The 121,896-nt window shown below is 49.9% G+C and overlaps 3 protein-coding genes across 4 annotated transcripts; 2 read left to right on the top strand and 1 right to left on the bottom strand.

The window, feature by feature from the left end:
* The first annotated feature begins 8,393 nt into the window (after positions 1–8,393).
* On the top strand, positions 8,394–89,426 carry GLB1 (galactosidase beta 1). Of its 2 annotated transcripts, XM_040964130.1 has the most exons (16): positions 8,394–8,541; positions 24,578–24,747; positions 28,731–28,881; positions 29,732–29,792; positions 31,437–31,531; positions 36,015–36,195; positions 40,202–40,260; positions 42,727–42,848; positions 42,945–42,985; positions 46,021–46,133; positions 59,128–59,202; positions 61,294–61,383; positions 66,108–66,221; positions 68,003–68,134; positions 70,894–71,136; positions 88,855–89,426. In XM_040964130.1, exons 1-16 carry the CDS (start codon positions 8,464–8,466, stop codon positions 89,122–89,124), a joined length of 1,995 nt encoding a protein of 664 aa, XP_040820064.1. In that variant the 5' UTR covers positions 8,394–8,463; the 3' UTR covers positions 89,125–89,426. The 2 variants fall into 2 exon arrangements, with proteins under 2 accessions (XP_040820064.1, XP_040820075.1); XM_040964141.1 differs by lacking the exons at positions 8,394–8,541; positions 31,437–31,531 and having other exon boundaries at positions 24,665–24,747.
* TMPPE (transmembrane protein with metallophosphoesterase domain) lies at positions 10,543–13,708 on the top strand. The gene has a single exon (XM_040964157.1). It carries the CDS (start codon positions 10,552–10,554, stop codon positions 11,899–11,901), a length of 1,350 nt encoding a protein of 449 aa, XP_040820091.1. The 5' UTR covers positions 10,543–10,551; the 3' UTR covers positions 11,902–13,708.
* Positions 89,427–105,944: 16,518 nt separating the features above from the next.
* CCR4 (C-C motif chemokine receptor 4) lies at positions 105,945–110,458 on the bottom strand. Its single transcript, XM_040964117.1, has 2 exons — positions 110,380–110,458; positions 105,945–107,544 (listed from the first exon to the last, which is right to left on the bottom strand). Exon 2 carries the CDS (start codon positions 107,474–107,476, stop codon positions 106,394–106,396), a length of 1,083 nt encoding a protein of 360 aa, XP_040820051.1. The 5' UTR covers positions 107,477–107,544; positions 110,380–110,458; the 3' UTR covers positions 105,945–106,393.
* Positions 110,459–121,896: the final 11,438 nt, after the last annotated feature.

The following is a 121,896-nucleotide window of genomic DNA, read 5'->3' as shown; positions in this document are numbered from 1 at the left end:
CAGTAGTTTGCATTTATTAGGCGCACCCGTCCCTGAATCTTGGAGAAAGTGCTGAGAGTGAAACCACAGACAACCATCGCAGAGAAGACATTTGATGTTTACAGACGGTATGTTTCTGAGTCCAGGGTTGTCCCTTCTCCCCGCACAATATGTAGCTCAGGGTCTCATTGTACCTACTAGTCCCCTCAGCTTTTCTTGTGATGTCAGTGGCAAAACAGAACAAAACCACAAAACAAACACTTTCGGAAAACTTTGGAAGCCACATAGAGAGATCTGCCCTCTGGCTCACGCACCAAACGGCCGCAATAGGCAGGACTGAGACAGACCTGAGCCAGGAATTTCATCCGGTTCTCCTGCCTGAGTTGCAGGGGCTCAAGTATTTGAGCCACCTTCCACTACCTTCTCAGGGACATTAGCAAGGTTGGAAATGAAGCAACAGTGCTGCAGGTGGCAACTTAACCTACTTTGTCACAATACTGACCCTACCGTTGGCATATTTGAAAAATACAAGCCAAAGAAGAAATGGCATAGCACCACAAATCTATTAGAAGATCAGAATCCAGAAATACATCGAATGCTGACAAAGTTATGGAGCATAAGATGTCCTTCCTCGCCGCTGCTGAGTATGCAAAATGACACGGTCACTTGGGAAGGAAGTCTGATACTGTTTTAGAAAACTTAACATATTCACTGTGAGTGGAGAACAAACAGCTCCCCTTGCACTCCTGCAATTGTACTGTTTGATTTTTTTCCCCCCAAATGAGTTAAAACATACACGCAAAAAAAAAAAAAAAAAGCTTTCAATGGATGTTGATCTGTTCCTGCCAAAACTTGGAGGCAACCACAATGTCCTGCATGCTCCTAACATCCTTGAAAAGGAAAAGCTAAAAAGGAGACGGGGTAAAGATCAGGGTTATGAGAGGAGGGATGCACTGGCAGAACACAGGATTTGGGAGGAAATGAACCATTCTATAAGGTACTGTAACGGTGGGCATCTGTCCTACATTTGTCAAAACCCATGGCAGGGGTGGGAGCCTAGCCCAGGTCTCCCACATGAGTGGATGCCTTGGCCTGTCCCGGGCATGCACCCCAGCTCCATACTCTAAACCACCTGGTCTTGGCAATCTCATCTATCCATGAGTACAGTGGCCTGGTCCACAGAAGCCCCCAGAAGTCACTCCTTAGTTGTTAAACATGCCCTCAGCGGCCCTCCCTCCAACATGTTCCCAGACTCCCCTCCCTGGGCAACCTGCAGCCCCTCCTCCACGAGGTGGTGTGTGACACACTTAGAGACCAGGGTGACACCTTCTGCCATGCTGTGCAGAGTTCCCCACGTATCTTAAAAAAAAAAAAAAAAAAAAAGAATAAGCAACTATGCTGACACACAGCTGCTTGGACTGGGGTTGGGTCATGTCAAGATGAGATGCAACAGCCACTGGCATACATGAGATCTGGGGCTGGGAGTGGATCTGCTAGAACTTAAGTAAATCTCCCACTGTTGAACACAAGAGCCAGGGCTGGGGACAGGCCAGGCCAAGCCAGACTGCAGCACCCATTGCCATACGTATAGTCTAGGTCTAGGGGCAGGCCAGGCTGGGATAGTCCACAACATTTCCTGGCATGAATGAGAGCCAGGACACAGCGCAGACCAGGCCAGGTTGGGTCATAACATTCACTAGTTCACATGAGGGGTGGGCCAGGCTAGGCTAGGTTGTAGCACCTACCAGTGAGAGCTGGGATTGAGGGCAGGCTAAGCTGAGCCAGGGTGCAGCACCTACTGGGGTGGACCATGTCAGACTGGGCTACAGCACCCACTTGCATGAGCAACACCTAGAACTGGGAGCAAACCTGGTATGGGAATTACGAGGACTCCTCAGCTACGTTGGTGATTCCACTGGTGAGCATGAGAGCTATGACTGGGGGCAGACCAAACCAGGCAAGGCTGTAGCACGCATCCTCATTGGTCAGCATGTGGGCTGGGTCTAAGGGAGGGCTAGGCTGGGATAGGCTGCCACACATACTGATATGCGCAAGAGCCAGAATGGGTGCAGTCTGGCCAGGCTAGGCTGTAGCACCAACTGGCAAGTACCGAGACTGGGCATGAGCCATATCAGGTTGAACCACGGTACCCTGAGGCAAGTACAAGATCCAGGACTGGGAGCAGGCCTGATAAGGAAACTGTTGGGCAATTCCTTTTTTTGGCTGCAGCTCCTACTGGTGAGCATAAGAGTCAGGGTTAGAGACAAGACAGGCTGGACAAAATGGCAACACCTATCAGCATAAGTGTGGGCCAGGACTGGGGGCAGGTCTGACTGAGCTAAATCACAGCACCCATGGGATTGCACAAGAGCTGGGTAGGATTGCAAGACAGGCCAGGCTACGCTGCAGCACATGCCAGTACACAGGAAAATTGGGGCTGGGGTGGACCTGGTGGGAGTTATTGGGGGTCTCTGCAACTAGACTGCAGCACCCACTAGTGTGTGTGTGGTGTGAACTGGGCCTATGGTAGGCTGGGCCGGGCTGGACCGTAGCACCCATTGATTCATATGAGAGATGGAGCTGGGGGTGGAACTGACCATGCAGCTGCATCCAACCATATGTACTAAGTACACTGGCTGATACAGGTAACAGACCAAACCTGACACTGTACTTGCTGGTGTATACAAGTCAAATGTAAGGTCACCTTAGAAAACGTTCCTTGGGGACTCCCCAACTAGGCTGCTGGAGTAAACCCTGGTCACAGTGACAAATCACAAGATATGTGATTCAGTGTTGGAGTATCAGGACTGGGCCTCCTAAGCTGCTGATGCCTGTGCAGTGGACAGCATGCCCAGATGCACAGTGGACATGAGAGCCAGCTCACCTAGACTGCAGAGGACATTAAGTGCCTCATCAGAGGATGGAAAGTAGAACAGGTTGGACCACTCTCCTGGCCACGCTTTGCAGCAAGTCTCTAGGTTTGTGGGTATGCTAAGATGGACTTGGTCAGCCAACAGACCTTGAAAAGACTTTTCTCAACCTTGGTGCAATAAGCTGACAATGTCTCAGAAACATAAAAAGCACTCAAGTAACTCCCTCAAACACTCTTCCCCACACCAGGGTCTCTAAGATGTTCTAAAAGGATCGTCCCCCACCCCTGGGTGCTGATGTACTTTGATAGCAAAGAATGACCAGCTTTCTTAGTGGTCTCTCTAATGGGGACTGGGACTCAATGTGTGACATCTCTGCCGAGAACTTTGGGACACAGGGAGTGCACAGGCGAGACGAACCAATGCACATTTTCGTGGATTTTTCTGAGCTTCTTATATCAACTTTTTGCAGGACAAGCAGGTTGGTAAAAGTTACAAGGGAGTAGGGGAAAACAGTCACCAGCAGCTGGATAGGTAAACATGAGTTACAAGAATCAGCACTGGTGAATAAACAGATCTAACTAGAAAAAGAATCCAAGAGAACTTTGTTGGTACTCAGATACGTTTAGGCCATAATCACTAAAGGAAGACGGCGGTAATGAAGACGCCTCGCACCTCCCCAGACCCGTTGGCCGGTAAGGTTTCTCCGCAGTCCCATCAGGGAGTCTGCTCCCTGCAGCATTCTCAATCTGCTGAGAACAGTTGAGATTCGGAGTCCTTGGGCATCATGATCTGGTTTTTTGGGGGGCAGATCTCCACAATGAATAAATCTCCACACCCCTTCCCTTCTATCATGGGGGACACAGGAGAAAACAAAAGAAAGAAAAAGGAACTGAAACATTTTTTCCACCCATGTTCCTCCATACCTTGACCTTCCTAACCCTAATTGGAGGTTCACATGGACCTATACCCCTTTAATAGATAGTATTCACTCAAAGGGAAGAAAGGACAACAGATGAACCTACTGCCTCTTTGCCACCACTATTCTCTATCACGTAGGCTTCTGCATGGGGGAGTTAACTGGCTACCTTTCTGGGCTGTACCACCCCATCTCATGGGCAGCCACCAAGAAACATAGTGCCCCATCCATTCCAGAGAGTCCAGAAGTGCCTAAGGTGGCAGAGGCTGCAGAGAGTTTGTCCAGCAGCAGCAGGGGGCAGGCAGCCTAGGGTTTAGGAGACAGGTGTCTGCTCCCCTTGAGTGGCAGGTGAACTACCTGATACAGCCACTGTCATGACTTGAACCACTCAAACCACAGAGGCTGTTGACTCAGAAACAATAAACTTAAGATATCTTGGGGCCTGCATGGTCAAGTTGACCAGATGGAGAGTTTCGTTGACTGGGAAAGATTCATGCTACTAAACAAGGCCTTAATGTATGTCTCTAACCCACTGTCACCCCACGGGGACCTTAGGCCGGATCTGGCCAAACTTTCTAATCTTTGGGGAGAAACAGGACATCCAGATTACATAAACTCTTTTTTAAAATTCATTTATTTTTATTGGAAAAGAAGATTTACAGGGCTCGCTCTGGGTGGTTTGTGTTCCCACCTCTATCTTGGGCACCTGAAAGGGCGAGGCTGGGGACAAAGACAGCATAAAGCTGACTGTTCTGATGTTGGCTCAGTTCCTGATACACAGCCCTCAATATCCACTGGAGGCTGGCAGGAGCGCTGGCTAATTATTTCTCAGCATTATCTTTTTATTGTGCTATGACCAGGCTATCACGTGGTTGCACAACTCCACCACAGGACATGGTTTCTGAGAAAGCTCCAGATCATGTGAGAAGGTTGAAGAGCTGTTGCATACAGAACTGTCCACATTAGCAGACTTTTTTTTTTTTGTTTATTAAATAGCATCTTATTTTGACATAAGAATTCATGTAGGCCTCTTATCTGCTTCATCAGGTAGCATTTTGCCTTACAGTTGGTTCTCATACACTTGCAATACGTATATATATTATGTATAATGTATAAGGAGAAGCACATCATTATGATCAGCATCTGAGTGAAACAGGTGCACATGATGTTCAGCTATGGGAAAGGCTTTCAGGTTTATTTCCTAAGAACACAATCACAGTATCACAAAATGGAATTAGGCAGTTTCATGTTGATATCGTACATATTGATATTGTTCTGAAGAACCTAGGCGTTCTCTGCCTTTTGTGATTCTGCCTTAATGGCTTGGCTAGGGGCTGTGTGAACCTCAGGCCTGATAGTCTACGTGACACCCGGCAGGACACCTGGCAGGTCACGTAGGCAGACCACTTCTCAGGAAGGAGGTACCCGGTATTTGATAAGATTCACAGCCCAATAGCTCGTCGATTTGTACTTTTTGAAAGTTGCTTGTTTCAAACCCACCAATAGAAGCCTGCTAAGTCATGACTGTATAATTAATAGCCTAAGATGTATAAGAACTGGGGGGCTTGGGCTCGGGGCCGCTTCCCTTGGCTCTTCTGGCTCGCGCTTCTTTTGTCCTTGTGGATCCTTGCAGCCTCGGCTGCGGCTGCCCCTCCCCCGCCCAGCCATGCTGGGCTGGGGGAGGTGGCTGGGTTACCTAGGCTAACTTGAATAAACCACCTTTTTGCCTCAGCACCGACTTCAGACTTGATGATTATCTGGGGGTTTCAAAAACCGGCACAACAGTTCATAGTCTACATTCAGCTCCTACTGATTGTCCTACAAATGCTTTTACAATTGTCTTTTTGCTGAAGGAGCAGTTTTATTCTTATTCATGTTCCTAGCCATCTTTCCAGGGCTACAAGTTATCAGGAAACAAAATAAAAAGACATACAAAATGTACATCATTTGTTTTCATTCTTAGATTTCAAAAAACTTCTCAAATTGCTACATGTTTCTTTGTCTTTAAAAAATATTTATTTATTCATTTGCAAGGCAGAGAGAGAGAGAAAGAAAGCTTTTTGATCCATTGTTTCACTCCACAAATGACTGCAACAGCTGGAGCTGGCCCATCTAAAGCCAGGAGCCAGGAGCTTCTTCTGGGTCTCTCACACAGGTTCAGGGTCCCAGGCTCTTGGGCCAGCTTCCATTGCTTTCCCAGGCCCCTAGTGGGGAGCTGAATGAAAAGTGGAATAGCCAGAATTCAAATCAGTGCCCATATGGGGTGCCAGAACCACAGGAGGCAACTTTACCTGCTATGGCACAGCACCAGGATAATCCTCTGCCTTGCAGTGCCAGCAACCCATATGAATGTTTGTATTTTGGCTGCTTCACCTCCCACCCAGCTCACGGCCTTGGAAAGCAGTAAAGCATGGCCCAAAGCTCTGGGACCCTGCGCCCACATGGGAGACCGGGAGGAAGGTCCTAGCTGGTCATTGCGGCCATTTGGAGAGTGAACCAGCAGGTGGAAGATCTCTCTATCTTTCCTAGTCTCTCTGTGAAATCTGCCATTCAAAAAAAAAAAAAAACTTTGAAAAAAAAGTATTGATTTTTGAAAGAGTTACAGAGAGGACACACAACACATACTGAGAAAGAGAATCTTCCACTTGTTTATTCACTCCCCAGATGGCTGCCCCTCAAATTGCTACAGGTTTCTTAAATGCCTCACCTGGCCTTTTATGCTGATCTCAATGGCACTGTCCACAGACCCCACTTTGGGTAGTCTGGCCGATCTCAGAGCATGTTTCACGTTTAGGGGTGTGTGTGTGGGGGGGCCTTTTCCTCTCCTGAATGACAGTATTCTTTTGAGCTTTTCACCCACCCAGCCACCCACCCATGCAGACCCTGGTGGGACCTGGCATCCTGCACATTCCCCCTGTGCAGTGCGAAGGGAACTTATGGTACAGTGCAGGCAGAAGTGTGGCCTTGGGGAAGTTACTCGGGTTCTTAAACCTGAGCACACGCCCCTGGGACACACCACTTCTAGCTCCAGGGCTGTGCTGGCAAGCCAGTTAAGTAGTCTGGGTCTATTCTCTCATCTGTGAAATGTAGACAGCAACATTTGCAAACTTGGGTTGTGGTGAAGTACTCAGCACAGTGGCCCTTAGGCGTCTGGCTAGGTCCACTACAGCACAAGGTCAAGTCCAAAACTCTCAAAAGCAAGCCAGCGCCTCTGAGGGGGCTTCTTCAAAACGTTTACTGGAAACGGGTATTCTGCAAACATCACACATACATCTCGAAACATGTTGCACGGATGAAAGCAAATTTCTTTCACTTTCGAAGAAACTTTTACTTCTTTTCAACAATTTGAGGAACAGATTAAGGCCAGACAGACAATTGGTTCACTTCACAGGAGCCCACAACAACTAGAGCTATGTCAGGTCAAAGTAACGAGCCAAGAACTCTATTCAGGTCCCTCAAATGGGTGCCAGGGCGCCAACCACATGAGCTATTACCCACTGCCTGCTAGTGTCTGCATTAACAGGAAGCTGGAGTCAGGACCCAGAGTTGACAATGACCTTCAGGTACTTTATTCAGCGTCTCAACCCCTTTGAAGTAACCTTGAACCTTCTCTGGACAAGCTTTAGCCATTTATTTATTTCCATTTGAAAGGTAGATTTACAAAGAGAAGGAGAGAGAGAGCAGAGTCACCTTCCATCCACTGCAACAAGTGGCTGCAACAGCGGGAGTTGAGCCAATCAGAAGCCAGGAGCTTTTTAGGGATCACCAATGTGGGTGCAGGGTCCCACTGCTTTGGGCCACCCTTCACTACCTTAACAGGCCATAAACAGGGAGCTGGATGGGAAGTGGAGCAGCCGGGATCCTGCATCCACATAGGCTATCCGGCACCGCAGACATAAGATTAGCCTGTTAAATCACATGCTGGCCTCCTGAAACCATGTTTTGATTCAAGTTAAAATGTGGGATATGAGAGAAAGATGAGATATTTATAGAGATTTCAGGTTATGGAGATGGCTATTGTTAAGCATTATGAACTCTGGCTCTGACAAGTCCGCTCTGCCGGAGGGCTTTCATTTTCGCAGCTGTAGAAGTAACAGGTGAGAAGCGTTGCTGGCCTCTCACTCACCACCCAGCAAGAAAAGAAACCTTCCGCAGACCCCGGGGCTGGCACTGGAGAGATTTCGCCAGAGCTGAGTCACGTACGTAACTCGGGAGTAACCCCTAAGCAGCGGCGCTCCAGCAGATCTTGTAACCACAGCTCTGACGTTACTCGGGCGGGGAAGAGAGAACAAAAGCTGCGTTTCCAACTCTTAGCAGGTGATGCTGATAACGCTGGGATTCGGGAACACGCCGCAACTCCAGGTTGGAGGTTTTCGGAAGCGGCAGCGCGGCTGCGCCCACGCACGCTTAGGGTGCCCCTGGGTTTAGCTTCGGGATGTCGGAGGAGCAAGCTGAGCTTCAGCCGGAGGCCAGCCTTCGGGGGGCGCGTCCTCAAACCGCTGCTCCTCCCAGCCACAGCCACACAAGCCTAGCCTCAAGTCACGCGGCCCCTAAGGGCCCCGCGGTGTCCCGGGGCGGAACCAGAGGCGGAGCCGGCGAGAGAGGGGCGGGCCTGGGCACCGGGTTCTCCAGTCCAGTGCGGTGGCGCAGCCGGCCAGAGCGCCCAGTGCGCACCCGGGAGACCGGAGGGCGGTCATGCTGGGGGTCCCGGTGCGCATCCTCTGCCTGCTGCTGGCGCCGCTGCTGCTGCTGCGCTCCCCGCAAGCCCTGGGCGTAAGTCCGTGGGGGAGGTTCCGTGCACGGGCTGAGCGGCCTGGGGCACGGCCTGCTGGGGGACAGGCCCACGCGGGGTCTGGCGGCGGGGGCCGCTGTCCCGCGGGTGGGCAGCCCGAGACCCTCTGGGTCGGACGTCACCGGGCTGGCCCTCCTGTCGGTGCGGGGCGCGAGGTGCGTCCTTCCTGGACGCTCTGGCGCCGGTGCTTCTCGCTCAGGCCGCCCCCTTTGGGCGTCGCTGTGTGAGGCGGAAGACGTGCGCCTGAATTTGTCCTGGCTGGGTTTTCGGGCAAGGACTCGTGCGACTTCTTATGAGTGGATGGGAGTGGGGTTGTGTGTGTCCTGTTCCTGTCCAGTTCGCTGTCCACGCAGAGCTCCTGAAAAAAAGAACAAGAAATGGGGTTGGAGAGGCCCCCGCGGCGGGAACGTCGCCTGATTGTTTTGGAAGGGAGCTCTGTTAGCGAATCCCGCCTCCATCTCTCCGCGCGCGCGTGCAAACTCCCCTCCACCTGCTCTCCGGCGTCAGCTTCTTCTTGCCTGGGCGAGGTGCTTTTCCTTTATAGGGGTGGCAGAGGCCGGGTTGCAGGAGGTTGCTGGTGTTGGTCCGCGTCGCCACGCTCGTGGAGTCCCCTGCCGGGGAGCTTGGTGTCTCGCTTGGGGAAGGAGAGGAAGCTGGTGGTAGTGGTCAGGCTTCGCTGTGCCCCTGTGACCAGTCTTGAGCAAGCCGCCTTTGGCATCCCCTCCCACCACTCCCATATGTTCAGGTGAGCCCAGAGGTGGAATTTGAGCCCACACGGGACCTCTGAATTGCACCCTTGGGTTAAAAAAAAAGGGGGGGGGGCTTTCTCCTGGGGCACACGCTCAGGGCCTGTCCAAAACTCAAGATGAATTGAGAACAACAGCTTCTTGAAAAGTAGAAAAGTCATGTCAGCTTGCATATCTACTGCTGCTTTGCCACCCAGCTTTTGTTTTGTTTTTAGGGTAAAGTTTACTTGACCAGGAGCCATGGAGGAGGCCAAGGCAGAGCCACCTGCCAGAATCACTGGGGAAGGTGGAACTGGGGAACAGTTGAGAGGGACAGATCTGAGCCAGTGTCTTACGGGGCGAATGCCTGGTAGAGACAGAGGGTGTAGAGGAGGAGGAAGAGCAGGTGGGCTGGGCAGCTCTCTGGGTGTTGGGCATACCTAGTGGTGTGCAGCGGCTTGCTGTACCTGAGGCCCACCCAGATAGAGTGGCATCACCCTGGAGCTCCTGGGTCAGGTGTCTGTGAGGGCCCGCGTGCCTTGATTTTGTTGTTTCCACTTACTTAGCACAGCAGTTGTTTGCCCTAGAAATCAGGAGCAAATTTAAAAAATAAAGAGTGGTGGTGGAGGAAACAATATGTGTGAATACTAGCTTTTTGTAAAAAAAAATTAATAACAGTACTTCTGCAATTTTAGGGTGAAGTGTTGGGCATTTTTTCCTTTGTTGCAAACCTCTTTCGTGTCTGTCCTTGTGGGAGATGGTTGGGCTTTCAAAGGGACTTTGCTTCCAGTCTGTTGTCATATCACATGTCCCATAACCTCTGGAACATTCCATTTTACGTTCATGGGAGGGTGAGGATGAAAAGGCATCGAGGGCTTATTATGATCATAATAATAAGTTTGAGGAGGTGGCCCCTCTTTAAGGGCCTCTGTGGCGCAGTCTTTGAGAACTGCTGGTTTAGCTAACTTTTTCTCCTAAGAGAAGTTCATGGTTCTTCTGGAAAGACTTAAAGCAGACAGAAAAGCTGTAAGGAAAGAAATGACAGCTGCCTATCACACCATATCCCTGTGGGGTTGTATCTTAACAAAGTGTAGCTATTGACTGCCGTGTGGGTGGGGCGGTGCAGGTGGCTTCCCGGTTTTTGAATGGGGAACAGAAACTCTGCCGACCATCCCACAAAGCTGACGACGGTTCCTGGTTGCAGGCGGAGCTGACCCGGAAGCCTGTCCACGGCCACTGTCCTTTCTAAGCCCACCTAGCGGGACAATGATGATCTTCAGGCAGGTGTCGCTGGGCACCAAGGTGGGCTTGGCTGCTGTCATTGTCTTCCTATCCATGGTCGTCTCCCGCGCCTTTCTGGCACACAACCTGGAGCTCAAGGCCTGGCGGATGCTCTTCCGCCTGCAGCTTGTCCTGTTTGCTAACTCATTGCTGCTCGTTGGCTCTCTGTACATCTGGCGTAGCTTAGTGAGCAGTCTCGGCTCATTCCCGGGCGCCGGCTCCACCTGTTTCCAGCTTTGGAAGCTGACTGTCATGGCATTCCTGGGCCTGACTCATTCCAGCTTCTTCACCATGTTGTTCCTGGTGGCTGAGGAGCCACATCCTTTGTCCCTGGCTGCCTACTCCTGCCTGGGCGCGTACGTCTTCATGCTGTTCTTCCTTGTCATCTTCAGCGGCGTGGAGCAGGCCTACCAGCTCCTGGCCTGGCACTGCGGCCGGGTCCAGAGCAGCCCAGACAAGATGAGGAGGCTGGCACTCAGGCCCGTGCTGACCGTGACGTTCACTGCTGTGCTCAGCGTAGTCGGGCTTCTAAACGCTGCCCAGCCGCCGGCTGTGAGAACCGTGGAGGTGCCCATGCCTTCGCTGCCTGCCTCCATGAACAATCTCAAGGTGGTGCTTCTTTCGGACATCCACCTGGGCCCCACAGTGGGCAGGACCAAGATGGAGATGTTTGTGCGCATGGTGAACACACTGCAGCCCGACGTCACGGTGATCGTGGGTGACCTGTCCGACTCGGAAGCCTCGTCCCTGCGGTCGGCAGTGGCTCCCCTGGGCCAGCTCCGTTCCCGCCTCGGCACCTACTTCGTCACGGGCAACCACGATTACTACACACTGGACGTCAGCAACTGGTTTGCTGTGCTGGGAGCCCTGCACGTAAGGCCCCTGCATAATGAACATGTGAAGATCTCAGCCATCGGAACCTACCCTGCTGGGGAGCGTGGAGCAGGACAAGACTGGATTTGCCTGGCTGGCGTGGATGATATCGAAGCAGATATCCTGCACTATTCCGACCACGGCATGGATCTGCACAAGGCCCTGGAAGGCTGCAGCCCGGACCACACCACTATCTTACTGGCTCACCAGCCCCTGGCAGCCAAGAGGGCCCTCCAGGAGCGGCCAGATATTAACCTGATCCTGTCTGGGCACACACACGCTGGGCAGATCTTCCCCTTGAATGTGCTGGCCTATCTCCTTAACCCGTTCTTTGTAGGTCTGTACCAAGTGACCCCAGATACCTTTGTCTATGTCAGCCCGGGAACAGGTCACTATGGGATACCCATGAGGTTGGGCAGCCGAGCAGAGATCACAGAGTTCATCTTACGGCAGACTCCCTGAGCTGGTCCTGCCTTGGCACCCCAGCCCTGGCTGTCTACCTACCCTTCTTCCCAGTGGTTCATCTGTCTGATCCCTCCAGCCCCTCCCAGCCAGCTCTGCAGCCAGCCATGCGGACATACACCTGACTCAGCGATTGGGGGTGAGGTGGCCTAGCAGGTTCAGGCTGCTGCAACCCTTTGATCAGGTCTTTGCCTCTCGGAATGGGATGCCAGTGAAGATACAGCCTAGGGGGCTTCGGGGGGGCCCCAGAGAGCTTTGGCCACCCCGCTGCCTTTTTGTGCAACACTGCTTGAGTTGGATAATTAGCTGCTTTTCACTGCTTTTTGGTGAGGAAGCTGAGGCCAGGCGAGGAAGGGCACAGGTGATCTGAGGAGGGACGTAGGAGGTTTGGGAGCCAGAGGTCAGTCTGTCTGCTCCCCGTGAGGTCTTCCCACAGCCTGTTGACTAAGTAACTGGATGGATTACAGGTGAGCCAGGGATTCACATGCAGTTGAGGCTGATTCTGTTTGCACACAGGTGCTCAGAGCAGAACCTGGAGTGCAGGACATCCGGCATGTTTGAAGAAGGGTCAGGAAACTGGAGCACCCGTCTCCCACCCCTTCTCAGGTTGAGGTCTGGCTTTCTGTTGGAAGCAGAGGTTGACTGTCCAGCCGTGGAGACTGGCAGTGATCTGTGCCCAAGGTGGAACTTTGCAAGCTTCCTGCGCAGGGCCAGCTGTGCAAGGTGGGGTTGTCCTTCCCGTTGGTGCTTGGCCACCTGCTGACCTCAAGGAGCCTAGTGTGAAGGGAGCTGAGCCTTGTTATCCCAGCCCTTGCCCGTGATACGCCATTAGCCTTAAGGTGGGAATCAGTATTGCAGCTTCCTAAGACGTGGTGCTGAGGCCCACAGGAAGCCTTGCTTATGTCACACTGGGGCTCGTGAAAGGACCTTGTGGGCAACCCTCGTTCCTGCTGCAGGGGCAGCCACATTAGCACGCCAGCAGCTGCTCCTGAGAGTGGCCTCGCTCTGCCTGTGTCGGTAACCCAGGCCTGGAAGAGCTGACATTGGCCTTCTGAACCTGTGGACCACCACCTCTTGTTCCAGGCAGCCTGGTGTGTGCAGTGCGGTATCTGGGGAGTGTCTTTGAGTTCAGATCTTGGGAGCTTTCTCATTGTTCCCCCTCCTGTAGAATTTCAGGGCGAGGAATGGGGTTGAGAGCCTTTCTCTTAACACATTTTGCAGGATTGAAGGGGCAGGGGGCTGAAGAGCCCCACCCCGGTGGGCGGCCTTGGGCTCCTTTCTCCAGGCCCTGCTCTACCTGCAGCCGCCCGCTAGGGAGGCTGCCCTTCCAAGCTTTGTCACTTCTGCATCACCCGGCCTGTTGTTTCGGGCGGTGGTTAGTTCCTCTTCAGTGAGTTGGTGCCGTTTCACTTCCACCTTTCTGCAGCAGTTTCTTGAGTCTGAGTCTTCCTCAGTACCCCGAGGTGGATGCAGTTGGCTCTCCTCGAGCCCTTTTTGTGGCTTGCATCTTGGTCCCTTCCTCTTGACGCCATTGTCTTGGGCTCTCACGGTCCCTTTGTCCAGCTTGAATTCGTTGCTGGGCTGCTTGTCCTTTGGCAGTGGGAGGGAATCCTGCTCGTACAACCTGCCTTGATGGACATTTTCCCAGCAGACAGCTCTCCACTGCTGTCCAGACATGGGGCCCTTTGTTCTGTTTGGTGTTCTCAGCTCATCGAACCTCCTTGTTTTATTTGTGTATGACTGGAGAATTTGGTCAAAACTCCATCCTTTTCCATTTCGTTTCTGCTCTGTAGTCTTATACACGCCACAGGTTACAAGAAACCAGCCAGAGTTTGGGTGGTTTGATAATTATTCTTGTCAAAGCTCAAGAGATTCTCTCTGCTGTCCTCCAGCTCATCCGCCTGTCCACCCACTCGGTTGCATTTTGTTTAGTTTGTCTTAGGCTCTGGGTGAACAGAAACTTGCAAGCGTTCACTGTGCAGGGAGAGCAGTATTCCTGACATGCCCATCGCACAGCCTCAGCAACTGGGATTATTCTGCCAGTCTGTCTCACTTGTTTCTGCCTCATGCTTTTGTCTTTTTTTTTTCTTTTTGGATTCAAATGCAATTCACTGTGTGCTTAGGTCTTATTTTTGCCCCTGATTATCTCAATTGTGCCTGTCTGTTGCAGCTTAAAAAGGAAAAACACATGTTTGGCATGTTAATGTTTTCAAATGTGAATTGCAACACCGTTCAGTCTGTCTATATCACTGCTGTGAAATCCAAAGCTTTCATCTTGCACATCTGAAGCTGTACCCAGCCAATAGCTCCCCTTCTCCCCCTCTCAGTTCCTGGCAAACACCTGTAGATTCTCTGTTTCTATGAGTCCGACCACTTGGGACACCCCCTTGGACTGGGATCAGACAGCTTTTGCTTCAGGTGACTGGCTTGTCTCACCGAGCCTCCTGTCCTTATGGTTCGTGCACCAGCAGGGCGTGAGTGCGTTTCTCTGCTGGTTAAGGCTGGACTTGGTTTTGCGTACCTGGATCCGTCACCATTTGTTGAGCCATTCACTCCTGGGCTTCTGGGCTGCTTCCATCTCTTGGCTGCTGTGAATAGCACTGTTGGAAGGTGGGGATGTGCATCTGCCATCCAGAGCTTTTCAGTTCCTTTGGAGACGCTCAGAAGTCAGTGGGCTGGGTCCAGTGGTAGTTGCGGTTTTAGCTGTTTGCAGAACCGCTCCCGTCCCGTTTCCCTGAGCAGCTACACCAGGGCCCGGTCCCAGCAGCAGGATAGAAGTGTTCCAGTGTCTCCACACCCTTGCCCACACTTGTATTTTTTTTAATTGTGGCTGTCTTCATGAGTATGGTTTTGATTGGCATTTCTTGTATGTCTCCTTTGGTTGAGCATTTTTTTCATGTATTTATTGGCTATCTAAATATACCATCTCTGTAGAAATGCCTTCTTAAGTTCCTTGCACGCTTTAAAACCAGATTATTTGATTTTTCCATTGAGGGGTAGAGATTCTTTATATATTTTGAACACTAGCCTCTTATTCGTTATATCTGATTTATGAACTTTAAAGCAATTCTGTAGATTGCTTTTTATTCTGTTGCTCATGTACTTTGATGCATAAAAGATCTTAAGTGTGACACGCCCCACTTGTCTATTTTTGCTTTTGTCATCTTTGCTTCTGGTGTTCTAAGAAATTCTTGCAAAATTCATTGTCATACAAGGTCCTGTATGTTTCCTTGGGTTTTGTGTTGGTCTTTAGTCCACTTTGAGTTACTTTGTAACTTTGTGCTACTTCTGGCATATGGTGTAAGAAAAGGGGTCAACTTCCTTCTTCTGAAGGTGGGCACCCAGTTTTTCCAGCGCATCTCAGTAATCTCAGAAGTCTTTTTTATTTCTTTTGTTGACGCTGGATTATAAAAGCAAAGCGCATATTTTTTTAAGTGCATATGTTGTATGTGATATTTCTTGTTTCTTTTTGACAACTCTTCTTCTTTTTTTTTTTTTCCTAATGTCATGTATTTGTTCAAGCAGTCTGGATACTTTTAGGATTTCCCAAGTTTTAAATTTCCAGTTTTGTTTAGTGTGTTTTGCCACCTCTCATATTGTGAGCCGTTGGGGCTGGTGTTCTGTAGACGTGAGAGCTAGAGTCAAGTTTAGCACATCCCATCTTTTTTTTTAAAGATTAATTTATTTTAATTGGAAAGTCAGACATACACCAAAGAGGAGAGATAGAGAGGAATATCTTCTATCTGCTGATTCATTCCCCAAGCGGCCGTAGTGGCTGGGGCTGAACGGATCAGAAGCCAGAAGCTTCTTCTGGGTCTCCCATGTGGATGCAGGGTTGCAAAGCTTTGAGCCATCCTCGACTGCTTTCCCAGGCCACAAGCAGGGAGCTGGATGGGAAGTGGGGCAGATGAGACATGACCCGGCGCCCATACGTGGTCCCAGCTCATGCAAGGAGATTTAATCACTTAGACCACTGAGTCAGGTCCAGTATTTTTACTTTCTTTAATTTTCTGTTTGATTCTGTTTTACACCACGATTTTGGTTCCTAATAACCTCCTATAATTGTTTCCCTGAGCCTTCTGCATATATTGGAGACCCACAACAGCTTTATAGTCGTGTCAAGGTTACTCGACACAGTAGCTCGGTTCTTGTTTGGGGATTTGTGTCTGTTTATTGACCTGAAATCAGTGTACACTGCACCCCCTTAGAATGCAGTCAGGACAGTATTTCTGATGCACTTGAGATCAATCTGCCCTGTGTGGAAAGCTAAGTCCACTGGAGTTTTTATGAGAGTTGCTTTGTCTTAAAAAAGAGAGAGAGAAGAGACGAAAGGCCTTAATATGCTGCCCTCAGATTCTCTGTGAGGTGACTTCTGTGAGGGCAGGTCACCCACAGCCACCCCCTTGTCTGCCCTGCTGGTCGTGCTTGCTTGCAGTCTCCCGTATGGGCAGTGTGTTCTGCAGTCATCTGAAATGGTGCTCTGTTCATCCCAGCCAGTCTTCATGAAGGGGCACCGTGGTGCAGGGGCACCGTTCCCTCCCTGCTCGCTCTGCTTGCCTCAACCTCGCGCTCACTCTCTCTGAAAGGCACAGAGTACGCATGTACTACTTCTGTCCTGTGGTTCACTGCTCCATCTTCTCCCTGCCACAGCCACAGCTGGCCAGGCTGCCAGCCTCAAGCCCTGAATCCAGCTAGGATCTCCCACACGGGTAGGCAACCCTGATGCCATCTCCGCTGCCTCCCAGGCTGTGCCTTAGCAGGACCCTGGATCTGAAATAGAGGTGTGGCTGAATCCCAGGCACTCTAAGGGGTTTGCAGGTGTGACGGGGATTAGATCTTGCCCCCTGGAGCCAACGGGCTCACATGAAGCCGACCCTGGGCATTTGGGTCTCCGAGGTGAGGTGAAGGGGTGTGTCAGGTGCTGGGGCTGGGGAGGGAAGGGCCTTGAGCAGGTGCTTGCCGGAATCACTGTGAGAGTTCTACAGGCAGCATCTTTGTAGATCAAGTGGCCTGGTACCTGGGACCTCAAGGAGCTCTACTTACTGTGTAGCAGTAATGCAAATCTTGTGCTGTCTCTAGGGTAGGGAAACTTGAATTACCTGATGATGTCGGTACTGTGTCATGCTCAGTATTTTTTTCCTAATGCTTGTTTGCCACGGAAGTAATCCAGACCAAATAAATCACTGTGGGTAAATCATCCTCGTGTGAATCTGTGGCCAGGGAGTGCCCTGCTTTGTCCTGCTGTCTCACTCCCTTGTGATGTACGTGGGGAAGGCCCTGAGAAGGTGTGCCCCTTGCTGCCTTGCGATTCCTTTTGGGGAGTTAGCTGTGACTTCATACATTTCTTGCACCAAGACCACACCAAGACCACTACACCCCTGCATGTGTGAAATGAAAGCACACTTCTCTCTGGTTTTTAAAGGTTTATAGATTTTTATTTGAAAGACAGTTTATAGAATGACAGATCTTCCATTCTCTGATCTTCCATCCACAAATAGCTGTGAAGGCCAGAGCTGAGCCAATCCAAAGCCAGGAGACAGGAACTTCTTCTGGGTCTCCCATACAGGTGCAGGACCCCAAGGCTTTGGGCCATTCTTTATTGCTTTCCCAGGCCACAAGCATGGAGCTGGAAGGGAAGTGAAGCAGCTGGGATACAAGCTGGTGCCCATATGAGATCCCAGCACACACAAGGCAAAGACTTTATCCACTAGGCTACCACGCTGGGCCCCCAACCAGAGTCTTAATGATAGGCCAAATGCCCACCCCCATCTAGCTGTTTATTGCAGGGACAGTTTGAGTGGAGATGCAATGGGGAAGGTGTTGCACTGTGATCTGTGATTCCAGGAGGACTGGACAGTTCTAGAACCTCCATTTGCTTCCCAGTGGCTCCTCCTCAGGGTGAAGGTTCTGCTGGCTGCTGGTCAGGTCACCTGTGCTTGCACACAGGACCAGATAAACAACCACAGGGTAGGCACGGTGGCTCTTCGGATGCACTGTGACGAGGAGGGCTTGAACTAAGGCTGCCTTATCCTCTTGCCTCCTACAAGTGTTAGGGGAGAGAGGTAGTGTACAGGTGCCTGGGACCAAACAAGGTCTGCTCAAACTCTCCAACAAGCCTCGGAAGGCCCGAGAGAACCCCTTCAGACACAGGTACCCCAAGTTGCAATGGAGAAGGATAGCAGGAATACCATCTCGTGTTCTTGGGGTGGCATTACCAGGCCCTTCCTCTAGGGGCTCCCTCCGTCCAACCTCCTCTGAGTCCAGTGGGTGTTAAGTCTGAGAAGAGGCCCCAAGCTTGGGGCAGGACAATGCATCGTGAATCATTTGCATTGGCTGACATCAGCGTGTGTGCTTGTGAATTCTTGATATTTTTTTCTCCTTGTTAAATACGTCGGGCAGCTTCCTTTCAAAATCATTCCCCGGCCCCCTCCCCGCAAGAGAGTGCTATGGCTTAACAGCAGCTCCAAGGTCACTACCGACTGCCTTGTTGCTCATGGGACTGGTGTCCACCTGCTTCTGATGGATCCCACCAGCCCTGTGACACTAGAAAGCCTCCACTCTCATCCCTTGCTTACGGTGAACACCATGCTAGCTTCTCCGGGGTGACAGGGTAGTGTCACTGCAGAGGAACTTCTCGGAGCCCTCCTGGGGAGTATCGGGGGGTTCTCTGACACCATTTGTGTATTTATGTCCCTCTCTGGGGGCCCAGTGCCTGGGTTTGAGTCCCCACTCCTCCCCTTGGATGTCAGCATCCTGCTGGGAGGCAGCAGGTGCTGGCTTGAGGGTCCCAGGCACCCTCCGGGATCGAGTTTCTGGCTCCTGCGTTCAATCTCGTGCCAGCCGTCGTGGGCATTGCCTTTTAGCACAGTGGTGATCTGGCAGTCTTGAGCAGACATCGTGCCAACTGCCCCTTCTGTAGCCTTACATTTTGCTTCCTAGAGTGCCCTCACGGTTAGATCCTGGGCCTGCCTTTTCTGGCGGGACATGTGGTCCCTTTAAACATTGCCACAGAAGCTTGGAATGAGTGGTTCTCCCAAGTCAAACTCCTAGATCTATTGACAAAAGCCAGTCAGCCTATAATTAGTGCCTCCCTGCCTCTGCCCAGGGGAGAGCTAACAGCTCCTCTTCTCGTGGGGCGGGCGGGGGGGGTTCTTTTTGGTCCAGCTTAAGGGAGCTTGGAAGGGCATTTATAGGCCATCTGCCCATCCTAGCCCCCAGCTGCTCCAAATAAAGGCAAATGGAGAAAATGAGTTACAGGGTCACACCTGCCCTTCCTGGTACCAGTTGTCTTGAGGTGGGTTCCTCTGGAAGCTTCTCTAGGAGCAGGTGGTTTGGGAAGCCCGTTAGGAGCACAGGAATAGGGGACAGGTGGGAGGAGAGGAGGAGCCGGCTGAGGTGTGTGGGGTAGTTGCCACCGTGCAGCACAGCCTCCTCAAAGTGCAGGGTTGTCTGCCAGGGACACAGGAGACTGTAGCTGTCCACCTGCTCTGCCGCCCCTTGACCTGGAGCACCAACTCCCAGCACTCCTGGACTTTCTGGGCCCAGCAAGTTTCATAGAAGCAGTGGGTGTGAGTTTGGATGGAAACCGCTTCCACACGAAGTATACTGAGGTTGTGCAAGTGTGTGCTCAGAGGTGCAGCTGATGGGGGCATGATTGTAGCAGTACTTCTTGGGGCCAGCGTTGAGGTGCAGCTGTGTAAGCCACCTCTTGCAGTGCTCACACCCTGCCTCGGAAGGCTAGGTCCAAGCTGCTCCGCTCATGGCCTGGGAAAGCAGCAGAGGACGGCCCAAACAACCTGGGCCTCGGCCACCCACACAGATCAGATGGCATTCCCCGTTTCAGATGACTCCCTGTTTCAGCGAGCCCCAGCACAGGCTGCTGCAGCCATTTGGAGAGTGAACAGTGAATGGAAAATCTCTGTGTCCTGTTTTGTCTCTCTCCGTGACTGCCTTTCAGGTAAATAAGTAAGTAAATCTTTTTTTTTTTTTAAAGATTTATTTTTATTATTTTTTCATTGGAAAGGCGGATATACAGAGAGGAGAGACAGAGAGGAAGATCTTCTGTCCGATGATTCACTCCCCAAGTGAGCGCAACGGGCCGATACTATGCCGATCCGAAGCCAGGAGCCTCTTCCGGGTCTCCCACGCGGGTGCAGGTTCCCAAAGCTTTGGGCCATCCTCGACTGCTTTCCCAGGCCACAGGCAGGGAGCTGGAAGGGAAGCAGGGCTGCTGGGATTAGAACCGGCGCCCATATGGGATCCCGGGCGTGCAAGGTGAGGACCTCAACCACTTGCGCCACCGCGCCGGGCCTGTAAGTAAATCTTTTTAAAAAAATGCAAAGCCCTGCCCTACCTTTTTTATTTTTATTTTTGAAATTTATCATACAATTTTGTATAGTCTGGGATTCCCCTCCCCCGGTTTTCCACCCCCCCCCATTGATTTTTCCCATAATGTCACAACTCTTCATAAGGAGTTACAATTTCATCTGTCTGCTATTTTAAAAGTTCATGGAAATGCATGTTAAGAAAAAACTGCATTGATTTATTTTTTTTTTAATTTTGCAACAATGTAAACTCTTAATTCCAGTTGAAATGTTTTAGAATTGGGGGCCTGCGCCGTGCCATCATAGGTTAAGCCACTTTGCCTGCAGTGTTGGCATCCTATTTGTGTACTGGTTTGAGTCCCAGCTGCTTCACTTCCAAACCAGATCCTTGCTTCTTACAATCTGGAAAAGCAGTGAAAGATGGCTCAGGCCTTGGGGCCCCGCACGTTCATAGGAGATCCCGTAGAAGTTCCTGGCTTTGCACCGGCACGGCCTGTCTACAATTCTGATTCTCCCATTAAGCTATTACTGTCAAGCCATCCCTGCATCTGCCTGTCTGTCCATTGTTTGGATACAGTTAATTACAGACATCAGTGTTTGCCCCCAAGTTCTTTAGCACACATATTACTAACTAGAGGCTGGTGTTTGTCTATCACTTTTTTCCTGTTAAGGTTAATTTTGTATCCAATAAAATGCACAAATCTTGAGTACCCCTGATGAATTTTAGCATGTGGTTATACGTGCATCTTGCAAAAGCTGAACCCAGCTATAAAGCACCACTGTTACCCAAGCTGGTTCTATCATTCCTTCCCAGGCAGTGCCCGCCCCCATGCCCTACAGATGCTGTGTTTAGGATGGGCTCCCCCAAGAGCACACATTGGAGATGAAGTTCCTGAGCAACATGTGTGGGTGGTGGATCCAGTTAGGAGCTAAGTCAGGTGGCCCTGCCCTCCTGAACAAGTTACAGGTGCATCTTGGAGCAGGTCCATTCTCACAGGTGGGTTTGTTAGAAGAGTGATTTTGGTGCACTTTTCTTGCTGTTCTGTTCTTCCTGTGGGATGACGGAAGGCAAAGCGCCTACCCCTGCCAGTGGGTATGTTAAGGCTTGTCACTCTCCCGTCTTCTATGGCTTGGAGGCCCTTGAACCTGGGCTTATCCCTGCTGGGCCTGCGCAGCTCCTGGCCTTCTGCAGGACTGTGTGGACCTGCGGTTTCTGCCTGCTGTGCCTGTCCTCCCCGCCCTCATTCCCAGCTGTGTCTGTCTCCTCTGGGATGGTTTTTACTCATCCTAGATCCTGGAGCTCTCGGTGCCAGCTGCTTATGTCCTTATCCGGGCTCTGCAGGCCCTGCTCCAAGCCAATTTACATTGCTGACTCTCAGTGACGCTGCGTTTGAAGCTTCTGCATGTGGCTCTGATTGGCGGCTAAGGTTGAGGACCAGTCTTTCTTCTGAAAACTTGGCCTCACTCGCATACACCTGCTCACATGCTGTTTCTTAAAGAAAGAAAGAAAAGCTTATTTGAAAGGCAGAGTTACAGAGAGAGAGAGAGAAAGTCTTCCATTGACTGGCTCATTCCCAAAATGACTGTTTCAGCAGGACTGTTGCAGGTTGGAGCTAGCAACTGGGAGCTTCTTCTGGGTCTCCCACATGCAACATGCATGCAAGGACCCAAGCTCTTGGATTATCTGTTGCTGCTGTCCCAGGAACACCAGCAGGGAGCTGGATTGGCAGTGGAGCAGTCGGGTCTTGAACCAGCCCTCATAAGGGATGCTGGAGTTACAGGCGATGGCTTAACCTTATACGTCGTAGCATTGGCCCCCTGCACTGTTTGTTTTGGCTCCAACATTCTGTCCTGCCCCTTGTGTTACCACGTAGACCTCACTGGGCTAACCCCAGGTCTCTTCTGTGCCAGACGGAAGCCCCCTGTGGTTGTGGGTACCGCTGTGTGGTTGCTCTCTCTGACCACTTAGTGGGCAGTGGGTACATGGTAGCATTTGCAGGGGGGGGTGGTTGCACATTCGTGCTGGGCTTGGAGGGTGTCTGAAGGCAGAGTTGGTACCTGGCTGGGCATGGGACACAGGTCAGAGGCTACTGTCTCCCTTCTCATTTCTTAGCAAACCTTCTTCTCTCGCAGCCTAGATAATGTGAATTCCAAACCGCTTTTCCCTTGCCCAGCTTTGTCTGAAGAAGCTAGCTTCCCTTTCTAGCCATCCAGAGACTCTCCGTACATCATGGACCAGCACTGAGCTCATATGACACTGAATCCTATCCACACTGTGAGAATGTTTTCAAAATCACCAAGTGTAAGAAAGAGCTTTTGTGTTTGTATGAGTGTCTGTCTTTGAGTGGAAAGAGAACCTTATCTATACAGTGATTGTAAACTGATGCATGCCTTTTTGAAAATTATTTTGAAATCATTGATTGGTTTTACTGAAGCCCGACCCACATCTGGGAGGGTCTCCGGATGTACCTGTGCGTTGGGCTCTGAGCTGGGTCCAGGACATCTCTGAGTTGCTTCCAGGCAAGGCTTCAAGCCCCAGAGCTACCTTGGACTGTGCAACTACTGTGATGTGCACCAGGGTGGGACATTGAAACAACGTGTCTAAGGAACCTTACCAAGCTGAGGATACTGCAGAGATGGTTGTTTTTAAAGATTGATTGATTTGAAAGGTAGAGTTACAGGGAGAAAGAGGTCTTCCATCCGCATGTTCCCTCCCCATATGGCTGCAATAGCTAGGACTGGGCCAGGCTGAAGCTAGGAGCCTGCAAGGTTATCTGGGTCTCCCAGGTTGAGTTCAAGGGTCCAATCTCTTGGACCATTTTGCACTACTTTCCCAGGCACGTTAGCTTTGCGCTGGACTGCAGGTGGATTGGCAGGGACTCCAGCTGGTGCCCATATGGGATGCCAACATTGGAGACACAGCCTAATCCATCAGGCCACAATGCCTGCCTCCCTGTCTTTACCTCCCTGGTCCTGTTGACTCCTGTGACCTGATGCTGCCTTTTCCACCCACCAGAGGGCAGTGGGGCAGTGTTCCTCTTAGTCTCTTAGCCCCATTGAGGCCTTCCCTTTCGAATCTTAACATTCTTATTCAAGTGGTCCCCAGAACAATGCTTCTTGACATTTTTATTTGACTGCTAGAAATACACCTTACATTTCAACCAGCACACATATACTCTCTGAAATGACCAGGACTGGAACACAGCCAAATTCAGAAGCAAGAATCAACCCAGGTGTCTTCCATGGGCGAGAGGAGTCCAGTCACTTGAGCCAGCACTACTGCCTCCCAGCAGGATGCTGGCATCTAGAGCAGGAGTCGGATTTGAGCTCGGACACCATGGCGTGGGCCACAGGCAGCATAACCTGCCTTTGTCCCTCTCCTAGGACGCTGCCTCACCAGGCACAGTATGCTCCGACATTTCCTTATTCTTTGAAGTGGCGCCAGTCACCACCCACGTTGAGTTCCTTGCTCACAAACTGGGTCACAGCTCAGCAATCTGTAAAGTGTTTCCTTAAAGGGACCCTAATCCAGCTTCCTGGTGATTGAGGCCTTGTAGGGTCTGAGAGAGAACTCGGCCAGGCCACATCAGGACCCAGAACAACCCCCCTGGGTTGGAGTTGTACAGCTTCAGATCATTGTGCTCTGTATTTTACACTGAGAAGTTTCTTCTTATTATTTTTATTTTATTATTTTTTTAACAAAAGATTTATTTTATTTATTTGAAAAGCAGAGTTACAGAGAGTGGGAGGGAGAGAGAGAGAGATTTTCCATCTGCTGGTTCACTGCTCAGATGGGTGTCATAGCCAGGACTGAGTCAGAGAAAACCCAAGAGCTGGAACCTTCGTCCCAGGTCTCCCACAGGTGTGCAGGGTCTCAAGCACCTGGGCCGTCTCCCACTGCTTTGAACAGGTGCATTAGCTGGGCGCTGGATTAGAAGTGGTAGGGATATCAAGAACCAGCACCTGTGAGAAATGCTGGCCTAGCAGGCGGTGGTTTCACCCACCGTGTCATGACACTGGCCCATTAGAATTTTCTTAATGGCTCTTGGTGAACACTGTGGCACATCCGTACTCAGGCGGGTCACAGCCTTGAGGAAGCGCACGTGCGCACACGCATGCGGGCTTGTCCCAGGCCCCATGAGCAGCACAGCGGGAGCTGAGTCCTGCATGTGGGTCCTGGGTACAGGGGTAGGGGGAGGACTTGGCTCAGCCGTGATTGGTTGGATGCCCAGAAGCCGAGCCTGACAATTTCCTGAGCCCACTGATCGGGATAGCTTAGGGAGTCAGCTGCCGCTGTCAGAGGGTCTGCAGGTTCTCACAGTGGTCCCCCCCCCCCCCCGCTTGCCCCACAGGATGCTCCCCAGAGGGTGTTCAAGATCGACTACAATCGGGACTGCTTCCTCAAGGACGGCCAGCCCTTCCGCTATGTCTCCGGGAGCATCCACTACTTCCGCATTCCCCGCTTCTATTGGAAGGACCGGCTGCTGAAGATGAAGATGGCTGGGCTGAACGCTATCCAGACGTAAGTGAGCAGGTATCTGGGGCTCCCCACTCCCCACTGCCCTGGGCCTGGACACCAGCACACAGAGAGGGCTGTGGCTTCCTCCCTCAGAAATGGGCGCTTGTCCTGGGTGACCTCTGGGGTGGGGCTTGTCAGGAGCCTGACTTGGCCCTTTCTCCCAGTTGTAGGAAATCAGGATACATCTGCTCAGAAAGCAAAAGGAAGAGACGACAGCCGAACACGACAGGTGCAAGGCAGTCAGAGAGAACAGGTTTCACGGCTCCCAGGGAGAGGTGGAGGAAACGAGATATAACCCGTGTCCATCCTTTGGCCAAGGATCAGTCATGGTGTTTGTAGGCAGGCAGAGCTTTCCTAGGATCTTGGGAGCGTTCGGTAGCTCCCAGAGACCCGACTTAGTGGCTTGGCCTGTGGGTTTAGAGAATCCGGGCTGCTGGTCCATCTGGTTTCTTCAGTGCTGATGGGGATTGTTGATAGTGTTTCGGAGAGAAAGGCGGGGAACCCAGAAGCAGATCCTTGTGATAGACAAGTTCAGGGGAACCCCACACCTGACGCGCTCTCAGGCCACTGGCAGCATGAACCCAAATTCACATGTGATGGGTTTCTCCCTCCAGTTCCCCTGAATGCCAAGGTCGTGAAATGGAGGGAGAAGGACCAGCCTGGGGGCTTCAGAGGCTCCCTTGCATCCCCAATGCTGCAGGTTGCACAGGGCTGTTCGGAGGCCCGGCTCGTTCTCTCCTGCTGCTACTCCTGGCAAAACCATTGGCCAGAAGTAGTTGGAGGAGGTTTTACTTTTCTTGAGAATTATTTTTGCAGGGAGCTGGCATTATAGGATAGCTGCCACTTTTGGTGCTGCAGCCCATCCTAGAACACCAGTGTTTGAGTCCTGCCTGCTCGACTTTTTCTTGATAAGGAAGGCAGAAGGTGATGGCTCGAGAGCTTGGGTCCCTGTCAGGTGCATGGGAGACCAGGATGGAATCCTGGCTCCAGGTTTGGCTTGTGGCTCGTCTCAGACTGTCCTTCCACCTTTCAAATAAATCTTTATTGTTCCTAGCTGTTATCCGCATTCCCACTAAACTAAGCTCTTTTTGTTTTAAAATAAATCGATAAATTAACATTTTTAAACGTTTATTTTAAAAATAAGTATACTGTAGCTTTGTTAAGATATTTTCATTTTTCCCAATTCTTACACAGGCATAGTGATTTTATAGATAGGAATTAGTAGCACATCTGTAGTTCAGATTTGTTTTGCTTTTTTAAAGTTTATACTGTTTAAAGTGTTACTTATTTTAAGAAGATCTATTTATTTTTAAAGATTTATTTATTGTTATTGCAAAGTCAGATATACAGAGAGAGGAGGAGAGGCAGAGAGGAAGATCTTCTCTCTGCTAATTCACTCCCCAAGTGGCCGCCTCAGTGGCTGGAGCTTTGTTGATCTGAAACCAGAAGCCAGGAGCTTCTTTCAGGTCTCCCACGCGGGTGCAGGGTCCCAAGGCTTTGGGCTGCCCTTGACTGCTTGCCCAAGCCACAAGCAGGAAGATATATTATTTGTATGGGAGAGGCAGACTTGCAGAGAGAAGGAGACACAGAAAAATTTTCCATCTTCCAATTCGCTCACCCAGTGGCCACAGCTGGAATTGAGCTGATCCAAAGACAGGAGCCAGGAGCTTCTTTTGGGTCTCAAGGATTTGAACCATCCTGTGCTGCCTTCCCAGGCTGCAGACATGGAGCTGATGGGGAAGGGAACAGCCCGGACCCAAACTGGCACTTAAATGAGATCCTGGAGCTAGCGAGGGGAGAATTAGCTAAGTGAGCCATCGCACCAGTCCCCCACCCCTTTATATATATTCACACAACTTCTATGAAGATTAGAATTTTTTCCTTCTGTCTTTTTTTGTTTTTTTTAAATTTGAGAGAGCTAAAGAGATCTTACATCTGCTGGTTTATTCCCAAATTCCAATAGCCAGGGCTGGACCAGGCAAAGCCTAGGAATGTGGAACTGCATCCAGCTGTCCCACAAGGGCGACAGGGACCCAAGCCCTTGAGCCATCACCTTCTGCCTCCTGGGGTCTACATTAACAGGAAGCTAGAGCAGAAGCAGAAAAGCCAGGACCCAAACCAGGCTCTTGGTGATATCTTACCCACTGTGCCAAACACCTGCTTCTGGAAAGACTGCCTTAGTAGGAGCTGGCATGTTGGCACAGCAGACTGATCCCTCCACCTTTTAGTGCCAGCCTCCCACATGGGCACCAGTTCATGTCCCAGCTGTTCCACTTCCAATCCAGCTGCCTGATTATGGCCTGGGAAAGCAGCAGAGAATGGTCTAAGTCCTTGGGTTCCTGCACCCACATGGGAGACCCAGCAGCAGCAGCAGCACCCGGCTCCTGGCTTCGGATCAGCTTAATTCTGATCAATGCAGCTGTTTGGGGAGTGAACCAGCAGATAGAAGACCTGTCTTCCTGTCCTTCCCCTCTGCAACTCTGCCTTTCACTAACAATAAAACCTTTAAAAAATAAAAGCTGTTTCAGTAAACAGGTTAATGTGCTGCTGTGTGCTCTATGCTCAAAGAAATTTTTTTTTAAGATTTATTTATTTTTATTGGAAAGACAGTTTTACAGAAAAGAAAGACAGAATGATCTTCCATCATTGGCTCACTCCCCAACTGCGACAATGGCCAGAACTGAGCCAATCAGGAGCCCCTCTGGGTCTTCCTTATGGGTACAGGGTCCCAAGGCCTTGGGCCCTCCACCACTGCTTTCTCTGACCATAAGCAAGGAGCTGGATGGAAAGTGGAGCAGCCGGGACACGAACCATCACTTGCAGGTGAACGATTAGCCTGTTGAGTCGTTGTGCCAACCCCAATAATTCCCTTTTGAAATTATTTAAGTATTAAATAGGCATCTTTGTGGGTCATTGAACTGGAGACTGCATCAGATTTGCTTGGCCTGGCTTGGCCCACTGTGACAGCCACCAGCAGGAAGATCACTGTGTCCTGGGTTCAGAAAACCTGCTGGGAAATCTGCCTCCCTGGGCTGGCCCCCCTTGCCTCCCACGGAGCAGCCCATCCCATAACTGTGTAGTGAGCGTGAGTGGGAAATGTGTCCTGACTCCTTGCCAGAGGACCTTGGCAGGTGGTGGAATGCAAGGGAAGGGGCCTCTGCGGGAGAGAGGCTTATAGAGGAAGCCAGGAAAGGCGCTCTGGGTGAATTGGGTTTTGAGGACAAGACTGGCCACAGTTGTGAAAGACGGGTGAACTGAAATCTTTGGTGTTGTCAGCTCTAATGGCAGTAACAGTTACTAGCCTTTCCAGACCCAGGGGCTTATACATTTACCCATGACCTTGGAGTCTTTCTCCTAACCAATAGCAAACAGGGAAACCGAAGTGGTTTCCCCAAAGAAGGAGGAGAAACTCAATGGGCCCCTTGGACAACCCTCCAGAGTCACCCGGAAGTAGTACAAGCATCCTTTAGGTTTGTTTCCAGACTCTGGGTTATTTGTCATTTTTAAGAAACATTTGCTTATTTGCCTATTTATTTGAAAGGCAGAGAGACAGAGAGATGTGCCTTCTGCTGGTTCAGTCCCCAGCTATCCCTGAACAGCCAGGGCTGGGCCAGGCCAAAGCCAGATTTGTTTATTTATTGTTTGTTTAGGTCTCTCACTTAGGTGCAGGGGCCCAAGAACCTGGACATTGTTTGCTGCCTTCTCAGGCCATAAGTAGGGAGCTTCCCAGGCATACTCACAGGAAGCTAGATCAGAAGCGGAGCAGCCAGAACTCAGACTGACACCCCAATACGGGATGTCGGCGGCGCAGGTGGCAGCTTAGCCAGCTATGCCACTAGCCCAGCCCTTTCGTTCCTTTTTCTTAACAGTGTCTTGCTCATTCCCATCTGCGTGTCAGCTCTCAAAAGCTCCCTTGTCCGACCCTTCTTTCTCCTGTCTGCCACGTATCCAGAAAGAGGCATGTGCGTATGTGTGTGTCTCGGCAGGTACGTGCCCTGGAACTTTCATGAACCTCAGCCAGGGAAGTACCAGTTTTCTGGGGATCACGACGTGGAGCAGTTTCTTTGGCTGGCTCACGAGTTGGGACTGCTGGTCATCCTGCGGCCTGGACCCTACATCTGTGCCGAGTGGGACATGGTGAGTGTGGCTCGATGGGCTCACTTGCCCCAGGTGTGGGAGCGGGGGCAGCTGGCAGGCAGGGTCAGGGACGCTTTCAGTAAGACTCCAGCTCCAACGAGTGTGTAGCCTGTGGCTCTCCCCAATACTTTTTTTTTTTAAATCTTGGGATGGTGCTAAGCCAAAGCAGCAGATCAGATAATGAGTTCTGCTTTGGTGTCTGCCCCCAATGGCTCAGGCTCCTTTTTTTGTTAAAAGCAGCTGATGATATCCCAGAGGGTGGTTCCAGAAGGGAGCTTGAAAAATTACAGGAAAACTACACTTGGGAAACATCAGTTTGAATGCAAAAAATTTTTAAAGCCAGTGAATAGTGTTTTTTTTTTTTAAGATTTATTTATTTTTATTGCAAAGTCAGATATATATAGAAAGGAGGAGAGACAGAGAGAAATATCTTCCGTCCGATGATTCACTCCCCAAGTGACCACAATGGCTGGTGCTGTGCTGATCCAAAGCCAGGAGCCAGGAACTTCTTCCAGGTCTCCCACATGGGTGCAGGGTCCCAAAGCCTTGGGCCATCCTCGACTGTTTGCCCAGGCCACATGCAGGGAGCTGGACGGGAAGTGAAGCTGCTGGGATTAGAACTGGTGCCCATATGGGATTCTGGAGTGTTCAAGGTGAGGACTTTAGCCACTAGGCCACGGCACTGGGCCTGATAGTGTTTTCACAAAACACATTTTCCATGGATGTGGTGAAGACCCTTTCTGTATGTTTAAAAAGGACCAGGGAGCAGTGTTGTGAAATATGAATTAATTCACTACCAACAATGCCGGCATCTTATGTCAGAACACTTGTTTTCTTTGTTGTGTTCTAGGGAGGCCTGCCCGCGTGGCTATTACAGAAAGAATCTATCATTCTCCGTTCTTCTGACACAGGTAAGATGTTGCAGATGTCTTGAGAGAATTTAAAAAGGTTTAGATAATTTACATTAGAAGGATCAGCCACGTTGAAGATGGCACTGCTCCTGCACCAATACTTCTGAATGTTTTACTGGGAAGCTGAATTTAATCATCCTTTGCTACCTAGTGCTGGGCCTTGGACGTGTAGGAAATACAGCTTGCTTCACTCACTTGACCACATGTTGCTGATAAGCTGGTGATTCTGAGCTGGCGTTGGGGCCTGTTTGTGGTTGACCGCCTGACCTGAAGGCTTTCTTTATTGTAGCCCATAGTGGCACCTGCTGGCCACAACGGGCAGATGTGGTTTCTGGGAGGGTGGCTCTGCATTGCTTCTGTTTGCCTACTTTCCAGACATGATTTGTGAATGATAAAAGTGTTTTCTCTCTCTTATTACAGCATTGGCCCCTAGTTATAAACCTTAACCCTTTATGAAGCTCTGTTTTTAGTCTTTTTTTTGTTATTTGAAGGAGACACAGAGAGATCTTCCATGTGCTAGTTCGCTCCTCAAATGGCCACAACAGCTGGCGATGAGCCAATCAGGAGCCAGGAGCCTCTTCCGGGTCTCCCACGCAGGTGCAGGGTCCCAAGGCTTTGGGCTGTCCTCGACTGCTTTCCCAGGTCACAAGCAGGGAGCTGGATGGGAAGCGGAGCAGCTGGAACACAACCCACTGCCCTTATGGGATGCTGGTGCTCAGAGGTAGAGGATTAGCTAGTTGAGCCACTGTGCCAGCCCCATGTCTCTATCTTCTGATCCCTTCGGAGATGGTAAGGATGGTGAGGGGAGAAAAGATGATTATGACAGCAGCTAGTACTGATGAAATTTACATGATAAAAGCCTAGCTTATTTTTCTCTATAGTTCCTCTTATTCCATAACAGTCATATCTTGCTTGTTCATTATGTTACTGATATTTTTCCATGTACTATCACTTAAACCCTATGGCAGCTTCATGAGGTATTGCCTTACTACCATTTGATAATGGATATGTGCAACTTATTAGGACTTTATGTCATTTAAAAAATAATAGCCTAGCAGCTAAAGTCCTTGCCTTGCATGCACCAGGATCCATATGGGTGCCAGTTCTAATCCCAGCAGCCCCACTTCCCATCCAGCTCCCTGCTTGTGGCCTGGGAAAGCACTCAAGGACAACCCAAAGCCTTGGGACCCTGCACCAGCGTGGGAGACCCAGAAAAAGCTCCTGGCTCTTAGCTTCAGATCGGCTCAGCTCTGGCTGTTGCAGCCTCTTGGGGAGTGAATCAGCAGACAAAAGATCTTCCTCTCTGTCTCTCCTCCTCTCTTTATATCTGACTTTGCAATAAGAATACATAAATCTTTAAAAAATTACAATAACATAAAGCTATATTACTGTGTTGAGGGAAGGACACGGCACTCAGTCACTCAACGTGTCTTCTGTGCTCTTGACCTTGTGTCCTGTGGCAAAGACAGGCACCAGGCATGTTGGTCCTTGTGTGTTACTGGATTCATCCAAGGGCACAGCAATCTCACAGTTCCGCTTCCATCAGATGCTTGCTGTGGGCTGTGGCTGGCGTGAGTCAGATGCCTGCGTTGCTGTTTCTGTACTGAATGGTGTGTCATGGTGCCACTCCGTCTTGTTCTCCAGATTATCTCACGGCTGTGGCGAAGTGGATGGGAGTCCTTCTGCCCAAGATGAAACCTCTTCTCTATGAAAATGGAGGGCCTATTATATCCGTGCAGGTTAGCTGGGGGCTGCAGCGGGCGTGGGGAGACCTCTAGTCCCATGCGATGCAAGAAGGACAGAAGTGACACAAACCCCAGCCTGCCGTTCTGTTCCGCTAAGAGCTAATGCTGTGGGCGGTGCTGGTATGTGCAGGGTGTCATGGGAAGCTGTGTGTCAGGCTCCTTGCTGGATGCCTTGCAAATGCCATTCAGTTCTTCTAACAATCCTTGCTTATTTACTGAATGATGAAATGATTTGAGAAGCCCCCAAACTGAGTTAGAATGATAGCTGAACAGAGACAGCCACTATTGAACTAATTATTTTATTCCTTCAGATTTTATTTATTTGAGAGGAGTTACAGAGAATTGACAAAGATCTTGCATCTGCTGCTTCACTCCCCAAATGACTTCTACATTTAGGACTGGGCCGGACCAAATCCAGGAGCTAGGAGCTGCTTCTTCCCGGTCTTCCACTTGGGTGTTAGGGGCCCAAGCACATGGGCCATCTTGTGCTGCATTCCCAGATCTGTTAGCAGGAAACTGGCTTGGAAGTGGAACAACCAAAACTTGAACCAATATCCATATGGGACATTGATGTCATGGGAGGCAGCTCAACTTGCTGTGCCACAGAACATAGGTTCTTTAAGATTTAGGTATTTGAAAGGCAGAATTACAGAGAAATAGAGAGAGGAGGAGGGACAGACAGGTTAAGAGCTTCTATCCACTGGCTCACTGCCCAGATGACTGTGACGTGGGTGGCAGGGGCCCAAGCACTGGAGCCATCCTCTGCTGCTTTCCCAGTTGCATCATTAGAAGGGAGCTGGGTCGGAAGTAGAGCATTTGGGACTTGAACCAATGCTCCAGTATGGAATGCTGGCTTGGCAAGTGGCAGCTTAATGTGCTGCATCACAGTGCCAGCCCCTCCAACTTCCTTTTAGTCCACATCCTGGGAGGTGGCAGGTGATGGATCCATTCCTTGGTTACCTGTCTCCCGAATGACTCCTGGATGGAGTTCCAGGCCCCCGGTATTGGGTAGGTCCATCCCAGGTAGTTGTAGGCATTTTGGGGATGGAAGTGACAGATGGAAGATCCGAAACTGTCTCTATTCCTCTGCCTTTCACACTAAGTGGAAAGAAATAAATGAAAGGTTAAAAAAAAAAAAAGCAAGGAAGTTTACAGAGGTCGTGTGATTTCGCCAAGGTCTTCTAGCCAGTGGTGGCAGAGTCTGGCAGCCACAGTCTCTGTTGATGCGTATTTGGTCCCTGTCTAGTGCAAGGTCGCCTTCTGCTGTAAGGATGGCACACACACTAAAGCAAGTTGGTGTCTGCACTGCTCAGGCTGTCAGCTAGCTATGGCGTGGAAAGAGGATGTGGGGAACGGCCCGTTGCGTTTTCTCTCCCACTTCCTGCCCCCACTCTTCCCTTCCACGCGATCTTGGCTCCACGAACAGACATGCTGGGGGGTCCATTGTATGGCACATATTCTCCTTGTGGAAAACCAGTACACTGGACCTGCAGCGGCTCTTTATTTTTTTTTAAAGATTGATTTATTTGAAAGAGTTACAAAGAGAACGAGACATCTAGCCTCTGGTTCACTCTCCAGTTGGCTACAGTGGCCAGAGCTGAGCCAACCAGGAGCCAGGAACCAGGAGCTTCTTCCAGGTCTCCCATATGGGTACAGAGACCAAGTACTGGCGCTGTCCTCCTCTGCTCTCCTAGGCCATTACAAGGAGCTGGGTCAGAAGTAAAGCAACCAGGATTTGAATCAGTACCCATATGGGATGTCGGTATCATAGGTGTTAGCTTAACCCACTATGCCTCAATACAGCTCCCACAACAATTCTTTAAGTGCATTAGATGGAACATAAAACAACATCCATCACATATTTGCTTAGTGTGGCTGCCTCCTGGACCAGGGAGGTGGCACTCCTAGGGCAGCGCGGGCCAGGTCCTGGTAAGGAGAGGGCATGGCCGCTCTGTGCCCCACCGTGTGGGTGAGCAGTTGAGCCAAGGGTGCAGGTGTCCTCTGGGAAGAGCCCACAGAGGGACATGCGGGGTGCATGGGTGCACCTTCTCCCCAGCTTGGGTCTGCCGTCAGGGAGCTAACAGGAGCCTCCTTTTCCTGTGCACAGAGCGAGTGTGCTGCGCGGGCCACAGCCTGGCCCTGCTCTCAAGTGAAACCCTACTTCTGAGCTGCCGTCAGTCACTCCTGCACCTGTTGCTTGCCTCACTTTCTGTTTCTGCTGCAGCTGCTCTGAGCCCTCGGCTTGTGCACACATTGCCAGCCATGGAAGCGGTGTCGGCGCTGCCTAGCAGAGCCATGGGGACTCTGTCCTGGGCGGTACTTCTCTTGCCATCCCTGGTGGCCTCAGGGGAGTTGACCATGTGTTCTGCCCTTACATTTTTATTGTAAACACTGTTTTTGTTTAAGATCTTAAAGAGAGGAGAGACAGAAGGATTCTGTCTGCTGATTCACTCTCCAAGTAGCCCCAATGTCTATAGCTAAGCTGATCTGAAGCCAGGAGCCTCCAGGTTTCCCATGTGGGTGCAGGGTCCCAAGACTTCGGGCCACCCTCTACTGCTTTCCCAGGCCACAAGCAGGGAGCTGGTTAGGAAATGGGGCAGCTGGGACACCAGCTAGTGCCCACATGGGATCCCAGCACATGCAAGTAGTTTTACAAAGGGGCGAGACACAGAAAGATCATCCATCTGCTGGTTCACTCCTCAAATGACCACAACAGTTGGAGCTGAGCTGATCCGAAGCCAGAGCATCTTTTTTTTTTTTTTAATTTTTTTTATTGCAAAGTCAGATATACAGAGAGGAGGAGAGACAGAGAGGAAGATCTTCCGTCTGATGATTCACTCCCCAAGTAACTGCAATGGCCAGTACTGCGCCGGTCCGAAGCCAGGATCCAGGAACTTCTTCTGGGTCTCCCACGCAGGTGCAGGATCCCAAGGCTTTGGGCCATCCTCAACTGCTTTCCCAGGACACAAGCAGGGAGCTGAATGGGAAGTGGAGCTGCCGGGATTAGAACCGGCACCCATATGGGATCCCAGAGCATTCAAGGCGAGGACTTTAGCTACTAAGCCATCGCACTGGGCCTTACTGTTTGTTATTTGTGTGTGTTTGGCATACATAAGAGTCTGGGAGGTCTTAGCTGAATACAGAATCGGAATGCATCAGCTTTGTTCTGTGAAGTCGAAAGAACAGGTCTTTTTTTTTTTTAATGATTTATTTATTTTTCTTGAAAGAATTACAGGCAAAGAGAAAGAAATAAAGATATCTTGCCTATCAACTGGTTCATTCCCCAAATGGCTGCAGTAGCCAGAGGTGGCCTAGCTGAAGCCAGGAGCCTCCTTCCGTTCCCCCACATTGGTGCAGGGTCCCATGGGCTTGGACCATCCTCTGCTGCTTTCCTGGGTCATTAGCTGGACCAGAGGTGGAGCAGCTGGGCCTCAAACTACCACCCATATGGTATGTTGGCATCGCAGTTGGAGGATTAGCTTACTACACCACCATACCAGCTCCCAAACATCATTTTTTCATTCTCTTCCCATTTGTCTTCTTTTCTTACTGTTTGTACCATGGGGAGGTGTTATTTATGTAACATCCTCTGAAGAATCTATTATAAGGGTTAGCATTATGATCTGGAAGCCAATCTAGCCTTTCTGTTTTTCTTACCTCCTGGCTGTGGGAGAGGATGAGTTACACACTGAATTACTTTTTAGGAAAGTGAGATGGAGGTCTGAGAAAGGCAGACCTTCTGTCCATCATTCAGCCTGGTGCCCACAGCCAACCCCAATCCAATATCTGGTGCCACAGATAAGATGCCAGTGAGGAACATCTGCTTCCCCTATCAGAGTACCCAGCTCTGAGTCCCTCCTCCCCTCCAAGCTCCAGGTTCCTGTTAATGTGTGCCATGGGAGGGAGCCGGTGATGGCTCACACACCTGGGTCAGAGCTGGCACTGTGGCACAGTGGGTTGCGACACTGTCTGCAGCACCAGCATCTCATCTGAGCACCACCGTGAGTCCCAGCTGTTCCACTGTGGATCCAGTGCCATCCTAATGCCCCTAGGGAGGCAGCAGAGGATGGTCCAGGTTCTTGGGTCCTTGCTACCCACATGAGAGACACAGGTCATGTTCTAACCTCCTGGCTTCTGCCTGGCCCGACCCTGGCTATCAGGAGTGAACTATCAGCTAGAAGATGTCCTCTCTGCTTTTGTCTCTCCCTCTCTTTATGTAGCTATACCTTTCAAATAAGTCAAGTGAATTTTTAAACAGTCAAGCCCTTGGGGGTTCTGCCACTCACATGGCAAACTTGTGTGGCATCCCAGACTCCTGGTTTCCACCTGGCCTAGTCCTGGCTATTGTAGGCATTTGGGGGAATGAACCAGCAGGTGGATGTCTCATCCCTGTATCTCAAATACAGAACAAAACGAAAACTAACATTATAGTGGTTACCCCAGGAGCTCATGATATTCCCCCTTCTGTCCTCTGCAGGTTGAAAATGAATACGGGAGCTACTTTGCCTGTGACTATGACTACCTGCGTTTCCTGCAGAAGTGCTTCCGCTACCACCTGGGCAGTAACGTGCTGCTCTTCACCACCGATGGCGCCTATAAGCCATTCCTGAAGTGCGGGGCGCTGCAGGGCCTCTACACCACGGTAGACTTTGGAGCAGGTAGGGGTCTGTGAATCAGAGAGGACGGCTTCCCGTCAGCCCTTCACTCAGTGGGTCATGCTGGGCAGCAGCTGTCGGCTGCCTGCGATGCAGGGACCAAGATGGAATGCATTTTCTCAGATTTTTCGCTTTGTCAGATAACGGTTATTAGAGCCCTCCCTTGCTGATGGCTAGCTCACTGAAATACCCGGGGAAGCTTCATTGGCAAACACTGATGGAGCGAGAGCAGAACTGGGCTGCTGCATTTTGCGCCTCGCTCAGGATGAGCTGGGCCAGCCCCCAGGGTAGTCACTTTCCCCGGCTCTGTATCTGGGCGGACGTCTGCTCTCCTCTCCTCTCCTTTCCCATCCTGCCGTCTTGCCGAGTGGCTTGGCCATGGTAAACTGAAGCCAGCCTCGGGCTGAATGTCGTGGGCCGTCAAGCCCTGGGATAGAGAACTTTCTCTGCACTCCTCTTGGATCTCCGTGTAGCTCCTAACACCAAGAATGATTCACAGTGATTGGCTGGAGGCTATAGAAACCATCTTGCTGAGCTCGGGGTTGTGTGAACAGCAGGGGTTCCCTGGATGGGCAGGCAGTGTGGCTAGGATGTTTGTGGACGTGGGACACATATATTAAGTCCTCATGTAGACTGAGAGCGATCTTCCCAAGGGCCATGATGGCCCATGTAGCGCGCAAGCCTGGGTAGCCACCTAGATTACTTTTTGTTTTTATTTATTTGCTCTGAAGAACAGTATTGAGACAGTTGCAATCTTCGAAATAGAGGCTATAGGCTAGATAATAGTGTTGGAGCAGACATTTAGTAGTTAAGAGGTCATCGTATCCTCTATTCAAATACTTGGATTTGGCTCCTGCTTAGAAAGGAGGTGACGGCTCAAGTGACTGGGTCGCTGCCATCCACATGGCAGATCTGGATCGCATTTCTGGCTCCTGCTTTCAGCCTAGTCCGGCCCTTGGGGAGTGAGCCAGCTAACAAGACCTACCTCTTGGTTTCTCTCTGTCTCCCTCGCTCCTCTCTGCCTCTGAAAACCAACCAACCAACCAAACAAATCTCGCCCCCCCCCAAAAAAAAAACGGAGACTTCTTAGGAAATGCACATGAAATATTTAGGACAAAGGACTATTACGTCTACAGGAAAAAATATTTATAGAAATTCATCAAGTGTATGGAACATCCTAGTAGTTGTGGAATATTTTGCTTTAGGATTTATTTCTTCATTTAACAGGCAGAAGTGACACGGCAAAGAAAGAGAGGGACAGAAGGTTCTCCAAAAGGCCTCAGTGGGTGGGGCTCATTAACAGAGTGAATCCAGGAGCCAGGAACTTCAGTTGCAGCTCCCAAATGAGTGGCAGGTACTTGGACCATCGTGCTGTTTTCCCAGGCATGTTAGCAGGGAGCTATAGACCAGCAAGGACTCAAACCAACACTCCAGTGTCAATGTTACTTGGCATGCTGCACTACAATCTGTTAGCAACTGGGGAATCCTGGTCAATGAATGTCAAAGTTCTCTGTACTAGTCTTTATAACTTTGCCTACATTTTAAGTTGTTTCAGAATAAAAGGTTTCCAAAAGGTAAAGAAATAAAACGCTCCAGCTTTGCAAGTAGCGTGTGAACTCCTTTGAGGTGTGTAACATCCTTGCACAAGCACACGCCACACCTGGCCTTCCTGAAATGGAGGGGTTAGGCTGAAGACACACTTTTTAGTACATTTTTGAGAAGATTTCTATATTTATTTGAAAGGCAAAGTAGAGGAGAGGGAGAAATCTTGGCATCCACTGGTTTGCTTCCCAAGTGGGTGCAATAGTCAGGTCTGAGCCAGACCTAAGCTGGAGGCCAGGAGCTCCGTCCTGGTCCCTCAGCTGAGTGGCAGAGGCCCAAGCACTTGGTCCATCTTGTGCTGTTTTTCCCAGGGGCATCAGCAGGGAGCTGGAGTAGAAACCGAGCAGCCGAGCAGCCAGGGCTCAAACCCAGGCTGATATGGGACGCTGGCCCTATAACAGCTCTGCCTGCTGTTCACACCAGGCACCTGAGGTCACATTTTTTTTTTTCCAAGGAGGTTCTTCTGCATTACTAAGAAAGAGAAGATGAGGGCTGACCTTAAGTGCATCGCGTGTTTCTAGAGAGCTGGCCTGTTGCTCAGAGTATCTCGTGATACTGTGGCTCATTTACAGAGAGCAGCAGAGGAAGTGGCCCGCCAGCTGCCTCCAGGTTTGGCCCCTTGCCATCACTGAGACAGTATTTTTCTGTTGGGAGGATCACATTGAAGAAGCCCACAAGCTTGCTGTCAGCATGATTTGTTAGTGAGGCAGCAGGTGCATGTGCTGGGGTTTGAAGAACAGACCACTGTGAAGCCAGGGTATCAGGGGCGGGCAGACCCTTTGGCCAGTTTCTTTCATTTGTGTGGGAAGGCGGCACTGCCCTGAGGCCTGGGGTGAAGGAAGACTGGTGAGAACCGTGATTGGAGATCTGAACTCTATTTTAATGCCTGATGATGAAAAACACAGTATCGGGTAAATGCAATGCTGCCTTGTTTTGGGGGGGGCAGGCTGAAGCCCAGAGCCTGCTGCTGCCAGCTGGCTGGAAGGCAGCTGCGTGAGCCATCACTGCTCTCTCCCAGGCCGCACATCAGCAGGAAGCAGGCTCAGAAGCTGGGTCTCTAACGAGGCACTCTGGTATGAAATGCAGTAACCAAATGGCAATTTTTTAAAAGGATTTATTTATTGCAAAGTCAGATATATACAGAGAAGAGGAGAGACAGAGAGGAAGATCTTCCATCCGATGATTCACTCCCCAAGTGACCACAACAGCCGGTGCTGTGCCATTCCGAAGCCAGGAGCCAGGAACCTCTTCCAGGTTTCCCACACGGGTGCAGGGTCTCAAGGCTTTAGGTCTTCCTCGACTGCTTTCCCAGACCACAAGCAGGGAGCTGGATGGGAAGTGGAGCTGCTAGGTTTAGAAATGGTGCCCATATGGAATCCCGGCATGTTCAAGGCGACGACTTAAGCCACTAGGTCATCACGTCGGGCCCTGAATGGCTATTTTTTTTTTAAATAATGTTTGATTATTTGTACTTGAAAGAGAGAGAGGTCTTTCATCCACTGGTTCACTCCCCAAATGGTCTCTACAGCCAGAACTGAATCAATCCAAAGCCAGGAACCAGGAGCTTCTTCTGTGTCTCCCATGTGTGTACAGGGTCCCAAGAACACGAGCCATCCTCTGCTGTTTTCCCATTCGGGATTCACCTGATATGCCATGGCACCGGTTCCCCAAATGGAAACTTTAATCGCTGTGCCTTATACCACCCTGAGAATCTGTATTTTAAAAATTTTATTTATTTGAAAGACAGGGTAACAGAGATGGGGGCTAGAATACAGAGACACGGCGAGACCTTCCATCAGCTGGTTCACTTCCCAGTTGGTCACAATAGCCAGGGCTGAGCCCAGGTGAAGCCAGGATCCCCGAGTGCCACCCAGGTCTCCCAAGTAGGTGACACACACCAGTCCCAAGGACGCCCCCTCTTCATGCTGGTTACATGGAGCGTCACTGTCAGAGCCTGTGACAATCCCAGCCCTGAAAGGAACGTCTACAACAGTGTATTCAAACACTCAGCACACTGGATTACAGAGCCCTAAGACTTGTCCTCACAGTGTGGTAGGTGGGGGAGACTTTTACCCACAGAGAAAAGAGCTGGCTTTGTCACACTGCTATGTGTGTCACAGAAGCCAGCCCTTCATACATCCCACTGGTCTTCACAACCATGTCGCGAGGCCCTGTGATGGTACTTACACTGGCAGGTGAACGGCATCCTTCCAAGGCAGGGGGAGAGGTCTACACGGGAGTGGAGCAGTGAGGTTCGAGGTGGTGCATGACTGTGGTTTGTGGTCAACCTAGGAGTTTGCTGAGACCACAGCAGGGACCCCCTCCCAGCCGAGCTCCTGTGATTGTTCTTTGTTTTTCACTCTTTGTTTCCATGACTCAGCTGTGCTCTTCCCCTTGTCATTTCCAGGTGCCAATATCACAGCTGCTTTCGAAATCCAGAGGATAAGTGAGCCCAACGGACCCTTGGTGAGAACTGGGGCTGAGAGGTGGAGATAACTTTGGCTGTCACCAACTCATCGTGGTTGCCATGTGGGGTGGGGGTAGATCCTTGCTTTCTCTGGCTCAGGTTGGCAGTGGGATTGTAGGTCCTTAGCTCTCAGGCCATGCAGGTGATGCTGAGACCCCCGGGGGGGGGGGGGGGCAGAACCAAGGGCTAGCATGGGGGGCCTGATTAGCATCTCACCTGGACTCAGGGGGCGCTTTTATTATTGTTTCCATTTTCCAGGAGACTTGGGGAGCACAGCAGGGTTGTTCAGCCTGGAGGGACTGAACCAGGGTCTAAGTGCAGGAATTCAACTCCATCTTTTTCTTTTCTTATCTTTCTTTTTTAAGATTTCTTTATTCTTATTTAAAAGGCAGGATTACAAAGAGAAAAGTTTACTCCCCAAATAACCACAATGTCCGGAACTGGGCCAGTGCAATGCCAGGAGTCAGGAGTTTTTCCAGATCTCTGACGTGGGTGTGGGGGCCAAGGACTTGAACCATTCTCCACTGCTTTCCCAGGCCACAAGCAGGGAGCTGGATGGGAAGAGGAGCAGCCGGGACTCGAACCAGCACCCATATGGGATGCTGGTGCACTTGGAGGTGGAGGATTTCTTGAGGACAATTTGTGGCAGAGCCTCTCCAGCTGTAAAGCATTGGTGAATGTCGTGAAAATGCCAAAACTCGATCCCTGAGTCCCCAGTGTGGCCTGGGATTCTGCATTCCTGACAGGTAGCCAGGCGACAAAGAGGAGGTACTTTGTTTACCACACGTTGAGTTGCGGGTCTCTGCAGGTGTCAGTGCTGTGTCAGAGAGGGGTGGCACCCTCCAGGCAGGAGCAAACCGTGGTGAGCTCTCATCCCTCCCTGCTCACTTCTGCCATAGTAAGCGATTACTGTGATGGTTATTCAGCCCACCTGTCACTTCTTCACAGCATGCCACGTTGCTCCGCTGTCCACACATCCTTATTTGTTTATTATCTGCCCCGATTGCAGATAACCTTCTCTACTTAGTGAGCCATGCAGAGCCTGCGTTCCTAGACCCCGGTGGGGTTCCTTCCTGGAACCTGAAGCCAGGAGACCCTCACAGCTCTCTTCCCCTCTCAAGCAGGGAAGCGCCATAGAGAAACGGGGAGTGTTTGCCACCTGCCCAGCGGGACACATGGTCAAGTCTATCTCAACTTAAGTCAATCTGGGACCAGAAAGTCTATATCCAGCCCAGTGATGAGTTTTATATTTAAAAAGACATTTATTTTTATTGAAAAGGCAGATTTACAGAGAGGAGAGACACAGAGAGAAAGATCTTCCATCCACCGGAGCAGAGCTGAGCTGAGCCAAGGCCAGGAACTGGGAGCAGGAGCTTTCTCCAGGTCTCCCATGTGAGTGCAGGGTCCCAGGGCTTTGGGCCATCCTCTACTGCTTTCCCAGACCACAAGCAGAGAGCTGGTTGGGAAGCAGACTAGCCAGGACACAGACCAGTGCCCGTATGGGATCCCGGTGTTTGCAAGGGGAGGATTAGCCAATTGAGCCATCATGCCAGGTCCCAAAGGGTGAATCTGAAGCTGTTTATTTTATGGTTGTTTGGCTGTTCCAGTCTTTGACAGTTAAGCCTTTGCTGTTGTATCGAAACTGAGGATTTGTTTGCAAAATTGAAACCATTTAGCAGCATTGCCCCTTGCTGTTCATGCAGCTGTATGGAAATATTTGAATGCTCAGACCCTTATCTAAACAATGTAATACCTGTATGCTTTAACTCATCTCTTGATCACTTACAACACAATGTAAATGTAAGTAACTGGTATACTGTGTGTTTAGGAAATGATGACAAGAACAAAGAAGCCTGTGTTCAGTGCAGGCACTTTGTTTCCCAAATACTCCAGTCCATGGTTGGTTGAATCCAGTCCATGGTTGGTTAATGCTGCCCGTAGTGGCAGCGTCCATGTGGCCACTGGTTCAAATCCCAGCTGCTCCGCTGCTAATGCATCTGGGAAAGCAGTGGGAGATGGCCCAAGTGCTTGGGTCTCTGCACCCATGTGGGAGCTCAGAAGAAGCTCCTAGCTCATGGCCTTGGGCCAATCCAACTCCAGCTGTCACAGCCATTTGGGAAGTGAAACAGCTAATGGAAGAGATCTCTCTCTCCCTTTTTCTCTTTTTCTGTAACTCTGCCTTTCAGATATAGATATAGATGTATATATATGTGTGTGTGTGTGTGTGTGTATGTTAAAAAAAAACAAAAGAAGGGGTTGACTGGACTTGCACGATGTCAGGTGAGGTTCCTGCTTGGTGCCTGAGGGCTGTTGACTGCAGTCCTTGTTGCTCCCTCTGCTCTCAGTGAAACATCCGCTTCAACCTGCTTATTTACACAGTGGGTTGGATGGGGCATCCCAGGGATGCCCTAGTGTTTCAAGGTCCTCCGTGTGTCTTAAGCTATGTGTCCTTTTTTCCTTTTCAGGTCAATTCCGAGTTCTATACTGGCTGGTTGGACCACTGGGGTGAGAAGCACAATTCAGTGAAGAGTGCAGCGGTGGCTTCTGCCCTCCATGACATACTGTCCCGGGGAGCGAACGTGAACATGTGAGTCTTCTGTGTGTGTCGGGGGCTGGACGAGGGTCCCCACAATAGTCAGGAGGCTCCCAGTGCAGTATTATATCTGCTCTTGTTTCCTTGTAGGTACATGTTCATAGGTGGGACCAATTTTGGCTATTGGAATGGTAAGAACAATTTCATCTCTATTTGTGCAAACGATGCTACCGTGTTTCTAATGCTTGATTTGAGGGAATGGACCTAGACTGTTTTTGTTTTTAATTTTTGTCTGTCTTTCTTTCAGATATCTAATAGGGTAAGAGCCATATTGGAAACCATCTTTCTGTAAAAGTTTTTGGGAAGCTGTGACTAGAGAAATGTAGAAATCGTATAGTTTTCAATCAGGGTGTGAGAAGGTGGTTTCTTTGGCCACATCGTCTGGTGTGATCTTGTTTTTCTTTCAACGTTTTCTTTTGCGGAGGTGTCATTGACACGTGACGAGCAGAAATGAGTGGAAAAGATTCTTGTATCTTACACAAGAAAGAATTCACATGGGGGTGAGCACCATGGCGTAGCAGATAAAGTCCGCCCTTACAGCTCCACCATCCCATATAGATACGCCCAGGTTGTGTCCTGGCTGCTCCACTTTCAGTCCAGCTCCCTGCTAACGGCCTAGGAAGACAACCTGCACCCACATGGGAGTCCCAGAAGAAGCTTCTGGCTCCTGCCTTCAGACCCGGCCAGCTCCAGTCATTGTAGCTAGGGAGTAAACCAGCCGATGGAAGATCATCTTGCCTTCTCACTTGTAACTCTTTCCAAAAATTTTAAAGAAAAAATTGAAAAGAAAGAGTTCACTTTTACAGAGGAGTGACAAGGTAGCACACAAAACAGAGACTGCTGGTAGAACTGGAAGAGACTTATTCTTCCTGTCCATCCTGCCCCACCCCCAACCCCACAGGGGCCAGTTTCTCAGCCCACTTTCCCAAAAGCCGGGATGTCACATGTATTCAGGTCAACGTGGAGGTCCCTTTTGAGCGCCGGCTGCATGCTTGACTCTGGCTGACGACTTGGGGGGATTTGTGAGACACAGCCTGTGTGCCTGGGGTGCACGCAGAAAGGTGTGGGGGGAGACAGAAGAAGAGGCCACCTGGGGCACAGGCACAGCCACTGTCCCGGGAGAGATGGACAAGAGCTGCTCACAGCCATGGAGGTGCTATGGGTTCCCTTTGCAGCTCACGGAAGGGATGTTGTTTAACCTTCACTCCCTGGAGGCAGCTGACCTGCTGGCAGAGAGCCCCCACCTCTGGTTAATACGAAATGAGAGTAAGTGGCATGCTGGGGGGAACTCAGTGGGTTGAGTGGCCCAGTTCTCTCAACGTGGATTTTGTGCAGGGAATAAGAAAGCACTTGAGAGTGGACCTGATTCATAGCCTTGCTCTTCTGTCACATTTACCAGCCTAGTTCACTCAGGGCTGGCTGGTTTCACTGTTACTGAGCTGTGGCCAAGGAATTTATCCCAGGCCGAAGATCCTATTTTGTGCCTCACTTATTTACAAAGCAGGTTGGAAGGCAAGTTAATACGCAAGCCGCTTGGTTCTCACACGTTGCGTTGCAAACCGCTCTCTGAAGTAGAAGAGGAAGACGCAAAGCTGCTGGTCCACAGGTGGCAGCGCTGGCCTCACCTGAGAGCCACCCCCCACTCTCCAACCCCCACTCTCTACCCCCCAGTGTTTTGGGAATGCAGAGTCTCAGGTTCCTCCCAGGCCTGCTGAATCATGGGACTCTGGGATGCAGCCTGGGAGACTGTTTTTGATTTGCTTGTCTCTTAAGATTTATTTATGTATTTGAAAAAGTTACAGAGAGAGGAAAGGAGACAAAGAGAAATATCTTCCATCTGCTGGTTCACGCCCCCAATGGGTACAATGACAGGAGCTGAGCCAGGAACCAGGAGCTTTTCTGGGTCTCCCACATGGCTGCAGGGGCCTAAGTACTTTTGCCACCCTCTGCTGCCTTCCTAGGCTATAAGCAGACAGCTGGATCAGAAATGGAGCAGCCAGGACTCGAACCAATTCCCATAGGAGATGCCAGCATCACAGGGGGTGGCTTTACCCACTCTGCCACAATGGCAGCCCCTGGAGTCTGTGTTGTAACAAATTCTACACAAAGTCCTGCCCAGGGATACTGTCTCATGCCCACGAGCAGCCAGCCTCAGAGACAAAACTGGTCTTGGCTTTGCCCCTTGGACCATCCGTGCCAGAGACACTTGCTGTTTTATTCCTTTTGTGCATACAGTACCGGTGCCAATCATCTGTGTCTGTGGTAGATCATGGGCCACCAGCAGGGGAACAGACCTTAAGATGGCTAGGCCAAAGTGGAGTTGCTGTGTCTTCAGGAGCAATGCCTGGAGGGGGAGTCAGGAGATGCTGGGCTGTGGCAATCTCACCGGTGGCCCCAGGTGAACCTAGGGGAGCCCTGCAGTTGGGATAGCCCTTAAAGGTCTGGAGACTGGAATTTTCTGTCCTCATATGGGTCTGTGTCCAACGAGACAGCTCAGCCAAGGCCAGTGGCCAGAGAGGGACACCCCTGGGTAGGTGGGGGGTAGGCTGTCAGCAGCCTGTGTTCCTGGCCATGGATAGTGGGGAGGGTGATGAGTGAGCCTTGGTCCTGGAGGGGCATTCAAGAGGCTCCCCTGTTTGGTGTGCTTTGAGGCCATTCCCGTGTCCCCAGGGCTGCATGGGGACCTCCATGAGCTCACAGTGTGTGCAGTCATTGCCGGCCTAGACACAGTCCCACCAAGGTGTTCCCATCCCAGGCACTCACCTCCTCCCGGCCGTGCAGGTTGAGTGCTTGTGCAAAGATCAGGGGTCGCTGGGTGCGTGGTGAGATGGAGGCCATGTCGGAAGCCCTCTGTTTCCGGTTGAACGATGTTGGCAGTGTCCCAGGGAATTTCGGCTTATCTGATAGGGGCAACACCTGCTTAACTCAGAGCTTCCGCACAGAGAGCCAACGGGAAAAGCATTTTGTAAACCCTGAGACTCTCAGCCGGGGCCACCCATGGAAAGGAACTTCTTTCTATGACTCCTGCATCCCAGGGGCCTTTCTCTGTCTGCTCTTCCTGGGTGTTGCATGCATTTATTCTTCTGTCTGCAGTGCTGAGCCTGTGGGTTGCAATCCCTGGGAGAGACTCCCACTGGTAACTCCCTGGCACATTTTGCTTTTGCAGGAGCCAACATGCCCTACGTACCGCAGCCCACCAGCTACGACTATGACGCCCCTCTGAGTGAGGCAGGGGACCTCACGGAGAAGTATTATACTCTGCAAAAAGTCCTCAGGAAGGTAGGCGGGTGCTGCGGTGGGCTGGTCTGCAGCAGGGGCTGCCTGAAGCCTGGGGGCTCCTGGAATCCTGGCGTTTACAAGGACGGGTGAGGGCAGCCAGTCACCAGCAAGCCTCAGGCTGGAGGCTTGGGAGAGTCAGCATCAGAGGAGGCCGCTTTGTGGAGCTGCTCGCTTGTTACACTGGGCTGGCACAGCAAGCACCTGCTTGTGTTGTAAGGCCTCACAATCACGTATCTAAAGCAGGTAGACCCATCCCCAGCACCTCGATGTGCAGAGAGTGGGAGCTGAGACTACTAGGGCTACTAAAAGTGAGAGAACGTGTGTGCGCTCAAACGGCCGCCGTGTGTTGGAAATGTTCCGAGGAGGCCGTGAAGCGTGAGGCGGGTGGCAGCTGTGCAGAAGGGTGCTGCTGTGTCTTCCTGTTGGCTGCTTCCTGCTGGCCGGCACCTGAACTGCTTAGTCTTGCTTCTGAAGTACCTAACACACTCAGGTGGGGTTTCCTGTCTCCACTGTGTCAAGAAAAAAAAAAAAAACCCAAACCAAACCACAGTTTTTCTGCTCAGTCACCTGAGTTTTGAAGTTAAAACACAAAGATTTTTCTGCCTAATAGTATGACTTTTTCAAAACTGTGACGCAGGCACGGTTTTCACTGTTCATATATGTTTTATGAACTATCGCAAACATAGAAAAAAAATATATCGTCTAGACGTTGTCCAGCTCATCAGGGGTTTTCAAATGTGTGGTGGAAATGTGTCTCAGGTTATTCTTTCAGTATGAGTTTAATTTCTGCAGAAGTTACAGCATTGCCTCTGATCTCTCTTGCGTGTTGCTTCTGCTGCAGGGTTCAAGTCCCATGTTTGTTCGTTCCTCCCTTTATTTGAAGCTGAAGGTTTTGAAATTTTGTAAATTTTCAAAAAATAAAGGAGCTGAGCTGAGCTGAAGCCAAGAGTCAGGAGAATGCTCTGGATCTCCCACATGAGTGCAGGGGCTCAAGCACCTGGGCCGTCCTTCACTACCTATCAGTGCCTTAGCAGCAAGTTGATTCAGCAGCAGAGTAACTGGAACCTACATGATGCTGCAGTGGGTGAAACTGCTACCTGTGATGCCAGCATCCTATCTGGGCACTGTTTCATGTCCCAGCTGCTCCACTTCTCTTTCTTAAAGATTTATTTCTTTCTTATCGGAAAGGCAGATCAGATTTCCAGAGAGAAGGAGAGACACAAAGAAAGATCTTCCATCCACTGGTTCACTTCCCCGATGGCTGCAACGGCTGGAGCTGAGCCAACCTGAAGCTAAGAGCCAGGAGCTTCTTCTAGATTTCCCATGTGGTGCAGGGTCCCAAGGCTTTGGGCTGTCCTTTACTGCTTTCCCAGGCCACAAGCGAGGAGCTGATGGGAAGCGGAGCAGCCGGGACACGAACCGGCATACATAGGGGATGTTGATGCATTTTGAGGTGGAGGATTAGCCAGTTGAGTCATTGTACCAGTGTCTGTTGTTTGCTTCTAAATAAGTCCATTTTTAAAAAATTCTTTTTGGGGCCCAGCGCTATGGCGCAGTGGTTAAGGTCTTCGCCTTGCATGCCTGGGATCCCATATGGGTGCTGGTTCTAATCCCAGCAGCCCCGCTTCCCATCCAGCTCCCTGCCTGTGACCTGGGAAAGCAGTCAAGGATGGCCCAAAGCTTTGGGACCTTGCACCCATGTGGAAGACCCGGAAGGGGTTCCTGGCTTCGGATTGACATAGCATCGGCCGTTGCGCTCACTTGGGGAGTGAATCATCAGACAGAAGATCTTCCTCTCTGTCTCTCCTCTCTGTATATCTGCCTTTCCAATGAAAAAAATAAAATAAATCTTTAAAAAAAATTTTTTTTTTGATCCTTAAGATGTTCATAAGTGCTTGTCAGTTCTTACACATGAGTGTTTTTATAGTTCATTAATCCCTACTGTGTTTTGCATTCTCGTTGGAGAACAGGGTTTGTATGAATCCTATGCCATAATGTGGTTGTGCTTCACATACAGCAGAATAATAGATGCTCTGTGCGTTCTTGAAAGTAATGCATTTTTTATGGTTGTTGGCTATGGCCTTCTAAATATCCATTAGATTAAGTGTATTAATGGTGGCATTGAATCCGCTTGACGCGTCCACATTTTTTGGTCAGTCTGATTTATTAGCAGATTGTCCTTATAGATTTCTCTTTGTAATTCTGTCACTCTGCGGGGTTATGTTAATAGGAAAGTAAACTGAGAGTTCAAGTTTTCATTGCCATTCTGTGACCCTCTCTTGCTAACCACACTTTTTGCCGTCATGATTTTCGTCTTTGATGAAGTAATCGATCAAGCTCGCCTGCACTCTTGCTATTGGTAATTCCTTGGTGTGTTTTTTGTAATGCTTCAATTGGCCAGGGCTGCAGCAGGAGGCAAGACTCCATCCGGGTTTCTCATAGGTGACAGGGGGGCTCAAGCACTTGGACTGTCTTCCACTGCTTTGCCAGGAGCGTTAGCAGGCAGCTAGAGCAGAAGTGGAGCAGCCAGGGCTTCAACCAGTGCAACCATACAGCTTGCCAATATTGCAAGTGGCAGCTTAGCACACTGTACCACACCACCACCCCAAATGTCAACCTTTTTATAGCCTTTGTCTTTTTTTTTTTTTACCCATATCTTTGTAAACACAAGATAGCTGAATTTTTAAAAAAGATTTCTTTAGATACACAGGGAGATAGGGAGAGACAGGTTTTCCATCTGCTGATTCACTCCCTGGATGGCCACAATAGCCAGGGCTGGGCCAGGCCAAAGCCAGAAGCCAGATGTTCATCCGGGTCTCCCACATGAATGCCATCTGCTGCCTTCTCCAGGTGCGTTAGCAGGGAGCTAGATTGGAAGTGGAGAGGCCAGGACTTGAACCCATGCCCATATGGGATCCCGGAGTTGCAATTGAGTTGACCCACAGGACTGCAGTGCCAGCCCCAGACACCCTAGCGTGAAGTGTCTTTATTGTGTATTTATTCACTCTCATTCATTTTAATTATTGATGCATGTTGATTGCTTCAGCCACCTTATTTTATAACCCCCTGGCTGTCCACCTTTTTTCTCTTCCCTTTCATTGCTTTCTTTTGTATTGTCTGTGGCTTTTAGTTTTGTTTTTATTTTGTTCCCCTCAGCTCTAGTTTGGAAACTGCTTCTTTGCTGAGTAGTTATTCCTGGAAGTGTAATGTACAAACTTCCACGGAAGCACAGCCCGTGCTGGTATATAACTCACTGAGTCTGTGTTGAGTGAGCGTCACCCTGGAGCCCTGGGGAACCCAGACCCCTTTCTGCTGTCAGCACACATCACTTCCCCTACCAGACCCACTACTCTTTAAACCACGATCGATCACAGAGATTGGCTTTGCTTGTTTTCCGGCTTTCTATGAATGAGTTCCCATCATCCACACGCCCTCGTGGGGTCTGGCTGTCCGAAGCTTTAGCATTTAGTTCTAATTACAGCAGCTTAAAACTCATCAGTATCATCACTTCTCTGTACCCCTTTTCAACTCCAGTTTCCTCCCTCCTCTTGACTTCTGCCTAGTTACTGTCATATGTTTTAGTTCATTTTGGGTATTAGTCCTCTTTTAAAAAATATGATCCTAGAAGATATTACTATAAAGGTCTCAGTGTGACATATTTTCCCAAGTCTCCCCACTGTGGCAGGTGTATTTTTGTGGCTTGGTAATGTATGAGCCTCTTTGAACAGGTGAAGCTGGCACCGAGACGTGAGGGTGCTGAGAGAGCCCAGTGGGACCCACAGGCAAGGGCCTTCCAGCCAGAAATAGGCTAGTGAGAAGTTGGGGTGGGACAGGGCACTTTTAACGACTGGTGAGGAAGCCAGTGTGGCTGGATCCCGGGAATGGAAGAGGAGACAAACAGGAGGTGAGTTCAGGGAGGTGAATGGGGAACTGACCTCAAGCAGCCTTTTAGGCCACGCGTAGCTTTGGGTGGGAGGTAATTGTGGTTTGTGTGAGATGAAAGCATTAGAAACTAGTTAGGTTTGTACATATAAAAGTAGAACTGATAGGAGTGGGTATTTAGCCTAGTGGTTAGACCCCCCCAATTAAAGACACTTGGGGTCACAGCACAGTATCTGGGTTTATTCCTGACTCCAGCTTCCTGCCATGGCACACCTGGTGGCTCAACCTGGGTTGAGTTCCCAGCTTTCACCTTTGGCCAGGCCCAAACCTGGCTGTCTTAGGCATTTAAGAAGTGCATAAGCAGATGCGAACTAACTCTCTCCCTCCTCCTCTGCCTCTCCAATTATTTTGTAATTATTTATTTATTTATTTATTTACACTGCAGAATGACAGACAAGGAAGGTAGAGAATGAGATCTTCTGTCTGCTGCTTCACTTCCTCAGTGAAGCTCCAGGGAGAAGGATGTGGGGCAGGCACAGCTGCCAGGGTCGGGAGTAGACCCCGGGGAGGCTGAGTACTTGAGCAGAGCAAAGGGGAAAGGCACAGCAGGGTTCCTAAGCCTTTAACAAGTGGGCAGAGTAAGCGGAATTTGGAAGGGAAGCTCTTCCAGGTCTGTCCTGAGAAACCCACCTCCGAGGCAGCAGGAGACCAACCACCATTAGTCAAAAGATGGTCTGGAATCTGTATAATCTGTGATTCAGTTGCTTATGAATTAATGTGTCTTAACGAGTGGCCATCTCCCCCCCCCCACCTCACCTCCTCGTTCTTTTTTTTTGTCTTTCAAGTTTGGCAGAGAGAAATGAAACTATCTACAGAGATTCAGTGAGCCCGTTCTTTCCTTTTTTAAAAAAGCCCTTATTTAAACATGTTTTAAACAAACACATAAAAATAGGACTTACCTAAGGGGTAACGTATAATATTTTGTGCCACGTGTTATATGTGTAGCAGGATAAATATATCCATCTCTTGAATCTTCCAGCATTTTGTGTGTGTGGTGAGAAAATTCAAAATCCTATCTTCTGTGTCCTGTTTTATTTTGGAGAGAAAAATGTAATACTTAACCATTATGTATAGTCACTCTGCCGAGAACTGAAAGCCATTGAGTCGAGGCATGGCTTCCCTCCGCTCCATTCCTTCCCCCTGCCTTCCCCAGCCTCTGCTAGCCACTGGTGTATTTTGAACTTCTATGAGATTCCGCAGGTGAGCGAGCTCATGTGATATCTGTGTCTCTGTGTTTGGCTATTTCACTTAACCTCATAATCTCCTTTTTCTTCGATGTCATTGCAAATCACTTCATCCATTTTAGTATTCCACCGTGTGCACGCGCCGTGTTTTCTTTTTCTTTCTTTCCAAGCCCACCTGTATCTATCTGGCTTTATTAAAGATTCTTTCGTGCTCGCAATGATGGTGTTCGGTCAGAACAGGGGCAGCAGTTGGTGTTGGTATACATCAACTTTCAACTGCTTTCTCCAGTGGCCTGTCAAAGTCAGGAAGCCCCTGTAAAACCCATTGAGGTCTTTTATTCAGTGCTCCCAGAAGGGAGAGATTAGAGTGAGGCTTAACATCTCACATTTAGCATGTTGTTTAACAGCTTGTCACAAGGTGACCTTGACTTTCGGGAAATTGGAGTGAAAACAACAGAATGATCAACTGGTTGTTCTCTTCGTATGTACCGTGTTTCCTTTATGCATTCGTCAGTGGGTGGATGGATGGCTCCTTAGGTTCTTTCCATTTCTTGTCCATAGTGAATAGTACGGCAGGAAATAGGAGCAAGTTCATGGCTCTGAAGCAGGGTGCTTTCATTTCCGTAGGGTCTGTTCCCCAGAGTGAGATTGCTGAGCCACGGGAGCAGTTGTACTGTCAGTAGTTGGAGGGGCCTCCGCACTGTTCTCCACAGGGACTGTGATTCCTGACATTTCCGTCAACAAGGCACAAGGGTTTCCTTTTGTCCTCATCCTGGCCAGCACTTGTCACCTTTTGTCTTTCTGTCACTGGAGTGAGGCGACATCTCATTTATTTGCATTTCCGTGATCATTAGTGAGCAGTTTTTCCATGCCCCTGTTGGCTAGTGGTCTCTTTTCTTTTGAGACTTTGTGCACTTTCAGTTGCTGATTGTTGAAGTGGTTATTTAAAATATCTGCTTGTATCAGCAAAAAGAAGTTGAACAAGTAAATGCCCCTTCCTGTAGCTCTCTTTCCTTCACCAAAAGCTTCAGAAGTGGGATGTGTCTCCTCCTTAATCCATTTCCAGAATACAGGAGGTACTGGTGGCTGGCGTCATCCAGTGGCCTGGGCCCTTGGGAATGGTGACATCCCAGCAGGCTTATCCATGCCTGTGTCCCATGGCCAAGGCCTCAGTCAGGCATCCGTTGGCGTGCGATTCTTCAAGGCAGTCGAAGCTCATGACATTTGCATTTTCTAAGGTAACTTCTTTGGTGTGGGCAAGACTGAACCAGCATGGTTAACACTTTAACCTCGAGAAAGAGTCATCAAGGTCTCGGCCAGTGCCGCCTCTTCTAGGATGCCTCACAGGGGGCAGGGATGGACTTGTTCTAGGATAATTTTGGGACCCTTTTGGAGAGCTTTATTTCCATCTTTTCACAGGATTTTCTTCAAACATGATAAGTCCAGGAAGTCTTTTAGAGATGGATAACTGTGGAGATGGAATGGTAGGGGAAGGGGGCCTGGACCGAGGGTGGAAGAACAGAAATGGCAGAACAGCCACTTTCTGGGCCTGACCCAGGCTCAGGCTGCACTGGCTGATGGATTGTTCTTGTTGGCACCTGTAATGGCCTTGGCTCGGGGTAGACCCAAGCTCTCTGTCTCAGGCTACCCCTTTGCTGATGGTTGAAACATACACTGCTACATCGGATCATGAGAGATAAGAAAATGAATATTAATGAACAAATGTTAGGTAGCATTATTTTTAATATTTGTTTAGAAGGCAAAGTGGCAGAGAGAGAGAAAGAGAGAAATTGTCCACTGTTTTACTCCCCAAATGGCCACAACAGCCAGGGCTGGGCTAGGCTGAAGCTCCATCTGGGTCTCCCACCTAGGTGGCAGGGTCCCAAATACCTGGGTTATCATCCACTGGCTTTTCAGGTACATTAGCAGTGAACTAGATTGAAATTGGAGCAGCCAGGACTCAAACTAACACTTCCATATGGGATGTCAGTGTTGCAAGTAGTGACTCAATTCCACTGCATTACAGTGGCCCTTTTTAATTGGAAAGGTCGATATACAGAAAGGAGGAAGAAAGGTCTCCTAACCATTGATTCATTACCCAAGTGACCACAACTGCTAGAGCTGAACCAATCCAAAGCCAGGAGCCAAGAGACTGTTATGGGTCTCCTACATAAATGCAGGATCCCAAGGCATTGGGCATCCTTCAACTGCTTTCCCAGGCCATAAGCAGGAAGCTGGATAGGAAGCAGAGCAGCTGGGACACAAACAGGTGCCTATATGGGATACTGGCATTTGCAAGGTGAGGGTTTAGCCCATGAAGCTATTGCATTCTCTCCACCGGCTATAGTCTTAAAAAGCCATGTGTGCTGTCTGGCCCAGGCCTCCCCACTCACTGAGCTCGTCTAGTCCATCTTCTGGAGCTATTGCTCTAAAACAGCCATCTGGTAGGTATACCTTTTGTGACTTAACTTCCTGTTTTCCTCTAGAATCATCTTTCAATTCACCCCACCTTATTTTAATCTTTTTTCTCATAAACTATTTCATATACAGAAAAGTATGTTTTAAAAGTTTGATGAGCACACACAGATTCAATCATTTTTGACATTGTGTTTCTTCATGTGTAAATAAGTATATTTACATGCGTATTTGTCTTGCAAGCAGGGATATCCAACAAGATGTAGGATTCATATGGTGGGAAAATAAAAGTGTATTATTAAGTAACTGTATAATTCATTGACGGCAACATTGAGAACCCAATAGACCTAGTAATCTGATGTTCACACATTTCTGTAACATATACATATATCTTATGCCACATATGAGAGACAACAGGTGGAATTCATCTTTCTGTGTTTGACTTATTGCCCATAGCATAAGGATCTTCAGCCCTGCCCATTTTGTTGTAAATGTCAGTATTTACTTTTTATGGCTGAGTAATATCCCAGCACGTAATTATATCATGTTTTTTGTCCGGTCATCCATCTGTTGTTGGGCAGCCTAGATCCATGCTGTACTTTAGCTATTGTGAATTGTGCTGCAATCAACATGAAAAGTGTAGGTATTTTTGATATGTTGACTTCATTTTGTTTGGAGATATTCCCAGAAGTGGGATAGTTAAATCATACAGTAGACCTATTCTAATTTTTTAGCAAACTATCATACTGTTTTTGCATGGTGACTGGACTAATTGACATACTACCAGCAGGGTTTTAGAGTTCCCTTTTTTCCACATCCTTGACAACATTTGTTGTTTTTTGATTTTTGGATAGTAGCCATCTTAACAGGAGTAAGATGATACCTCATGATTGGTCTAAAAACCTGATGAAAGCAGAAAATATGTAGCTTTTATTTTATTTTATTTATCTGAAAGGCAGAGTGATGAAGCTAGAGGGAGAGACAGAGAGAGATTTTCTGTCTACTGGCTCACACCCCCATGGCTACAACAGCCAGCACTGGACCAGACCAAAGCCTGGAATTCCATCTGAGCCTCCCGCTAGGATGGCAGAGTCTCCAAGGCCTTGGACCATTTTCCACTGGAACTGAAGCAGCTGGAACTGTTGCTTAGATATAGGATATGGTGTCATAGGTGGTGGCTTACCCCACTGTGCCACAGCAGTAACCCCTAATGCAAAATTTATTGTGGAAAAATAAAGGTTCAGAATGTTTCCTTCTCTTCTTAGCTGGATAAGGAAATAGGATTCTGCAGCATGCCGAAACTATTATCCATGAGGGAAAAAATAATGCTAACACTAAAATTTAAAAAGTAGGGTAGATAGGTGGAAGCTGAACATCTTTATTATAGTAAGTTAGAACCATGGATTGGGGGCTGGTGCTGAGTCATAGTGGGTTAAGCCATTGACTGCCAGCACTGACCTATCAAGTCCTGCCTGTTCCACTTCTCATCCAGATCCCTGCCAATGCACCCAGGAGAGCAACAGAGGATTGCTCAAGCGCTTGGGCCCCCAAATCCATATATGAGACCCAGAAGAAGCTCCTGGTTCCCAGGTTTGACCTATCCAAGCCCTGGCCATTCATGACCATTTGGGAAGTGAACCAGAGGGTGGAGGACCTATCTCTCTCTGTTTCTCCCTGTCCCTTCATAGCTCTGCCTTTTAAATAATTTTCTTAAATGAATTAATATGTCAAGATACAAACAGATTAAAGGACATGAATAAGCATGAGTTTTTGATGGAAACTTGGGTTTATGCTATTTTGAGAGTCCTATACAATGCTCATCATCTGAAACCTACTCCTCATTTGGAAAAATATAAACATTTTTAAAGGGTAATGGCGTAGATGAATAGTTTCAATGCAGCATTATTTATAGCAAAAGTGGAAATAACTCAATGCCTAAAGAAAGACATTTGGGAAAAGTAGCAAAAAGACATGAAAGGGGGTAAATGGATTGAGAATCTGACATGTTCTTCAATTGTTAGAGAAAGAGTGAAGTTAAAAGCAGTTACAGTGTAGCAAGAGTATAATTTCAAGGTCAAGCACTAAAACAAAAATTGCAAAATCTTGAGCTTAAGTGCCCAAGGAGATAAAATGGAATAAAGTCAATACTTGGACAATACAAAAGAACAAAAGGAATGCAACAACTAATGGGACAGGAGGAGCCCACACATCTTCCTGAAGAAAAAGCTCCCAACGACCTGAGTGAAAAGTCAGTCATCCTCAAGAAAGGAAGGCTGAGCCCACTCTCCAAGTGAATGGGAGCTGGACTCAGTGACTTACTTCCAAGCAACACAGGAAAAACACAAATATCACAAAGACATTTGGGAAGCACAACTTTCCCCCAAAGACCGAGGCTGTTATCACTGGTTACTGGTTTTGGTTGATTTTGTGGAAATTTGATGTGTTCTTTTCCTGGGCTTTTAGCTCAAGACACTTTTGTTGTTACCACAGTGAAGGGGACTAGAAGGAGCCATGAAATGAGAAGTGGAGTCACGACTCACCTCCTGCCTAAGTCTTTTTTTAGTAATATTTATGTGTTTATTTTATCTGATGGACAGAGACACACTCACGTTCATGGGTTCACTCCCTAGAAATTCCCCAATACCCTGTCCCAAAGAAGCAAGGGTCTGAGCACTTAGTCCTGGTCCCCCCTGTGAGGAGCAGGGACCCAGCCGCTGGAGCCATCATATCCTGTCTCCCAGAGTGCACTCTCACCTCCCACCTGCTGTCTCCACTGCTGTGCCCGGCACCACCTCCAACTACAGTTGTGTTCAAGTATCTTAGTGATAGGCTGGTATGGGGACAGCTAAGGAAAGGGTCACATAGGATAAACTTCTCTTTAAAAAGGAGAATACATAGGATAATGTCCCATTTACTAGAACTAAGAGACATATGGATGCTAATTTTTTAAAGATATTTTTATTGCAAAGTCAGATTTACAGAGAAGAGACAGAAAGATCTTCCATCCACTGGTTCACTCCCCACGTGGCCACAGTGGCTGGAGCTCAGCCTATCCAAAGCCAGGAGCCAGAAGCTTCTTCCAGGTCTCCCACATGGGTGTAGGGTCCCAAGACTTTGGGCCATCCTTGACTGCTGTCCCAGGTCACAAGCAGGAGCTGGAAGGGAAGTAGAGTATCAGGGACATGAACCTGTGGCCTATGTGGGATCCTGGTATGTGCAAGACAAGGACCTCAGCCACTAGGATACCACACCAGGGTGCTATTTTAAAGGTACAAGAATATGGTAATATGATCATTTCACAATACAAGGAACTAATCTGGAGTTGGCGCCGTGATGTAGCAGGTTAATCCTCCACCCATGGCACCCTCGTTCCACATGGGTGCCAGTTCCTATGTCAGCTATGCCACTTCCAATCCCTGCTTATGGCCTGGGAAAGCAGCAGAGGATGGTCCAAAGCCTTGGGTTCCTGCTTGCATCTGGGAGATCGGAGAGAAACTCCTGGCTTCAAGTTGGCTCAACTCTAGCCATTGTGGGCATTTGGGGAGTGACTTGATGGATGGAAGATATCTCTCTGTGTCTCCGCCTCTGTCTCTCCTGCTCTCTGTAACTCTGACCTCCAAAAAACTAAATACAAATCTGGGATGGTGTTAGTGAGTTAAACTCATCTATTAAAGCAATTATAATATTTTAACTAGTCAAATTGGAAATAGCAGATTAGAGAAGTAAAAGTAGGAAGAATTAAATTATTTTTAAGTAGTTGCCTCTGGGCCCATCACTATAGCCTAAGAAGATAAATCCTCGCCTTGTGTGCACCAGGATCCCATATGGCACCAGTTCATGTTTCAGATGCTCCATTGCCATCCAGCTGCCTGCTTGTGGCCTGGAAAAACAATGGACGATGGTCCAGAGCCTTGGGACTCTGCATTTACGTGGGAGACCTGGAAGACACTTCTGGCTCTTGGCTTCAGATTAGCTCAGCTCTAGCCATTGTGGCCACTTGGGGAGTGAACCAGTGGATGGAAGATCTTTGTCTCTCCTCTCTGTAAAACTACCTTTCCAATTAAAAATAAATACATCGTAAAGAAAAATATTAACAGTTGCCTCTGCAGAATAGAACTAAGAGAGGGAGGCAGGCACTTGTCTGAGTAGCTGAGATGCCAGTCAGTATGCCCAAATTCCTCAGCAGGACACCTGGGTTCCATGCCCACGTCTGGTGCCTGGATGCATCTTGCTAATGCAGACATTGGAAGGTGGCAGTTGATGGTTCACTGACTGGGACGGCCTTCGTTGTGTTTGCAGCTCCACTCTGAAGCTCTGCCCAGCCCACCTGGGAAGTAAACAAGCTGATAGGAGGTCTGTCTTGCATGATTTCTCCCTTCCTCCCAAATTCTGAAAGCAAAATAAAACTAAGAGAAAAGTGAGACAAGAAGCGGCCTTTTGTCTTCTTTCTTAAACCAGTCATTGTTTTAGCTATTATTTTTAAAAGGGAAAAGCCAAAAAGGAAGGAATAGAGTGAAGTTCCCAGCTCCCAGATTCATCCTGGTACAGCCAAAGCTGTGACAGTCATTAGGGGTCCTCTGTCTCTCTACCTTTGAAATAAAAATAAATGATTTGCAAAAACAAAATATTCTAAAGAGGAAGAAATAAAAGAATCATGAGAGATCACGAAGAACCTACCTGGAGATGCCAAATGGCTGCAGGCTTTTCCAGGACGTGCAATTCACACACCTGAGTGTGTGTGTGAGTGTGTGTGTGAGAGAGACAGAGATTTACCATTTAATTTGGTTGTATATTTTAATCTATTTAATAACAGTTTCAAACTTACAGCAAAGTTACAAGAATAAGAAGAGCATTTCTATATTCCATGCCCGGATTTGCCTTTGTCCACGTTTGCTTCTACTGGCCTCCTCATTCGTGACATCCCTTCTTCTCCATCTTCCTGCTTCCCCCTCGTCTGCACCATGGTCCCCAACATGAAATACACCCCGTCAGTTAACATTTGTGAAGCAGTTCGTGAGTTGCAAATGGAACATACATATGGAACTTCAGTCTCTATTAAGATATGTAGAAAGACTCTCTTGGCTAAACACAGGAACTTTGCCAAGAACACGGCGGGTTCTTCTCCCTTGAGTAAGAAAGGCTGTTTTATCTTTCTCCCTCCCTTCCCCCCACTCCACCATCTACTTTTATTTACCTCCCTTCTCGCTATTTGTTTTTGCTCTTTTAAAGTTGTTTGTTCTAGAATGATCTGGATGATTCCTGGAACTGAAAAACACAAACACATGCACAGGATTCAAACCGCCAGGTGCTGTTTTGGAAGAAGTCCTTAGGTTCCTGTGCTTTCCAGAAATCACAAGCACTGTTGTTTGTGAGCTGTTTTGCTTTTGAAAATGAGTGTTAAGCGTTCGTTCCTGAGGTGTAACGGCTTTTCTCTTTTCCCTTCTGCTTGACAGTTTGTAAAAGTACCAGAAGGACCCATCCCTCCATCCACACCCAAGTTTGCGTATGGAACAGTGCCAATGAAAAGGGTAAGAAAACCAAGTGACAGAAACATTGAGACTGAGCTGGCACCAAGGAAGTGAGCGGCAGCATCAGGTTGGAGGCAGGTGGCGGGTGTGGGTTCGTAATTTTCTGTGTGTTTCTTTTCTGTACGGGGAAGGTGTGTGTGCGTGTTGGTGGGATGAACCCATGGCATGAAGCCTTGGAACCCGAGCAGGAGTGTGTGTCTCAGGCTGCCTGGTTACTTTGGGGTTCAGCGATCCTTTGTTGGTGACAGCTTAAGAACCTGCTAAACCATCCTTATTGTTCTGGCAGGCAAGGCTTTTCCATGATTTGCTTTTTTTTTTCCTTGAGTTTCCCCAAACCACTGGTTAATAGATCGTTATATACTCCCTCCCATTTCAAAATTGTGTCCTAATTTTTATGCCCATGGTGCATATGGTCCATAGGGCATTAGGGAAACGAGCCAGAAGTTACTCATGCATAGGAAAAAGAAGAGAGATCTCGTGTCCTAGAAGAAGGGGACATAAGCCAATTTGTTTTGACCCTTGGTGCGCTCAGGTTTTCCCCTTGTATAATCCCTAACTCCTACATGATTTCATTCACAAGAAACAGAAAAAAGCACTGTTACTTATTTCTTCAGAATCTTAAGATTCTAAAATAGCACCATAAGTTCTTATCTTCAAGCCAAATGCCGAACATAATGATTGAATTTTTTTTTTCCATTTGAGAAGCCCTTTGACGTTACGGTTCTTTGGTTGGGTCCTTGTAACATTTTCCACCTCACATCAGATACAGGGACCACACTCTACCAAAACTGTGGTTTCTGACTGATACGGATCTCTGTTGAGTTAATCAAACTTGAATCACAGTTGTAAAGGGAGCACCTTCTGTTTTCGTTGCCACAGCTACTTCAGAAAAAAAAAGTTGATTGGTTTTAGAGCGGGGAGAAGTTTTTTTCTTGGGGTTATAGAAGATGACTCCCAATATTTCAAATGACATTGTGCAAACAAGGCTGGTTTAGTACCAAAAGCATGTTCTGATTACATAATGGAGAATTGCATGAACAGAAAAAGGGTCCCCCTGTTAATAAAATGTTTTCTGTGTAAAAGAGGAAATCAGTGGGTAGCCAAGTTAAATGTATGCAGGGTATAAGTGTGGAGACTGACAGCCTTGACTGTGACCTGTGTCCCTTCACTTGTCTGGATGGGCACCCCTTTCTTTGAGTGGCTGTCTTGATGGAATTATTACTAAGATTTTGTTTGTTTCCTCGATGCTGCATACCCAGTAAGGGAACCACACAGTTTCCGTGCAATTCCTAACCAGTATCAAGCCCTGGACCGCACTGGACTTTGTAGCCAAACTGGAGATCTGGCTTTGTCATGCCCCCAAGTGAGCTCCTGAGTCACTATCTCAGCCCTACACCCCAGCACCTCCCTGCATGGTTGTGAGGCTTAACCGAGGTGGTGGTATGTGCCCTGTTGCACCTTGAGCAGGGGCACACCCTGGCTGGTGGCTGTTATTTGTCTTGTTACGGTTCTATCAGAGTAGATACCCTGGTTTACGAGGATACACAGTCTTTTGGCACACAAGGAGTATTTATCAATTGTCTACTGTGTGCTGGGCATTGAGTTTGAGCATAAGACATAGCTCACCCACGGCCGAGACAGACAGCTGATGAATTGACGAGGGCGGGGGGGCGGGTTTCTGCTGTGGACAAGGGTGAGGATGGGGGAGTAGCTGTGAAATGGTTCTAATAAGGAGATGTTGCAATAGCATCACTGATCTTGGTGTGATAACCTTTGCCTCCAGTTGCTTATGATGGCTACTTGGGAGCACTGGGGAAAAGCTTACCAGGGACAGTGACCCGTGAACTTGTTTCATTTTAAGGACATTTTTTGGGGTATCTCTGAGCAGGTGCATTTCCTAATGGAAATGCCTGGAACTTCCCGATGGCTGACGTCATTTATAGGTATTCTTTGCGACTCAGAGTGGGTTGAGGGGACAGGTAAAATTTGAAAGGTTTAAGTGTATTTAGGGGTTTACTCAAAACCCTCTGATGCCTGTGTGCTGCGGTTACCAGCACGGTGACAATGATTTCGCGTCTTTTCTGTCTTCAGTTAAAGGCGGTGGAGGCAGCTCTGGACGTTCTGTGTCCCTCTGGGCCCATCAACAGTGTTTATCCGCTCACATTTACTCAAGTGAAACAGGTAAGCTTGCCAAGGCAATGCCTCACCCTTTTCCTGCTAGCAAGAATCATGCTGACTGCACCTGCCTCTTGAGAGTGCCGTTTCTGTTTGCAGGGACCCTCGTGGTCAGCAGCTGAATCGGACCCCAGGTGCTGGACCAGTTCTCTCTCTCTTTTTATTTTTTTTTTGTAATGATTTTATTTTAATCTCTACATAGTTGATTAGGGCACAAAGGGTCAAGGGCTACAGGAAAGTGGGTAAAACCGTTTTTCCACATTATTATTATTTTTTTCTGAATCTGGGGAGGGGAGGCGAGATAAAGGGAGAAGCCCCACCCAGCCACCCACTCATCCCAGGTCCCCGATGTGAGGCATGCCCCGAGGGTCCTGCTCAAGTGGTTTTGATAGTTCAACAGTTTTGAATTGCTGCCAACCTCACCATTCCAAGCACAATGAAATCTCTCCAGAATCCATAGGCTGGCGTACTTCACTTTAGAGTCTCCATTGGCCCTGATTTTCATTGTCAACACATGGCTGGGGTAGTTGATTGATTGGTTCTGTCCTCTGTTGTGGTGCCTGGTGTCCTGTGCAGGTTCCGATGGACTACCACATGCACCTGGATATGCTGTCCACTGCTCCGTCTGAGCCGCTGGGGAGGCTCAGCTTTGATACATGCACTCCATGGTCAGACCATGGAATCTTCATGGTTGAGGTTCTGAGATCAGCAATTCAGTTGCAGGGAATCCCCAAAGAAACTTGGTCTAAGGTGATCCCAGACCTGATTCTTGTGTGTGCTTGCCAGTACAGGGTCCATGAGTCTGTTGCCCCAATCAGCTTATGCATATGTTGGAGGTTGCAATTGCTAGGTCAGTTCTGTTTCTAACCCTGTCTTCCAGACGAACCAGTGGGTGTTGCAGTCCAGCCTGATTCTGCCCAGCACACACTTGGCCCTCACACAAACCAGTGGAAACTGCAGCCTAGTCAAAGCCACCCACAATACCCCCCACCAGCCCTACACCCTGCCCTAGTTTCTGTGCTTGCCAGTGTGTATGGCAGACTGGTCCAGTCTGTCCCATATCCCATTCAGCTCTCATACATGTCAACGGGCATTGAAGCCTAGTTCAACCCAACCAGCTCCACTATCCAGCCCACACACATGCTGGGAGTTGCCGTTCTGTCCAGCCACCACTGCCCAAGTCCTGGTTTTCATGCTCTCCAGTGGGAGTGATAACCCAAGAGGGAGGTACCCACTATTTCACTACTGGGCCACTCCTACTCCTGGATCACGCAGTTTAACTTGACAACATTAGCGTCCAATGCCAGCTTCTGCCAGTTGGGCCTGGGCCCAGCTCACTGCATGGTCACAGTGGCTGTGGCCAGGGCCCCAAGCATGGAGTCCAATCCGGCCCAGGTCCTCCCAACAGCCAACAGGCTGCTGCTGGAAGTTCTCTTTCCGTTGAACCGTTCTGATCCATGAACATACATTGCCTTTTTTTCCCCTGAAGAGTTATTTATTTGAAAAACAGAGTTTACAGGAGAGACAAAAGGAGTAACAAAGGGAGAACTTCTGTCTACTGGTTTGCTCCCCAGTAGCTCGCCTTGGCCTGGGCTGGGACAGACTGCAGCCAGGAACAAGCAACTCAATCTGGATTTCCCACACAAGTTCAGGGGCATCAGCACTTGGAGCATCTCCTGCTGCCTTCCCAGGCACATTAGCAGGAAACCCAATCAGAAGTACAACAACCAGGGCATGAACCAGCTCCCGTGTGGAATGCTAACGTCACACGCAATGATTTAGCACGTCATGCCACAACGCCAGCCCCACACGTTGGATTCAGTTACAAAATCTCTTCAGTCTTCTTGTTAGCCTTTTTTTCATCTGAACCTGTTGTAGAGTTTGGACTGCTTGAAGACAGTCCCTCTCTAATTAGACTGAGGCATTTTGCCAAAAATGCAAAAAAAGGACATGTCCCCCTCAGGGTACTCAGAAGGTCAGCTGGTCCCCTTATTGTGAGGCCCTGCCTGACCACGTAGGATCTCAGCCCCATTGTGGGAAACAGAATATAAGACCTTTCTCTGCTCTTGTCTGCGGAGCTCATCTTCTGAAAGGAGCCTGACAGCATAACTACCTTCCAACGGCATAATGAAAAAAACTATGCACGAATCAAAAAGAAATGGCACAGAAATCATCTTTCAATTTCATTTTTCCATGAATTGTAAAGTGCCCCCCCCCCCCGTCTTGCCTCTCCAGTTGATGTGTTTGCCTTTTGAGTCTGTTGCAATGATTCTGTTGGATGATCCTTCAAAAGGCAACCCACTTGTTTCTTGGCATTGGGCTGGATTCTCTGGTCCCGGTGGGCCCTGGCTGTGTGTGTGTCCTCGCTGTGATGGTAGATCTTGCCTTCAGCCAGCATCACCACTGAGCAGCTCAGGCAAGACCAGGAGGCAGAGCGCTGGGAGCCTGGCCGTGGATCCCCCATGGAACCATTGGCGCTGTTGCCCTGTCTCACACCCCACCCACTCCTGATCTTTGGCCAAGCCCATATGCTTCAGTGGCGTGGCCTTCCTGAGTGTTGGGGAAAGCCCACAACACTCTTCTTTTTTTGTAATGTCTTTGAGAGGCAGAGAAAGAGAGAGAGAGAGCTCCTACCTGTTGGTTCATTCCCCAGAAGCCCACAACAGCAGGGGCCGGGCTTGGGCTGAATTCAGTCTTGGTCTCCCACCTGGGTGACAAGAATGGTTTTATCACATGAACCTCAAGTGTTGCCTCCCAGGGTGCACATTCGCAGGAAGCTGGACTGAGAAGCAGAGCCAACATTCACACCCAGGCACTCGGCTGTGCAATGCAGGTGTCTTAACGACCATGAAAATATTTCCAGGAAACTCCACAGAGGACACAGGCTACCAGGAAGGGGCCCATGTAGCTCCATGCCCCTGCAGCCTTGCCCTCCACCCACACCTTCACGTGGGGGTGCCACAGCTGTCACTCAAGCTAACCCTTGCGGGAGACCCTTCAGCCTGAGTTAGTGTTTATCCCTTTGCTTACTAGGAGAGAGAGAGAGCAAAGGAGAGCAAGCTCAGGGGAGGTGTTTTGTGCATAGAGGTTTGGGTGGGGCTCCCAGCTGATCTTGGGCTCAGCCATGCAAATGGGTGGGTCTGTGTTCTAGTGGCTTCTTTCTCTTCCTGAGGCCTTCCCCTCAAGCCCCAGCGGCAGGGCGCCAGGTGCTCCGGGCTGGTACTCCTGTCTAGATTCTTTGCCATGGCTCAGCTTTCTGTGGCTGCAGGTGAATCAGCAGTCAGCCACTGTGGTGCTGTGGGTGCTGAGACTGAGCTGAAGCCTCCCTTTGGACCAGGGATGCTGTGGCCTATAGGAATGTTCTCTGACTTAGCGCTGCTTGCTCCCTGGTTCCTTAGCAATGCCATTTCCCCTGCTGCTTCGCTTTGGGTAGGGTGTGTGTGCACGCGCACACACACACAATTATGTATTTGAAAGGCATAGTTAGAGACAGGCACAAACAGAGGAAGCTTCCATCCACTGGCTCTCCCCACCCTCCCCAATGGAGTTCAGACTGAATGCTGGAGCCTCGTATTTCATCCATGTCCCTCCTAAGTGGGTAGCAGGGACCCAAGTACTTAGGCCATCTTCTGCTGCTTTTCCAAGCACATGATGGGGGAGCTGGATTGAAAGTGCAACAGCCACAGCTAGAACCAGCACTCCTAGGGGCTTGCAGGCCATGCAGGCAGAGGCGAAACCCACTGTGCCACACTGCCGTTTTCATTTCCGATGGACCCTTTCTCTGTGTGTGAGACAACCAAGGCATCTGGAGAGGGTTGCGGTGGCTTTCCGCTTGGCTGTGTTGTTGCCCGTTTGTCTTGCTTTCTTTGTTGTTTTCATTTTGCTTGGTTTGGTGTTTCCGCTTGAAGGTCAAAGGATTTTCAGTATATGAAGCTGCTTCAAAATGTTTGTGGAAAAATGAAATTCAAAGATCAGCTGATTTGGCTGCAAAAAAAAAAAATGAAATCAGTACTTTGTTTTCTCATAATAAGTGTTGCTGTGGCATTTAGAAGATTTGTGGCATGCATGGATTTCCGGGTTTTTTTCTAACTGAAGTGTATAAAAGAAGCCTAGTGTGTGTATGTATGTATGTGTATGTATATATATTGCTATAGTTTTGATCTTTAAAAAAAATTTGTTTATTTTTATTGGAAAGTAAGATATATACAGAGAGGAGGAGAGACAGAGATTCACTCCCCAAGTGGCCATCATAGCCAGAGCTGAGCTAATCAGCAGCTAGGAGCCAGGAACTTCTTCCAGGTCTCCCAAGTGGGTACAGGTTCCCAAGGTTTGGGGCTGTCCTTGACTACCTTCCCAGGTCACAAGCAGGGAGCTGGATGGTAAGCAGGGCCACTGGGACAGAAACCAGCACCTATATGGGTTTCTGGTGCAAGGTAAGGACTTTAGCCACTAGGCTACTGCACCGGATGCCTAGTACATGGTGTAATCCCTAAGATACCCCAAGCAAGGAGCTTAACCTCGCCTGGGGGTCAAGTTCCTCCTATAGAAAGGCATGTTTAAAAAGGCCCTCCCCAGGGCGCTGCAGGGTCCATGAGCCAGCTCCCTTCTCTCAGGTTGAGTGTTGCTGAGGGGCCACCCCGCCCTCCCTCCCAGTGTAGATCAGCAGTGACCAGTTCTCTTTGAGCTGTCCACCAACGGAATGCTCGTTTCTTGATTTGTTCTCTACTCAGTATTTCGGCTTCGTGCTCTATCGAACGACGCTGCCTCAGAACTGCAGTCAACCCACGCCCCTCTCCTCACCCCTCAGCGGAGTCCACGACCGGGCCTACGTGGCTGTGGATGGGGTAAGAGTGGACCCTGCCCCAGCGGGAGGACGTGTTCGGACACATGATCATGGCACTTGAGACTTCTGCCATCCCAGGCTTCCTGTTCCTGCTGCCTCCCGGCCCTCGCTGTGTCCCATCTGCCTGGGATGGGCCCCTGCCGACTTCACCCCCAAGGGCTGAACGCAGGCCTGGTTCTCACCAGTGTCTTCTAGCAGCCCCTAACGTGTTGACTCTCCTTTCTGTTCCTGAAACAGGATTCTTTAAAAAAAAAAAAAAAAGATGAATTTTTTTTTCAAAAGGGAGATTTTACGAAGAAAGAACGACAGGTCTTCTTCCACTGGTTCACTCCTCAGATGGCTACAACAGCTAAAACGGAGCTGATCTGAAGTCAGGAACCAGGAGCTTCCTCTGGGTCTCCCACATGAGTGCAGCGAGCTGTCCTCCACTGCTTTCCCAGGTCATAAGCAGAGCGAGATAAGAAGTGGAGCAGCCAGGATTTGAACCAGCATTCATATGGGACGCTGGCACTACCGGCTGAGGATTAGCTTGCTGCTAATCCTGTCTGTGCCAGCTTGGTCACAGTCCATTTCTAAATGACTTTTGTATATGGCACCATTGCACATCCATTGACCCTTGTGCCCATTCTTGTGCCCAAGGATCCCTTGCAGTCATAAAGGAAATTTGCCAAGAGTTCTATCTAGTTCGTGACAAAATGCCTTCTCAAAAGTACCACTTGTCACCCCAGACATGAAGCAGCTTATGCGAAGGTTTTGCCCAAGCAAGAAAACTTAAAGCTGTTTCCATCCTCTAGCCATCGCAGCCTCCATTACAGTGGGAACAAGTAGCCTAAGACCTTGGGCTCTCGTCTCTATTTTTTAAAGATTTGTTTATTTTTTATTAAAAAGCCAGATATACAGAGAGGAGGAAAGACAGAGAGGAAGATCTTCCATTGTTGATTCACTCCCCAAGCGGCCACAACAGCCAGCACTAAGCCAATCTAAAACCAGGAGCCAGGGCCCTCTTCAGGGTCTCCCACACGGGTGCAGGGTCCCAAGGCTTTGGGCCATCCTCGACTGCTTTCCCAGGCCACAGGCAGGAAGCTGGATGGGAAGTGGAGCAGCTGGGACATGAACCAGTGCCCATTTGGGATCCCAACACATGCAAGGAGGACTTTAGCTGCTAGGCTACCATGCCAGGCCCCTTGGGCTCTCTTCTTGATGACTGTATCTTACGTTTGTCACTTAGGAGTTGTCCTAGGGACTTGTGGTTAGAGTGGAGCCAGTCTTTAAAAATCCAGGCTTTTAAAATATTAGGAATATGCTGCTGGTAATATATATTTGTGCATATGCACTGTCTTTCAGTCGACTACGTAAGTGCTGTGGGCAATACATCTGATTCAGTGATTTGAGGTGAGACAGGTGCAGCTTCCCAGATTTTATCTCACCTCTCTGAAGTTGCATCATCTCCAACCCATTATTTAGAAGCTTTGTGAGAACGCAAAGCTGTCCCTCTGTTAGGAACCCTGCCTGTGAATTCTGTCCCTGCAGAATAGAAATAACATATGCATCCAAGCTCCCCAGGTCAAGGGTTGTCTGAGCTGTGGCTGCCGGTACTCCTGTGTGGGAAGCAGTGATGGGTGTACCTATGGCCACCCCCCAGGGACATGAGCTGAGGGCTGTCACCATGGTCCTCACCAGCCCGATGACATTGTAGGGTGACGATGTGCTTGAGCCTGCTGCCTCCCTTTGCCACTCTTCTTTCCTCCCCTGGTTCAGTCGTACTTGGCCTTGAATCCACAGGTCCCCCAGGGAGTGCTGGAGCGCAACAGCGTGATGACTCTGAACATCAAGGGCAAGGCTGGAGCCAGGCTCGACCTGCTGGTGGAGAACATGGGACGTGTGAACTATGGCGCGGGCATCAACGACTTTAAGGTAGGACAAGCCAAGGTGGACAAGGGGTTGACGGAGCCAGGTGGCCTGAGCAAGTTTTGCAGGGTCACTGGAAACTCTACAACCCATTAACATCGAAGTACATTCTAAATTTCCTTCAAGGTACACCACTTCATGCCTTGCTAGATAGATGGCTACATCGGAAAATGATCGCCACAGTCAAGCTGGATAACATCCTTTTTTTTTAAATTTTGAAGCTTTATTCATTTGAAAGTCAAGAGTTACAGAAAGAGGGAGAGACATAGAAAGAGATCTTCCATCTGCAGGTTTTCTCCCTAGATGGCCACAACAGCCAGGCCAAAGCCAGGAGCTTCTTCCAGGTTCCCCCACATGGCTGGCATGGACCTGAGTACTTGGGACTTCTCCTGGTGCTCTCCTCGGGCACGTTAGCAGGGAGCTGGGTCGGAAGTGGAGCAGCTGGGTTATACATCAGCGGCCCTGGTAAGACGCCGGCATTGCAGGCAGCAGCCTCACCTGCTTACCACAACTCATAGTCCTTTTGGGGGTTTTTTGTTTGTTTAAGATTTATTTATTTTTATTGGAAAGTCAGATATACAGAGAGGAGGAAAGATCTTCTGTCTGCTGATTAACTCCTCAAATGGCCACAATGGCCAGAGCTGAGCCAATCTGAAGCCAGGAGCCAGGAGCCTTTTCTGGGTCTCCCATGTGGATGTAGGATCCCAAGGGTTTGGGCGTCTTAAACTGCTTTCTCATACCACAAGCAGGGAACTGGAAAGGAAGCAGGGCCGCCAGGATACGAACCAGCACCCATATGGGATCCCGGCACATGCAAGGCCAAGACTTAAGCCACAAGGCTAACACATCAGGCTCCACATGGTCTTTTTTTTTTTTTTAACAAGTCTGATGAGTGAACCTGCCCTGATTTGTTCCACAGCCTGCAAATGGGGGTGCTTTGACAAGCCGAGTTCCTGTGCAAGTGATGAGAAAGTACAGCTTTGCAAATAGAACACCTCCTTTGTCTTTCCGCATGGTCATCCTGCAGAAAGAAGCAGGCAGAGGAAGCTACGCCACCGTGCTCTTCCTCAGCTCAGAACACCCACCCTGCTCAGGAGAGGCCCACCCTCGTCAGCGAAGCCAGCTGAGCGTTTGCTCTGCTCGCGCGTGGGCCTGGGTACCAGTGAAGGAGGGGGACTGTGGGACAGTGGCAAGCCCATCTTCTGCTACTGCTTCTCACCCGCCCTGGCGGCTTAGGGTCCACATCTGGTACAGATGTGCCTTCGGAAGAACGCCTGCAGAGCTTGCTTTAACACTTGGGAAACCAAAGTGCTCTGGGGCTGCAGGGGTGGGAGGGTGCAGGCTCCCCCGCTCCTTGGCTCTCATAGAGAAGACAAGGGTACCATGGCAACCAGGACAGGGCAGACAACTGGGGCTGTTTTTATTTTTGTTAAGATGTATGTAATTTACTTGAAACATAGAGTTGACAGACTCTTCCATTCCTTGGTTGACTCCCCAAATAACTGCAGTAGCCAGGCTGGGGCAGGCCAAAGCCTGGAGGAGCCAGGAGCTTCTTCTGGGTTCAGGAGCCCAAGCACTTGGGCCATCTTCTGCTCCTTTCCCAAGCACATCAGCAAGAAGCTGGACTCGAACCAGCACCCATATGGGATGCCAACATAATAAGCAGTGGCTTTGCCTGCGATACCCTAGCACAGGCCCTAGGGCTGTTTCTTGGCCCTCTTGGTGGCAGTTCAGAGGCCCAAGAACTGCACGAAAATAGCTGCCGTGTGTGGACCGCCTTCTCCTCTGAGGCACTTGACTCTCCCGCTGACCCTGTGCTCAGCCTGTCTTGAGTGGCCTTCTTGCCTGGCTGGCACAGACCACACTGAGTTTGGGGCTTGGCCAGCCCAAAGTGTCTCTGTTGTGTGGCCCGAGGGTCTCCAGGTTCCAGCAAGGAGTCTGCCACACCGCCAGCTGCTTCCTGTTGGGTGGCTCAGTCCATAGGCAGTGGAGGCTCCATGTCAGAAGGTACCCTGAGACTAATGGGAAGGAGGAGGCCCTCCTGTGAAAGACCCAGGAAGGGGGAGTTAAGAATCATGAGAGTTGCTATCTAGACAATGTTAATCTTTTTTTTCTAAGATTTATTTTAATTTTATTGAAAAATCAAATTTTACAGAAAGAAGGAAAGTCAGAGAGAAAGATCTTCCATCCACTGATTCACTCCCCAAGTGGCTGAAACAGCCAGAGCTGAGCTGATCCAAAGCCAGGAGATTCTTCTGGGTTTCCCATGTGGGTACAGGGTCCCAAGGACATGGGCCATCCTTTGCTGCTCTCCTAGTTCACAAGCAGGGAGCTGCATTCGAAGTGGAGCAGCTGGGACTCGGACTGGCATGCTTATGGGATCCCCGCGCTGCCCAGGCAGAGGATTTGCTTGTGGAGCCACTGCACCAGCTCTTTTCCTTTCTTTTTAGAAGATGCATATTGGGGGGCTTGGGGGGGCGTCTGATGCTCCAGCAGCACTACCTACTTCATTCCTTAGGTGCAGAAAATCTGGGCCTTGTGGGACAACATCCTGACCTCTAGAAGGAAGAGAGTGTGGAAAGTTGGCCTCTTCTAGCGCCCTAGGATTCAGCCTTCTGCTCGATCCATGTACTCTCCTGGGCCTGAGTCTTGTCCCCTGTTTTGGATGAGGAATGTAGGAATGCAGAAGTGGGGTGCAGAGACCCCCCCCACCCTGGGCTGTCCTCTGGTCCGCCCCCCTTCATTGTGTTGCTTTTGTTTCACAGGGCTTGATCTTCAACCTGACCCTGGGCTCCCGTATTCTCAGCAACTGGACCATCTTCCCCTTGGACATCGATGGGGCCATGAATGGCAGCCTGCAGGGCTGGATGGACCCCAAAAAGGACACCCATGCCTGCGGCTCACACAACTACACGCTGCCAGCCTTCTACACAGGGAGCTTCTCCATCCCCAGCGGGATCCCAGACTTGCCTCAAGACACCTTTATCAAGTTTCCCGGATGGACCAAGGTAAGTGTGGAAATGCTGATCTGTAATGTCAGAAACCCCAGAGGAGCTGCTGATGAGACCCTGAGAGATGGTTTGGGACACAAAGGGTTTTTTTAATTCTTATTTATTGAAGAGAGGGAAGATGGGTGAGGTCTTCCACTTGCTGGTTCACTCCCCAGATGGCTGCAATAACTGGGGCTAGACCAGACCAAAGCCAGGAGCCAGGGGCTTCATCTGGGTCCCCCCCACAGGTTCCAGGACCCAAGCACTTGGCCCTCCCTCCGCTGCTTTCCCAAGTGCATTAGCAGGAAGCTGGATCAGAGTAGAGCAGCCGGGACTTGAACCAGTGCCCACATGCCATGTCAGCGTTCTAAGTGGCAGCTTTACCTCCCATGCCAGAATATTGACCCTGCATAGAGAAGCTTCTGTGTGAGTTCATTCATTTCCCAGGAGCAAAATCATAACAGGGCCTCAAGGATTCGGAGGCCAACTTGATGGCATCACCATCAGTCCCATTTGCACTGGCTGCCAATCTCTGCTGGGGAGTGATGCCTTTTCTACTTCTTTAAGAAGAGGCCCCTTTGGGTGCCAAGGGTGAGGGAGTCCTGGCCCAGGGGAAGGGATGACTCTTGCTCTCTTTCATACATAGGAAACTGCAGGCTCCGCTCTAGGTCATTCCCATATCCATGAGTCCTCCCACCTGCTGACCACTCCCCTTTCTTTGTGCCTTGAAGACTTGCATATCTTCCTCAAGTTCAGTTTCCATCCTGGGTAACTTCACCATTACTCCACCATTGAGCAAACTGCTATTCAGTGCCACATGCAAAGGGGACACTGACAAATGAAGCCAGGCTCGGCCCCGGCCCTCATGGAACTTCCGGTCCAGTAGAATAGGTGGCGCTGAATCATACAGTCACACGAGTTAAGTCACTAAACCACAACTGGGAGGGGTGCTAAGAAGAGCTGCAGGTGTAGGCCCGATGATAACTGAGGCATTTGAGCCGGTCAGGAAGGCTTGGGAAGCCTTGCCTAGAAAAGTGGGGCTTGACTGAGACACAAAACAGAAGGAGCATGGCACGAAGGGAAGTATTCCAGTGAGTGGGGATAGACTGTCCAAGGACACATGATCAAAGCGAGAAATGACAAACACAGGAGGTCAGTGGGGACTAGGTTGGGATAGGTGCTGTAGACCCAATCGGAGTTTTGCCATTATGTTAAGCGACAATGAAGTAGCAGAGTGGCTGATGCCGTGATGGTGTGACAAGCCCCTTTGTCCCCATTGTGCACAATAGGTCAGGCGAGGGCGCCTTCATGGACATCATGCAGGCAATGGGACCACTGCCTCACTGGCCACGGTGGAGGTGACATCAGCCACCCCTTGGGAGGCACTGGACTTTAGATCGGTGAAGTGGAATAGCAGGTTGTATTTGTGGCAGTTTGGGCACAAGGACTTGTCCCACAGGATCCTGTGGTTCCAGGCCTGTGACTGGGCCTAGGACATCTTCCTCTGAACAAAGGAATCAGCTTCAGAGAAACCCTTGGGCCAGGAGAGGGAGTCAGGCTGGGAACTTGTGAGTCTCTGGATATAGTCAGGTGGAGGCAACTCCAAGGCCTGGACGTCCAAAACCAAGTCCCCAGCCCGCTTGACATCTGGTGAGGGCCTGCTGTCTCTCACTGTTCTCAATGCACTCTGACCTGATCGTTCCAGAGGCCCTGCCTCCTAGGATCCTCACATTCAGGGTTGGGATTTCAACATGAACTTGGTAGCAGCAGGGGAACACACCAAGTCAGGGAAGAGAGCTTAGAGGCTGTTGGGAGAGCATCATGGAGGGAGGCTGTTGGAGCTGTGGGTTGGGAAGGCAGGATGGTGAATACTAAATGGTGTGGCTACCCTGAAAGGATGTGGGGCCCCTGCAGCATGGGTACAGTGGGAAGAAAAGAGGAGCTGGGGCTACCATAAAGTGGAGGGAAGCACCTAAGAGCCCATTGTCCTGGAGTGAGCAGCATGGGGTCTGAAAGTGACCCAGTACCCAAACAGGGAATGACTATGGGATTTTATTTTAAAAGATAAATTGATTTTGAAAGGTAGAATGACAGAGAGAGAATCTTCTGTCTGCTGGTTGACTAATAGCTGCAGTGGCCAGGGCTGATCGAGTCCAAAGGCAGGAGCCAGGAGCTCCATCTGGGTCTCCTAGAAGCACTTGTTCCACAGTCTTCCCAGGAGGATTATCTGGGGTAATGGTGGAGATAAGGGGAGAAGCCATACCCAGCCTCCCACCTGCCCCAGTACCAAGGGATGGGGAATGGCCTCCCAGTATCAACCCAGGGTCCCGATGTGGCACATGCTCGGGGGGTTCTGCCCCGGTGGTTTCTATAGTTCTGAAATGCTGTCAATTTTGCCGATCCAAGGATGAGGGAATGTCCTTCCAATGTTCTTTGGCTGATACAGTTGACCTCAGAGTCTCCATTCGCCCGGATATTTGCTGTCATCGTTTGGCTGGGATAGTTGTCCAGTTTGCTCTGTTCTCCTTCCTCTGTTATGGTACCAGATGTCCTCCACAGGCTCCAGTGGACTGCCATATCCTCCATCTGTATCTGGGCCTGCTATCCACTGCTCCTTTTCCAATGAGGAGGAATTCTTATAACTCAATAATAGGAAGAAAAGCAAGCCATTCAAAAAAAAAAAATGGGCAGAAGTGTTGAATAGACAAGGCAGCACAAAAGGTATACAATGGCTAGTAAGTATAGGTACTTGGGAAGATTATTAATTCTCCACATTATTAGAGAGATGCAAATCAAACCATTGCTGTACACGTTTTGCAGCACAACATGGCACTTCCTTCAAGAGTTTGGCATAGGGTTCGTGTAGGACCCAGCCATTCCACTCCTCGGTAGACACCCGAGAAAGAAAAGCCCACATACACCACAAGCATCCACGGTGATGAGCCGTGACAACCATCAACTGAAAAGAATACTAGTCCATCAGTGGACGAGTAGCATTCCTCAGTAGAAAGCATGGCGTGCTTGATTTGGTGCCACAAAACAGGTGAATGTGAAAAACCGTGTGCTGAGCTACAGAAGGCAAATGCTCAGAGAAGCCAAGGCTGTTGCAGAGGCCAACAGCAGGCTCATGGCAGCCTGGGGTGGAGAGTGGGCACACAGGGTGAGGACAGGTGGGCATGGGATTCCCTGGGGGCTGGTGGAAATGCTCTGCCAGGAAGCAGCGGTGGGGGCTGAATGCTGCTGTTCAACTCACTGAGATGTGCAGGGCCCAGCACAGGTGAGCGCCCCTCGGGAACTGTCAGCGTGAAGCTCCTCTCTGCCCCCGGGTTCCTGCCTCCTGTCTCTAACTTAGCAAGCCTGTGCTGGCCTCTTAGTAACGACCTGAGCTCTCTGTTGCTCCTCTCTCCAGCCTAGACATCACCCCTGTCCTTTTCAGAGCCCGGAGCACCTGTGCCCTTTTCTGCTTCCCTTCCGCCTCCCTTGTGCAGCTCTGTAACTGTTGATGCACTGTGACTGAGCCCAGCGAGGGGAGGCCTCTCTGCAGGGTCCCCGCCATGGCTGTGGGCCCTCCTCCTCATCCTCTCCCACCTCCAGAAGCCCTTGAACTTGGCCATCTGTCCTGGGTCCTCTCTCTTCCCCTCTCTACTATTTGCCTTCCCCAGCTTCCCCATTCTCCTCCCTAACACACACGCCCACACACACCCACACACACACCCTACACACACCCTCCTGAGCACCCTCCTCCTCGAGTGTTCTCTGGTGTGACCCTTTTGTGCCTTGGCTTCCTGTCAGGCTTATCTGTGTGCCTCCACCCTCGTTTCCTGCCCCGTGGCCTCCCGGGGGAAGTCAGAGCCCTCATTTCCCTCCCCACTTTCTGCCCTTGTGTAGTCAGGCATCTTTCCATCATTCTGCCAACTTCCCTCCACACTGCCATTTTGTTTTTTAAAGCTAAGAAGTGACATCTGGGGGTCTGAGGAGCGTCGGTCCGTCCAGGTTGTGGAGGTGGCACACCCAGGAGTGACTGGCCCAGGCTTTCTGCCTGACGTCTTTGCAGACATCACGTCCTTAAAGGAGGCACACGTGGTGGTGGGATGCAGTATGACCTCAAGGACAAGTGAGCAAATGCAGCCTTAGGGAGCTGTGCCACTTGGAGGAGCAGGTGCTGAGCCCAGGTTGCTCGGTCGGTCTTCAAGGCCCTTGTCAACAGGCAGGTGATTCTGTACCAGACCCCAGGGCCAGAGTTCATGCTCACGATCGAGGCAGGGGCTCTGCTGTGCTTTGAATGCCTGTTCCCCAGGATTTGTGTGTTGAAACTTTATCCCTAAAGTCACAATATTAGTGACATTTAGAGGCGGGGTCTTGGCAGATAATTAGCACTATATGGGGTACTGAGATGACATTTGTGGCTTTAGAAGGGTCTGGGGGACCCAAGCTTGCACTTTGCTCTGTCTCCTGGTGTCACTCCCTCCATCTTTCAGGACTCAGTAAGAAGGCCCCCAGCAGAGGCAGCAAGCTCAGTACACCACCAGTTTGTTCTAAGCTGTCCCATCTGTGGCATTCAGGCATGGCAGCAGGAAACAGCTTTAGACATGGTCCCTCTGCAGGATGCTGCAGAGCTGTCACCCTTGACAAGTGTGCCAGCACACTTGCTTGGCATTCAGAGCCCCCAGAGTCCAGTTCATCCTGTGTCCACCGACACACCTGTATACGCAGGTTCATGACACCATCATGCATACTAACCAGAAGTGAAAACAGAGTGAACGCCTGTCCACTGGTTACTGAATGAACACAGCACAAGCCATCCGCACGGCAGAATACCGCTCAGCAATAAAAGAAAATAAAGTGAGGATGCAGACAGTGAACTGACAGGTGTTTGATCCAGACTCTCGTCTCCCACAAAGACAGAGACTCTAAGGAGAGACTGGTATTACAGGCAGAGAAGGGATAGTTGGGGTCAGCCCAAATGTGGGCCTCCCTGCACAGAGAGCCAGGCTGCGAGTGGGCCTTGAGTTTATTACAGCCTCTCTGTGCACAGGTCCCGGATGTAACAGGTGCATTATCGGAAGGCAAGTTTGTGATGGACAAATAGCAGGTTAGGTTCTAGGGGCAGCCTCAGCTTGTGACTTCTGACTCTGCAGAACCAACCAGCTGCTTCCCTGTCCAGTTTCACGGAACTAACCAGCTGCTTGCCATTCTGGCTCCCCAGACTCAGTCAGTTGCCTGAATGTTTAAGCTGCATCGTCAGTAGATGTTACAAGGGTTGTAGACCCTGAAAGCATTAGGCCATGTGCAAGAGGCCAGTCATGAGTGACCAGATAGTGCTTGATTGTTTTCTTATTGGAAAATCAGATACACAGAGAGGAGGAGAGACAGGAAGTGCTTCTGTCTGCTGAGTCACTCCCCAAGTAGTTGCAATGGCCAGAGCTGAGCCGATCAGGAGCCAGGAGCCAGGCGCTTTCTCCAGGTCTCCCATGCGGCCTCTGGGCCGTCCTTGACTGCTTTCCCAGGCCACAAGCAGGGAGCTGGGTGGGAAGCAGAGGCATCAAGATACGAACCATTGCCTATATGGGATCCCAGTGCATGCAAGGTGAAGACTTTAGCTACTAGGCTACCAAATCAGGCCCATATGATTTATTTTTACAAAATGTTCAGGATGGGTAAATCTGTAGACTGGAAGATCTGCAGTTACCCAGAGCAGGGAAAGGGAAGAAACTGCTGAAGGCTTTGAACTTTTATTTATTTAATTTATTTTAGTTTGTTTATTTGAAAAATAATGTGACAAAGGAGTCAGAGTGCAACATCTTCCATCTGCTTCTCTACTCTGCAGATGCCTCTGGTCTCCCATGGCAGGTGGCAAGGGCCAAGTGCTTGGGTCATCCTCTGTTGCTTTCTAAGGTGCATCAACAGGAAGCTGGATCAGAAGTGGAGCAGCCAGGACTCGAACCAGCACTCCCATACGGGAATGCTGGTATCAGAAGCAACCCCTGAACTTACTGTGCCCTGGTGGCAGTCCCCAGGTTTATTTATGGGGTGATGAAAACATCCTGAGGTTGACTTTGGTCACGATGCCCAGTTGTATGGGGTGTGACTCACATCTAGGTAAAGCCTACCACACACAGACATCCATCCATCCAGATCAGTAGATCCTGGCACGATGCGTCCAAAGATTAGAGGATGTACACACCTCACACGTGACACGGGCCCCCCATGGGATTCTGAATGATCATTCAGAACACACAGCCACCATCCCCACTCCACCCAACCTCCCCCCCCCCCCGGAGGCTGAGCTCTGACATGTGAGAGAAGGAGTGCTTGGGGATGCCTGGACAAAATGACGCTCCCAGCTCCAGCCATGCCCAAGGCTGTGCCCATCCTTTTGCTTGGGTTCCCCCAGTCACTGCCCATACCAGAGGCCTCTAGGTCTTTGCTCTTCCCACACTGGGTAACAGTAGCTTGATTTAGTGAATGAAGTCGCTGATAAGGACAGCTGACGAGACGAGGCCATCGCTTCTGGTACCTGGGGCACAATACTGACGGATGTGGCTTTCTGGTTGAGGCCACATGAACGTCAGCTGGATTTGGGTGGGAAAGGAGGTCAAGGGTGTTTTCCTGTGTCCAGGAGCCTGGTGTAACTAAACTCTCTCCAATGGCAACACAGCACTTGGGTGATGCGTCAGATGGGTGGTGTCTGGAGCGGGGTGTGTTCTGCCAACGCAGTGATGTTTGTGCGTTTGTAACCAATAGTTCAGATGGACACAGATTAGCCTCACATCCGGTCTCTCACGGTAGGTTTGGGTGAGTAACAGTCTAGTGGTCTCAAAGCCATGTTGTTTAGAGATTACGTGGTGACTTACCTGGCTCACCCTCCACCTGCAAGCAGCAGCAACACCTAGAGATGCTGCTTCGTGTCCCAGCTGCTCCAATTCCCATCCAGCTCCATGCTTATGGCCCAGGAAAGCAGTTGAGGACGGCCTAAAGCCTTGAGGCCCTGTACCCATGTGGGAGAGACAGCGGAGACTCCTGGCTCCTAGCCTCACATCAGCTCAGCTCCAGCTGCTGTGCCCATTTGGGGAGTAAACCAGCAGATGGAAGACCTTCTGTCTCTCCTCTCTGTAAATCTGTGTTTCCAATGAAAATAAATAAGTCTTTTTTAAAAGAGAGAAAGAAAATAGCAAACCCGTGGAAAGCAAATTCAGAGTCAGTTTCACCGGCAATGAGAGGGAGCTGATTGGCTGGCCTCGGATAGCTTCACCTGCAGTGAGAGGGAGCTGATTGGCTGGCCTCGGATGGCCTCCTGGAGTAGGAATACCGGGTAAAATGGAAACCTCAGTGCCACGCCCTCTGGCCTGTTTGGGGAACGTGGCTGCCCTCATCCTGATTTCTAGGAAGATCAGAGAGGAGTTCGGGTGTGGCCAGGTGGAACGTTCTTTGGGCTTTGGACTTCCAGTCGGGTCCCTTGGAACTCAGGGCAAGAACTTAGTCTAGCACCGTCTCCTGTCATTTGTATTGAATGGTGGTGAGGGTTGGGGAAACACCCCATTTTGCCTCTACCAAAATTGTGCTTTGAAGAGCTGAGAACTCAAAGAGAATACTGGTTAGAAGTGAATTATTTTTTAATATTTAAAGACAAATCACTACCACTTTCAGGATATTTATCAGAAAAATCATGAAGTGTAAGGATGAATGATAGCAGAGGGCATTTGGCTGAGTGGTGAAGAGACCCAACATCAGAGGCTGTGTCTCCATGCCTCTCAAACAAAAAGTTATTTTAAATGTTTAAAAGTACTTTATGGGGGCTGGCACCCTGGCATAGTTGGCTAAGCCTTCATCCTGTGGTACCGATATCCCATAGGGGCACCAGTTCGAGCCCTGGCTACTCCACTTCTGATTCAACTCCTTGATAATATACCTGGGAAAGCAACAGAAGACAGCTCAAGTGCTTGGGTCCTTGCATCCACTTGGGAGACCCGGAAGAAGCTCCTGGCTGCTGGTTTCACATTAGGCCAGCTCTGCCCATTGCAATCATTTGGGGAGCGTACCAGCAAGCAGACTCCTGGCTCCCACACACATGTTACTGTCACATTCAGACACAGGTCTCTCTGTCTCTCTCTGTCTCTCCTTCTCCCTCTGTAGCTCTGCCTTTCAAATAAAATAAGTAAATCTTTTTTTTAAAAAAAAGTAATTTATGGTAAAGGGCTGAAAAAATAACCCATTCTTTTAACTATTCTTGCATCCTCTTTGCCCTCTTAATTAGGATACAGATAACTTTTTCACGTGTGAAAGACACACAGCTTTATATACTCATCTGCTCCCCAGATGACCGTAAGAGGCTGCACTGGGCCGAGCTGGAGTCAGCGGCCAGGAGCACAAGACAGGGCTCCCACGTGGGTAACAGCGACCCACGGAGTTGAGTCATCCCCACTGCCTCCCAGGGCAGGAGGGCTTTTGCAGGAGTCAATAGTAGAGGGTCTGGACTCAACCCCAGGTACTCTAATGAAGAATATGTGGTATGGGCATCTTTTTTTAATTGGCAAGACAGATCTACAGAGAAAGATCTTCCATTAGCTGGTTCCCTCCCAGCTGGAAGTGGAAGCTCCTCTGGATGCAAAGTCCGAAGGCTTTGGAGACCCTGGAAACACAGCTCCTCTGCTGTTTTTCCGAGCCATGGGCAGGGAGCTAAATAGGAAGTAGAGCAACCAGGGCATGAACTAGTGCCCACATGGGATCCCAGCACTTGCAGGGGGAGGATTACCCAATAGAGCCATCACACCAGGCCCACGGATATGGGCATCTTAACTGGCATCCTAACCAATAGGCCAGATGCCTGCGCCCTTAGGACTTCTGCAACCTTGTCACCACTAGTCATTTGCTCTTGGACATCTGAACGCAGACAACGCCCCTGAATGTGACAGTAACTTGTGTGTTGGAGGCATGGGAAGCCGCCTGCACAAGCAGGCAGGCCGTGTGATCTGATAAAGAAATTTGGCTTTCCCTCCCCCTGGCTGCCAAACCCACAGATCCAACCACCACTGCATAGAGAAAAGATTTGGGGCAGCGCCAGAGGTGGGTAGGAGTCTGAGAAAGTCCCCAAAAAAGTAAAACTTGAATTTGCCCCCTCGCCAAGCCTTTCGCAGAGCACCGAGCGCTCGCCACCTGCTGTAGCATCCATCTTCTCAGGACGTCTCAATCCCATCCCCCAGCACTCCCTGCTTGAGCCTCCTGGCCCTGTGACTCAGCCACGGGCGGTGCAGTTGGGCCTACGTGGTGGTTTCACTGGAGCTGGAGCTGAATGAAGGGGCCCAGCCTGTTTTCTTTGTCGTGCTTGGAGCAGCACAGCCCCGCCACTGCTTTCACTGCAGCTGTGTGTGTTCAGCACCGTAGGGCTGCCAGAGGGGCGTGTGGATCCAACCCCTCTGTACTAGAGGGACTTGCTTTGGTTCTGGGGGAGGAGGCCATTTGATCCTTGTCTCTGGAGTGATGGAAATCTTATTTTTTTAATCTTAATTTTATTTTTTATAATGATTACATGGTTGATCAGGGTGGGGAGGTCCAAGAGCAAGAGGGAGAGAATGCTGGGGGCAAGGCAGGGGCAGGTGGAGGCAGTGAGGAGCCTGCTGGAAGGGAGGGAAGGAGGGAAAGAAGGAGGGAGAGAGAGAAAGTTAGTTGCATGTCATACAATGAAAGAGCGTCACCTACGCGCCTAGATGTGATGGCCACACTATGCGAGGCCTGTCAGCCTTGGGTCTGTGCCGTTAAGCCCGTGTGGGTGAGGACTCGGGTTCCAGTGCCAGTTAACCATGTATAGTCAGTGCTTGCTAGGGGAACCCAGGAGCGAGGCACCTGCCCCAGGCTTGGAGCTGAGAGGAAGAGGACTCAGCTGGTGGGGTAGACTCTGGACAGCACGTGCAGGATTCTGTTGTCACATCCCAGAGGTGCTTGCCTGCATTTGATGCTGTGTGCCCAGCCATATTGCACTTGACTTCTAGGCAGCATCTACTGCAGACACCCATTCCTGCTCCAGGCTCCCATGCTCCTGCACCCGCTTGGTGTCCCCTCTCCATCCTGGCTTCTCCTGTCTTGGGCCCCTTACTTTCAGCTTCCACCTGGCAGTCCTCAGGGCTTGGACCCTCTCCTTCCACTGCCAGGGGCTGTCACACCGCTGGGTGCTCCCAACTGTCCACTCAGCCACTCCCTACAGTGTGCCAGACCACACAGACTGGCCAGCAGCAGGTGCTGAAGGGGAGGATCTCTTTGTTTTAATGGAGCTGATAAACAACATCATTTGCTTTCCTGAAAAGCAGTGTGCCTAGGTACCTGGTGGCCGTGGGGATGAGTATCTATTGCCTCCTGACGAGCCACAGCATCCTTGGCAGCCTTGGGCCCTGTCTCCTTAACCAGCAGAATCAGCCAGGCTTGTTCACGTGGCCACAGGGCAGGGTTCCAAGAAGAGGCTGCAGGGCTAGGCATTTGGCACATCAGTTAATGTGCTTCCTGGGATGCCCACATCAGAATGCTCAAGGCTTCTCTCCTGATGCCAACCTGCTGGTGCCCACCCTAGGAGGAACAACTCCAGAACTCCTACACGGAACACCCAGATGGAGTTCCTGGCTCCTGGCTTCAGTCTGTCCCAGGCTGTTATGGACATCAGGGGAGTAATCCAGCAGATGGGAGGAAGTTTGTTTTTTTTAAAAAAGATTTATTTATTTTATTGGAAAGGCAGATTTACAGAGAGGAGGAGAGACGGGGAGAAAGATCTGTCTACTGGTCCATTCCCCAGGTGGCCACAACAGCCAGAGCTGAGCTGATCCTAAGCCAGGAGCCTCTTCTGGGTCTCCCACATGGGTGCAGGGTCCCACAGCTTTGGGCCATCTTCTACTGCTTTCCCAGGCCACAAGCAGGGAGCTGGTTGGGAAGTGGAGCAGCTGGGATTAGAACCAGTGCCTATACAGGATCCTGACATGTGCAAAGTGAGAAGTTACAGGGAAGAGAGACGGGGAGAGATCTTTTGTCTACACGTTCACTCTCCAAATGGCCAAACATCCAGAGCTGAGCCAATCCGAAGCCAGGAGCTTCCAGTTCTCCTGCTGGGGTGCAAGGGACTTGGGTCGCTTTCTGGTTTTCTAGGCCGTTAGCAGGGAGTTGGATCAGAAGTGGAGCAGCTGGGACTAGAACCAGTACCCAAACAGGATGCCAGCACTGCAGATGGAGGATTAGCCTGTTGAGCCACCGTGCCTGCCCCCAAAGAAAGAGATTCTATCAAGGATTTGTGGCATTTATTCAGTGTTCCACAAGGCCGTAGCACTGTGTACCCTGCTGCTACACTAAATACAATGTTTAATTGTGTTACCTGATCCGTAATTATATTTGTCTTCTTACTCATGAACTTGGAAATGAGATGATGAGATTTTTCAACCTATGTATATATGTTCTTTCAGTAGTAAAACCTACCCTTGTGTGCACATGAGAAATCAATAAGCTTAGAGGAAAAAAAAATGGGGGTCTCCTATACTTGTTAGGTCCACAGGCATTGTAGCAGGTGGCTGGATGACTTGTAGGGTAAGACATGACATTGAAAAAAATAAAAAAGGAAGAGCAGTATTGGAACTGTTGGGAGCTGAGCAAGCCAGGAATCTGAACTTGGAATTCACTGAGAAGTGACTGCTCATCTCTTCTGCCTGTAGATTCTGCTTTTAGTGGCTTCTCTTCTATTTGAGGCCAGCAATGTGGTGTAGCAGGTTAAGCCGCTGCCTGTGAGGCCACCGGCATCCCACGTCGGAGCACTGGCTTGAGTCGCAGCTGTTCCACTTCCAATCCAGCTCCCTGCTGTGGCACTTAGGAGGGCAGCAGGAGAAGGGCCGTATCTCTGGGCCCCTGCCACCTGTGTGGGACACTCAGAGGAAATTCCTGGCTCCTGGCCCAGGCCTGACTGTTAGAACCATGTGAGCAGTGAACTAATGGCTGAAAGATCTCTTTCTCTCTAGTTTGTTTTTTCTCTCTCTTTCTCTCTCTCTCTCTCTCTGACTCTCTGACTCTCTTTCCAGTAAATACAGTGCACGCCTGCGTGTTTGCGAGGAAGGAGTCAGCTCACTTCCTCTGACATGGACATCTTACCTGTCCCCCTTTTATTCTCTTTCTTTCCCCCATGTAGGCCTTGCACTAATTCACCGCTTGGGTGCAGGGAGAGCCGTGGGCCCCTGGCATTGCACCCACATCCTTTCCCCCAGGGGCCTCCCAGTGTGGAAGTGACTTCTCTGAGAGTGTGACTCGGTTCCCTGTTCGCTGGGCTGGAGGCTGTGTTGCACACAGCTCCTGGAAAGCTCGGCACATTGAAACTGCTGCTGGAGACTCTGTAGAAACTTTGGCATCAGTTCTTACGAGAAGCTTGTCTTATATAGACAACAGACAGATACACGCACACATAGGCACATAGCCATCTCTGTATTGTCATCGCAGAAGTAACTCAGGCCTTTCTGGAAACCTGAGATTTATGGAAAATGTTATTAACACCTTGGTGAGAGTGGGCATGATCAAGGCAGAGAAAGTCAGACTTGATCGTGGAACTCTGTTCTTACAGATCACCTTCACTTTCAATGTGTGCTTCCCAGTCGTCATAACACGACTCTCTACAGAAAAATGACAATCACCGTTGCATATGCTTTTTTTCAGACTAACTTTATGGGCCAGGAAGGAATGCAAATGTTTCACTTTTTTTTTTTTTTGTAATCTTAAAGATTTCTTTTTATTGGAAAGGATAACAAGGGAGATGGAGAAAAAGACAGAAATCTTTCATGAACTGGTTCACCCTCCAGATGACTACAACAGCCACAGCCAAGCTGAAATTGAACTCTGAGTCTCCAGTGTGGGCAGTAGGGGGCCCAAGCTCTTAGGTCATCCTCCTCTGCTTTCCTACGAGCATCAGTGAGGAGCTGGATCAGAAGTGAAGCAACTGTAACAAGGATATTCATATGGGCAGTGTTATTTGTAAAAAGTAAAAGCTAAGAAGAGGAGCCAGTGTTGCAGTACAACCAGTTAAGCCATTGCTTGTGACGTCAGCATAGCTTATATGTCAGAGGTCTGGTTCCAGTCCCGGCTGCTCCACTTCAGATCCAGGCTCCTGCTAGTGCACCATGGAAGACAGCATAAGATGGCCCCAAGTTCTTGGACCCCTGCTTCCCGTGTGGAACACCAGGCTGGAGTTCCTGGCTTCTGGGCGTGGCCTTCCCCAGCCTTGGTCATCGCAGTCATTTGGGAAATGAACCAGCAGATGAAAGATCTCTGTCTCTTTCTTTCTCTCAATTTCTGCCTCTTTCATTGCTACTCTGCCTTTCAAGTGAACACCTTAATCTTTACCAAAAAAACCTAGAAAGATTCCTCCCCCCATGTCCATTTCTAATAGTAAAATACATAAATACATGCTGATGTGTTCGTATCATTGAATACCATACCATTTTTTTTAAGACTTACTTACTTGAAAGAGTTACAGAGCGTGAGAGAAAAGGAGAGGGAAGCAGAGATTTTTCATCCACTAGTTCACTCCCCAGATGGCCACAACCACCAGAACTGGGCTGGTCTGAAGCCAGGTGCCAGGAGCCCAGATGCCTAGCTCTCCCACATGGGCGCAGGGACCCACAGACTTGGGCCATCCTCCTCTGCTTTCCCAAGCCACAAGCCAGGAGCTGGATTGGAAATGAAGCAGATGGCAACTTTATATGCTATGCCATAGCACCAGCTCCCTGAACCCCATCCAATTAAAATCAACACGGCACTATTTTTTAAAATATTTTTAAAAAGATTTATTTATTTTTATTGCAAAGTCAGGTACATAGAAAGAGGAGGAGAGACAGAAAGGAAAATCTTCCATCCACTGATTCACTCCCCAAGTGACCGCAACAGCTAGTGCTGAAGGCACTACTCTTTATAATGAACTAAATATTTTTTTTAAAAAAAGCTACATATAGTTGCTTTCATATACAGTTCAGAAGTAGGAAAGGAACTGGCATTTTAGCATAGCAGGTAAAGCTGCCTCCTGCAATATGGGTAATAGATTGTGTCCCTGCTGCTCCACTTCCACTCCAGCTCCCTGCTGATGTCCTAGGAAAGCAGTGGAGGATGGCCCAAGTCCTTGGGCTGCTGTACCTACACGAGAGACCCAGAAGAAGCTCTTGGCTCCTGGCTTTGGCCTGGCCCAGCCTTAGGGTTTTCTGGGGATTGCATCAGCCGGTAAAGGATCTCTCTCTCTCTTTTTCTCTCTCTCTGCCTTTCTCTCTCTCTCTCTCTGGTTCTGACGTTTACATGAATTTCTTTTTAACAAGGCAAAACTAATGTATGGCAAATGAAATTAGGATAGTAAACATTTGTGATGGGCTAGCAGGAAATGGGGACTTTGGGGGGATCTCAGGGGTGTTCTGTTATTTCCTGATCTGATTAACATGAATGTTAATCTTTTAAAAAAATCCAGCACTGCAATGACTAATTGCATTTTTTAAAGATATTTATTTATTTGAAAGTTAAGAATTAGAGAGGAAAAGACAGAGGAAAAAAGAAATCTTCCAGTTGCTGGTTTCCTCCCCAAGTGGCTGCCAAGGCCAGAACTGGACCAGGTCAGAACCAGAGCTTCATCTGGGTCTCCTGTGTGGGTGCAGGGGCCCCAGCATTTGCCCATCCTCTGCTGCTTTCCTGGGCCATAAGCAGGGAGCTGGATGGGAAGTGAAGTAGCCGGGACTTGAACCAGTGTCCGTATGCGATGTTGATGTTACAGGTGACCATTTTAGACATTACATCACAATACCAGCCCCTAAAAGAAAAGTTTTTATTTATTGTTTTTCTTTAAAGATTTATTTTATTATTTTTATTGGAAAGGCGGATATACAGAGAGGAGAGACAGAGAGGAAGATCTTCCGTCCAATGATTCACTCCCCAAGTGAGCGCAATGGCTGATGCTATGCCGATCCGAAGCCAGGAGCCTCTTCCGGGTCTCCCACGCGGGTGCAGGTTCCCAAAGCTTTGGGCCGTCCTCGACTGCTTTCCCGGGCCACAGGCAGGGAGCTGGAAGGGAAGCGGGGCTGCCGGGATTAGAACCGGCGCCCATATGGTATCCTGGGCGTGCAAGACGAGGACCTTAACCACTGCGCCATCATGCCGGGCCCAGAAAAGTTTTTAAGATTTTTTTTTTTTTTTCATTGGAAAGGCGGATATACAGAGAGGAGAGACAGAGAGGAAGATCTTCCGTCCGATGATTCACTCCCCAAGTGAGCGCAACGGGCCGATACTATGCCGATCCGGAGCCAGGAGCCTCTTCCGGGTCTCCCACGCGGGTGCAGGTTCCCAAAGCTTTGGGCCGTCCTCGACTGCTTTCCCAGGCCACAGGCAGGGAGCTGGAAGGGAAGCGGGGCTGCCGGGATTAGAACCGGCGCCCATATGGGATCCCAGGCGTGCTAGGCGAGGACCTTTAACCACTTGTGCCACCGCGCCGGGCCCTAAGAATTTTTATTTATTTGAAAAGCAAATGACATCCACAGGGAAAGACAGATCTTGCATCCACTTCTGAAGTGACAACAGCTCGGAGCCAGGAGCTCCTGTATGGGTGACAGAGATCCCAATAACTCCCCAGGCACACCAGCAAGGAGCGAAATCGGAAGTGGAACAGCCAGGATTTGAGCTGGTGATGGTATGGGATGCCAGCGTCACAGGTGGTGACCTAACCCTCTACACCACAGTGTGTGAAATCTTTGCCTCTTCTGGTTAAGGTCTTACTGCCCCAGTGACCCTGGTGTAATGAATGAATGAATGACTTGTCTTGGAAGGATTCAGCAGCTCCTGAACCACATCTCACTTACCCACCAGCCGTGGCTGAACGGGTTCAGGACAGGGCACTGTGCAAGCCTGCACACCATCCACACCTGCCAGGGGAGGCTAGATCCCGGGCAGGTGGCCTGGGACTGTCCATTCAGCAGCAAGCAGGTGGGATGGGTCAAAAGCAACAACATTCAGAGAGGAGTGAGAAAGGCCAAGGTGAGACAGGCACTGCCATCTCTGTGGGCGCTGTGCCTTGTGGGAGGTGTAGCCTCTGTTAGGAAATGGGACTTGGGGGTCTGGGATCAGAGGCGGAAACTGGAAGCAGTCCTCCTGATACAGAGGTTAGGGGAAGCTTGAGAAGCAACCTAAGGGGCCAGGGTAGGACTTGTGGGGGCTTGGGGCCTGATGCCTGGGTGAAGCACTGGCAGGGAGGGTAAGCATGAGGCCCGTGCCACTCAGGCAAGGCCCTCAACTCCTGTAAGTCCCCATCTCCACCCACGATGGCCTTGACACATGCATCGGCTGCCACTTCCCAGCCCTAGGCCGGGGCCAACAGCCAAGGGGACCTCAGGAAGCAACAGGCAGCCTCCTGGCCAAGTTGACACACACCATCTCAAGCACAGGAGACGTCGGGGCGCTGGGAGGAGGCAGCACACGTCCCATTTGTTCACCTGCCACGTGGTAACCGGGTGGCCTGTGCTTGGTCAGGGACATGATCTGAGGCCAAATGCATGCCCAAGTTCACCGTTAGCCACCTGTCCCTTGACCATGGACATGAGCGCTGCTCTCCTCCAACACAGCCGAATCAAGGCACGGGCAGACTTCTGAGCTGATACAACGCTGGCAAAGATGCTGTGTGTACATGTTTTAGGATGAATGGGGAGAAATGTCACCTGTAGTAAGAACAAGAGATAGTTCTGAGAACTGTGAAACTGTTGTCTTTTTTCTAAATGACTTCATGTAACTGCAGCTGGTGGCTTTTTAGATTTTTTTTTATTTTTCAAAAGACAGAGCTGCCATCCTCTGATTCACTCGCCACAAATACCTGCAATGACTGGGTCCAGACCAGAGCGAGAAGCCAAGAGCTCGGTGTACCTTGGCAGAGACCTGACATATATTCGTTTTTATTGGAAAGGCAGATTCACAGAGTTCATCCACTGCTTCACTGCCCATAGGGCTGCAACAGCCAGAGCTGAGCCCATCCAAAGCCAGGAGCTTCCTCTGGGTCTGGGGTGCAGGGTCCCAAGGACTTGAGCCTTCCTCTGCTGCTTCCCCAGGGGCATTAACAGGGAGCTGGACGAGAAGTGGAGCAGCTGGGACATGAACCGGCGTTCCTCTGGGATCCCAGTACTTGCAGGTGCACAATTAGCCTGCTGAGTCAGGGCACTGGCCCCACAAGTGGAGAGCCCTTTTCCTCTCCCTCCCCTGTAGCAGCCTCAAGGCTCCAGATCCTGTCTGTTCTTGGGCTGCCAGCACTGGGGTGTTCTCTTCCATGCCCTGTACTCACTGGGTGTGCAGTCAACAACAGGGTCATGGTCTACCCCTAGACATCTCCTTGCAGAAGCAGCTCAGCCTTCCTCTGGAAGGGCCAGAGACGCCAGGGACATGCAGTAGCTGGGACCCAGGAGCAAGCTGAGCCATGTGGTGGTGTTGCCAGGATGCCAGAACAGGGGGAGCCTTCTGGCTGCTGAAGGCAACTCCTGGGACCTGGCCTTGTCCTGCAGAAGGGGCAGGTGCAAGGCGAAGCTCTGGTTCCCTCCCACCTGTTCCTTGGTTGTCTGAGCAGGATGCTGGAGCTGAGCCTGGCCCCTCCTCGGTCCTCTGTCCTACCTGCTTCCTGGCGAACTGATTTGCCTCCCTGGCCACTGGCTCCCTGGATCAGGACCCACATCCTTCAGATTGTCAATGGCTCCGAGGTTGACAGTTCTCTCCCTCTCACAGGGTCAAGTGTGGATCAACGGCTTCAACCTGGGCCGCTACTGGCCAGCAAGGGGCCCACAGGTGACCTTGTTCGTGCCCAAACACATCCTCACAACTTCGAGCCCCAACACCGTGACGGTGCTGGAACTAGAGTGTGCTCCCTGTGGCAACCGCGGCCAGAACCCATGTGCTGTGAAGTTTGTGGACACGCCCATCATCAATGCAACCATGAGCTACCACATCCCTCCAAACCTGTTGAAACCAGTGCTGCTAAACAGGCTCGGTGGCTAGACATTGTATGGGGGCACTAAAGCCTGTGCCTTTTTGGGGGTTCCAGGCCCACACACACACATGTGCACCTCCCAGATAAAAGAATCTTGTCATCCCGACACTTGAATTTCATGTGAAGGTAAATGTATTCCCAGCTGAGAATGCCCTGTGCCACCTGCCCTTGAGCCTGGAGGTGGCAGGGGCTGCCAGACACAGGTCCCCGTGTCTACAGCTGTAGTGGAAGCCTCAAGGGTGTTACAAGTTTTCTTCTGGAAGAATCATGTTGTCTTTTTGTTAAATAAAATTTGTACTTGGATGATGAAGTTACCGTTTGTGGTGATGAGCGGGTTATTAAGGTAAATGATCTTGGCTTAAATCCTAGCTGGACTTCAGGGGACTGAGGAGACCACTTCAGGGAAACTCAGAGGGATGGAGGGCACTGCGTGCAAGGTGCAGGAGTGCCACACTGCCGATCTGAAGCCAGGAGCCAGGAACTTTTTCCAGGTCACCTGTGTGGGTGCAGGGGCCCAAGGACCCTGGCTATCCTCTGCTAATTGTCCACCTCTAACACTGGTGTCCCATATGCTATCCCATGCAGGCACTGGCTTGAGTCCTGGCTGCTCCATTTCCCACCCAGCTCCCTGCCTGTGGCCTGGGAGAGCAGTAGAGGATGGCCCAAAGCCTTGGGACCCTGCACTTACATGGGAGACCCCGAGGAAGCTCCTGGCTCCCGGCTTTGGATCAGCGCAGCTCCAACCATTGCAGCTCTTTTGGGAGTGAGCCCGTGGATGGAAGATCTCTGTCTCTCCTCTCTCTAACTCTGCTTTTCAAATAAATAAACTTTTTTTAAAATGTGAGGGGCAGAAGTGGTTTCTTTCTTTTTAAAGATTTATTTGGTTATTTGAAAGCCAGAATTACAGAGAGAGCGCTTTCATCTGCTAGTTCGCTCCCAAGATCACTATACTGGCCAGGCTGGGCCAGGGAAAAGCCTGGAGCCACTCCCCTGGGTGGCAGGTCATCTGGTGCTTTTCCCAGGCACATGAACAGAGAGCTGGATCAGAGGTGGAGCAGCCAAGACTCAAGCCAGTGCCCACATGGGGTGCTGGCACTGGTGGCAGTAGCTTCCTCCACCTGCTATGCCCCATTGCCAGCCCCAGGAACATGCAACTTCTTAAACTGCTGGACAGTTTGGAGCATCTGTCTGAAGGCAAGGGAGACATGAAGGGCCAGAGGAAACACGGTGTCTCCCTTCTTCCCTCCCCATTCCTCCCACTATTGGCCGTCTCCCCGATCTGTCCAACGTCGTCTATCAGCACCCCCAGTATTTTTTAAACACTGCTTTATTTTTGCTGATGTTTACATAGTTGGTTAAGTGGGAAGGGTCAAGGGTTAGAGGAAAGTGGTTGAGACCGTTGTTTCCAAAATTTCTTTTTCTTCCTCCTCTATCTGGGGAAGGAGGGAGATAAGGGGAGAAGCCACACCCAGCCTGCCAACCGCCCCAGGGATGCGGATCGGCCACCTGACGTCGACTCAGGGTCCCCAGTGTGGAGCATGTTCCAAGGCTTCTGCTCAAGTGGTTTGGATAGTTCTGAGAAGTTGATCTCACCATTCCAAGGAGGAGGAAATCCTTCCAAGCTCCATTGGCTGACGTGGTCCACCCTAGACTCTCCAGTCACCAAGACATTTGCTCTCAACGCCTGGCTGGGGCAATTGGCCAATTCGTTGTGTCCTCCATCCTCTGCTATGGTACCAGATGTCCTCTGCAGGCCCTAACGGACTGCCATATCCTCTATGTGCACTGGTATAGTTAACACAAATGTGGCATTAACCAGGCCCAGGATGCCCACCAGCTATTGGCTGCTTTTCTCCCAGCACTGCGACACTTGCCTAGGTACAAGGTCACCTAGGCAGTTACCTACAGCTGGAGAAGCATCCACAGTTTATTCAGAATAAAATTGTAGCACTAACCCAAAGTTGTTTTATTGTTTTTTCCTGTTGCCCTTAACAGGCAAGGTGACTGGTCAGATGTCACAGATAAATGATCCTGTGTGCCCTTGGCTCTCATATTCTGAGTTCACTCTCAGTCAGGTTTGGGGGGGTCTGTCTGGCTTGTGGTGACCACACAGGTTTGTGTGGGCCGATGACAGCACATCCGAGGCTGGGGCAGGGCAGCCCCTACTCTTGATCTTACCACAGCACTGCCCCAGCTGATGGGCCGTGGCATCCCAGGCCTGACATCCTGTGGCTGCAACTTGTCCGTCACCATCGGGTAGCTCCCACCATGTAGTTTTGCTCCACTCAGGGGGCTTTCCCCACCCGCTGAGGCAGGGGAAACCAATGAGTCTTGGCTGTTCCACCTCTGATCCAGCTCTCTGTTCATGTGCCTGGGAAAAGCACCAGATGACCTGCCACCCAGGGGAGTGGCTCCAGGCTCTGCCCTGGCCCAGCCCTTGCCTTTTCCTGCAGCCTGGGTATGAGCTCAGGAGGGGGATCACCGCTGAGAATCCCCTGACCTCACCTTGCCATGGTCTTTATCAATGGGGCCTGGGGCCAAGGATGAATGAGACTCATTCATGCTCACTGTGTCTCCAGACTTCCCGTGAAATAGAAGTTGACCAAGTGGATGGTAGTGTAATCTGGCAGTGGTGTTGTAATGTGGCAGATTAAGCCACCATCTGTGATGCCAACCTCCAATTTAAATCCTGAAATTTCTGATCCAATGCCCTGCTAATAATGCTCTTAGGAGTACAGTAGAGAAAAAACCCCTGCACCAATGTGGGAGACTCGAATGGAATCTAAGCTCCTGCCTTCAGCTTGACCCAGCCCCAAGCAGCTATTTGGAGAGTGAACCAGTGGATGGAAGATCTCTTTCTCTACCTGTCTGTCTCCTTCTGCAAATCTGCCTTTCACATAAAAATGAATAAATCTTGAAAGAAAGAAAAAAAGATTTTGTAGAGGTCGGTGAGGTAGCATTGCAAACTAATACTCTGCCTTTGTCATCAACATCCCATATGGATACTGATTCAACTCCCAGCTGCCCCACTTCCAACCCAGCTCCCTGTTGATGGCCAAGGAAGTGGCAGAAAATGGCCTGAGTCCTTAGGACCCAGCACCCACGTGGGAGACGTGGAAGAAGCTCCAGGCTACTGCTCTGGCCATTGCAACCATTTGGGGAGTGAACCAGATGGAAGAGCACTCTCCCACGACTCACTCTGTGTCACTCTAGCTTTCAATAACAATTTTAAAAATCCTGTAACATCTTTGTGATCATTTTTAGGAACCATTCCATATATGCTCACTGCCAGATTACACTACCATCCACTTGGTCAACTTCTATTTCACGGGAAGTCTGGAGACACAGTGAGCATGAATGAGTCTCATTCATCCTTGGCCCCAGGCCCCATTGATAAAGACCATGTTTGATGTATAACATATTTACCTAGCCAATATGGAATCAGCTGGATTACTTTTCTCTTGCGCAGGTAGACTGGCCCCTAAGGCTCTCTCATCATGTGTGAACTAAAGGGGACTTGTGACTCAGTACAGAGAACTGCTGCGTGGACCACATGTCCCTCCAGAAAGAGAGAAATATTTTCCATCTGCTGGTTCACTTCCCAAGTGGCTGCAAAGAGCTGAGCCAATCCAAAGCCACGAGCTTCTTCTGGGTCTCTCACATGGGTGCAGGGTCCCAAGGTTTTGGGTCATCCTTTGCTGCTTTCCTAGGTACATTAGCAGGGAGCTGGATGGGAAGTGGAGCAGCTGGGACATGAACCAGCGCCACTATGGGATGCTGGCATTGTGAGGATTTAGTCGCTGAGCCATTGGCTGGACTGTAAATAAATTTAAACAAACAGCAACAACAACAACAACAAAAAGATCCTTTCCAAGATTGACAGGCAGTCCTGCTGTCTTGTGGTTTCCTGGGCTAGATTGCTGCCACCAAACCGGCCCTGTATGGGGATGAACTCAGCATCCTACATAGCCTCTCCCCAGGTCGTGACTCAAATGTGGAGCTGCGCACCTTGAGTTTCACACAGCTTCACCCACATTAGGCTTTCTCATCTGTAGAGACTTTGCAGGCACTTTGAAGATGCCGGGGAGGAGGGGCAGTCCAATGTGGCAAGGGGGCAGGTGCAAGAGCAGCAAGAACTGGATGTTAACATATTTCTTTTACACGTTCATCCTACAGTCGTCAATACCGCGTGGCCACCCTCTTGCCTTCACACATCTCGTGTCCAACTGTGAACTGTTCATAATAAGTAGACACAGTGTGTTCCCGCTGTGTTCTTGAAATGACACACGCTCACCTTGCCTCACTAAATCTGGCTTCTGAGGAAGGGCCCTGGACATGCATGAGGCTTCCAGAAGGCGGAATGGGAAAGATGGAGGGTCAGAAGACAAGTCAAGGTCAGGTGCCACTTCTCCCAGCCCCAGTGGACTCCCTGCTCACGTCTTGGGAACCGGAGCCAATAGAACACTGCAGCCTTAGCATCCAAGGTCAAGTTGTGAGAGGAGGTGAGATACACATTTACATTTCCCATCGTGGTGCCAGTGCTAAGGTAACCCAATAGGAATCCTGCTTGTCTCAACCTGGAGCCAGGCAGAGGAGCCAGCAGGACAGCAGGAGCAACAGGCTACTGCCTGGACAACTCCCCAAAAAGAACACAGGAGAGAACAGAGCCTGGCCTATAGCCCAGGAGGAGCATCAAAGCAGGTGGTGGCTATAGCAAGCCTGCAGGTGCAAGTGAGAAACTTAGTGGATGGGGGTTGAGGGGGTGGCTGAGGCCCACACACAGGATATGATGCATCAGCAGGTGCCGGCATCAGCCAGCAAGACCAGAGTCAACCTCCTCAAATCCACAATGCCAGGTGTTCCTGAGGGAAGGTGGCGTGGTGAGAGGTTACTCAGAATGAGACCAAGTCCCTGCCTTGCAGCGGGGCACCAGGCCCTCAACAGAGAAAGGCAGCTCGGTTCTAGAAGGAAGTTTACACTGACACCTGTGTGTATCTCTCCTAACACCTTTAGGGAGGCTCCGCCCTCCCTGGTGTCAGCACATGGTGTAGTATACTTGGTTTTGCCTAAGCGGTTGTGATTTTATTCTCCCCAAGACAAATCCATACATTTAAAACAAACGTACATATCAGGCCCAGCCTGGTGGCCTAGTGGCTAAAGTCCTTGCCTTGCACACCCGGGATCCCATATGGGTGCCGGTTCTAATCCCGGCAGCCCCACTTCCTATCCAGCTCCCTGCTTGTGGCCTGGAAAAGCAATTGAGGATGGCCCAAAGCTTTGGGACCCTGGACCCACATGGAAGATCCAGCAGAGGTTCCTGGCTACTGGCTTCGAACTGGCTTGGTTCCAGCCATTGCAGCCACTTGGGGAATGAATTAGTGGATGGAAAATCTTTCTCTCTCTCCTTCTCTGTAAATCTGACTTTGCAATAAAAGTAAATTTAAAAAAATGTACATGTTATTCTATGGGTTTCTTCTCAAATGAACTTCTAAATTCATAGTTGATCTTGCTTGTTATTTTAGAATTTCTCGTTGGGCTATGGGATGCGATTTGCATGTTCATTACCAATGGGAGGTTTTCTTTTCCTTTTTTTTTTTTTTTATTACAAAATCAGATATACAGAGAGGAGGAGAGACAGAGAGGAAGATCTTCCATCCGATGATTCACTCCCCAAGTGACAACAACCGCCAGTACTGCGCTGATCCGAAGCCGGAAACCAGGAACCTCTTCTGGGTCTCCCAGAAGGGGGCAGGGTCCCAAAGCCTTGGGCTGTCCTCGATTACTTCTCCAGGCCACAAGCAGGGAGCTGGATGGGAAGTGGAGCAGCCGGGATTAGAACCGGTGCCCATATGGGATCCCAGCACGTTCAAGTCGAGGACTTTAGCTGCTAGGCCACGGTGCCAGACCCCAATGGGAGGTTTTCTACTGGAGTGTTTAGAAAGACCTGTCTCTCCTTCCCCATTCCTTTTAGCTCCTCCAGTCATTTCAAGATCACCCCTATGTTGGCTGCTATTCATATCCCTCCTTCAGCTGTGGTGTGAGTTGACTATGACTATGCTTGACCTAAGAGGAAGACATCTCACTGATGTGGGAACACAAAAGACCTTTCCTTAGGACCAGCACCGTGGCCTAGTAGGTTAAGCTTCTAATTGTATCACTCACATGTCTTAAAGGTGCCAGTTCCAGTCCCAACTACTCCACTTTCCATCCAGCTCCCTGCTAATGTGTCTGGCAAAGTACAGAAGCTCCCCATGTGGGAGACCTGGAAGAAGCTCCTAGCTCCTGGCTTCAATTTGGTCCAGCCCTGGTCACATTGGCCATTTGGGGAGTGAACCAGTGGATGGAAGATCTTGTGTGTCTCTTTCTCCCCTTGTAGATAAAAATAAATTAACTAAATAAAGATAAATACACTTTAAAAAACAAACAACTCTTTTCTTGCCTCAAAGTTAACCTGTGCCACAACACCAACCCCTACAACTGTTTTCTTGTAAGAATTTTACAGCTTTTATATCTACACCTGCGATCCATTTTGTGTTAATTTTTTTTATAAGCGGAGGAAGTAGTTGTCCAATCTCGTTGTTTTGCCTGTACATTTGCAACTATTCTAAGATGAGTTGACGGAAAGGCATGGTTTCTGTTGAATTATCTGGTCACCCTTGTTAGCAATCTGTGGAATGCAGCGATGAGTGTTTGATAGAGCACTCCTCTGCTGCTTTCCCAGGCAAGCTAATCCTCTCCCTGCTAGCACTGGCATCCCAGTTGGGTGCCAGTTCGTATCCAAGCTGCTCCACTTCCCGTTCAGCTTCCTGCTCAACTCACATGTGGCCTTGAAAAGCAGCATAGGATGGCCTAAGGTTTGGGAATCCTGAACCCATGTGGGAGACCCAGACAAACACCTGGCTCCTGACTTTTAAAACCACCCAGCTCTGGCCATTGTGGCCATTTGGGGAGTGAACCAATAGATGGAAGGAGGTCTCTCTTTATCTCTCTCTCGCCTCTCCTCTTCTCTCTATAATTCTACCTTTTTTTTTTTAAGATTTATTTTTTTATTGGAAAGGCGGATATACAGAGAGGAGAGACAGAGAGGAAGATCTTCCATCCCATGATTCACTCCCCAAGTGAGCGCAACGGCCGATACTATGCCGATCCGAAGCCAGGAGCTTCTTCCGGGTCTCCCACGCGGGTGCAGGGTCCCAAAGCTTTGGGCCGTCCTCAACTGCTTTCCCGGGCCACGGGCAGGGACCTGGAAGGGAAGCGGGGCTGCCGGGATTAGAACCGGCGCCCATATGGGATCCCGGGCGTGCAAGGCGAGGACCTTTTAACCACTTGCGCCACCGCGCCGGGCCCTATAATTCTACCTTTTACATAAAAATAAATAAATCTTACCAAAAAACCCACAATATCACAAGTTTTCTTAAGCAAATCCTCAGTGTGCCAAGGGTTTCAGGTATCTGTGTAGACACAAAGCTGTGACGTTCTTTCATCCTAGAGTAGGTATATTTTCATCTGCACAAATAACAGTTGAATAGTCTTCCAAAGTTTTGTTTTCCCAGGCATCTCTAAGGTTTCTCTTGTCATTTGTTATCAGACAGATTTCAGTGAGTTTGGGGAAACAGAAGACCTCGAAACTAACCCTTTCCCCCCCCCCCTTAATCTTATTTATCTGAAAATAAAGTCACCAAAAGAGAAGAAAAGAGAGAGACAGAGAAAAGTAAAATCTTCCATCAGCGCTGGCACCATGGCATAGTAGGCTAAGCCTCTGCCTGTGCTGCTGGCACCCCAGAGGGCACTGATTTGTTTTCTGGCTGCTCCACTTCTGAGCTTGCAGGCTGGCTTCCTGCTTGTGGACTGGGAGAGCAGTGGAAGATGGTTCAGGTCTTTGAGCCCCTGCTTCTATGTGGGAGACCCAGAAGAAGCTCCTGCTTCCTGGTTTCAAAGCAGTCCAACTCTGGCCGTTGCCACATTGTGGGGAGTAAGCCAGTGGATGAAAGTTCCGTCTCTCCTTCTCTCTGTGACTCTACCTTTCCTAAGCACATTAGCGGGGAGCTGGATCAGAAGGGGAGCAGCCAGGACTCGAACCGGAATCATTGTGGAATGCCCAGAGTCCAGTGCCTCCTCAGTGGCTCCCACCCGAGGAGCCTCTCTCCATCACATCATCTTCCACCTGAGCCATGCTCACTTGATTTGCATGTGACCTTTCTATGGTGACATCGTTCGAGTTAAGAGGAATCCCTCGGAGCCAGGCACTGCAGAGAAGCGGTCGCAGAGCTGCACCTTGGTCCAGATCTCTTCCTGCCTGCCACTTATCTCACCTGTGATCAACAGAACACAAGACTCTGCAGGCTCCACCGTGCTCTTGGGTACCCAACTCAGACGGGAAAGCCTGCTGCCCCACCCAGGACTGATGTCAGCAGTTTCTTCGGAGCTTTGCACGGATGCTCGAGCAGGTGTCAGCAGAGGACGACAACATGCCCACTGGGAGCATCTTTATGCAGTTCACGGGTCATCATCCCTTTAACAGATGATGAAAGTCGTGTTTGTCTGCTGAGAGCACTTTTAGGACGCCTAGAAAATGAGAACATGGTTTACTCCTCTCTAAAATGGCTTGAATTGGGCATTATCCTTCTAGGTATTTTTGTTTTGTTTTGTTTGTTTGTTTTTTGCTCTGTTTTGTTCTAACTTTATTTAAAAGATAAGAAGAGAGAAAGAAAGGGATCTTCCATATGCTGGTCCACTCCTCAAATGACAATAACCAGGGCTGCACTAGACCAAAACCAGAAGCCCAGAACTTTGCCAGAGTCTCCCATGGGGGTGGCAAGAACCCAAACACATGGGTCATCACCCACTGCCACCCAGGGTACGTGAGCAGCCTCATCCCCTTTCCAAGACACACATGAGCAAGCAGCTACATCAGACGTGAAGCCAAGACTTAAATCAGGCACTCTGAAATGGAATGTGGGGGCTCCAAGACAGCACTTAACCTTGTTGCCACACACCTGCCAATTCCCAGGTTTCTTTGTTTTTATTGTCTTAAAGGGTTATCTATTTATTTATTTGAAAGGCAGAATGATGGAGAAAAAGAGATGGGAGGCAGAGAGAGAAAGAGAAGAGCTCCCATCTGTTGACTCACCCCTTAAATGCCAGCAGTAACAGAGCTGGGCCAGGCCAAAGCCAGGAGCCAAGAACTTCACCCAGGTCTCCCCCACACGGGTGACAGAGGCCCAAGCACATGGGCCATCTTGTGCTGCTTCCCCAGGTGCAATAGCAGGGAGCTGGATTGGAAGCGGAGCAGCCTGACTGGAAGTAGTGCTCATTTGAGATACTGACAAGCCAGTGTTTCAAGTGGCGGCTTAACTCACACACCACTATGCTTGGCTCATTTTCCTAGGTTTTAGTAATGCACTTAATATTTTCTGGACAATTATGCAGCATAGTAACAGCTGAAAGTTTATCTTTTCAATGGTGCCATATTCATAGTATGGGTATACATGAATTGATTTTATTTATTAAATACTTCAACCCTATCAGAAAGGGTTACCTAGAAACACAAGTAATATAACATTCTTGTGCCAGTTAGTCATTAGAAATAAGTTCAACTTCACATACATGTTTTCAAAAGTCTTTGACTTTTCCTAGTGATCTCTCAAACAAAATGCTATATTCACACGAACAAATGTATTGGTCCTTTCCTTTTACTGAGTTTTGAGTTATTTTTAAGAAAGGCCTTGTCTTCTAAGAATTATGAAGAAATTCCCTTTGTTTTCCTTTGCAGTTTTTATTGTTGTAATTTCTACATGTAAATTTTTTTTTCCAGAGTCAGCATTGTGATTTAGGGAGTGAAGCTGCCATCCACAACACTGGCATCCCCTGTGGTTGCCCACGTAAGTCTCAGCTACATCACTTGTGATCCAACTCCTTGTGAATGAAGCTGGGAAAGCAGCAGAAGATGGCCCAAGTGCTTGGACCTCTGCACCCACGTGGGGAAACCACGGTGTGTATTCGCAGGGTTAAATCACAATGCGGGCTCTAGTTACATTCCAAATAGAAAATAATGTTTATTTTTTTAATATGATTTACTTGAAAGAGTTACAAAGAGAGAGAAGGAAAGATAACGAGATCTTTAGTCTGCTGGTTCACTCCCCATTTCACTTCATGAACAAGAACTTCTTGAAGTATCTTTGTGTGTGTGTGTGTGTTTGTGCGTTTGTAATACACACATATAAAAATATATACACACATCTATAATATATGCTTATGTTTGTATAGTCATATATAATATTTATAATTATATAATGGTATATATTTTATATATTATATGCTATATTGTAGTTTATCGTATTATATATGTGTGTATAATATACATATATAAAAGATTTATTTTCTTTTTTATTTGAAAAGCAGATTTACAGAGAAGGAGAGACAAAGATCTTCTGTCCACTGGTTCACTCCCCAAATGGTCCCAACAGCCAGAGCTGAACTGATCTAAAGCCAAGAGTCAGAAGCTAGGAACCTCTTCCAGTCTCCTGTGTGGATGCAGGGTCCCAGGGCCTTGGGCCATCCTCTGATGCCTTCCCTGGCCATAAGCAGGAAGCTGGAATGGAAGTGGAACATTGTACTGGGCAAGTATTATACTGCTGGGAGAAAAGCAGCCAACAGCTGGCAGCCATTCTGGGCCTGGTAGGGGAGCTCTTGGGACTCCTCTGCTAGGGACAGCTTACACTGGTGAATGTGAGAGCCAGGGCTAGGAGCAGACTAGACTAGGCTGGGCTGTAGCACATGTGTGAGCTGGGTCTGGGACAGCTCTACAGCACACACCGAATGAGAGCCAGGAAAGGGTGAAGGCCAGGCTGCATTGGACCACAACATCTGCCAGTTCACAGGAGGGTTAGGGGTGGGCCAGGCTGCTACACCCTCTGGCAAGTGCCAGGACTGGGTGTGAATCATGTCAGGCTGGACCACAATACCCTCTGGCATATGCAACACCCAGCACTGGGAACCTGTCTGGCAGAGAGACAGTGGCCACTCCCACTGTGGTCAGCGTAAGAATAAGGGCTGGGGGCGGGCCAGCCTGGACAAGGAAAAGGCCCTCGTTGGCACGTATGAAGGCCAGATCTGGGGGCAGGTCTGGCTGTGCTAAGCTGCAGCACCTGTGGGTATGCATGAAAGCCAGTTGGGATGTGATCTGGGTCATGCTAGGCTATAGCAGAGGTTTGCACACACAAAAACCAGGGCTGGGGGCAGGCCTGGTGGGGGCTGCTGGATGTCACCCTGACTGCGACACCCACTGCTACGCATGAGGACCAGGTCTGGCTAAGCTGGGTCTCAGCACCTGTCAGTTCATGTGAGATATGGGACTGGGACAGAACTGGACAAGCTGCACTCACCAGTCTGTGCATTGGGCGCTGCAGGTGACAGACCTCTCCTGACCCTGCACCTGCTGATGTATGTAAGAGTCAAGTCAGAGGACACCCCAGGCAAGGTTTTGGGGGAGACTTCCTGACTGGACAATTGCACTCAGACTCTGGCCACAGGGAAAAACCACAGGATGTGTTGAGACTGGGCCTCCTCATTGGCTGATGCCTGTGCAGTGGACAGCATGCTCAGATGCACACAGCGGACATGAAGGCCAGCTCATCGAGACCAGCAGCGGACATTAGCAGCCTTGTCAGAGGACGGAAAGCAAACAGGTTGGACAATTCTACGGGCCAAACTTTGCAGCACATTCCTGGGTCTGTGGATACACTAAGGTGGAAATTGTCAACCAGCATTCCTTGGAAGGATGTTCCCAACTCTGGAGCAGCGAAACTGACGATTTCTCAGAACTATTGAAGTCACTCAAGTAACACCCTCAGCACATCTAGGACGTCATCCAAGGACCATCCCCCCTCCTCCCATGCAGACACAGGAGGGAAAAAGAAGACAAGCGTGTGTCCCATCCAACTTCCTCCATGCCTGACCCTCCCCACCCTAATTGGAGGCCCACGTGGGCATGCATCCCTCTCAACTGTATGAACAATATTAAAAGTAAAGTTAAAAAAAAAAAAAGAAGTGGAGCAGTTGGGATATAAACACCGTATGGGGTACTTGCACTTGAAGGTGGAAGATTGACCTGCGAGCCATGGAGTCAATCACCTTGTAATATAATTAATATTTCTATTCTTTCTTGTTTAAAAAATTATTTTTATTTAAAAGACAGATTTTTTTTTTCAGGGAGAGGAGAAAGGAGTCTTTCATGTTCTGATTCACTCCCAAATGACCACAACAGCCAGGCTGAGCCAATCCGAAGCCAGGAGCCAGGAGCTTCTTCTGGGTCTCCCACATGGGTGCAGGGTCCCAAAGCTTTGGGCCATTCTCTGCTGCTTTTCCAGGCTATCAGCAGTCCACTGAATGGAAAGTGGAGCAGCCAGGATGTGAACCAGTGCCCATATGGGATGCCAGTGCCAGCAGGCAGAAAGTATTAGCATGCTAGGTGACCGCGCCGTCCCCTCTATTCTCTTTCATAACATGGGATTGTTTTGTCTGACTGTTATTACTATTATTAGATATAGTTAAGTTTGTGTATTTCCCCCTGTTAACTTGCTTGATCATCTTATTACTTATATCAGCTCCCAGGTGACTTGGGGTCTTCCGGTGCTTCAGAGCTCTGATTGCTGCTACAGACTTCCCATTCTTCAAACAACTTTCAGGTGTCTGAATAGTTTTACAGCTGCAAAAACTGAAGGGGAGATAGAGTGTAGTCTCTAGCCTCCCACATTCAGGCCCGGCGGCGTGGCCTAGCGGCTAAAGCCCTCGCCTCGAACGAGCCGGGATCCCATATGGGCGCGGGTTCTAATCCCGGCAGCTCTGCTTCCCACCTAGCTCCCTGCTTGTGCCTTGGGAAAGCAGCCGAGGATTGGCCCAGAGCCTTGGGACCCTGCACCCTATGTGAGAGACCCGGAAGAGTTCCTGGCTTTGGATTGGCTTCTGGCTGCTGCAACCAAGTTCTCTCCAGGGGAGAACTTACTCTGTCCATCTTTCCTCCTCTCTGTGTATCCCCAATGGGGGTAATGCGAGGGTTGGGAAGTTGGGCGTGGCTTCTCCTCCTGTATTCCCCCCCTGTGCCCCATATACAGGAATATGTAAACAAGGGTCTCACCCACCATCCCCTGATCTGCAACCCTCCCTACCCTCATCAACCATGTAAACATCATCAATAATTTAAAAACAAATGTTTTAATAGTCCTTTAAAAGGACAGCACCTCGCTGTCATTACAGAATCCACACAGTCATCCCCAACATCAATTCTTCATTCATATGCCCTTTTTCTGTTCCCAAACTAACCACATTTAGTTGTCTCTTCTCTTTAGGCTCCTGTAGTGATTTTTCAGGGCTTCCTTGAGTTCGGATGAATTCTCAGCTTTAACACACTCACCCACAACCATCAAAACTTCAATCTGAATACAGACTGGCATGCCACATACACTGGCATGCTGGCATGCTGGCCTGGTCTGTCTAGCATGTTTATCTCTTAAAAAAAAAAAACGTGATTTCCTTCACGTCCTGTTTTTACCTGGAATGCCTTTGGAGGGCTCCACTGAGCACCTGGACACAGTTGATTGCCACCAGGAGATGCAGTATTCCTGTGTTCCTATAGAATTTATAGCTTGATAAAAACCAACGGTGTCATTTTTCTTGTGATGGGGTGCAGCACCCTCTTGACAGGTTGCCAACAGACAGCGGGGGAAACGGTTTCCGCAGCCCGCCCTTCCTAGCTCCTCTAGCACCAGTCAAGTTCATTGGATGCACTAAACTGGTTCCGGAGGCTCCTCAAGTGAGCTCCACTCCTCCTACCTCCCGCGCCATTCAATGCCTGGGCACTTGGCCCCTCCTGCCTCCTATTCTGCTAGGTTAGGTTAATTCACTACAAGAAAACTTCGGGCTCTGGCAGTGCCCTTCCTGCCTGCTGCACATGGAAACTGTACGAAGTTTCTGATTGGAGGATGAGCTTAATAAATCCCTGACTTGTGCTGCACAGTGCCGTGGCTCCTGCAGTGTAGTGGGGAGCTGCTGTCATCAAACTTGGGCGATTAAAAACTCCTCCAAACTAGAGTCCAGTGGCGTGACCTCTCTCACACTCCGCAACAGTCTTGCCATCATCCATCCTTGCATTATCGGATAGGGTGCATGTGCCCTGGTTTGGATATCTTCCCCCCCAGCGAGCTGTTTCCACACCCCTGAGTGTCTCTGCTGGTCTACTCAGGTGGCTTCCTGCAAACGGGAGACTTGTCAGATCAACCTCCCAGATGTCTCTGCTCACTGACCCGCATCAGTTCACTTCCTCCTGCACCCCACAGAGCATCCTCTCCCTTTAGAAGCAACTATGGGGAGCTTCCTGCTGTGTCCTCCCTCCCTGCCTTTCAGAGCTGGTCAGGACACACTTTTACATACACTTGGAAGCCCCAAAACTGCCTCTCTCTCCAAGCCCCCAAACAGAATGTGTGACCTTCTGAGTGCATTCTTTTTGTCAAATTCCCAGAGATGATGATGCAAACCTTTGCCATTTTGGTTCATACTTAAAGTTGAAATGAAGTAGTTCTTGATCCCCCAATCCACCCACTGTTTCTGGAACGAATCAGTCGATTTTTATTAGAAATGCCCTGGGGATTTTAGAGCTAGGATTAGTAAACTTGATATAGTTAAATAGAAACTTGAATTGCCAGCACAGAGCCCTCAGTTAAGAGATAAGACAATTCACTCATTTTTGGGTGAAAAACAATTGTGTTGCTGCCTTAGAGGTAGTGATTGTTAGTATCTGGTCTCAGGGGTGATTGGGACCTTGTTTCTCCAGAACGTCATTTCCTTCCAGCAATCAAAGAATCTTAAATACTTACAAGGAAGCTACTGTGATTTTTTTTAACACCTGGTGGACTTTAGATTTTCTCAGAGGAGAATTTGGAGTCCTTGTGTGCTTTGTGAAAGAGGAGTGGTGTGTGACTGTGCCGAAAGGCGTACAGTATGTGTCTGGTTCATTTGAGCCCAGAAGGTCTACAGGCAGAATGGATGGTCACTGCCCAACACAGGACAGAGGAAGCCAAGTGGCTGCGACCATGAGTGGTATAAGGAAGGACAGCTTGGGGCTTGAGGGAGGTGAATTATGGAGCCAAAGTGGGACCATGAAAGGGAAGCATGGAAACCAAGATTTGAGTGACACTGATGGCCAGAGGACCTTGAACACATCCCATGCCCCATGCCAAGTTTGTACCTGCTTGTTCTACCACACCAGGGTCCATTTATAGCAGGTGCTCACTTGTCCACAAGGGGACCCCAAAGCCCTGGCGTTAGGCCAGGATTTGGGAAACAGACTCAGAGGCCTAGAGACTGAACAGGAAGACTTTTTGGAAGCAACTGCTGTAGGGGCAGAAGGAGACTGGGTCAGCGGTGGGGGAAGCTGAGCTGTGATGGACGCCATAGGAGGCCTCAGCCAGTCTCCTCTCTGCTTCCCACAGGTGCCTCGGAGTTGCAGCAGTGCCTCAGACTGGTCCTAAATCAAGGTCAGGGGGACAAGCACTTGCATCCCCTGGCACAGCAGTCATTGGCAATGGAAGCAATGGAAGCACAGGCAGTTGTAACTCTAGTACACATCAGGTCATCCACCACAAACACAGCAGCACAGAGAGGCTGCACACGCATTTATTTTATCCTATTTCCATAAAGGCCACATTAGCTTGCTCTTATTTTTCTTTTTATTTTACTTGAGAGAGAGAGAGAGAGAGAGAGACGGGAGACAGAGTGCTCCAATGCACTGGTGTACTCCTTACGTGATCGCAATGGCCGTGGCAGGGCCAGGGCCGAGAACCAGGAATCCAATCCAGGTCTCCCATGTGGATGGCAGGGGTTCAGTTACTAGAACCTTCTCTTCTGCCCACCAGGCTGTGCAGTAGCAGGAGCCGGAAACAGAAGAGACTCAAACCCAGGTACCACTAGGTGAACACGCAAGCAGCTTTACCGCTTGTTGAGTGGCTGTGGCCTCCAACTTTCCCTTTCAAGATCACATTTCTGACAATCAATGGTCTGGAGATGCAATGAGTGCAGAGCAGGCAATGACGTGTCAGCTTAACAGAAGCATCTTCAACTGGTTAGCTCTGTACAGCTCGTAGGCAGGGTTTTTATCTGGGAGGGATCTGCGGGCTCCCTGACGTTGTTGGGGTTCTTGGCTGAACTCTCAGGAACAGGGCTACGGAGAAGGACACCACGACAGCCATCCATCTCAATGGTAGGAAAGGATCCATCAGCAAACACCTTGTACGAAACGACCAATCAAACACTTGAGTCATCTAAAAGTCAACGACTGGAACCAATATTTGTAAAAGGGCATTTTTTACAATTTCATAATTTTTCAGTCACTTTCATGTACGTCACAAGAAGTGTGATTTTCTTCTTACCTCTGCTCATGGCACTTCCGAATGACTAAAGAAGTACTGGCATCTTTTATCGGTCCCCTTGAATTTTCATTTTGAAGGCAGTAGTTACAAAGCAAGCAAAACAGCCCAGACAGGTATATGCTGGGCTTAGAATACTATTTCTAAGATTTGCATAATTGCCTGTGCTAATTAAAAATCTAAACCCATCCACAGGCAAAGGAAACAGATGTTTGAATGACCACAGGTATGTTTAGACTTGAACCTCTCGCGTTTCATGATGGGGCACCAGATCATGTTAATGCCTGCATCCCCTTGCACTTGTGGACGCAAAAGGTTTGCCTTCCATGAGCAAATCATCCTTTACAATAAAACTATCAGACAGGTTCGTTATCTCATCCGTTATTTCTACACAGAACTGGTCTCCTGGGTTACCCTACAACCTGCAGTTACTTCATAGGCATGCTAGAGTTTGCGTTATCATCCCACAAAAGCTAGAAATTGACTGGCGGGGAGAGGGAGGCTCCCCCTTTTTGGCAACAGGAAATAGTGATTGGCTCTTTCAGGCAAATGTTTTGTCTACAGAGAATCCCATCAGGTCAGGCTAGCAGAGAATGTTCTTTTCCTTCCAGCTGTGTCTCCCCTCGGCACTCAACGTTTTGCAGCCGTTCTCTTCCAGACAAGCCAGAGGTGTCCAGGGGAACCCTCTGGGGGGCTGACTTTGCCCCACTGGAAGGCGAGAAGCTGAGCAGAGAGGGGGAGGCAACAGCTCTGCGTGGTGGGTGGCTGCAAGACTTCTCCTGCCACCTGCTGGGGGGAATCCCTTCCTGGGAGACCATGGCAAGTCAGCTCTGAAGCTCTGCGGTGTGCACCCGTACTTCTACAGAGCGTCATGGAGGTCATGATCCATGGTGGACTGCGTGTAGGAGGAGCTCGGGGTCTCCGCAGAGTTCAGCCGCAGGATGCCACAGTCCCAGCACAGCACAAAGGGCCCGCTGCAGGTTTTAAAGAGTTGGACTATGTACTTGCGAAACTTCAACCCCAGGAAAAAATAGATGACTGGGTTGAGGCAGCAGTGCACAAAGGCCAGTGTCTCCGTGGCCTGGATGGCGTATTCCAGGTACCTCTCTAAGGTGCAATCCTGGAGGACCTCCAGCTCCACCAGGGTCTCCAGGAAAATCACCACGTTGTAAGGCGTCCAGAAGCACAGGAAGAGGACCACTACGGTGAAGATCATCTTCACCGCCTTGCTCCTCTTCTCGTTTTTGCAATTCTGCAGCGTCCTGATGATCATGGAGTAGCAGAAGAGCATGACAGCCAGAGGCACCACCAGCCCCAGCACGTTGATCTCCAGCAAGCTCAGCACCTTCCACGTGGTGGAGTTCACCGAGAACCTGGCCTGGCAATAGGTGTGGTTGCGCTCGGTGTAGCAGGTGCTAAACAGCAGTCCCGGGAGGGAGGCAAAAATGGCCACGGACCAGGTCACCACGCTGGTGATGACCCCGTAGGTCAGGGTCCTGGCCCTCAGGGAGAACACGGCGTGCACGATCGCCAGGTACCTGTCGATGCTCATGAGCATGATGAAGAAGATGCCGCTGTAGAAACCCACCAGGTACATCCAGTAGATGAACTTGCACAGCCCTAGCCCGAACACCCACTGGTCCGCAGCGTAGTAGCCCCAGAACGGGAGCGACAGCACAAACAGCAGATCAGAAATGGCGAGGTTGAGCAGGTACACGTCCGTCATGGACTTGAGCCGTTTGTACTTGAACAGGACTACGACCACCACCGAATTCCCCAGCAGCCCCAAGAGGAAGACCAACGAGTAAAGGGGTGGCAGGAAGAGCTTCCCAAAGGCCTTGACTCCGTCTTTGGTGCAAGGCTTGGGGAGGCTGTCATACAGATAGTAGTTGCTATAAATGCTTTCATCCAGGGTAGTGTCGGGGAGATCTGTGGGGTTCATTTTTTCCTTTTTTTTTTTTTTTGAGATGATGAGGTTATTCCAGGCAGGTCTGGGCCAACCAGAGGAAGCTAACAGAGAGTCCAAACCAAAAAGGTTAGTCAGATGGAGTGAGACATACACCCAGGGACACGCTGTTCTGTTCCCCAATCGCCCTTCAACTCCTCCATAGGCTATACCACCACATGAAATGGCCCTGGCCTTGCAAGACACACGCATGGGGCACAAATGCCACCTCGGTCACTCAGACTTCCTTACCTGTCCACTCTCTGTGTCTCCTGCTTTTCTTCTTTTTAAATGTATTAGCATAGCTGTTGTTGGCACTGCGCGTTAAGCTTCCACGTGCAACGCCAGCACCCCAGCTGGCTGCCGTTCTGGCTGCTCTACTGCTGTTCCAGCTCCCCGTGCCTGTGCCTGAGGAAGCACTGAAGGATGGTTCCAGTGCTTGGGCCCCTGCCAACCACACGGGAGACCAATGAAATTCCTGGCTCCTCACTTCAACCTGGCCCAAGCTCGGATCACTGCAGTCATTTCAACAGTGAATCACTGGTTGGAAGACTCCTTTCTCTGTGTGTTTCTCTGTGCCTTTCAAGCCAATGAAATTAGTCTCGCTTTGTTTTTGTTCGTTGTGTTTTCATTTTTAAGATTTATATATTTTTGTTGGAAGGGCAGGTATCTAGAGAGGAGGAGAGACAGAGAAGAAGATCTTCCATCCGCTGGCTCACTCCCCAAGTGGCCACAACAGCCAGAGCTGAGCCAGTCCGAAGTTTCTCACATGGGTGCAGGGTCCCAAGGCTTTGGGCCGTCCTCAACTGTTTTCCCAGGCCACAAGCAGGGAGCTGGATGGGAAGCAGGGCTGCCGGGATTAGAACTGGTGCCCATATGGGATCCCAGGCATGCAAGGTGAAGACTTTAGCCGCTAGGCTACTGTGCCAGAGCCCTAAGTCTCGCTTTGTTTATACTGAATCCTACCGGAGTGGAAATTAGCCTGAGGACTCTAGAAAACTCTGCTGTCCTGCCACCTTTATGCTTACCACAGCAGCAGCTTCAGAAGCCAAACCCTTGCTGGAATCACGCCGCTGCCCACATATATCTCAGAGCAGTCAGACGGAGGACTGCCCAACCCTAGGCCACCCCTGCTTCCTTGCGATGCTTCCTGGCACCTGGACGTTCACAAACAAGACCTCAATCGTGGGGTTCAGCAATTCCCATCGCAACCTCCCCCATCTTCCCACCTAAATGCTCAAAACTGTGTGTTGAGCAAGACCAAGATTGTTGGTTTACTTTTGCAGGTAGATGCTGAAGGGTGGCCAAATAAGTGTGTTAAGTGAATAGTCATTCTACTCCTGCTCTCCCATGGCACCAGTGAAAACTACAGGGAAAAAAAAAAACGATAAACACGCAGGACCAACGAGCCAGGCAGTTCTCAGAAACAGAGCAGAACACGGTCTGTGAGTGGGGCGAGTCATTCTGCAAGCCTGGCACATCTGGTGTTTCCTGACGCCTTTACGATGACTGATGGCATGTCTTTGGATGGCAGAGTGAGAAAGAGAAGAACAAAGCATCTCCCACAGACTGCTTCACTTCCCAAATGCTCCAAGAACCAGAGCTGGGCTGGGCAGAAGCCCCGACCCAGGAACAACGTCCTGGTTACTTGAGCCAACCCCTGCCTCGGGATGCTGGAACTAAGAACAGAGCCAGGTCTTAAACCAGGTTCTCCAATATGGGATGTGGGCATCCAGGGAGCGCCTTCCGTGCCACACCAAAGGACTACAGCAAATTTATAACTTTTTTTTTTAATGAATGGCTTGTAAGTTTCTTTTTGAAAGATGTATCTAGTTTAAAGAGTGTCAAAGAGAGATGGAGAGAGAAGAAAAGAGGAGGGAATCTTCCATTCACAAGTTTACTTCCCAAATGCCTACAAAAACCAAGCCTGCGCCAGGCTAAAAAGCCAGGAGCCATGAACTGCATTTGGGCACGCATAGAGGTGCCAGGAATGCAAGCACTGGACCAGCCCGGGCTGCTGTGGGCACTGGTTAAAGAATCTCTGTCTCTCTGCCTTTCAAATCAACAGAAGTGAGTAGAAACTAGGGCGATGGCTCAACCGGCTAAGCCTTCCCCTTCAAGTGTCAGGATCCTATATGAGTGCCAGTTTCTGTCCTGGCTGCTCCACTTCCCATCCAGCTCCTTGCTTGCGGCCTGGGAAAACAGTTGAGGATGACCCAAAGCCTTGGGACCCTGCACCTGCATGAGAGACCCAGAAGAAGCTCCTGGCTCCTGGCTTTCCTGGGCTCAGCTCTGGCCATTGCAGCCACATAGGGAATAAATCAGCACACAGAAAATCTTTCTGTCCCTCCTTCTCTCTGTAAATCTGTCTTTCCAATAAAAATAAATAAATCTTTAAAAAAATAAAAATAGATGAACAAAAAACCAGGGGTTTCACCCCACCTTCTGGGGACCACAGCTCCTAAAACAGCAAGGGAAAGCTCGTAAGAATGGAAGTCAGCATTTAATCTGGTACCAAGAAAAAAAAAAAGAAGATTTTTTTTTAAAGCCATAAATCTGAGCTGCAATTTTTAAACCAGATTCGTATTATGAAAGAGCCACTCCTGGATTTGAAACTTCTTCTGCCCCATAAGAAACTTGGAATTCCATTTTTCCACCATCATTTTGAAATCCCTTGGACATTTCTTTCCCACCCCATTGGGAAGGCCCGCGAGAATGGGGGAGGACATGAGCTCTGAGAAGGATGCTAGCTGGGAACCTGGACAGACAGACAAGCAGGGAGGCAGGCGGACAGACCGACGGACAGACAAGCAAGCCTGGAGGAACAAGTTTCTCTGGGGGGGCCCTCTCCTGCTCGCTTGCACATGCGCATCCAAAGCCCACCCCCCTTCCCCACTTACCTGGCTTTTCTGAAACGGCTCCGTGGATGGTCTGAGCGGCAGTGCCAGGCTTGGCTGGGGCGGCAGAATGTTAAGAAAGGCAGGTGCTTTTGAACAGTGTGGTTTCCTGTGAGCACATGCTGAGTTCACTGGGGCTTTTTTTTTTTTTTTTAACTTGAAAGGCAGAAAATTACAGAGGAAGGCAGGGAGAGAGGAGGCGAGAAGTGGGCGGAGGGGGGAGATAAAGAGAGACTCAGAAGCAATGACTGAGGGGCTGAGCCAGGTCAGAGCAAGGCGCCTAAGCTCCACTTGGGCCATCTCTTGCTGTCTCCCCAGGCCCACTAGCAGGAAGCTAGAAGCAGAGCATCCCAGACTTGAACCAACACTCATCTGGGATGCTGCTGCTGTAAGTCATTGTACCACAGCACCAGCCTGTAGTGGGGGTGGGGTGGAGGGGGGAGGAGTTATAAATAACAAACGGTAGCAGAAAATGAGTGACTTACTTGCCAAAAACTAAAGGCTAAGAAGGTATATATATATATATATATATTTTTTTTTTTTCTGTTAGAGATCCAAAATGAGGATAAGGAAGAAAACGAAGTAACTTTTTTAAAACACAAGGTTTTGGATTGGGTACAATGGCTCAACAGGCTAGCCCTCCACAGGCAAGCTCCAGTATTCCATATGGGCACTAGTTCCTGTCCCGGCTGTTCCACTTCCCATCCAGCTCCCTGTTTCTAGGATGGGAAAGCAACAGAGGATGGCCCAAGTCCTCAGGCCGGTGCACTCATGTGGGAGACACAGAGGAGGCTCATGGCTTTAGATCGTTGTGGCCATTTGGGAAGTGAACCGGCAGATGGAAGATTCTCTCTGCCTGTCTCTCTTTGTCTCTGTAGATCTGCCTTTTGAATGAAAATAAAAATAAGTTCTAAAAAAATTAAGTTGCAAAGCAGTGGGCTTTTGATTTGCCAGCTCACACACCAGTGATTCACCCATATCCCGTGTCCCATGTCAGTGCACCTGGCTCGAGGTCAGCCCCAACTTTGGGCGCCAACTAATGCCTCAAGCAATTGCCATGACTGAGTTCAGGGTTGAGTTCCCAGCACCCGGCTTCACCCTCTGCCCAGCCCCATCCGTCATGGACACTGGAGGAGAGAACCCGGCAGCGGTAGTTCTCTGTGTGTTCCAATCAGTGTCTCAAATAAATCAAGAAATGCTTTACAAATGTTTTTGCTGGGAAACGTCTCAGAACTCACACCACTCGTGGGGATCCAGCCACACTCAGATTCCAACTGCAGAGATTTGGAGATGGCCAGCAGGTGGAGCAGGCGCGCCAGTATCTCCCAGTCTACCTGCCCTAGCTCTTAGATTTCAGGATGAGAAACTCAGAACTCTGCCTTCTCGAGAGAACATTCTAGAAAATGCGCGTATTTTAAAACATGCAAAAATAATTCCATGAAACAAATAACGCTTAAAGTCATAACTCTCATTATCCAAGGACTTCTTGTAGAGAAAACCATTTTGTTTCAGTATCCAAAAGCACCTAGGACTGACGACCTCTTGTTTTCATTCCAAAACACAGCGATGGTCTTGATGTAGCAGCGCGTGTGTCATTTTATTAAGCTGCACATGTTCTGCCAACTGGAATGACCCCCAATTTAAGAAGTTCACAAAAAGGTTATATGTAGAATTGAACAGTTCACCTCCCCCCGCCCCCCCCCCCAAAAAAGCAAAGAGCAGAGAGAGAGGGAACAAGATCTTCCATCTATTGCTTCACTCTCCAGGTGGTCCCCAACCGCCAGTGCTGGGCGAGGCTGAAGCCAGGAACTTCTTCTGGGTCTCCCACAGGGAACTCTAAGACCCTGTGGGAGGGCCTGTGGAGGCGGCAGGAGGCAGGTGACAGACTGTGGCTGCCACCCTTTTGTTCAATAAGACAAAGTCTACCAGGAAGTGGGAGCACCACCGGGCAGGGGTGGGGCGCAGACGTTGGGGATCCCCAGCCTCCTCCTGTGTCCCAGTCCCGCCTTCCCCAGCCATTTCCTGACTGCCACACATCCAGCCTGCATCCCAGACTTGCTTAGTTACAGGCGCCTCAGAGTTGAGAGCTGGAGTCCGCACACCCCTGCCTCCCTGTGTGCCACACACATCGGTAGGAAAAGATGAGAGACAAAAGACTCGGCACCAGCATCCCATCTGAGTGCAGCTTTGAGTCCTGGCAGCGCAACTTCCAGTCCAGCTCCCTGCTTATGAACTGGGAAAGCAGTGGAGGACGGCTCAAGTCCTTGGACCCCTACTCCCATGTGGGAGACATGGAAGAAGCTCCTGGCTCCTGGCTGTGGACCAGCTCAGCTTTGGCTGGTGTGGTCATTTGGAGAATGAACCAAAGGATAGAAGATCTATCTCCCCCTCTCTAATTCTTTCAAGTTAAACTTCATAATCTAGGACAAACAAGAGAAAAGAAAAAACAGTATTCACCTTGAGCCTATTATTGTATCTGAGGACATTCCAAGACAACAAGTGAAACCTAACACAAAATAAGAGGGACTTTTAACCAGAAAAATGGCTGTCATTGCTATTTTTTAAAAGTCTCTAAAAACACATAGCCTGTAGGTAGACCACCACCATCAAATGATACTGTGAGCTTATCAGAGAATATCTGGGAGTCACCTGCCAATCCTTTAGGGTACAAATATTTTAACACTCACACCAACATAAACAGCTGATGCAATCAACTCCCGTGGTGAATGTATCCATGGAATGCAAATGAATGCCCAACAGGCAGGTGTTGTGGCATAGTAGGTCAAGCCACTTCCCGTGACACTGGCATCCCATGTCAGAGTGCATCCCTTCTCTTCTAACTCTCTGATAATGGCCTGGCAAAGCAGTGGAGGACGGCCCAAATGCTTGGGCCCCTGCCACCCCCGGGGGAGTGCCGAATGGAGTCCAGGCTCAGGTTGCTGCCTGCCCCAGCCCTAGCCACTGAGGCCACTTGGGGTTGTGAATTAGTGGGAGGAATCTCTCTCTCTCCCTCTCTCTCCCTATAAGGCAGTTAGAGAGAGGAGAGACACAGAGATCTTCCCACATGACCACAGTGGCCGAGCTGAGCCGACCTGAAGCCAGGAGCCAGGAACCTCTTCCGGGTCTCCCACTTGGGTGCAGGGCACCAAGGACTTAGGCTGTCCTCTGTTGCTTTCTCAGGCCGTTAGCAGAGAGCTGGAGGGGAAGTGGAACAACTGAGATACGAACCGCCGCCCATTCGGGCTGTTGGCACTTACAAGTAGACGATTAGCCAGTTGAGTCATTGTACCGGTCCCTAACATGAAATTCTTGGAAACACAGGTTGACTATGACCTCCTGACCAACTAGAGCTTAATATTCTGTTCTCATCATCCATGGAGTCATCAACAAATATGTTAGGACAAAATCCAACTAATTTCTGTCCTAAAGAATTAAATTGAATACAAATATATTTTCTAATTTTTTCAACATTTTTAAAAAATTCTTTATTTTTCATGATAGTTCCTTAGGCTCAGAAATTTTCCCTTGTAGCCTCTGCCATCCCTGCTCCCCGGGGAGAAGGAGGGAGGGAGGGAGGGAGGGAGGGGGGGGGGGAGAGAGAGAGAGAGAGAGAGAGAAAGAGAGAGAGAGAGGAGAGACAGAGAGGAAGATCTTCCATCCACTGATTCACTCCCCAAGTGGCCACAACGCTGGAGTTGCGTCAATCTGGAGCCAGGAGCTTCCTCCTGGCCTCCCACACAGGTGCAGGGTCCCAAGGTTTTGGGCCATCCTCGACTGCTTTCCCAGGCCACAAGCAGGAAGGCGGATGGGAAGCAGGGCGGCTGGGACTAGAACCGGTGCCCATATGGGATCCTGGCAGGTTCAAGCAAGGATGCTAGCCATTAGGCTACCACGCTGGGCCCAGTTTCTGATCTTAACCAATGACCCCCAGGGACAAGTACCAAGGGTGTCTTACACTATCTCAAGGCTTCCCTTGTAGGATAATGTCCTGGTTATCTCCCTGTGGGAAGGCATCCTTACCTCCCTCCCTTATCGGAGTCTTGCGGAAACCCACCCTTCCTGATAAAGTCTTTGAGGAGTCCTCCCGCATCTCAGCCAGGCTGAGGTAACCCAAGCTGGGTGCTCCGCATGCTGCCAGCAGAGAAACAAGCTCAGGCTTCAGACCCCCGACCCCACGAGCCCGCAGCCGCTGAGTGGCGCACCAGGATGCCAGCCCAGGTCTGCTGTTGACAGACCAAGACACAGGCTCACGGGAAGGCGGCGGGGCCAAGAGACCAGAGTTGTAGACCAATGACTCATTGCCGAACGGGAAAGAATCGCAGCTATGCCCTGCACATTAACACCACCTCTGTGCGTGCGTATCACGCATGTACCACATACGTTCCCAAGAATGCACCTGACTTGGGACCAGGAAGGAGAGGGCAGGACGAGGGGTGCTCGAGCTGCCCAGCGGCAGCCCTGACTTTACCAGACCTCATGCGCTGAGCCCCACCCACGTCCGTGTAGTCACTTCGGGTATTCCCTTGCACGTTTGTAAGGCCACAGGACACTTGACCTTCTCGCATTCTTTGCTCACAGGGAGTCCCCACGCGCTCTGGGGTTACCGTCTGTTGCCTGAATACTCACTCACTTTAAATAAACCCTGCTGCCATTACTGTACTCACAGCCCAGTCTTAATTTTTAAAAATTTGTTTTTATTGAACAGATTCACAGAGAGAATGAGAGACAAAGATCTTCCATCCGCTGGTTCATTCCCCACGTGGCCATACCCGCTGGAATTAAGCCGATCTGAAGTCAGAAGCTTCTTCTGGGTTTCCTACTTGGGTGCAGGGTACCAAGGCTTTGGGCTGTCTTCCATTGCTTTTCCCAGGGAACAACCTGTGCCCACATTGGGGTCCCATGGCATGCCAAGTTGAAGACTTTAGCCACTAGGCTACTGCGCCAGGCTCTAATTGCTATGAATGGAATAATGGCGAGATTAGAGGATTCTTGGGCCACATGCTGGTGAGTGATTTTTGTAAACGGTGCTGCTTCTGTGAGCTCTGCTGCCAACTTCTGCAGCAAAAGGCCTCAGGAAGAACTTCCAGAAGGAAGTGGAACTCAGTCCCAACTCCAGGGCCAAGCCTGAGGATACAGACCACCAGAGTGGGCAGCAAAGGTGGAGAAAAATGCAGACAAAGGAAAAGCCCTGGGCCCAGCATGGTAGCCTAGTGGCTAAAGTCCCTGCCTCACATGAGCTGGGATCCCATACGGGTGCCGGTTGGTATCCCCACTGCTCTGCTTCCCATCCAGCTCCCTGCCTGTGGCCCGGGAAAGCAGTCGAGGACGGCCCAGGGCCTTGGAACCCTGCACCCGTGTGGGAGACCCTGAAGAAGCTTGTGGATTCAGATTGACCCGGTTCCGACGGTTGTAGCCACTGAAGGAGTGGCAGCAGCTAGAAGGCTTTTCTCTCTGTAAATGTGATTTTCCAATAAAAATAATTAAAAATCTTAAAAGGTAACGAATCAATTAGCTAAAATAAAAAAAGCTTCTCCATTTCTGGATGAATCCTATGTAATGTGTGGTGGTGTGCGCGTTTTCCTCTGGTACAACTTTCCCCATGTGTTGTTATTTTCTTAGGAAAAAAAGAAAGGCAAAGCTGCAAAGAATATTCTTTTTAGAAAGACAGTTGCAGAGGAAGTCTGACTCCTGTTCCTTCTGCTGGTTCACTCCCCACGTGGCTATCGGTTGATCCAAAGCCGAGTTTTTTTTCATGTCTCCCACATGGGTGCAGGGGCTCCAGGTCTTTGTGCCACCTGCTTCGGCTACCTTCCCAGCCAGTAGCAGGGAGCTGCAGGGGAACTAGAACGCCTAGAAACTGAAACTCATGCCTGTAAGGGATGTTGGGGCCACAGGAAGACACATTGCCAGCCCCAGGAAGTCCTCAGTACACCGAGCCACACTTTTGTCCACTTAGCACACCTTGGGCCCTTCCCATAGCCTGCGGTTCAGGCCAGCAGTCACTGCCCAGCCCACAGCCCTGTCCTCAGCTCCAGCCTATACAGGGGCAGGTCCTCTCCAGAGGGAGGACACCTGCCGATGAGCTGCTTGGAGTACTGGCATTTCTAGTTTCTTATAACCCTTCTCTTATTTAAATGACTACAACAGCCAGTGATGGGACACATCAAAGCCAGGAGGCAGGAACTTCATCTGGGTCTCCCATGTGGGGGGCAAGGACTTGGGTCCCCTTCTGCTGCTTTTCCAGGTACATTAGTAGTGAGCCTGATGGGAAGGGACAGAAACAGGTGCTCAGCGTCTGAATCCACTTAGCCAACACGGGCTTCCACTTAAAATGCAGGCATCCATGGACTGTTGACAGCCTTGCCCAGGGCCCCAACGGCCCCCAGCCCCACATACTCACCAGGTACCCGGTGAGCACCGGCCCCTTAACCCATGCCAGTATAAAGAACCACACAGACGCAACATGCCCATGGAGAAGAAACACAACCCTTGTTTATTTGATTCGACAAAATAAAATAAGATGCATAGGAACAATTTTAAAGTCCAGAGAGACCCCCAACTTTGTTTTATGGCTGCGATAGCGGATACAGCATCTCCTTGCTACCCTGTCCAGCCTTCTCTGTGGACCACAGTGATACATTCAGAAGCCCGTGAGCAAACACAGGAGTTTGGACGCCCTCCCACCTCCACCTGCTCATCGCCGTCATGCCTGTGGCCTCTATCGACAATGTAGGATGCAGAATGCAAAAGACCCAGAAGAGGGAGGAAAGGCACCCCCCCCAATTAAAAAAAAAAATTCCACTTTTGCCTGAAAATCTGGGGTTGCAAGAAATATCTTCATTGAGCCTAAGCGTTATAGCACATCTACTTTGCACGATGCAACCAAACCATCCAAGATTTTACACTCCCATCAGGCGGCATGCCCACATGGAGTTCCCCAATTCTGCATTCACTCGCTTAAAAAAAGAGAGAGAGAGAGACTCAACTCGAGTCACATGTTCTTCAAAAATCAAAGCATCCTTGCTGGCCACACATGAGAGCTAATGGACAGTATTAAGTGAGAGTCAGAAAACCAACACTAGCAACCCATCCCACCCACCCACGTACACCTAACACGCTAGTTTAAAACTTCCCTCACCCACCCACCCTCACCTGCATTGATTCGAGGGGAAAAGAAAAAAGATACATTACACCCTGAAAAGAAAAAAAAAAATCCCCCCAAAGTATAGAAAAACCTTCCGGGGGGGGGGGTGGACTACACAGATAGCTAGAAACAGTAGGAATGCTGACAGAGCTGGTTATTGGGGGAGTAAACACGTAGTTATACACGTCAACATTCAGCCAGTGTGTTCTGAGGTAGAGCCTTAAGGGGGGGGGGAATACTACCTGAGTTTGTAAGTTAATACAATCATTAAAAGAGGTCTAAGACCATGTATTTAGAACCATGACTGGTTATGTGATGACGGAAAAAACGTCCCGCCAGGCTGGCTCCATGCACCCGTAGTGAGCTCAGTTTGTAGAAGCGACGTCATTGAGGTATTTCGCTGGTAAACCCAGCTCCTGATCCTGACCTTGACCTTAGGACCCTCTCCCTAAGGGAAGCAACCACTTCATCGGGGAGGAAAAGACATGGGGACCCGGGCGGGGGCGGGAGGGGGCAGGGAGGTCAGCATAGCATCTCTCCATAATGTGCTTCTCAAGTATTTAATTCACAAGGCTGGGGAGTGGGGTGGACCACAGCATCCACAACCCAAAAACAACCTGTTCAGTATGTCACCTTTGGTTTAGAGAAACAAAGTAACAACCGAGCAGATGAGAACAACAACAACAACAACACACACACACACACACACACACACACACACACGGCCACCAGGTCACTGCGCCCGCAGGACACGGAATGGTGCCGGCTGCAATGTGGTGGTGGCGTGGCGGGGCCGGTGCAGAGGGGCTGCAAATACAATCAACAAGTCAAAACGAAACAAAAACACCGATTCTCACTCCCTTCCCAGGGCAGGGGCTTCCAAATGCTACACCTGTGAAAACTGCTCCTCCACGGGTGTAGTACAAACACAGAGCAAGCATTTTTCTCTTGAAGAAGAGAGAAGAGAGACCTAAAGGTCTTTGATTTCCAACGGAAGTCCTCCTCCGTGAGAACAGTCATTAACCAGTAGTTTCCAAACACTGACCAACGAGGCAGCGCTCGGAGTCGCCCTCTGGTTTTGTGGTGGGGGAGCTGGGGACTTCTGGGTTAACCGGATGTCTAGCAGATTCTGGAGACTTCTCCCGGGAGAAATCTAACCACACGTGCCGACATTTCTTCCAAAGAGGTAGATTCCCAATCCCATTCACTCCTTACTGGATTGATACTAGTCCTTTTTTTTTTTTTCCTTTTTCTCCTTTTCTTTTCTTGAGACCCATCAGATGCTAACGTGAGGTAGGTGGCTTCTGCCCGACAAATGCCGTGCGTGAAGAGGCGAGGGAGCGTCCTGTCCCGGGCGCCCCGCCTGCAGCAAGGAGGTCCTGTGACGTCACCAAGTGGGAATACAAGAGTCCGACTTTTATACAGCCCCAGACTGTTGGAGTATGGTTTTAAATAAATACCCTAAATACTTTTTTTGGCACCATTGGACTTTTTTCTTTTGATAAAGTAGCAGGAAAGAGGGGGCGGCGCGGGGAGGGAAACAAAATGAAGCAAAAACCAAGCGTAAAAACTTTGGCATCCCTTTCCAACTAGCTACCAGAACACAGCATCTTTAAAATCTCCAGGAGAGGAAGACCACACATTGACATGACAGTACTCTTGCTGCTTCAAGCCTTAAAAAAACAAACAAAAAAAGACTTCCCTCATCCGTAAGCTTTGGCTTAACTAGACTAAAAACACTGAGCCGATCTCAAGCCACCTCCTCCCACTCCTCTACAAAGTGCCCGGATTCTGGCAACGCTTTTTGGCCCAACACATTATTTATGGTAGATTCTCATGTCCCACCTCCCCACCCCAAATAAGTTAGACTTAAAAAAAAAAAAAGGGCAATGATTGTGGAGACAGTGCATTTGGGGGGGACAGCCCTAGGGTGGGGATGTGGGGGGTTGGGAGAATCCCTGGGCTCGATCCAGTTTGCCAGCTGCCATACAGCACAGATCCCAAGACGGGACTGTAGCCCCAACTTGTTCGTAGGCATTGGGATTTACGACCTGTTAAGCTGGTTTCCATCAAAGCATCGCTGACTTTCAGCGCTCCAACCTGCATTGCCAAACATCCAGGGCTGTCACACCCCATCCCTGCCCCCTGACTGGAAGACATGGCCACCATTCCCCACCCCCGTGGGCCTTTCTCTCTCTCCCCTAACACAGTTTCAATCCACCAGGCAGGTTGGAGACTCTGCTCCCAGCTCACTTCATGAAGGCAATTGCCTAGAGTCCCAAGCAGCCTCTTCTCTAGGGAGTACCCAACTCTGGCACTTAACCCACCTTGGGCTCTTTGGACTGTTGCACATCTCCAACGTGCTCTGCACCCCTTGTTAAGCGGGGGGCCAAGCGGCAAATCTCTCAGGCCAGCCGGCCAGATGGCCATGTTTTAAAAACAAAAGCTTCCTAACTGTCACCATGTCTCTTGGATGCCGGTCGGGCATTGCTCCAAAAGGTACTGGAGATGTTCCAGCAAAGCAGAGCAAGCGGTAGCGTTGGTCACCTGACTGCTAGCTTCGGGAGCGGACACTACTAGCCCTGAGCCTGCCCGCTGCTCCCTAAGTCCTTTAGAATCCAACTGTGTCAGCTACCAAGGGGGGGGAACCCTGGTGGTGCACCTGAATCCCCAGTATACGATGCTTAGAAGGTCACCTGTGTTAGCTGTGTTGCAGCAAGACAATGTTCCATTCAGAGCTCAGGTGCTCCCCACCCAACGGGGAAGCTGACCTGAGTGAAGATCAGCTGGCAGGTGCAGAAGGCCATGGAAAGAGTACAAAGGAAGTGACCGAGTAAATTCCACGCACCTATCCAAGCTCCCCTTGCGATCTGGGCTTTCTGAGCTCAGTCTGCATCCTGGATCCAGTCCATCTCAGATTTTTCAAGCAGTGAAAAAACTATGTCTTTGGTGTTTTTTAATAGGGCAGTGTGGGGGGCACTTGGGCGGGGGGGGAGGGGCGTCGAGGAGAAAGACCAGCACCAAGTTATGGGGAGGCAAAATCAAAGGCAACTGACTGGGAGCTGGCGGGAAGAAGGGGTGTGTCTGCCAGCCCATTCTACAGCCCGGGCAGCTGGAGGCAGCGCTCTGGCTCCATCCATTTGCTGACTCCAAAAATTCTCCCATTAAGAGCCACAGGAAAAAGAGACAGGGTAGTGTGAGGTGATAAAAAGGCCCAAAAAAGAAGGCAGTGCCAGCAATTGGACAGGCTCGGTCCTGCTGCCCGCGCCATCTCACCTTCTTTGGGGGACACAGGCAGGTGGCGCTATTGGTTCACTTATGTGGCTCATTTAGAGAAAAGTTCAAACTGCTCTGGGGGGGGATGGGGACCAGCCTGTTTCCCTGAAGAGGCGCCTACTGTGAACTCCTGGCACCCCACCGCACCTCCAGCTCCTGAGAATGGTGCATGTGGGGCACACCCTGGTGAGTTCAAAAAAGCAGGGGTAGGGTGGGGTGGGGCTCCCCGCTGCACCTGCTCCCCACCTGACAGACGCACACAGCTGCGTACCCAGCTCCGGCTGGGCCATTGGCACCAGCTCACACTTCTGTATGTGGGAGCCTGGCTTTGCTGTTCATTCTTTGGTACAGGAACAGGCTGCTTCATTTCAGGTCAGGGGTGATTTGGTTTACAAACCATTTACATTCAAAGGCCTTGGGGAGCGGGGGATAGAAGGAGAAAGACACAGACATACAGACATACACACACATTAAGAGCAAGCCCAACCGAGAGGCTGTGGGACTGGGCCAATCCTTTCCGTTCGTTGGACTTTTGCAAGCTTTCTCTTTCCCTAAACTTCCAAAGCAGGAAGAAATTGTGCTTTTTTTTTTTCATATCCAAGTCCATTCCTTGGCTTCTTCTTTTTTATGGACAAATAACTCCTCTCGCTACAGGAGCCAACATTCACTGTGGGGCAGCTGGAGGGCCCCGTTCCTCTGCAGTCCACGTGTGGGGGGATGGGGGAGTGCATCTTCCTTCATCCAGGGTCTCTTGGCTTCCCCTCTGCAGCACAAGCAAGCCCACCCAAGTTCACATGTACATATTCAGTCCATGCCTGGAAACCCTGGGTGGGGGGTCGGGGGGAAAGCTGCTCTCCACCCGACCCCTCCTTCTCAAGACAAGAACACTCTACACCAAAGAGCGAGTCCCGTCTACCCGTCAGAAAGATTCCCTGGGTGGCGGGGTGCCCCCTTTTGGGCTCCTGGTAACGGGTGTGCCCGGCACCAACCTTCTCTCCCGCACACGACCCCAACTTCCCGTCCCTGAAGACAAAGACCATCTAACCTAAAACTTGCCGCTAGCCAGCCGCAGCCACGGCCACGGCCACATCTCCTGGGAA

The sequence above is a fragment of the Ochotona curzoniae genome, unplaced genomic scaffold (assembly GCF_017591425.1).
Source record: "Ochotona curzoniae isolate NIBS_2020 unplaced genomic scaffold, NIBS_Ocur_1.0 contig_1302, whole genome shotgun sequence".
In the NCBI taxonomy this organism is placed as follows: Eukaryota; Metazoa; Chordata; class Mammalia; order Lagomorpha; family Ochotonidae; genus Ochotona; species Ochotona curzoniae.
The sequence above is the reverse complement of the archived record's forward strand: the minus strand, read 5'-3'. Positions and strand labels throughout refer to the sequence as shown.

What these genes read in the sequence shown, in the direction of transcription:
- GLB1 (XM_040964130.1), top strand. Translation starts at nt 8,464, where the DNA reads ATGCTGGGGGTCCCGGTGCGCATCCTCTGCCTGCTGCTGGCGCCGCTG. An exon ending in CACGGTAGACTTTGGAGCAG is followed by an intron (nt 36,196 to 40,201) that starts GTAGGGGTCTGT and finishes TGTCATTTCCAG; the next exon opens with GTGCCAATATCACAGCTGCT. An exon ending in CCTACGTGGCTGTGGATGGG is followed by an intron (nt 66,222 to 68,002) that starts GTAAGAGTGGAC and finishes TTGAATCCACAG; the next exon opens with GTCCCCCAGGGAGTGCTGGA.
- TMPPE (XM_040964157.1), top strand. Translation starts at nt 10,552, where the DNA reads ATGATGATCTTCAGGCAGGTGTCGCTGGGCACCAAGGTGGGCTTGGCT.
- CCR4 (XM_040964117.1), bottom strand. Translation starts at nt 107,476, where the DNA reads ATGAACCCCACAGATCTCCCCGACACTACCCTGGATGAAAGCATTTAT.